Consider the following 144,179-nt stretch of genomic DNA (forward strand, 5'->3'; position numbering starts at 1 on the left):
ACTTAATTATTCACTGTAGGGTGAATAATATCGGGGCTATTAATTTGTATACACTCATTGAGAAAACCAAAACCCCATCATTTATTAAAGTTTGAATTCCACAATCCACACATATTTGGTCACAGATGTATCCACGAAATAATTGGTATTCTAAGGATAACAAAGCAATGGAGAGATGTCGTCTCAAGGCAAATGGGGTAACGGCTTCTCCAACCTTCAAGTTGGTTGTTGTTACATTTAGCACCCTGATCTTTTGAGAAACACGCCCAAATTTCTGATGCCTGATGGCGTCCACCACAACGACTTACGAAACAAGCTCTTTCTCAATAACATCCGGGGGGGGGGGGGGGGGGGTAAGAATTCGTTCGATCGCAACAGGGGTAGGTTTATAGCCCTAAAATAAGAACAATGGTATGTGGGGGCTTCTTGAAGTTGCTTTGGTCCCTACATAAACTTTGTATTATATATCTGAAGTTGTGAACTGCGAGGGAGTAAATGTTTAACCAATTTGTTTGTAAAATAATCGTTTAATGTGCCCATTGATTGACATTGTTTTGTGCATATTACATACACTTCAACAAGTTACCATCCGCGTTTTACCCGGGATGGTCATTTAAACATATGTTGTGTGTTGTATGAATTTTATTGCATTTATTGAGTATTGTGTGGGTTTGCCCAAAAGGTGGGTGTTTATTGACATACCACAAAGTACTATGCCCCGGCCAATGTTCACCAAATAAATGTCAAATTTAACATCTTGTTCTTATTTCCCTATAGAAATAAAAAGTACTTAGATCAGCAATTTATTACATTTGTTATTCGATAAATTGATAAAGCTTGAAAATTTCTGCAAATATATGAACACCTTTAAGATGTAAAGTCTTTATGCTATTAATTTCACCATTTATTTTTTTTTTCAATTATGTTGATTTTCATTACAGTCATTATCAACAAATTCACAAAAAATGTCAAACTTATATAAAAATTATATTTAGTTTTATTCATCCTTAATTCATATTAAAAAAAACATAATGAAGCAGTGATTTTTATTTCAGCATAACACTTTGTTGTATTGGCTTGTCACACAAATTGCTTCTTGCTTCAATCAACAAGTTATTTTTTTTATCATAACATATTGAGGGTTTTGCATGCAAAACATACTTTGACATTTAAAATTTTCAAAAAATGTCTTTCTGATTTTAAAATTAGCTACTACGTAATATAAAGGTTAATTGGACTCACCAGAACACTTTGTTAAAAAAACAAAAATTCTCTGGCACATATTGTTCATGTACTTTACCAGTACATACTATTTTGCTATATAAGAAACAAATTAATCCATGTGGGAGAGGGGCATATATATTGCCTCATAAAAACTTGCTCAATGTATTTGGTTCCTTGTATTTTTTTGTAAAAGTTTTCTTTTCTTTTTGGCGCTCTGCCAAAAGTTGGGATTTCGTTCGATCCCTTCAAATTTGATTTTTCTTTAATTATGTAAATTTAAAAAAGTATCGCCTTCCAACATAAATTGAGACCAATCACCGCCTGTCTTGTTGCCAAATGCATTAATAATTGTGAGGTTACAGAAATAAAGTGAGATAATTATCTGCAGACGTTTTCTCTTTTATTAAAAGGACATTCCACCCAAAAACTGTTTATAATGCAAAAATCATATTGATTATATAGCTGCCTTGTAAATGTCTTTAACCTGTATATGATGTGTATTTCAATGATCGTATCTAATCGAGTATCCAATCCCAGTTTTATTTTTTCTAACAATGAAAAATTGTTCAAAGAAAATCATCTTTATTGTATGCTTGAAGTAACAGTATACATTATTAATCACATGGACAATAATTTGTTAAAAAATTATGAAATGGAGAGAGAGAGAGAGAGAGGGGGGGGGGAGAAAGCTAGACCTCTATTGACAATCACTGTGACGAAAGCGAGATATTGGTCATGACATGTCTACATAGAAAACCTAAGTAAAACCACGGATTACCAGTGGTTACAGTTGTATTGTCCTTAATACTATATAGTTGCAGCTCAACATCTGGGTTAAACGATCTCCTTCCCTCCATCGAATATATTGCATATATAACCTGCTGATCTGAGTTCATTAGTTTTCTCTCTAGAAAATGTAAAACAGCCCTCTTATATAACTTTTCAAATGCTAATTGTACTTTTTTGGTTCCTATAAACATTCCTCCTCCAACCCAAACTGCATTTTCTTTAAATATTTCTTCTGGGGTTGAATTAAGATTTGGTGAATAAACTTCATTCATTGCAAGTAAACTTTTATTGTGGTTTTCGGGAGGAGTTAATATAAAATATCTTTTATCATTAACAATATCCCGGAAATAACCAATATCTAACCATGCATAATATTCACTTTCAAATATATTTGAACGAATAGCATCACCCACTGCAGCATATTTTGCGTGCTGGATAGCAGAATACTCTGCTAGAACTGTATTTGGATGGTACTTGGGATATTCCGGTTGATCAAACACCGACTGGATTTCTGTTGTCAATCGAAAGGGCCAGAAATCTGACCTCTTCATATAAATGATTTTTGTAATTTCCGTCTTGTTCCGCCTTAAATTCTCCATAATGTTTTTAAAGTCTATTGAATCAGTGTATATAATTAAAGGATTCATAAGGGAGTAAAATACTGAAGCCCATTCCTCATAATTTAAAGAAGAAAAATTAAGATGACTTCCTTTTTGAAATCTACCGATATCCCAATAGGCGGAAATGATTGTTAGCTGCATTCCGGGATTTATGGGCTTAGGTTTTCCTGTCTAAATAAAAAAAGAGTAAACTGTTTGGATTAAAACTATTAGTATTTGTAATTTTTTTGGGCATTTTCCCTTATATAAACATATGCATATATGTATCATTGTAAATCGAAAAGCATTTGTAAGTACGGTGAGTATTACATTAGGTTATTGTAATACATGTGTTTAACATGCACAATACAAAAACTTTAAAAATAGTATATTTTCATCAATCAATGTAAAGAACCAATACCAGTCTGTGTATCATATTAATGATATGGTTTTAACTTACTCTCAAATATTCCGGAATAGGATTTTGTTGATGGATTAATACAGTATAAACTAGAAATAAAGATACTGAAGATACCATAGTGATGAAATAGATTAATGTTTTTCTCAGCTGAAAACTTTGTTTGTTTGTAGAAGCTACTTCCATTATGCCTGCAAGAAATAAAAACAAAACAATAAATCTTAAATTACTATTCAAACATTCGTTTATTTTTAACAAAATTTATTGAATATCAAAACGTTTTAGAGGGATATATGCTGCAAATAAATAATATTAATTGATTTAACTTTAATAATTATACCCGCCCTTTCTAAAGAAAGTTCGGGTATATTGTTGTTATCCTGTTTCGTCCGTCCGTCCGTCTGTCCGTCCGTCTGTCCGTCTGTCACGTTTTACTTTCTCAAACTGCTCTTACATCTTATAAACCAGCAAACTCAACTCTTGGAGTTTGATTTGGGGTATCATGTTGTTTTGTAAAAAGGTTTTTAAAAATTCTCTATTAGTCCTGGGGGTCAAATAATTGGTAAAAAATGACGTTTTTCACAAAAAACCTTCTTCCTCGAACTCCTCCTACATTTTCAACAGTAGACAAATCATCTCTTGGAATATGTTTTAGGGTATCCTATAGATGCGCAATAAGGTTTCGTAATTTTCAATTTTGTACTGGGGGTCATTTAATGGCTGAAAAATGACGATTTTTTACCAAAAAACTGGTTTCAAAAACGTCATATTTTTTGGCAGTAGCCAAATGATCTTCTAGAATATGATTGGGGGTGTCATATTGAAGTGTAATCAGGTTCCAGAATCTTTTTTTTAATAAGGGGATCAGTGGGCAACAAAAAATGACGTTTTTTTGGCTAAAAAAGTATGGTTCCCAGAACTCCTCTTACAACTTTTGGAGTAGCTACGTCATCTCTTAGGATATAATTTGGGCTGTCCTATGGATGTGCAATAAGGTTTTAAAAAGTTAAATTTCATCCAGGGAGTCAAATAGTAGCAGAAAATTGACGTTTATCACTAAAAAAAAAACATAGATCCAAGAGCTCCTCTTATGATTTAATGGATAGACACATCATATCTTGGGATATGATAGGGACTGTTCTATAGATGTGCAGTAAGGTTTTAGAAATTTAAATTTCATCCAGGGAGTCAAAAAGTAGCAGAAAATTGACGTTTATCACTTCAAAAAAACATAGATCCTAGAACTCCTTTTATGATTTAATGGATAGACACATCATATCTTGGGATATGATAGGAACTGTTCCATAGATGTGCATTACAGTTTTGAAAAATTAAATTTAACCCTGAGGCCCATTACCTACATACCTTTTGATGCCCTTTAAGGATCAAGAATATATATGGTTAAGGGGTGGGGATCTCAACCGTTTTCGAGATATTCGTGCACTTCCTGTTCGAGGGGGGGGGGTCATGACCACCCCCGGGGCCCATGACCTACATACCGTTTGATGCCCCTTGACACAAGAAATAAGAATATATATGGTTTAAGGGTCGGGATCTCAACTGTTTTGAAGATATTAAGGGACTTGCTGTTTGAGGGGGTCAAGACCACCCACAGGGCCCATGACCTACATACCGTTTGATGCCCCTTGACACAAGAAATAAGAATATATATGGTTTAAGGGTCGGGATCTCAACTGTTTTGAAGATATTAAGGGACTTGCTGTTTGAGGGGGTCAGGACCACCCACAGGGCCCATGACCTACATAACATTTGATGCCCCTTGACATCAGAAACATGAATATATATGGTTTAGGGGTCATGATTATAACAGTTTATTAGATATATGGTAATTTCAAATTCCTGGGGGGTGGGGATGACCCCAGGTGTCAGATCTAATAAACCCTATATATTGCCAGTAACAGTCAATATATGGTTATGAAAACCCTATATTATTATCTTTGTCCATTTTCAAGTTACCATTTACAATAGAGTCTACGATTCTTCCTACAAGTTTCAATGTTAGACACCCCCCCTTTTGACCCCCCCCCCCGAAAAGTGGTTGTCTAACCTCAAATGAGTAAAATCAAACCAGGGTGCACAACTAGATATGCAGGCCTATCATATCCTAGAGTTTTGTACAATTTTGTTCGGCCATCTCTGAGAAACAAGTTCAGAGCGGGAAAGAAGAAAAAGAAGAAGACGAAGAATAATAATACATGTAATAAGAACCGTACAAAATCAATAAGTCTCCAAATTTTATTCGGGAGACTTAATGATAAAGATTAAATAGAGATAGGATAATCAAACATCAATAATTTAAAGATAATTGACAATTTCTTATTCTAAGGGGGTCAGGAGGACCCCTTAGGGTCATGACTTACATGCCATAATGATCTGATGCGACATGACCTAAGGAGGAATAATATCTTAGGATTAAGGTGGGGATCTCAATGGTTTTTATGATATTAGTCAATTTCAGGAAGAGCACTTGGGATCATGACCTACATACGATCTGAATTATCTTGAACAAAGAAACAATAATATAATATGTACATAATGTACATGATATATGATTCAATTTAAGAACTCAGATATAGATCAATCATCTATGTTTTGTAATACTTCCTATGTATATACATGTATTAGTTTGTGTTTTGTTCTATACTATTCATGTTCATGACTGTAGTATGGCTTAGCCTTATTTTAATTTACATTAAAAAATTGTCAAATATATGATTGGAATCCCCACCCCCAAACAAACTCAAATATAAACTGTTCACCCCCCCCCCTTAATTGTCGAATGATCTATTAAAATCAAAATATAATTTGGGTGTCTAAAAACTTTTATAAACTGGTAAAAAATGTTATTCTTAAAAAAATTACATTACACCTTGCATAATTGACAAATGATCTATTGAGATATGATCAGGGGTCATATTTCTACCTTGGGATCAATAACTAGTATTCATTGACAAGTTAAAATTAATAACAATAAATGATTCAAATTATAAATGTTTATACTCCCCATTCACCCCCCCCCCACCCCCCACCCCCACCACCAATCTAACCTGGTTCTAAAGATTCAGTCTTCTTAATACATTCTTACATGTGTACAGTACCAAAAAATCATTTCTTGATTGCTTTTTCTCTCCTGATGCACATTAACATTTTGGAAATTGCTTAATTCAGTTTTTAAGATTTATAAACAAAATGTTATATGCATGTGTATTCGCCTATTTGGGGATATTGTAAAGTCTCCTAAACAAAGCCGTGTCATCATTAGGCTAGGAATTACCCACATGGATAAAACACTACATATGAATAATATAAAATACTTTATTATTTCTAGTTCTAGAATGTCAGAGTGTCTCCACAATTTTACGCGCAATGAAACAAAGAGCAAGAATAAATTATATGGTTTAGGGATGAGGATCTCAGATCTCAGAAGTTAAATTAACAAAATATACAGTGTATCATCATTTCCTATTTCATAAAGGCGGGGGGGGGGGGGTGTTAAAGACAACACCTGGGGGTCATTAATGTACTTTACACCATATGATGCATCATAATGACATTACAAGATATTTTGTATTTTCCTGTTTCGTGGGGTCAGAACAGTCCCATAAGGTCATGACCTACATTGTATTTAATGCATTATAATACATTAAGAAAGAAATACTCCTTCCTTCCTATTTTAACTCATATAAAAATGATAAGGGTCTGCACTTACTTACATGTAATACACAAATTTAATCGGAAGAGATTTATACAGGGTCAATATGGGGTCAACTCAATAGTGCAAGTCTGACATTTAAATGAAAAAATAACTTTTGCAATTAAAATGACAGAAACTTTACAAATGCGGTAGGTTAGGTAACGATGATATGATTATTTAAGATGATGATACAGTATGCTGTCAAAGGGAGATCACATTTAGAAAGTGAAAGTAGAACTTATATATGCTGGCATCTCATTATATTGTGCTACTGCTACTACATGTATTATGCTAACCTATATTGGTCAACATCATAATGATAATCCAATTAAAACACAATAATGAATTCCTTTAGCTGATCTTAACTAATCCTTTTCAGCATATGGAAAACACATACTAGTACATGTATGTATACACGTGAACTGGCCATCTAATCGAAGAGCTGAGTAAAACTAGTACCCGCTAATGAGACCTGCAGATCTGTGTTGTGTGCGGAACTTCAGACAAAGATCAGTTATTTATAACATGCATGTATTTTATGACCTATTCTTCAAATTCACTTAATCCTATTGAGATAAACAATAAAGTATATTAAATATTAATTAAATATTTACCCCCCAAATAATGTTACCTAACATTGAAGCGCAGTGGGTTAGAGCGTTTACATGTCTGTAAGAGCATTGGGGTCCAAGGTGTATTTTTGGTAATTTTACTATTGATATAAATGAATTTTCATGGGGGGGGGGAGGGGGGGGGGGGTTGGACACCTCATTCCCACCCTCTCTCTAAATCTATGCACACGATGATGTACATGAAGGCACACAGAAGCAAATTTAAAACCGGCAACAACCATGGGGAGGGGGAATTTTTTATTTATATTTACTAAATTTTGACTGTCTATCAAAGTTAATTGAATTGGAAGTTTATCAAACATCAAACATCTACTAAATATATAGATATTGTAATAGATGTTGTACCTTAATGGGTGCTATCCCATTCAATGCTTTATTAATGGTACGTCTTAAGCAGAAACGAAAATAGGTACGATATATCTACCTAAAGAATCAAACGACTGGTAATAATTTATATTATAAATCATACTTTAGCAATATTAACTGATATTATAAAAAGTATGTTGCTAAAAACAAAACAAATATGATCAATTTAATGATAAGTTTATTTCATCTGCAACCTATGGAATCCGGATAGGGCCATGCAGTTCACTATCGCATCATCGCACCATCGCCTTTTGAGTAGATAGTGCGATGGTGCGATAGTGCGATGACGATGATGCGATAGTGCGATGACGATGATGCGATGGTGCGATAGCGCGATGACGATGATGCGATGACACGACAATGCGATGACAATGGTGCAATGGCACGATAAAGCGATAGCGCAATGACGCGATGATACGATAGCGATAACGCGATGGTGCGATAGCGATGTTGCGATACTCTATCGCGTCATCGTTAGTTCTTTTTCACTTCATCGTCATCGTGTCATCGCACCATTGCGCCATCGACTTTTTGCGCATGCGCCATTGAAAGGAGAAAACGCGGCAGGCAGTGAATATATGAACGGATTTTATATGAGAGGTTGATAAACTTGACTCTCTAATAATAATTAGGTATTACAAATTAGCTTTACCCTTTTGCTAACGATATAGATATTTAAATTATAGGTAAATAAACAAAGAAAACAATGCAATTAATGAAAACCACATGATCAATGCATGGATTCATACTGGGGGATGATAATTCTCATTCAAATTAATTAACAAACACATATGCTTTATATATTGAGCGAAATAATGTTTAATTTCAGTATACTAGTGAGTTGTTAGATTTGATAAATTGATAAAGAGTTGTCTTTAATATTTTTAACCAGTACTTTTTGGTATGACTATCAAGGGAAAAGTGCGTACTCTGTATTCATTGTAATTGTAAGAGTTACCTCCCTTTAAATATTTAATGACTTGTGAACATAATATGAATTATAATATTGCAAAAGTAGTAAACTTTCATTTAGATTTAGATGGGAATTATTTACAAGTTAATTACTTAATAGTTATTTTTCTGATGATATATTTGCAGGATTTATATTTATACATCAACAAATACAAACATCTGCATGTTACTTCGTCCGTAATAAATTTATTTCAATTTAAGTCCTACCCATTGATCATATTTACTAGCATCTCTTCGTCATCAAACGCCATGTTGTGCAATGACTGCTGGGAATGTAATCCTTTAATGGAAAGTCGATAGAGCGATGCTACGATAATACGATGACGATGACGCAATAAAGAACTAATGATAACGTGATAGAGCATCGAATCATCGCTATCGCACCATCGTGTCATCGCTATTGCACCATCGCGTTATTGCTATCGTATCATCGCATCATCGCTTTATCGTGCCATCGCGCCATCGTCATCGCATAGTCGCGCCATCGCATCATCGTCATCGCGCTATCGCACCATTGCATCATCGCCATCGCGCTATCGCACCATCGCATCATCGTCACGTCATCACACTATCGCACCATCTCACTATCGACTCAAACGTCGATGGTGCGATGATGCGATAGTGAACTACATGGCCCTATCCTATGGAATCCGGATAGGTCCATGTAGTTCACTATCGCATCATCGCACTATCGCCGTTTGAGTAGATAGTGCGATGGTGCAATAGTGCGATGACGATGATGCAATAGTGCGATGACGATGATGCAATGGTGCAATAGCGCGATGACGATGATGCGATGGCACGACAATGCGATGACGATGGCGCGATCGCACGATAAAACGATAGCGCAATGACGCGATGATACGATAGCGATAACGCGATGGTGCGATAACGATGACACGATGGTGCGATAGCGATGATGCGATGCTCTATCGCGTAATCGTTAGTTCTTTATCGCGTCATCGTCATCAAGTCATCGCACTATCGCGCCATCGACTTTTTGGGCATGCGCAATTGAAAGGAGAAAACGCGGCAGGCAGTGAATATATGAACGGATTTTATATGAGAGGTTGATAAACTTGACTATCTAATAATAATAAGGTATTACAAATTAGCTTTACCCTTTTGCTAACGATATAAATTTTTAAATCATAGGTAAATAAACAAAGAAAACAATGCAATTAATGAAAACCACATGATCAAGGCATTGATTCAAACGGGGGGATGACAATTCTCATTCAAATTAATTAACAAACACATACGCTCTATATATTGAGCGAAATAAGATTTAATTTCAGTATACTAGTGAGTTGTTAGATTTGATAAATTGATAAAGAGTGTGTCTTTAATATTTTTAACCAGTACTTTTTGGTATGACTATCAAGAGAAAAGTGTGTACTCTATATTCATTGTAATTGTCAGAGTTACCTCCCTTTAAATATTTAATGACTTATGAACATAATATGAATTATAATATTACAAAAGTATTATACTTTCATTTAGATTTAGATGGGAATTATTTACAAGTTAATTACTTAATAGTTATTTTTCTGATAATATATTTGCAGGATTTATATTTATACATCAACAAATACAAACATCTGCATGTTACTTCGTCCGTAATAAATTTATTTCATCTAAAGTCCTACCCATTGATCATATTTACTAGCATCTCTTCGTCATCAAACGCCATGTTGTGCAATGGCTGCTGGAAATGTAATCCTTTTTATGGAAAGTCGATAAAGCGATGCTCCGGTAATACGATGACGATGACGCGATAAAGAACTAATGATAACGTGATAGAGCATCGCATCATCGCTATCGCACCTTCTTGTCATCGCTATTGCACCATCGCGTTATCGCTTTCGTATCATCCCATCATCGCGTTATCGCTTTATCGTGCCATCGCACCATCGTCATCGCATTGTCGCGCCATCGCATCATCGTCATCGCGCTTTCGCACCATTGCATCATCGTCATTGCACTATCGCACCATCTCACTATCGACTCAAACGTCGATGGTGCGATGATGCGATAGTGAGTTACATGGCCCTATCTGGATTCCATAGCAACCTGCAAAAGTTTTTGAATATACCATTCATCACGTAAGTTATGAACTCAACGTATGTATGACTTAAATATTCAGCGGTCGAAATGAAAATTTACAAGAAAATATGTGGGGAATTTCTCAGCAAAATAATAAAATGCTAGAGTTTATTTTTTTTTTCAAATAATTTGAATCCCTGTTATTGGTCCTGGCTTGGGGATTCCTAGCATTTTATTTAAGAAAACATGTCTATGTATATATACTTAAAGGCAAATTGATTCAAACGTTAACAAGTTTTCTTTTTAAAGGAATGATGGGCAAGTGATATTTCATTCGCTAGCTCTCTTAATGTAATGAATGCATTACGGTATATGCTGCATTACAATAGGCATGATAAATATCATATATCCCACCGTTTCGTCGATTTCCGAAAAAGCAACGCATAAATAATAATAATAATAATAATAATAATAATAATAATAATGCTCTTAGTAGGCGAATTGTACTTCCGGTTAATATTCTTACACATGTAAAGAAAAGCATTATTTTTATCATCACGTAAGTGTGTAGATGTTTTACTATCAAGGCAAACATATTAAAATGCTTGTATTTTTTTTTAAAAGTAATTTACATGTAATTAAAGATTTACATGAAAACCCCTGCCATTGTGCTCGAAATGTTTTCTTTATCGTTGCTAAGAATGTAATAAATCCAAAGGTACTCCAATGTAAGTTCACGAGACTTCCCGGAGATTTGTTCATGCAGTTCCTGTGAAATTTCGAGCGGAAGTATGAGTGTTCGGATAATATTCTTAAAAAACGGAAGTACTGGTCATTTTTCATATCATATCCTACTTTGATTCAATTAAAACATGAAAAGTTATTAAGATATATGTCTTATTTCATCATCTATCGGTTATTTAAACAAAACGTTTATATTCAGAACAGTGTGATCGTTTGTGTTCAACCACTCTATACGTGGTTGAAAATATAATCAATGGGTTGCTTATGTTAGTAACGTAAGTTATGAACCCAACGTATGTATGACTTAAGTATTCAGCGGTCGAAATGAAAATTTATCAAAGCAAGAATAATAAAAAAAAATAATCTTAGCAGTAATAAAAATATCTTCTTGAATATGATAATTAGATTAGACTACTTTTCAAATTAACAGCTGAATCAGCAGTCCATTGGTTGCAATTCAAGATTAGCTATTTAAACTTAACCTTGTACTTTTCACTATGCTATTTCTGTATTAACGATAGCGAAACCATGGAACATCTTTTTTTTCATTGTCACGTGTTTAAACACGTTCAGCACGTTCAAGGGGATGTGCGGCCATTTTGTACATTTGAGAATATCTGGAGCTTGTTTCTTTCCAAAATTGACCATTATTGTTGTCAAAAGACGAAAAAAGCAAAAACTATGAGGTTTTACGTGTTGTTTTGTATGTAAATTACGGACACAAGACCGGATCAATGCTCTTTGTAATTACTACAGACTTATTTGAGTTGTACTTTCATCTTAACACAACTTTATCTTAAATAATTTCAAAACAACACGAAAAGAAAAATCTTATCGAATTAAAAATCACAACAATTTTGTTGGCTTCAAGTAATGACTGCATGTGACGGACGAATTATTGCTACCTTTTTTTAACATCCCCGGTTATGAGATTTGGTGTAGACAAAACAAAAAAGGAAAGCTATGCGAGATAAATAGAGGAAAATCACCTTTTGTGTATATTGGATTCCGTGAAGTTATATTCCTAGTCCTTAAAACAATTTATAGTTACAGGTTTTTATCTCCAGACAATGGTTTTCCTGTCTTATCATTACCCTATTTTGTCCAAACATACGGTAAAATTATTGAAATCGGTAAGGGTTGGACTTACAAAAATATTCCATCATTTGGTATCGTTTTGTCTTCTAAAGCCACGTGTAGCTTTGTAACACAGTCCTATTCTTCTTTTTTTAAAGAACAACCTGAGTCACCCAGTTTACCTTTTGTTGTCTGAGGTTATCTCTAATCGTTCTTTGTTGCTGGTTTACTATTCGACATTAACTATTAATAATTCAAATTTGGTGTGTCGCCTCTAAAGAAGTTTCAACCTTAATTAAGAAATTAAATGGTCATATATTTTGGGTAGTGTAACCTTATTCTTGGCAACAAGCAAACTAAGTACGCTGGAAAACTAAGCAAGAATGCCCTAAACCATGTAATCTATTGTTGCTTATGTTGTTTTATACGGGAGAGTTTCTTAATATTGTGTAATAATTTTCTCTACTTTTGACATTCTAACTACTGTACGCGATAAACGTTTTTTAAGTGACATATTTCGTTTTTGTTAATTATATAGAATTAATTTTTATTATACATCTCAGTTTTAATTTCAGCACTTTACATACAGTTAAATAATAGTTTAGCGTTATAAAGACCTTAATACTTTGATCATACGCCTATCCTCTATTTACTCAGGCTTAAAAAGTACCTTACATTAAGAGTAGTTAATTCTACACCAATGAAAAAAACAAATGCCTGAAATTGTTGCTTTCGTAGATAAAGATTGATATGGACATGCAGCTTTACCTGTTTTCTTTGGTCAAACATTAACTTCAGGTGGGATTTATTTGATTTAAAACAGCAAACATGATTTAAAGTAGATAACACATTTTGTTGGCGCCATTTGGTGATAAAGTCAATATATGAAAAAGCATCGTGCTCGTTCGAGAAAATATCTGGGTTATTCAATATTTGAAAAGGGGTTTTGTTTGACGTTATTGATTGATGGTGCAAAAGGCTAGTGATCATTCATTTTTTAGTAATAATGTTCATATAAATATATTCCCTAACCTAAGGTCTTCAGATACAGCATTATTTTTGGATGTGGGTTAAGTGAAAGAAATATATTTTGATGGAGCGATTCATTGATAGTTAAATGACATTGGTAATCGCTTTTCAAGAGACTTTAAAAAAGCACAACCATAAAACTAAAACCTACTAGTTGAAGCTTTTAAATGGGTTCAGGTTACTTTTTAACTACAAAAGTGTGAGGAAATATTTATAAGTTAATTACTTTTAACGATGTTAGGGCGAGAATAACCAATCAATGTAATGGACCAAACATATCAATGTTTCATGCATTTTCCACATCCTGAAATAGTTTTAATAATAACAGCATTTTTATTGTAAAATTGGCCGCCAAAACATGTATGTTTACAATGGACGCATCCCATTAACGTTGCCTCGCCGGTGACGTTATCGGGGAACGGTGACGTTAATGGAACGGTTGGCAACGTCACAATGATCCAACGATGACGATTGTAGCTTAAACATGATACTTATCTTAAAATTTGATCCAGAAATTATGGCTATTTGCAATTTTAATGTATTTAAATATAGAAGGACAGATTGTAGTTTTTGAAATACTGGTTTTGAAGAATAAGATAACCTCGACGCAATATTGTTTCCTAATCGGCAACGGTAAATTGCGTTGCCAGAATCGCTCGCCGGCGACGCGCATTCCAGCAATCGGCGACGAAGGCAACACCGGCAAATCCGGCGATGCCGGTTAAATGGAAAGCACCCAATGTGTACCTTAATCTCATCTATCTAATGTCTGCATAATTTGATACTTTGGCACAAAATGTACCTGTTATATTGACATTACGCAAAATATATCTACATTGCATTAATATGTAAACTTCTTATCAAAAAATGAACTTATATGATTGAAGTCCAGCAACAATATAACAAGAATAGATATGGGTCACCCCGTATCCAAGATATTCGACTTTTATTTTAAATTACTTGAATTTTACTGTGCTTAGCCGATCACTTTCAAAATCAAAGTTAAAATCACCGAACTTGTTAAGAAAACTCGCGAATATTGTTCTTCATGTCCGTAGCGAATACAGCCACCAGTTTTTCGTCACTAGCAAATAGTGCACACATCCTTAAATAGAGCACGAGTGCGATCATAAACATTGTGCAGGTGTTGCATAACCATTCCGTCATTAGAAAAAAGAAAAGAAAAACACACTCTTACATAGTAAATAATTAAAGAGATTATATGATAACTAACGAACAGTAATCATGAAAGTAATATAACTATTGTAATAATATAAGCAATATTCATTAGTATCAATAGAAGAATGACCTACATTTTTATGAAAAAGATTGAGGCGACAGATAGTGTAGGAATATGATACTTTTCATTTATATTTCTTGGAAAAGGGTGATTTAAAAAAAAAATACATTAATTTTGTTTTCCTTCGCGTACCGAATATACATTGATATACCATTTGTTATAATGTTGTCTGCTGATGATGAATGGAACTATATTTTTCAGCGCAATTGTGTAAAGTAATATCTTGAACAGATAGTAAGCACTGATCGAATATATTGAAAATGTAATTAGAATTTTGTAGGGTTAACAAAACAAATAAAATTTATACAGAAATGGTTAGATTATCCAAATATTTATTCAAGAGATTTGGCAATAGCTATAGATTTGTTGAATTTTAATCAATAGATCTATGAATAGCATAAAAGTAATTAATTGTTTTTAAAGCTGACTAAATATATATGTATTTATTGTCCAAATCAATTCAAATAATCATTCAAAAATATTAAATTTCCATTCTACATATTTTTGCGTAGAAAGCTACTGCAGTTATAACACTGTAACAAACACAGAGTTAAATTTAACGTCACAAGCGAAAACCAAGGTTCAATGCAAAATTTCTATACCATGGTTATGGGTATTTAAACACAAATGCATATGACGTAGGCGCAATGGGAGTAGCATAGGTACAATATGAGATGAGATGGTGACCATCTCAAAGGTACACGCTTTTAACAAATGATATCTAGATAGAAAGGGGTCATGAAGTCCTTAAGAGAAAATGTTGAAAGGGACCACATTGTTCTAATGAGATTCGTCAATGTGTAAAAGAAACAAACAATATTTGTTTTTTTTTGTTTTGTGATATCTTTTTTAAACAAATGAACGAACAAAACATAATTAATAATCACCAAAAACTCTCCTCTACCTAATTGCATACAATTGGTTAAGTTTATCCCCAACTAGGCTAAACATAGGGATCAAATGAAAAAGGATGTTACACTGAGAAAAAAAAATAACTTTACTTTTAGTTTTGGAAAAAATGTTTAACGTCAATGTCATTAGAAAGGATTTGACAGGAAAGAATTTTCATCCACCGACAACCTCAACCCACATTAACTTTATGCCTGAAGTAAAAGATTAGAGATAATATGTTTAGGTTAAGTGGGGTTTTTTTTCAGAGAGGTTTGTCAACTTTGACCTTTAATCCAAAATATTTCACCGCGGACGCGTTATAGGCGATAAGTTTGATGCCAAAGGAAACAAAAATTGCCAAAGGACAAAAGGAATTGGACGAACAGACTTATCATTATCAGGCAGGGCCTTAGAATACATTTGTGAAACATATTTTCTAGCATGAGAATTACAATAAAGCGCTTAGCTATGCTTAGCGCTTTATTGTCGTTAGACTTCTACTTCCGGTGCATCAAATAACCGCCCCCTATGAGTATAAATATACATAATTGAAACTGGTTAGTTGCACGGGCTATTTCAAATATAAGATTCGAGCTATTGTGAATCCAGGATGCGGGGCTAAGGAACATCATTGCAGGGGCTGCCAGGCAGTGATGAGGAAATATATTGCCTAAACAGAAGCTAAATTATATTAAAAAAATGAAATCGATTCTTTCTAACTAAGCTTGCACAAAGTAAATTTCCTTTAGAACCAAGCTAGGTTAGCACTCTTCAGTACTATCAGTACTTTGGTTTTGTCTATTATCCTATTAGACAAATAATTTGTTACAATGTCATTTTAAAAACAAAAGGCGTTTTGCAATGCCTGTAATAATTTTGCCTTTAATTGGTTATGAATAAATAAGTTCTTAATAGAGCAGGAAATACAAATACTTCCTCTAATAAATATGCACACTTTATAGGATAAAACACTAACAAATCAACTACATGTATATGTATGATAATACAGTTTGCACGAAATTAAGAACAGATAAAAAGTGCCAGTAACGAGGCTTGATGGTCAACAAACAAACCGTCAGATCTGTCTCACATTTTGAAATATGATTTATTTTGCTGTAAACTATTATTCATTTTAGTAAAGAAAGAATCAAAATATTCAACATTATATAGAGCTCTTCTTTCAAAGGTGATCAAAACAGCCTCAAAATGGCTACGACCATCAAGCCCTTGTATTTAAATATTTAAATGGAATAAACTACCTTTCAAAGTCCTCAGTCTAAGTCTAAAACAGTCCATGGATTTCCACTGTTAAACAACACTGGCGAAAGAAAACCCCATATAAAAATGATAAATGATCAAAGCTTACTAGAATGAAGGCTGAGTAGATACCATGAACGATAAAACACCACTTAATGATAACAGGAGATCGAAAAACATTTAAAGTTTACTGAGTATTATGATTATAAAACATTCATAGATTCTATTTTAATAGTGTGATAATTGTAAATACATAATTAACTAAAAGATTTGTAAATGAAAATATGTTATTGAAAAAGATTATTTCATTATGGTATTAAGAAAGGGTTAGAAAATCATAGAAATCGATGTAGCACTGTTTCAAAGCCTAATTTACATAATTAGAAAAATAGAATTGCTTACTAGGTACCGTTGAACATAAATTCCACAGCAATACTTGTGAAATATTTCAGATATTCGAAAAGAAACTTTTTGTCTCATTTTATATATGATTTTGCGTCATAGGTGCGTAATTAGTCAAAAACTTTGGTACTCCGAAAAGTGGGGATTTTTTTTAGAAATCGGGACACTTTATGTGCCATTTTTTATAGTTTGGGGAAATTTGGTCTCTGCTCCCTTCCCTAAAATATGATTTCGGTTATTGGTTCATTACTATTGAAACCAATTAATAAAACAAACAATCACTCAAAAAACTCTTACTATTTTTTAATAAATTAAAAAAATCCAAACTATCTTGCAGTAATAGGGTTGCCGTGTGCACATCGAACATGTCTGTCCAAATTGCATCATACTGTTGACCATAGCGCTACATCCAACATAGAAAACGGTAATAAATCCATAAACGTAGCAACGTGTACATAGTTTTAAAAAAATCAATCGGCGATAGTTTATGGATATGCGATAATAAAGGAAAATGTTCAGCAACGAGTGAAAAGTGTACAGATAAACGGACGTGCAAACTGACAACAAGTGATCAGAAAAGCTCACTTAAACCTACGGTTCTGCAGGCATGTTCACGAAACTTTCCTAAGATATGACCTAAGTGTGTTCCTAAGATATGACTTAAGAAAAAAGTTAGGAACATCCTAAGATCAACTTAGGACACGTCTTAAGATGTAGCTCGACGGTTACTTAGGAACATCTTAAGTTAGGATATCCTAACCTTCTACATCCATTAATATTTTTCACAATTATTCATTCAGATCGAATTTGAGAGACTTGTGTAGGGATGAATCATTAAACATTTTGCCAGAGAAAATTGTACGACTCGGTAGTTAACACAAAAAGCCTAAAACCAGTAATTTTAATGTATGCATTTTAATAATTTTACATTTACCTAAATATATACCAGTTACCAATAACAATTTAGTTTGTTTTTCTTTAAATGACCCCCTCCCCCCCCCCCCAAAAAAAAAATTAAAATAAAAAATATTACAAGCCCCAAAAAATTCAAATAGCTGTTCTTTTAAAAAAAAGAAGAAATATTTATCAGGACATAATTGGCTTACAAGCAGATAATTATGTAAACAAGACGTGTGTATTGTCATTTCATAATTAACATTTGAGAATCTTGTCATTCAAGTATATGGAATACATAAACACGTGGTTTTCATAGAATTTGAAACATTATATGAAGAAACAAATGTACTCGTACAAACACAACCAATTTCCCTTTAATCTGCAATATATAGAATACACGAACATGTTAAATAAGAAATAAGTTGTAATATATTTCGAAAATATATACCGGTAAATACACTTCATTCAACATTACAAATGTTTTAAAGATTATTTTTTTCAGATTAAAGTGATAAAAATTAGGAATGATCACGCATTGTATGTGCAACCCGATGTAAATTTACTTTTTATAGCAAAGGACATTTAAATAATTGTTATCAAAAATTATCATAATCAAAACAATGAATGTAACTCATTTAGTGTACAATGTAGACAAAAAAAATAAGTGAATAACTTTCATTCGTCAAACAGAGAAAGTATTTGCAAAAAAAAATCTTAATTTGTCAGCAACGGGGAAGTGGTGAGAGTTCGATGCCCCCCCCCCCCCCCCCCCTCCCGGATAAGAAATTTGATGTTTGTCGAAAATGCTGGAACTGTGGAAAATATTGCCTTATTCTACCGGTCTTAAGAAAAGGCTTGACAAGATCCCAATATCCCTAAAAACGTGATTTTATAGCTTTAGGATGGTCTTAGGACAAGGTAGGTGATGTCTTAAAGTTAGGACAAAGTTATGGCGGTTCCTAAATTTAGGAGAGCTTCGAGAAACAGACTTAAGACTAGGACATGTCCTAAGATGTACTTAGGACACACCATAGTCTTAAGACAGCTTCGTGAACATGCCTGCAGGTGATCTAAAATGGTAGAGTAAGTCATTTCTTGACATTTTAAGTACCAAAATTAAATTTTCCTGTACCCGAATCTTAATAAAATGTGCACATCTCTTAAATTTAGGACAGTTCAGTTCCTCGAGAATTTAGTTTAGTTTTTATCGCTCTATATTTATATTTTCCAATGTCTTTGCCTTTGACAACACTACGTATCGATTTTGTACTATATCACCCATAACTTCAAATGACGCAAAATTGAGGCGCCAGCGGGATTTGCTTATTTATATTTAAATATTTCATCGTACGATGGCTTAAAATCATATAAATATAAGAAATAAGGAATCATTTTTTGAATATTATGAGGTAATAATTTCGGTCGGGGGTGATCAAATCTATCATAAAGCCCTTCGGGCTTTAATCAATTTGATCACGCCCTGACCAAAATGATTACCTTATAATACTCATAGAAGGATTCCTTTTTCCTTAGATATGTCGTATCAATGAATGTTTTAAAGGCAAAATTTGCGGGATTTTTTATCAAGGACCAAATTTATTAAATCTTTGCAATTTATTGAATTTCATTTAAACATATTGAAACGTATTGACAATAATTTCCAGGTGAGTTCTACTGTCCGATGCAGACAGTAAAAATTCAAAAGTTATTAAAAGCCACGTAACGATAAAAACTAAAAATTTAATCGTGGTGTCGACTCGAAAACGTGGTCGACGAGGCGAGTTGCTTTCTGATGTAAAGGAAAGATAAAGACAGAGATAAAAGAAATGTTTCTTTCGATCGAGAGGTCCCCGAAAGGTGTAATATTGGCGTTATTTTATATTTATATTCTGATAACGTGTGAAAATGGTGTGAAAAATATGTTTATCGACGTTTTTAAGATTAATTTATTTGTAAAGAAAGCAGTGAAGTGACTGTCAACGCCATAAGAATATTTTTACGTGACATAATGTTCTTGTTTATCGTACACAATTAATAAAGCGCTATTTATAATGTAAAATTTCTCTAAAGCGCTATACATGAAACAATTACAGACAGAGAAACATAAAATGTACGAATAGGCGGAAAAAACATACAATATGAAAAGACTTACAAATATACAGTATATATATATTATGAAATGTCTAACAGTGTTTAAATGTTAAAATGCTGTGCTCCCTTATTAATATGTAATTTAAAATAGAAATATGAGCGATCTTAAAAATTTTACATTAAGAATAATCAGGATCTAGAAAATAGGCAAATTTTAAATATTTATAAAACTTGTAAGGACTGCGAACGATAGCATTGTCTAGCCGCCTAACTAAAAAAGTCATTTTTTGATAATTGTTTAATAAAATTCAATTTTGTTGAATTATAATGTAAACATTTAGGCATATTGTTTTATTAGATAAAAATGATTTGGTCAAACAATGATAGCCCATTTCATAAAAGAAACTAACGGAAAACGTTTTTTTTTTAAAAAAAACATCCCCCCCCCCTGTGAAACAAAAGTTTCTTTTGAGAGGTTTTATATATTATTATTTAGCATACATTGTATTTATACCAAAAGGTTTGTTGTTTCAAGAAGGGGGGGGGGGGGGCATATGTCTACAGACCGAAATACATTCCAAAACCAGCATTTTGCTTTGTTACGTTTCAAAAAATAATGAACAAATAGGAATTAAAATGAAAATTTACTTTAATATCCATAAACATAATCCTTAAGAGTCATTCTCTATATGTCCCAAAATTTGTAGGCAGGCACGTAGCATCAGGGGGGGGGGGGGGGGGGGCCCAACACTTTTTGCGCAGCAAAGATTTTTCTTAAATTTACATACAAAAAATTGAATTAATTTATAGGACAATGTAAGAAAATGAAATAGAAATAAGGAAATAAACGGTGAAATTGAAGTTAAGGGTATACCTCTCCCCCCACGGATTAGGATTTTCAGGATTTTGGAAAGTATACCCCCCCTTTTTGTTTTTGTTTTTTGCTTGTCAAGATTGTTTGGATGAGTCTGCCCCCCCCCTTTCAAAAACGATGCTACGTGCCTGGTAGGAAAGCAGTGGTTATAAATTTTCATAAAAATTTGCAAAACTATAACCTACTGATAGCTTAATCTGCTGGTGTACATAATTTTTTTTTTAGATTGTATGTTTTCATTAAGAGCTGTTAATTTTAGTTTTATCTGACCTGATATATTTCCTTTATAACTCATGAGGATATTTAAGGTCTTCCGTTTCAAACGAATGAAATCTTTCATGCACAATATAAAACTGCTTTTTTGACAAAATTACAAATTTACATTTATAGTTAGAACATATACTTTATTTCCAATTCGTATTCTGCACATTACAGCATAATCTTATAATAAACGATCTGTACTAGGTGCTATTGTAATAAAAGATTATGTGTACAGGGCTCGAGCAACATGTATTTTGGCCGTTATCTGACAGGTTTTTATTTTTTTCAAAATAATCATATAAACCAATTAATGAAAAATGTTAACTTTTATTTCGATACAATTGTTTGGCCTATAAAAAAATATTTAAGTCCGCGTATTGCAATACTGATTGTTACCTAGATTGTCGACTATAACTCTAAGGTGAAATCCGGATTGACAGAGCGTGTGTCATTACCATGTTACTGTCAAATGGAAGTCTCTTGTAGACCTACAGTTGGTAGCAAACTGTTACCTTAAACATGAAGAGGGCAATGTATATAGCATTTTTGTTTTAGAAAGGCCTTTATCTATAAATTCTGTGTAATAAATAAGTATTTGATCCGGACAGGTTTTAGGGAAAACGTAGAAGCTAGATTTTCTTTCCTATATGAATTCTTCAAGCAGTGGATGTGGATGTCTCGATGGATCTAAGCTTCGAGCATTAGTTACATTAACGTTCGAATATACGTATATTTATTTACGTAAATGAGATGTGAACAAAGATTCAACTTTATGAAAATGTTAACGTAAAGTTCCAGGTTTGTATCATGTAATCAATCAATCAATCAATCAATCTATATATATATATATATATATATATATATATATATATATATATATATATATATATATATATATATATATATATATATATATATATATATATATAATGTTTTTGATTTTATTAATCATTGCTTTATTTAAATAATACATTTTTTAGAATGAGGAATAATAGGGCATTATATAGCCAGTACTTGATACAACGATTTTATCATGATGCAACCTTCGGTAATTTTCAATGCCATAATATCGACTTAAGTCTAAAAAGTACGATTGTAAGTAAGATTATCCTGAGATGAAATAATATGATATATTCCTCACTATAGAATAAAAATAATTATTATGGTATCCTGGTATCTAATTGGCATAGCATACGTTAACAAATCGGTCCGTAAGGAAACGTTATTGGATGTGTCAGTAAATTTTAACGAGGCAATCTTAAACATCTGCTTTCACTTTTAAACGTGTGCGGTAATAAGGGTCTGTAAAGATAAATTCCTTTTAATTTATATAAGCTTTGTTAAAATTGCTTATTTGGTCAAGATCAGATAGATTTAAATCAGAATCGGTTCTCTTATAAAAATAAAGCTGCATGGTCTGATTTTTTCGCTCTTACGGTACCAAATAATTTTTTATGCAAACCAATTAATTTAGAAAGTTATAGACTTTCGCCTATTGACACCAGCATATTCGATCTCCTTTCAAAGTTAGAAATATTTAAAGTAAATAAAACATTTCTATATGGGCATTGTTACAACGTTAACGCACTTTGAAAAATTACGCACTTTGAAAAATTTTTCAAAGTGCGTTAATTTTGGGACCAAGTCAACGCACTTTGAAAAAAAAATGGTCAGGGTTTAGTGAAAATTGTTGATAGTTTCATATACAATGAATGATCTTTTTGACCTTGTTTAGCTCAATGTGATATATTTAAAAAAGAACTCATTGCATTCTCAGCTAACTTGATAAACAGTTTCTAGACGAGAATTTTTTTCTTTTCTCATAGGACAATATCCACAATTTACACAGAAAAAAAATTCGGGAGGTCTGAATTATCCAAATATGACATAAACTTCATCGCTTAGCAACTGCATTTTCCTTTTTTGAGTATGCAGCAAATTAACTTCTTATCTAGTATATTGGGCTATGCCGGAACGAATATGATATATAGATATGAATAATGGAGATCAATGATGTGAAAAAGGATATCTTAATTCTGTTTATCAAAAACAATATGATCTTTTAAAATATCAGTGCGAGAAAAGTAACCCACATCCTAATGCTTATTTTTAAGTTTATAATAATTTAATGTTCGTTAAAGTTAATATTTTTTGAAGTGATTTATTTGATTAGAATACGAAAAGAGGGTTACTGTTGAAAGTCATAGATTCTTTAATATACCAATGGAGAAATTATTGTTTGGCCAGCTCGTTTTTTTTCATTAATACTGCATGTACTTATACAGAGTATATTTCTTTTTCCGATCTTAAATGTTTACCCAAAGTTGCTGAATACCATATGTTTTGGAAGGAAAAATGAGGGGTAGGGGATCTTCTTGTAATCAATTAAATGATGCACTGGTATTTGACCTGTATCTTTAGTTAACCCCCACTCCCATCCCCGTTCTAAATACGTTTAATTATATTCACGAGTTTCAACAAATCATCATACTATCAGCAAATTAGAAATTCAGTTTCAGAATTTATGATATAAAAATATTTTTTCATAGTGCGTCAAAAGTGTCGATACTAAAAAAATGTTAATGTACCTTCATAATGTACTTTGAAAAAAAATTTCAAAGTGCGTTAACTTGGTCCAAAATTTAACGCACTTTGAAATTTTTTTTCAAAGTGCGTTATTTTTTCAAAGTGCGTTGCCACAGGGCATAAAGAAAAACAAACCAAACTGCATCATGTTTAGAAAAGGGAACCGTTTGGTTTCGCCCCCCGAAAGATTGGGTTTATTCAACCCGCATGTTATTCATCGACTGCAAACAAAACACATTTTGTAATATATTAGTGAACAAAATGTGCATAGGCTTATTTTTGATTTGCCAAATTATTATAACCTATATATACATCAATGTCTAAGTCGTAATACAATCATAGCCGCCTCAACATCGGGGGCGAAATTTGATATGAGGCGAATAACACGGTACCTCTTAACGTCGTTTGTTTTGTTATCAAATTTTGTTCATCATTTTTTTCCCATTAAAATATAGCTTTATTGGCCGTTAAAACAGGCAAAGGTTATTTATCAATGTTTTGTTTAGTTTTTAGCTCAGCTGAGCTTAAAGCTCAAGTGAGCTATTCTGATCACATTTTGTCGTCCGTCCGTCTGTCCGTAAACTTTTCACATTTTCAACATCTTCTCCAGAACTGCTGGACTAATTTCAACCAATCTTGGCACAATGCACCCTTAGACAAAGGGGCCTCAAAGTTGTGAAAATTAAGGACCACACCCTTTTACAAGGGGAGATAATTAGAAATTATTGAAAATGTTTGAGAAATCTTCTCAAGAACCATTTGGCCAGAAATTCAAAGCTGAAACTTTTGTAGAGGCATCCTCAGGTAGTGTAGATTCAAAGCTGTGAAAATTATGACCCCCAGGGGTAGGTCGGGGCCACAATTGGGGTTAGAATTTAACATAGGTATATATAGAGTAAATCTTTAAAAATCTTCTTCTCAAGAACCATTTAGCCAGAAAAGCTGACACTTGTGTGGAAGCATCCTCAGGTAGTGTAGATTAAGTTGTGAAAACCTTTACTCCTGGGGGTAGGGTGGGCCACAAGGGGGGGGGGGGTTCGAATTTTTACATAGGAATATATAGAGTAAATCCTTAAAGTCTTCTTCTAAGAAACCAATCAGCTAGGAAAGCTGAAACTTGTGTGAAGACATCTTCAGGTAGTGAATATCCAAAGTTGTGATAATCATGACTGCCAGGGGTAGGATGGGGCTACAATTTGGGGTCGAATTTTACATAGGAATATATAGAGTAAATCTTTAAAAATCCTCTTCTCAGAAACTAATCAACCAGGAAACTTGATACTTGTATGGAAGCATTGTCGGGTTGTGTGGATTCAAGTTTATTCAAATAATGATCCCCCGGGTGTAGGATTGGGTCACAACAGGGGGTTGGGGACAAATTTTTACGTAGGAATATATAAAGAAAAATCTAAAAAATTTCTAAAAAACCATTTGCCTAGAAAAGTTGCAACTTAATTGGAAGCAACTTCAGATAGTGTTGATTCAAATTCGTTAAAATCTAAATTTTGCGGAGTAGGGTGGGGCCACATTGGGGATCTAGTTGAACAAAGGAAAACATTTAATTATTCACAAAAACTGAAATGTTATCATGTTTGGTTTTACTTATATGCAAGCATTTTGACATATTGCTGATTCTTTAAAATTGTTTTGACTTTAGCTCCTGGACAATTCTTGGGCCTCACAAGGGGTTCAGAGTGTGATGTAGGTTTATATCCCGTTTATAAACAATTGTTTTAGGATCTTTTTAAGAACTGCAATGCTCGACATGTGATATGACTATAAAATCATCTGGGACTGGATCATTAACACAAGAATAACCCTGAGGGGGGAATGGTTTTTTATTTATACAGGATCTACATGTAATACACCACATTGTCCAAAAATTTTTTATTATGACCCCATTAAGCTGATTTTATCATGCCTTTAGTTGCTAAGGTGAGCGATGTGGTCCATGGGCCTCTTGTCATAAAAATGAATATCTCCAACATTAAAAAAATTCTTGGTAATGTTTCAGGACATTTTTATAGAATACAAATACGCATTATAAAAAAACAAATACAAACACTTCATTTACTTCTAAAACATAATCCTTGAATTTCTTTGAAAAATACAAAAAATTAAATAACATAAATCTTTATTCTCAAAATCACGTTTTATGAATGATGCTTAGATCATTATAGGCAAAAGCAAAAAGTAAACTTGCAAAGGCCTGTCCTTGTATAATACATGTATATACTTAAGTAAAAGTGTCAGATCTAATAAGTGTACAATGACTTAATGGTACAAAGCTGTAAAATAATCATGTATTCGTAAAATCATAATTATGTATTGGAGTCTATTTTTCTGTTATATAAGAGTGTAACATTGCATCAAAGTTATATAGCTTTAAACATTTTTGAAATAACATTTTTCTTATTGTAGTTAATTTGTTTTGTAAACAATTTTATTCACATAATACATACGTCATAATACATGTATCTTCTCTCGAAGAATCTGTTTCTAAAAAAGATGTATTGACACTGAAATTACATCATAGATTTTAGCTCCACAAACTTAAGTTTAAATCACTAATCTGACGATTAAAAAAATAAATTTGTTTGATAGGCCCTATTCTCAGGAAATTTGGTCGCTTAGAAACGAAGGAAAGAAAGAAGTCCTTCATTATTTTTATTGCTCTCTCTCTCTCTCTGACTGCTAGTTTTAAATTGGTGGATTTCAGTAACACGTAATGCATTTTCGAGCAATTCAATTCATTTCACATGGATGTAAGAAGCGTCAAATACTCTATTTACGAATTGCAAATATTTTCTAAAATGCTTGGGAGAAAAGGTGTTTTAAATGTTAAAAAGTCATATTTAGTAAATGTACAGATTGAGATTCAATTTCCACAGCATGTCTACAAAGAAAACCTAAATAAAACCACGGATTTCTAGTTCCTACACTTTTGTCATCTTTCATACTGTATAATTGCAGCTCAACGTTTGGTTTCAGTGATCTCGTTCCCTCCATAGAATACATTGCATATATTACCTGCTGATCCGAGTTCATTAGTTTTTTTCCCAAAAAATGTAAAACCGCCTTTTTGTATAACTCTTCAAACGCTAATTGCACACTCCTGGTTCCTATAAACATTCCTCCGCCTACCCAAACTACATTCTGTTTAAATATTTCTTCTGGGGTCAAATTCAGATTTGGATGATACACTTCATTCATTGCAAGTAAACTTTTATTGTGGTTTTCGGGAGGAGTTAATATAAAATATCTTTTATCATTAACAATATCCCGGAAATAACCAATATCTAACCATGCATAATATTCACTTTCAAATATATTTGAACGAATAGCATCACCCACTGCAGCATATTTTGCGTGCTGGATAGCAGAATACTCTGCTAGAACTGTATTTGGATGGTACTTGGGATAATCCGGTTGATCAAACACCGATTTAATATCCATCAACAGCTGAAAAGGCCATAATTTTCTTTTCTTCATATATATAACTTTTGTAAATCCTTGTCGGTCGTGTCTTAATTCACTCATTAAGTTTTTAAAGTGCTTTGAATCAGTGAAGATGATTAAAGGGTTTAAAAGAAATCCATAAACTTTTGCCCATTCTTCGTACATTGATGGCGAAAAAATGTGGTGATCTCCCTTCTGAAATGACCCAATATCCCAGAAAGACGTGACAATCGTTAGATTTTGCCCTTGCTTCATTGTCCATTGAAGAGTACTGCTGGAAAAGTTGACATATTTTGGAAGCAGCTTGCGGTCTGGTTCACGCTAAAACAATCACGTTAAATAGTATGTTGTGATATATATATATATATGAATATATATATATATGAAGTATTGATACAAAAAATCCCCAAACTCACCCGTATTAAGTTTAGAAAAGGTACATTTTTCCTTTGGAAAATTCTTTCGAAAAACACGGTAAATATAATCGCTACAGTTACTATAATGATGAAGAAAGTGATCAAATTCTTTAGTCGTGATTGGTTCATGATAAAATTCTGAAAAAAAAAGTTAGGCATGTATCATATGTAGAAAGTCTGTTATTAATTTAAAATAATACTATATCTTTTTTAGACACCTTAATATACTGTGGAATCATTAAAATTCGTGGAGGCCAATTATCGTGGATTGCATCAATTGTACATGTTCGTGGGGACGTAATTTCGAGTAATTTCTTATACCAACAAAAAATATTACTTTTTAGCCCTAATTTATTAATTCAGGGATGAGAGGTACCCATGAGTTCCACGAAAATTTAGCCACCACGAAATCTTATGATTTCACAGAATTCTATGCTACAATTCATGTTAACACCTTGAGAATATGTATGAGTTGCACGTCTACTTTTGGAGGAATCTCGACCATTCGACTTCAAATACTTAATTTATATCACTAATTAGTGGTTAATGACTGTACTCACTGTAAATAATACGCTGTATTATCTAAAGACATAAGTTTTACAAAACTAATGTGATATAAATATAAACAAGTGTGTGAAAAAAGATTTTGCTAGGTAGGTTTTTTCACAGATATTCGTTTTACTAAGATTTCCAATCGCACTAAATAATCACACTGATTTGCGATTACATTTTTTTGCAGCAACTTTTTTATTTTTATATTTTAGAACATTTTAATTTAAAAATTATTTCTAAACATGCCATTGTTTAATTTACAACCTTGAAGAGCACATTCTAATTGTTACATATCACCACATAACTTATTGAATATATAATGTTTATAATAATTAATTTTCATCAACTAGTCAAAAACAAAACAAACAGAGATAAATTCATATTAACATGTAATTCATTTTAACAAGAGACTACAAAATAGTTAAGGTCAACGGATCCATAGATTATCTTAGGGATTCAATGGTTATCTATCATTTGATACAATGTTCATAAAACAAAAGTTTAAAAAATCCTACCAGAATAAAAACAATTTGCCGGGGAAACAATTGGCTTGCTGTAATAGTATCAATCCTAGACTTAATCAAAGTACTGAGAGTACTGAAAGACGGGGTCTTGAAAGTTTGAATTTGTAATTGTCCACGTTTTCCTCGAATATGTTCCAAAAATTATGAGTTTGAATTTAATTAAGTTGTTTCAATCTAGTATGTTAAAATTCGGCTTTTTGCAATTGCCTGATACTTTGTCTAAATTTTACTAAATCCCGGCCGGGACTGTTCTTCATAATTGTAGAAAATTGACACAACAATATTTAATGTAAAATAAGACTCCAAGGAAACATTTTAAAAACTACAACTAACCTGGAAAATCATAACAACTATATATATGTAAATAATTTAAATCATTAGATTTATTTAATTCTGTGATTCAAAGGAAAATACAAGGTAGCCATTTTGATTTTTTAGACCGACTTATCTGTCACGATTTTCTTGCAGCGATTAAGTGATAAAGGTACGTAGAAAGTTAAAGGACTGGTTAGAAAAAAAATAATGAAAATGTCCAGATCAGTTACTTAGTGCTTATGAAGGCGAGTTGGTTTCATGTCTAGAAAAAAATATTCACATGGCGGTAATATGTTTTACTGACAATTGATAAAGCAATAATTATTGTATGATAACTGTAAATTGTTAATTTTAGCTATTAATTCAGAATTATTTGATTTTAAAATTTCTAATATATGCAAAGTTAACCTTTTTAACAGCAAAATTAATAATTGTTGTAGGACATTGTCATTTCAGGGATCTGTGTCCTTTCAATGCACTCTCGTCTATTAAGCGCACATTTTCATGCGTGTCTCGGAAAAAATGAACAATTTCGAAAGCGATTTAATTTCAATTTTTTCGAAGAGCTACAATAAAGGATTTGTAAATCAGATTTTAAAACTACGATACAAACTTTTAGTTTTCAATCTTCTAAAATTGAGATATGTACTATTTATTTACATGTACTACCACACGGTAAATTAAAAATTTAAAACATAACAACCATGCATTATCTCTGAACTCATAGGTCTAATATTAGTGCGAAATATCAGCTGAGTTTCTGATGAGAGACATTAATATATTGATGAAGAATTCGTTTAAATCATGAATATGTTTGGTTTTGTCCGCTATAAAGTATAGAAAAAAGTGTAAACTTATGTCTCATAACAATAACATTAAAAAAATTACATAATTATATAATCCAACTAAGCCGGACAACATGAACATTAACATTTATCTTGGTTCTTCAATCGATAAGATTGTATATATTATTTGATCTATTGGTAACCCCATATGTATTATCTATATAGATTTTGCTTACAATGCATTGTTCAAAATTTAAGTTCAGTCTAATTGACTAAAAGTAAATAAACGAGAAGGCAAATTCAGACTTGTTTTTATTTTCTATGTACAAAATTCCTTTAGAGATGAACAGCAGTCATTCCCGCAACTAGACTCGAAGCCAAGAAAACAACTATTTCATATGTAAGAGATCTGTGTATAACCCGTCCAGATTTTAACCTCGACTCGCGCATTAAGTTCGGTATTTTCAGGTGATAGATTGTTAAAATAGAATTGACAACTTTTCAAAAATGGCACACTGTGTTTGGGAACTTTACTTTCGATTCAACCTTCAACCTCTTCTATTGATTAATGAGCTCGTCCACAAACTGAATCGTCGACGGCGTTGTGCATGCAGTTACGTAACTGATTCCACAAATCGCTACAACTTTTGAACCCGTGCAAGAATATTTTGATCAATAAAGCTATTTATTTAATTTCTTTACAGAAATAGGTTTAATATTACACATAGAGGACTTAAAACGAATTAATGCGTGTTTTTGTAATATATATTTACTGAAATGAATTAAAAGTTTCTGCACTATTTTCTTACGCGTAGACTCAATTCATGTGTTCTACGCGTGCCTTCCGGTTTGAGACTTCGGCTGACAGTACACCAATAGACGGGGTCAGGTGACCCCGTCTAAAAATGACAAAAGTTTTGTCTCATTTCATTGACTAAAAGTTTGAGATGTCACAAGGTCATATAAGCTAAACAAGGAATTAGTTCTTCGTCATGTTTCCCAAAAGAGCTTCCACGTAATTACAAATTTAAAAAACGATAAAGTGAAAACAGTCATATTAATCAAAGAAATAAAAATAAAATATATTTCAAAATATAATGCAGTTCGCTCCATGCTATCTTTAAAAAATAATAACAATAAACACACATGTGCGTAAAGTGCTGTTAATTGATATCGATTTTTTTTCTTTAAGGAAGGAGTCTTTTTCTGGTTTTCAACTTGTCAAAAGTAAATTCAATTAAATGGTCATTAAATCAAGATGAAAAGAATTTAAAATATCATATTTTTCTTTCTTTTTACAATGATAAAACGGCATAGAAATCATAATCAAAGTTTAGAATCTAACAAGGACTATATTTTTGGTGGAACATTGGCGAGGGAAAATATTACATGTTTTTGCATTTCAGAATTGCCGTAGATTCATGAGTCTATTTAGCGTTTTTAGAACAATAACATTAATGTTGGATTTTTTGAAAACTAATCTGAACTAATGATATGGAACTTGAATTTCAGAATATTTTTTATATTATGATTTGCCTATCAAATCACATATTTATAAGCCTTTTAAAGCGCTCATTCTATAAATAGATTTGTGTGGAAAAAAATAACGTAAATTGGATTTTCTCTCTTATTAAATGGTCAATGTGTTAGTTTTTCTGTCAGTTCATATCTTTATGTAAGGTCTTCATAATATGTAAAAATCAGAAATATTTTGATATTGGAAGCAAAAAAAATAAATAAATAAAAATCGAAATACCTTCACATTTTAAGAAAATTAGAGGAAATGTGGACTAAGCAATATCAATTTTAGTCATCTAAAATGACTAACTAAGTTGAATCACAAACGCAGTTGATTGTTTTACAACCCTCACCTAAAACTCTCAATCAGTACCAAGAATGGAAAAACGAATTAGAAGAGATATATAACAGTAAAACTAAAGGTATCATGTTAAGATCTCTTGCAAAATGGTGCGAAGAAGGAGAAAAATCAACAAAATATTTTCTATCCCTTGAGAAAAGAAATTATAAAAATAAGCGCATAGATAAACTTGTAGTAAACAATACAATTCTGACAGATATAAAAGTTATACTAGAAGAAGAAAAAACTTATTATCAGAATTTATATAAATCATCTGAAATAAATGTAACTAAAAATGAATTAACATTTTTCAATGATTTAAATATTCCTAGAATATCTGAACAAGAGACAAAGAAATGTGAAGGTGAAATTAAGGAATCAGAATGTCTTAAAATTCTATCCGACTTCAAACTTAATAAAACCCCAGGAACCGATGGCTTTCAGGTAGAGTTTTATAAATATTTTTGGAGTGATATCAAAGACTTAGTTCTTGAAAGTATAAATTTCTCCATTAAAAAAAAGTGTATTTCATATGATCAAAGAAAGGGTGTCATCACTCTAGTACCCAAAAAGGATAAAGACAGAACTAATTTAAAAAACTGGAGGCCTATATCCCTTCTAAATTTTGACTATAAATTAGTGGCAAAGGTGTTAGCTAACAGAATCATTGACAGTTTACCAAAATTAATTGATCCTGATCAAACAGGTTATATAAAAGAAAGGTTTATTGGTGAAAATATCAGAACCATTTCAGACCTTATTGCATATACAAATTTGAAAAATATCCCAGGCTTGATTTTACTAGTAGACTTTGAAAAAGCTTTTGATACAGTTGAGTGGTATTACTTAAAAAAAGTTCTTAGTATATTTGGGTTTGGAAATAGTTTTAAGTCATGGGTCAAAATTTTATATACTGATATTTCTAGCTGTATAATAAATGATGGATACACCTCAAATTTTTTCAATTTAAGTAGAGGAGTAAGACAAGGCTGCCCTCTATCACCATACTTATTCGTATTATGTGTAGAAATTTTAGCAATAGCAATAAGACCAAATAAAAACATAAGAGGTATCAAAATAGGTGAAACTGAATTTAAAATCAGTCAACTTGCTGATGATACAACTTGTTTTCTTAGTGATGAAGAGTCAGGTTATGAAGTTCTCAACATTATGCAAAGGTTTTATAAATTATCTGGCCTAAAATTAAATTTGAATAAAACAGAAGCAATCTTGATCGGATCAAAAAGAAATTATAAACCAGGCACTCTGCCAGTAAAAATGTCCAGAGGGGAATTTTTCTCCTTAGGTGTTTGGTTCAGTAGTGAAAATGAAAATAACACTGTCGACAAAAATTTAAAAACCAAATTAGAGGATTTAAAAGTAACCCTTAATCTCTGGAAAATGCGTAATCTATCACTTTTAGGGAAAATTTTACTCGTGAAAACATTAGCGTTGTCAAAACTTGTATTCCTAGCCTCTGTCATTCCAATACCAGAAAACATAATTAATGTAGTACAAAAAGAAATAAATAAATTTATATGGAATTCGGAGATCCCTAAAATAAAATATACTATTAGCTGTCAAAAGTTAGCTGATGGTGGACTAAAAGCTCCAAATTTTGAAATTCAAGTTAAATCACTTCAAATAAATTGGATCAAAAGATTTTTTAGTGAGAGTGATGCAAAATGGAAAAAATTAATAAATATTTTTTTTAGTAAAATAGAAATTACTGATCTTCTCTTAACAAGATGTAGCCTGCCAAGTTTTCCAGCAAAGTTACCTACCTTTTATTATAATATAATTACTTCACGGAAAATATTTAGAAATCGTATGAATGAAATCAGCATAAACCCACCCATTTTTACAGAATGCTTGTGGTTCAACAATTTTATATGCATCGACAATAAATCAATCTTTTTTTCTGAATGGTATGAAAATGGTATAATGTTTTTAAAAGATATTATTAACAATGATGGTTCTTTCTTAACCTTAGATGAGTTTTTCGAAAAATTTAAATTTAAACCCTCTTTTCTTCAATACAACAGTCTTCGTTCCTCTATCCCAAATAACTGGAAAAAACATGTCAAAGACAAAACACATCCTCCCCATAGCGAAGGGAATATAATGCACTCCTTGTCTGTTCAAGGAAAACTTATACCATTATGTGAATTAAAATGTAAAGATGCATATTGGATTTTAATTAACAGTTGTAAGGAAATTACTCTCTGTATCCAAAAATGGTCAGAAATATTTAAAGTAGAAATTCCAGTCTCTGATTATAAAAAGATACTTAATTTACCTTTTCAGTGTTGCACACAAACTAACGCACAATCTCTTCAGCTCAAAATATTACACAGAATCATAGTACATAACAAGTAGCTTTTTAATATGAAATTGATTCCAAGCCCGAACTGTAACACAGACAACTGTAATGAAATTGACACTATACATCATAGATATTTCCAATGTAAAAGCATACAAATTTTCTGGAAAGATCTAATATATTGGTGGCAACAACATATAGAAAATGTCAATCACTTAACAATGCAAGATGTCATATTTGGTATCTACAAAGTAAAAAATGTTCCACTAAATTACTGTATTTTACTTGGAAAATGCTTTATACATCTAATTCATTCAAAATCTCCTGGCAAACAAATTGAGTTCATTGCTTTTAAAAATTTTCTAAGAAACAAACTTCATGCGAAAGAAAATTATCTTTGTTCGAAGAATCAAATGTTCATTTTTTACGAATTATGGCAGCCAATATTAGTTAACTTATAAACTGTAGTCTTTCAGTATTATATGGATTGTCTTGATTGTTTGAAGATTGCTGATCAATGCTTTCTACCATGTTAAAAACTAAGATGCATGTATATTTTAGATCCATGTTAATATTTTAGCTCCATGTCCAAAGTACTCGTATATTGATCTGTTTCCATGCTATTTATCTTTTATTCTATTGTGAAACGTTTTGAATTATGTTCTAAAAATATATGTACCATAATTGTTGAGCCAATAAAATATTCACTCACAAAAAAAAATAAAAATAAAAAAATAAATAAATAAAAATATCAATTTTAGTTTAAATATCAATTCCAATAAAGTAGTATAAGCTGATAGGCATTCTAATATTCTATCATTTCACTGAAGAATAGAAACATATCTTAAACAGATGTCTACAAAATTGTAGATAAGTAGTGGCAAAAGGTAGTGACCTTGACCTGACCTTGATGCCAAAACAAGAAGGCCAAATTTGATTAAACTGATCGAATCATTTGGTTATATGATCTGATTGACACAAAATTTTTATGAATTTCTTAATATTAGAAAAATGTCTAATAACTAGAAGACTCATTCCTTAAGATAATGCTGTCATTTTTGACCAAAAGATAAGACAAGGGGATTCATGAAAGAAAATAACTGATATTTTAAGCCGCTAAATACCGCGTAGGTTATATGGTTGCTATGGGCAAGGAAAAATATATTTACATTATCAGTTTTGTGTTAATAACGAGCGTGCACCTGTTTAATGTTAAAGTCAATTTATGTTGGAACATTTCTGAGTCTGATAAACGTTAGACTTAGCGGGCGGGATGGAAGCGTGATTGGGGCTGTCAAGTTTTAAATAGGAACATTGGATACATGTAAATCATTATAAAGGCAAAAATAACATGAGAGTTTTTATTTACCGAATAAATCTTTTTAGTCAAGTAGTATTTATGTAGACGGTGCCTCATACAAATGAATAGAACAAGATAAAATAATTGAGTTAATATTCATTTGACAAAACGGTAAACAAATCATAGTTAAAATTTATCTAAACTAAACTTATTTTAACAAAACATAATACGCGTATTGTTAACAATGAAGCTGCAAAGTATGAGCTCCGCAACTGTCCATTTGATTAATTTACATTGAAACCAAGCATTTTGTTTGAGTCAGACTAAGAATTTAAATGATTAGCTTATCTTTAAAAGGATAAGCTCTAAAGGTTATATGTGAACATAAACTACCTTAGGGCGAAACGGAATGTTTGTGTTGCTCGTAGCCAAGATTTAGAATTATCATTGAAAAGAATGATATCATTAATATCAATTTCCATTTGAATTCATTTACGATCACGACTGTAATTTTTTTTTTCTCGGGATCACATAATTCTCTTTTTATGGAATGGGAAGCATATGAATGTGCAATCTCATCACTTTTTTTAAAAACCCAGATCGCCTTTGTATTAAAACCTTACACGTTTTGTTATTATTCACAGTCTAGCAATTTGGATCTAAAAATAAATTTATGAAAATATTGAAGATAAATGTAAGATCTGAAGTTAATAAGCGTTAGAATTGTTTTGTTTTTATCTTTCACAGCAATATTGCTTACAAAATTGACTTTAACAAGGTTATTAAAAAAAAACCATACGTTTTTCTAAACGCTTACCTGAGAAATGATCTGCGCTTTGCTTTAACAATCAATAGATAAGTTGAGGTTGCTAAAAAAAATGCCGAGGACTAAAAAAAAATTGAAAGCCGTATTTGTTCAGGGTTAAAGCTGACCACCAATGGTTGTCAAGTTTCTTATCAGAAGTATTTTGTTTATATTGTAGAAGGGAAATTCAAGATAAAATGCATGTTACGATAAAGTATATAATACCAAACAGAGTAAATGAATAACTTACAATGAAGCGCATTGAAGTGGTAAAAATGTTCGTTTGAATGGAATATTCTAAACTTTGTATCGAACGTCAATTGTTACATAGGACACGCCCATTTATTTTATAACGAGGAAAATAGTATTCGTAACAAGTTTAGCTTTTTAAAAAAGCTTACCGTCTTTAGAGCAAACTCTTAACAGCAATAAATAAGATATCAAAGACAATTTAATTATTTTTTACATACATGTTGCATTCTTCTCCATGCAATAGCGTACCAAACTTTTTTTTTAATATGTGCTTAATATTGAAAATTATTTACAACGTGTTATTTATTTGAAATCGACTGTAGTAGAAAAAAGAGATCTTAGGAAGGGTTGAATCACTGTAGTAAAATCAAAGTTAAATTAATACAACTCCATTCAGTATCATTCAGTTTTACTGATATTAGTTTCAAAGTATCTAATATACAAACTTGTTTTCTGATTTAGCCATACCGTATGAAATTTCATTGGTATTTGTATAATCAGAACAAAAAGAAAAGAACAAATTATTTCAATAGAGGTTACAGAATATTGCTTTTAACTAGTTAACAGAAAAATGAAAGCCTGAATTTCTATAAGAGCCATTTTTATTGTTATTTCGTTTTCTTACTTTTTAAGATTTGAAATCTACAAAAATTGTTAAGTCGTACGTAAAAACGATCATCAGAAAATTACCTCCCTTGTGCCGAACAGTATATCAACCAATGAAATAAATGTAAATTTCACATCATGTATTTTCTACCAATCACAAAGGAGAGGAAGTACACAGTCCGGAGACTGTAAATTATTTCAACTCTTTATACCGTCTTCCAAGGAAGACGGTAACAATGCTTTCTGAACCGCTCATCTTCTAAACAACACAAAAAGGGCTGCGGACCCTGGTAATGTGGACACAAGCTGAATCCGGAAATTTACTCCGTATATATTTTCCATGCCCCGCGCATATCCCAGTCCCCTCAACAAGCTGCGAACACAGCAACAAATGCAGAAGATCGAAGAAGACGAAGAACGCAAGTTACCCCTCTAAAACGAAAAACTGAAACATGTGCATATTTGTTATTAAAAAAACTATACTTTATTTGCAATACAGTACATGTAACAGGAAGTTCAAAACACAAAGTTACTAAAAATATTCTTATTTTGAACAATATTACTGTTTCTGAACATAGTTGGAAAGAGAGAAAGAAAAGAAAAAGAAAGTTTGTGTTTTTGTTTTTGTGTGTAATGTGCGTGTGTGAAGTTCCTGCTTGTGTTGTTTAGAAGAGGGGCGGTTCGGAAAGCATTGTGACGAATACTGTTTTCCTCGTTTTAAACAAATAGGTGTGTCTTATGTAACAATTGACGTTCGATACAAAGTTTAGAATATTCCATTCAAACGAATATTTTTACCACTTCAATGCACTTCATTGTAGGTCTTTTTATAAATAAAAAAATGCATAAATAGAAATACCGAAAACTGTCATCTTTGCTAGCTGATGGTTTTAAGGTCAAACTGAATCATTTACATTTACTAAGCTATGTTAGATACTGGTTGGCAAATTAAAGATATTTTGAGTAAGAGGGAAAATAGTATGGGTGATAGAGATAAAACAGTTGTGACGAACAGTGAAGATAAAATTACAATATTTAGACGGGGTATGTATTTATTCTGCATACTGGCATCCTCATTTGATATAGAAACCGTATGTGTTGATAAACCTTGCATAAACAGGGGCTGTATTTTTTTAAATTGGTTTTGATTTAAAGAACCAACACTTGTGCATTCATATTAATGTTTTAGTAGGAAAATAGCTTAACGCCGTGCATGGTACTTGAACAAACATTTTTTAATTCCCTGCTATTTTATATATATATATATATATATCTGTGTGTGAAGCTTGGAATATAATATGTCTTTGGATTTCGATTCCCTCTGAGCAATTTTTAATATTCGACTTAGAATAAAGCCCATTATGAACTACTAAACACTTTATTGACAAAAGTCGGTTGCAAAAATTTACAAACGAATTTTATTATGAAAGTACAGTTTTCTTTTTTTCCATAATAAAGTTAATTTTCAAATAAACTACAAAGACAAAATTCTGATTTTAGTTAGAATGCTTTAAAACACAAAATGTGCATTAAGAATGTAACTACTGTGAATTAAAACGAAGTCACTTTTACATTTTGGAATTTATTTGGTTGCAATATCCTTTCTTGTCCAACTTTCCCAGCAAAATTTATATTGATATGAAATAACATGAGTTCTGGAAAGTTTTTCTTGGATTTCACAATATCGCTCCGCAGGTTGTTTCAGGTGTTTGAGTGTTGGGTGTGTTGCAAACTGTATATGTCTGAACCTTTGGGTGATGTTGGTTGATAGCAGAGTCTCGAGAATATCATACTCACATCCTTCACAATTGATTGTTATAAGGTCGACATCGAAACAAGAAACCCCTAATCGAATTAAAAGCTCAGTGGTATTATATACACGAAGTAAACAAGAGTCTTTTTTATTATTTTCAATAAACACCGAGGTAGCATCTCCCCCATGTCCGACTACGTTGACAAAAAACTTATCATTTTTCTTTCCCAATCCAAAATCGTACAACACGACATTTGGATTCTTTTTAAACATAGTAATTAATGCCTTATACAATGTTTTAATTGGTTCCAATATGACATAAACACCAGGGTTGTAAGCCTTTATAATAGCCTCTGCATCTTCGCCCTTGTTTCCACCGATATCTAAAACAACACTTTCCGAGTTTAAGTATTTGTGATGCTTATGACGTATAAATTGAGTATCACCACTCCAAAATTGCCCACTTCCTTTAGCATGGTCAGTTTTAAAGTTATTGATGCATGATTGTTGTCTTTTGCTTTCTTCATCTGTAAGACGGTTGTCTGGTATTGGCCGAGTATCTTCACGGCATAAAGGTTCAATCCCCTTTTTAATTTTATGACTTTGCGGTACTTTAGGAAAAAGTGGTTTAACTTGCTCTAAAGTAGACCTCCGGATGTCTTCCTCGGTATCTCCACATTTCGTCAATATCTTTTGTGTTTGTTTTGTTTCCATTTTAAATTCTACGTTATTCGTTACAATATATTTTCTTTTTTTATCACTTCCTTCAGGCAATTTTTCATCAGAGGACTGGCTTCTGCTTGATACTTCGTTTTTATAACCATTGTGAATATTCCAATAATGTCCCAAAATTATAATTGCTATGACAATGCTGATAAATGACACCAATTTTGTTTTTGAGACATTACTATTCATCTTAAAACGATCTGCAAAAAAGGAAATATATGATTATGGTAAACTTTGTAAACTTAGAAATAAAGTATTTCTGTTAAATTTAAAGATTGACGCAATTTTAATCTGAATAGCATGCAGTATTCACTATAAATGACGGAAAAAACCTGTTACAGTATTGATACGAAGGATCAATACAAACCCAACAACTAAGGCATTTGAATATTTTTCGCCATTTGTCAAGATAAAAACGACAAGTACTTTGCTCGTTTGATAACAAAACCTATACAAAAGTATCAAAAAACTTCCTACTAAACCCTCAAAAATGAAATTAACGCGAGAGAGAGAGAGAGAGAGAGAGAGAGAGAGAGAGAGAGAGAGAGAGAGATGTATATTATATTTCAGTCATATAATATATTATAGAAATTGTCAACAATACACCCTTCCCACTTCGGATACTCCATTGAATTATATTCAAATTTTATAAACTCCATTGAACTCAAAATGCAAATTGTGTCCAAATAAATTAAACATTATCATTAATTAAGTGTAGTTTAGTGTAGTACCAGTGAACTGAATTGATCAAGAAGAATCTCTTATACAATCTAACGACTTCAATAGCGGTCAGTTCCAAAAATTACATTCAACTTTATCTTAGTATGTACTCTTTAAAGACAAAAATTCACATGTACATGTTTATATAAGAATTTTGTTTCGGTTTTTATAACAACAAAAACTATGCTTACATGCACTCTGAAAAGATCCCCTTATATTTTTACACTGTTCCACGTGCAGATAGTTTGATAAGAGTTTGCTCGTATCAGGCTAGGTTTTTAAATGAAGATATCTTTCTTTCTTAAAGTATGGAGACACTGTCGCGACACTTTCAGTAATATACAAATGCATGTGCAACTAATAAAATTTTCGACATGAAAGACACTTCAGCACAATTTGCATCTGCATAATTTAGTTGATCTTAGAGTTCTATCTTTTAAACAAAGGGCATGAAACATTGATGGTCATTAACTATTAATGTATCATTTGGATTGTATTTGACTTCAACAGCCATGTTTTCATTGAAAGACTGTTGATACTTTCAGAATGTTCACACTACAGGGAGTAAGATTGTAACTTGTTGTATTAAGACATGCGCCTCGTGCATACGTATATCGAAGGTTCATTTTGGCCTAAATTTTAACTGATGATGTATGTATCAATTCATTGTCCAAAAAAGTTTTACTTTTACTTTTAATGCTGGTGCTATTAACAAAAATATCTTTTAAATAATCAAAGTAACCTTTGTGAGACCAGTGGCAAACTACATGTAGTATGCGCTGGAAAGAAAGTACCGCTGTAAAATGTATCTTCTGAGTTGGATTTAAATTTGAAATTATTTTACATTATTTCTTGCTTCAATTTCAGACACTCGTGTATTTTATATAATTATGTAAATGTATGCTCATTAACTGGGACAACAACCGCACTTCACCGTAAAAAAAACCAAATAATGTTATTTTATGAATGCTAGTCAAATAATGTTATTTTATGAATGCTAGTCAAATAATGTTATTTTATGAATTCTACTCTTCAAAACTTAAATGGAATGATATTATCATATGGATATATATCATGATATGGTGGAGCAGTCGTTTCTTGAGAGAAGTCGTCGTCCAAAGGTTTTCTATTCGATAAATAATGAAAAAAGATCAAATCTTGGGTTTTTTTAATGTAAAAATGAAAAAGCAACATATGATGCAAAACCACTTTGGGAAAAACTATTGATTCATTTTATTACATAATCAGTCTGTTTGAATGGCATGATCAAAATTTTTATGATAAGGATTTAAAATAGCTCCTATGATGAAAAACATGATTTTACTTATTACATTGTGTTTGATGTGAAGCTTTTAATAACTTTTATTTTCATTAATGTACTTAATTAAAAGTTTGATATCATAAATGTATTTTTTTTAGTAAAACATTTGTCTGTCTGTGTGCAACACTTTTGTTTTCAAACAATCATATCCCAAAAAGCCTTTATGTATCAAAACTTTAAATGGTCTAGAAAAAACCGTTTTGATTTTGAAGTCAAAGGATATATATTTCCAACATTTTTTATATTCTGTTGTGGAAAAACCCTTGTTTTCGGGCGATATTTTAGAGTCCTCTCTCTCTCTCTCTCTCTCTCTCTCTCTCTCTCTCTCTCTCTCTCTCTCTCTCTCTCTCTCTCTCTCTCTCTCTCTCTCTCTCTCTCTCTGTGCAATGACATTTAATATCGTACTATTCTATAATCTAAAAAAAGATTGCTATTGATTTTGAAGGTTAAATGTCCAGGTCAGAAAATTCTATATATTTCATTAAATGGATTTTGGATCAAAACTTTCGTTCTCTTTAAGAGTTCAAAATAAAAATGTATCTTTGTCAATTAATGACTTCCTACTATGAATTAATAGTTTTGATTTGAAAGCAAAAGGATTAATTAAAGGAAACAAGAGAAAGTTAGAAACATAAACTATTTATGCAGATTCAGAGGACGACGTCTTTGCCTGAAGCAATGTACATGTCCGGTTGTGTAATTCTAGTTTTGTTGACAATGCATGAAGTATTTAGGGTATAAGTAAACCGCTTGAAATAGTTCTAAATAGCTAAGAATGTTTTGAGTAGAGGGTCGCTGAAAGGGTTAATATCGACGTTCGGTCATTTTATACTCTGATCAATTGTGAAAATGGTGTTCTATGTATTTCTTGATATTATTTACATTTTTCCTTCCGTTATTTAGAAAATTCTGATGGATAACATTATTTTGTCCACGTAATAGATTTACTGACAAAGCTCCGTTAACAGTATAACAAAATAGCCTTAAATAAGGCATTCATACATGTACATGTACTTTTATGAGAAACCATCGATGTTCAAGCTGTTGCAATTGTTTAATAACGAAAATTTTAGATATGTGTAACCTCGGCAAATACATTTACTATTCTTTGAAATTAAGAAACGATATACTAGAAAGCGATTGCAAGGCGTCACGTGACCGCTTCATGTGACGTCTAAAAAAAAAGAATTGTTTATTGTAACCATTTCCGGAAAACGTCGCGAGCATGTTCGAGTTTAGAAAGTAATGGCAGACGTCAACAAGTTAAACTTCTGACCAGCCAAGAGTGAAAGGGAAATTTGTTAAAAAAAGGTACAGCAAGCAGATCAAACCGTTTAAAATATTTATACAGTTAATTATGACCTGAGTAAAACCAGAGGAACAGAGGACTCGTATTCACGCGAAGTAGACGATTGCTACAATTATTCACAAACAGCTGACCATGATGTTTATTACGATGCGAACATCGTGCTTGTGGAGACAGTGGCAGAAGACAGTGATATTTCATGGAGGGACGGCAGGAGGATAGTTGGACTGAAGCATATGGCTGACCAGGCCCCGGGGCCATAAAACTTAGATGAGCTTACTTTTGATCTAAGTCTCACTTTTACAAAAGGAACATATGGTGGAAAAGTGAGACTGAGATCAAAAGTGAGCTCGTCTAAGTTTTATGGCCCCGGGGCCAGATGTTTTGTGTTAAGTGTTCTCACCCCCTTCACCTGTCTCATATCGTAGACGAAAAGATCAGTGGCCTAGGAAGCTTCTTACATATTCAGTGCCCAAGTCCCCAGTGTCTTTATATTAACACCGTAACCACCGGCAAAAGAAACGAGAAGGGTGTATTTGACATAAATATAATAAAGCCACGATAGGTAAGTTCAATAAATTACAATCTCAACTGTATGTAAAACCATCCATGCAACCTATGAAGTCAGACACTGCTAAATTTATAAATGAAAATCCGATGTATTGAAATGTTTACAATACATATCAAATTTCAGTTAATGAATTATCACTCAGTCATGAACATATGAATGTAAAAAAGATAAAAAAAAAAAAAAAAAACAACAACCAATCAATTCAAACTCTATTAGCCATGCTTTGTATCACTGTGTAATGACACCCCCTCCTTCGCATGGCAGACACATATACAATCTGGGTATATCCCTCTAACTATTTTTAGACATGGTAGGACACAAAGTAGTGCCTTTAAGCAAAATAGTCCCTATACTTGCAGAGTGTTTATTCATTTATTGGGACATTTTAAATCAGAATGCTTGACACATGCCAGAAAAGAGGATTTGCAATTTTAAAAACATGTGTCAAAATTAAATTATCATTTGAAGAAAAGAATTGAAATTGTTTGATGTACACCCTTTCCAAAACTGAGAAATTCTTAACTTTTGCTTTCATTTTCAGAGTTTTTCAATACAGACGCATTTTGCCGGAAAACGAATCTGACTTCAAACCACGAAATTTTAACAGGAAAGAGACAATTTGATGAGCTGTCATTCAAGAGGTCCCTCGTTGCTGAATGAAAATTAGGGCCGGAGCTATGAACCATAACGTTAAAATTACCGCCTATGGAAAATGCATTAGTGGACTATCCCCATCTGGAGCAATACATGTAAATGACAAAAACTGCAGAACCTTTTTTATTGGCATTCAAGCAAGATTCATTTGGTCTGAGGAATTATTTTTTTTAAACATAAAACACAGCAAAGATTCATATATATATTATAATAATTATTGGTATATACATGTATAACATTTATATATCACAGAATGAATGTGTGCAATCCATTTGACTTGTTTGAAAGATATATACATCACTGTTGGGGATCTTGCATCTTATTAGTTGGCACACATATTTGCTGGCAAGGGGGTCAGGCCATTGATATTAATATTTGTTTTTTCATCTAAACTTCCTTAATAAACTATAAGGCTAATTTTAGGACCAAATTTTTTATAAATATATTTGTTCTCATAAATATGATTAATATCAGTTATAAGATATTTCACAAGCTCTTCTTTTTTTAGCCATGATTCACTCTGGAATGGGGCCAACCCACTTGCAGAATGTTTTAGCTGCATGCAACATCCCACCACCAAACCAATCAACAATAATAAGGCCGATCTTCGCTAGCCAAGAGGAGCAGAGTGGATCGTAAACACTTGGCTAGCGAAGATGAATAATGCGAGAAAAGGAAATGTCCAAATCCCTATTAAGTCAGGTAAAAAACAATTGATTTAGATTGTATAATTTTGGATTTTTTTTTATTGATAAATCCTAGAATTATATAAATACTAGCAGTCACAGTGGTTTCTTAAATATTTGCTGAATACAAATTTTCGTGGATTTCATTGTTAAGTTTATCCATGAAATTAAATGTGATTTTCACTTTATCCATTAAAAATTGTAGCTGCAGGTCTGTACTCCCGGTCTGAAAAAAATCAAATGGCTGACCTTGGAGGTCGTCCATACAAATTTTTCAAACAAGGAGCCACAGACCTGAAGCTACGAAAAATTTAAATTGATACCCTTGAATATTAATGAAACCACAATTGCTGTGAATCTAATAGGTAATTATATGATAATGACTTTGGTTGGTTTTCCCTTGAGAGAACATTTTTTTCTAATCATATAGCCCTAGGTCTATCCATTTGAGTATTATAATCTTTATTCTGCCAAAATTAATAATATATTTCAACTTTAAGTGTTGTAGGTATGGAAAATCTAAATTAATTGTTTGATAAACATACAAATTTGTTAACTCAAAAAATACTTTTTGATAAATATATGCATTCTAGCAGGTAAAAAAAATTATCTTTCAGTTTTTTTTTATAGGACATAATTTAACCATATTATTTACGTTTTAAGGCAAACAGTCGTGTGATAGAGCGAGAGATAAAGAGAAAAACAGCACAGAGAGCACCAGCATGGAAGCAAGCTTTGACGCAGCATGGCAGACACGTGGATCTGGATGCCAGTATAACAGTAATACAGGTAATATGATATTCAACTTAATTAACAGAAATTATGTTATTATGTGTTTTGTATTTATGTGCTCATTATCTTTTTTCTTTTATCTTATAAACCAGTGGTATACTCTCTCTCTCTCTCTCTCTCTCTCTCTCTCTCTCTCTCTCTCTCTCCCAAACCAAATTATATATGAAAACAAGTATATAGCTGTTTATGAATTTTGGTTTAGTTTTTAAATTATCTTTTTATCATTTTACAGGCCATAGTAGCATGATTGAACCAAATACAGATAAAGTGATAGACTTTGATTATCGAACCCGGTTGTGCAGCATTTGTACTCATCATTTTTCGAGAAGAGAGACAGTTCCACCTCATGTCTGTAACAGTAATTGGGAAGGTAAGTAGGCTAGATATTTATTATTTTTAATTTAAGTTATTGCATGTTCATATCAATATATAGGATATACTTGATATGTGTTTTAATTCTAGATGTTTAAATCTAATTAATATTATACAAATACAAGTATGTATGTATGATTTACAATTTTGCACATTTATAGGAATACAAAGTCTTTCATGCAATGGTTTACAATATAGATTTTAAACTGTACGGTCAAAATAAATTTTTCCACAATTGCATGATTTTTAGGTGTAAAATTTTCTTGAGATATTCAATTTAATTTAATTGCCTCTAAACGGGCTAGCTTGGGTATATACCTGAACTAAGGATTTTATTTCTTTTTAATTAGTGTTCAGTGAGTAACACAGGGCTGACTTTTTTTTTACAATAGTTTCAAGTAAGGCAATGGAGTCAGACATGGCAGCAAGTATGTTGAGAGGGCTAAAGGACGATGGGTTTGAGATCAGTGCCATTCATGCAGACAATGATTCCACTACTGCAGCAAGACTGAAAGCAGAATTCCAAAGTTTGGAAAAAAGATGTGATAAAAATCATTTGAAGAAAAACATAACCAAACAATTATACAGTCTCTCTGACTAGACATCCAGTATTGTCAGACCAATGATTTATTATATGTATTTTAGGGAAAGATTAATTTAACCTACATTGAATTTGTAAATAAAGGATAGGAGTCATGTCTAATGGTATAAATTAACTCTGTGGTCATAAAAATTAAAGCAAACTCGCCAAAAATCTTGTGAAATTTGATGAATTAAGAGTTTATTATAACATGAATTTATTGCATTTCCCTCTTTGAATCTTCATTTATTTTGATTGTCAACATCATGTATTGGTTCATGAGCAAAATGCATTAAAAAGTCTGAAAATGGGGGGGGGGGGGGGTTACAAGTATTGTGACGTAGTGTAGAAAGTAACTCGAATACCCCACTTGATATTTTGTATTTATGTTACTACAGGTATGTTTTATAACATTTATTAAAATTAAGGAGTTTGATTGGTTATTAAATTTTTGAGGATCAAAAAACATGCCTCCAGACTATGAAATTGTGTTCAAATTATGATGAGTTCATATTATACAAGGCAGTGGCATTGTTATTTGTATGATTAATTTTGAATGAAAGTTATATTTCTATTTACTATGAATGGTATTAAAAAATAATTGATGGTTATTGTTTGTTTTTGTAATTCATAATTTTTTTACTTGGCGTATTTAATCAAAACCCAATTAAAATGAAAAACTGGAAAAAATGTGGTTGCTATGGCAACCATACCGCCCTTAAATCAACGATAATTATAGTTGAAATTTTCTCAAAATGTAACTACTAATATAAGGTATAATATATATAAAAAGGAGAAAAATTGATTGGATAGAATTTTTTCAAGGACCCTTGCAATCACATCCTTAGCTTAATATGTTTTTTTTTTATTCTTTTCGCCTTTCCTTATGTCAATTTTTCCTATGTATGTATGTACAATGTAATAGGGTCTCCTGTAAAACACCCACTTCTGTACTTTACTATGTTTAATTTGTCTGATGTGCTGCAAAAAGCTGAAAGAAATAAAGAATGAAAGTAAGAAAATACGGCATTCGTTCATGTACAATATAACTTTAACAAATTGGAATCATTAGTTTAACATTCTGGAGAATGAATTAACAATTATAACAATAGCACCCGCAAGTAATCCCCCTGCTAAGTTTAAAGAAATTAATTAGAATCACGATAATCGACAATCATTGCAGTAATTGATGCAATAACAATTTCCAGTGATTTTTAAATCGTTTGTTAAGATATTTGGCATTTTCAAGTAATTTTTGCAGTTTATCTGTCAGAAAACCTTGAGAACATATTGAACTTTAATAAACAAATTTACTTAGCGAAGATAAAATGTGTCTTAGATTTATTATTGACACAGTTTAATTTTTTCTATGCATTATAATTTTCATGTGAAAAACGTTTTGTTATTTTTGTTATTTTATTTTTTAATTTTGCAAAAGTATGTCAGCACTTATACAGACTTCGTCTGCAGGTAGACAAGACGTCTCGTAATTCTAATAAAACACTACATTTGAAAATCAATTCAAACAACTCTGACTCAATAATTGATTATACATTCGTGTTTATCTTCGCTTTTTTATCTTTGGTAGCCCATGGCTACAATATTTATGACGGTGATATCGATAAATTGTCTCGACAAGGCTTGATGTTAATGTCGGGTTGTAGGGTACCTAGTGACAGTAAAGCATGACAACATTTGCATTAACTGCTACCAGGTAAATTCAAAATTACAACATGACAATCACAACACATTGTTTGTAGTGCAGCTTAGCTTTTGGTTTAAATCACTGTTAAACAGCTGCAAATATATTATGCTTCATATTCTTAATTATTAATTTTTTTATGTCCAAATTAAAATGAGTTACTTCTTTATTTCAAAGTATAAAAATGTTGTTGCAATTGAATGAAAATTCATTTTGATGTCATTCAATTGTGAACACGCATTGCTGAACAATGTCATTGATAACAAAACAATTAAAGTTATTATTATTATTACCGAAACAATTATTTTAAAAAAATATATAGAAAAAGAAAGAAAACTTATCCATGCATAAATGATTTATTTCACAAATTAATATTTAATAATATCACGACATAAATACCCGAGGTAGAACCATTTGTTTTTTGTAGATGACATACAGTTTTCATATTTATACGTCTGAAGCTCTACATTTGGATTTAAAGAGCTCCTGCCTTCGTCCGTGTACATTGCATATATGATTTGTTGGTCAGTATTCATTATTTTTTGTTTTAAGAAATAGTTAACAGCTTTTTGATAAAGACTTTCAAATTTAATAAAAATGTCTCTTGTTCCTATTAACATTCCACCTCCTACCCAAACCAGATTTTTTTTAAATATATCACTTGCTGTTGTGTTTTGCTGCTTCATGGAAATTTCGTTAGAACCTAATCTGCTTTCATCAAAACCTGGAGGCGGTATGAGCCGAAAATACCGTTTGTCATCCACAATGTCTCTGAAATATCCAACATCAAGCCACGAATACAACGGTGTCTTGAAAGGGTTTTTTTGAACTGCGTCTAACATCACAGCAAATTTCATATGTTGAGAAGCTGAGTATTCGGGAACAAATGTATTTGGATAAAATTTAGGATAATTTGGCTGATCAAATACAGCTTTAATTTGTTCTGTTAGTTGAAAGGGCCAAAACTTTGTTCTGTTAACACAGTATATCATTGTTTTGTTTGTAAATTTTGATCTGTAGTTTTCCATATTGGATTGAAAAACACTTGAATCTGTATACACAATCACAGGGTTTAATATCATTTCAAAAACTGATGCCCACTTTTCATAATGATGCCTTGTATGCTGCTTTTTTTTTCCTTTTCGAAACGTTCCAAGGTCCCAATATGCTGTCACTATTGTTATATTCTCATGCACATTACTAAAAAAAGAATCGGGTAGTTCTCTAAGTGCAAATAATTTGGAAAGTTGGTTTTTCTGAAAATGACAGAAAATTATTGACAAGGTTAGCAAAATCATTCTTTATGCATTTGTATAGAATGATATTCAAGTATCAACCATGAACATTTTAAAAATGTAAATGATTTATATATCTATGAATCTCAAGGCTAAGGATTTATTAATAAAAGAATTGAAATGCTGCATGTTGTTTAAATAACTTTTAAATGTGATTATATATTTAAGTCGAAAATTTATTGAATTAAATACATTATATCAGATACGCGTTATATATAGATAGTACTTGCCTGCTCTCTAAGGAATTCTTGGAATATTGTGCCATTGTATGAAGCCATTAAACAGAACATCGTTATGACGGTGCCAAAGAAGATCAAACATTTTTTATAGTTCCCTCGTATATTCATGTCAGGAAGAAATATTCTGTAATAAAAATCTGATCACCAAATGTTGCTTGTCGGCCAATAATTTTTTTTTAAACTTAATTGATATGCATCGGTAATAATTTGACTTTTGACACGGTAGATTAATTTGAATTTTGTTATGTTATATATCTGATTCAATTCTTTAATGTCCTATCCCTCCCTTTTTACATGTAAATTGCCGCCCGGACGTTTACAAAACAGAAAACAGGGACTGTTAATTGGAACACGTAGGACAAACGAAAGAAAACATATTCTTATTTACATGTACTTGTTTGTGAAAAATTAAACGCTTTGTCGCTAGTTTTTCTCTGGATTACTACTTTTTAGATTATACATGTATGTATCAATCGGTCACTTCTTTTTTTTTAATTGTAAATTTGTTATAAAGTCCTTTATTGTGCTATACAAATAATGTAAGATACTGTAAATCTGCTCCTCGCGATAAAAAAAATGCTAGCGTACGCCTTAAAGTAGTATTTGTAAAATGTTTAAATAATTCAGCCAAAAATTTATTTGTTCACCATGAATTAAATTTTACATATTTGAAACTGAAAGTCTGACAACCCAAACAATTCCCCCAAAGTCGATTTCACATCAATAGAGGCGATTTCGGTTGGACACGGACTGTTTTATTTTTTTTAAAAATAAAAATCAATATCCCTACTTTTGTTTTAACACGAGAAAATATGAATTCTTTATTGTTGTGTTCGGAAGTTGGTAAAACTGTCCTATATATGTTCATTTTCAAACCACTTCAATCTGAATGACATGTTTTGACTTGATCGACCTTCGTGTGTTTACAATATCTTATATGAATACATTTTTTTAAAATATTCTTTTTGCAATGAAAACAGGAGTATTGCAAAATTTGTTTTCAATTCACAATTCAACTAACATGTTAGAAATACCAAAATTTATAAGGCAAAATACACAAAATACCAAAATTTAAATAGCAAAATATTTGGACTTTTCTTTACTAAAAATAGTTTATAGCTTAATATATTATGTTTTAAAATTGGTAGATCTGATGGTTAATTACAGTTTATTTAATATTTGCTCTAAAATTAAAATGGTGTTTGAATTTCATGAAAATACACATATACCATCTTGAATATGTATGTATAAAAATTACCAAGTAAGCCACTTTTATCTTGTTTCAAAAAATAATCATGACTTCAAAATTTTAGCACATTTCTAAGATTTAGTAAAAAATTATGAAAAATGGCACATTTTCTTGTAGTTTTGTGAAGAGGAAAATGTGTCCGTAGCCTACAACGAAATTAATATATTTTATGTGATATTACACGATAAAGTTATAATGTGAGTTTCGTTGTGGGCGACAGCCGCGGACATACAACTGTAGTTATCTATTGAAAAAACAAACCGCTGAAGAATTGGTATCATCTGCTTAGTTTATAAAAATTACGGGAAAATACACTATTTATGACGACACATATTACTCTTATAAAAGTTTTATCAGGTAATTCTTTATAGATTATACCTTATGGTATTTTTTTTTAATAAATTAATGTTATATTTCAATTTCGTTTTATTTCTATTTGTATGCAAAGTTTTGGAAAAATGGCGTTGCTATTATTTTCTCATTTGCGTTATAATTTGATTTCTCAAACATTTTGTAACAAACTTAACGTATGCTCTTGCGTTCATTATAATTGGCATATGAAGCCAAAATTAAGGCAAGATTTTTAAAACTTTGACTTAAATATTACTACATGTTTTCAACTTCATAGTGTATTAAAATCATTATCACTTTATAGTTCAAACTAAATATTTGCAGGATTTCTTCAACTTATCAATTTTCATATCAAATTCTGGTAACATTTTCAGGAAAATTATCATTTCTGTTTGGAAAATGACATGTGACATGGGTCACAAATAGAATAAATTAACATTTCAAGTCTCCACCTTTAAAAGAAAATGGTTTTGTTAATGGCATTACTTGTATTTCAGGTGCCAACCTCCTTAAAAATCTTTTTTAACGGCAAACACTGTTTTAAATGAATAAAATAAAAATAAAAAAAATTTCAGTTAACAAATACTAACCATTTTAGCAAATTCAAACTGAATTGTTTCGAAAAAACATGATACTAGCCGCGATTGCAATGGTTAAGAGACTTGTGTGATGAATGTATTTCCATGCACATAATACCGCTCCCTAAGGTTCACGTATTTCAACTTCAAATATATTAAAAATAGCACAATGAGACAAGATTTATGAACGCTAGATTAATATCTAAACTGCTTGTTAGATATTGAAAAATCTTCTAACAGGAAATTTTCAGACGGAAAATTGGATAAAGACACTGTCGTTATTTTCATAATAGAGAAAAAAATCAAAAAGAAAGAGAAATAGAAGATGGATTAAAAAGTTTTTTGTAATCAATATTTGATAAATTTGTTTGCTCATCGATAACTATAAAGTGCTTAAAGTAATGTTAACAGAAATCATATAACTGAATAAATATTATTATAAACCTATTCGTTGTGCAAGCACATAGCATCGGTGGGGGGGGGGGGGGGGTGGGGGTCCCGTCACTGTGTCTCGCAGCAAACATTTTTCTTAAATAGTGAGTTAACATGGAGTTGCCACCCCCCCCCCCCCCCCCCCCCGTCGACTATTTGGCGAGCATGTAAAGAATTGATGTGAATTGAAGTGAAAGGAAGAAAATAAACAGTAAAATTGAAAATTAAAGTTATATGCACAGGAAATTTTTATTTAGAACGAGACATGATTAATTTGAAATAAAAAATATGAAAATATAATAATTTTGTATAAAAAGGAATAAAAAGGTACACATTTTTATTATATTTAGCCAAATACTGAAATAAGAATTACGGATGTTTTCGGATGTTTTAATTTAAAACTACTAGATTACTAATTTCTATGCAGTCACTCTGGCAAACCGAAAATGAAACAGTGTTTGGACCTAAGCACAAATCATCACCGCTAACAAGTCTTAGTTGTTAAATATGATAGAAAAATTCGATGTAATGTATGCTGAAGCATTGATTTTTCAAGGAAACTTATCTATAAACACTTTGAAAATAGTAAGACTTTATATAATACAAACAATTTAGATATTTATGTAGTCCAATATATTCCTACGCCAGAGTTTAATAAAGTCTCGTTCAACTAGACGTTCGGCTGTCTCCGTAAATGCTTGTCGGAGATTAACGGAGACAGCTGAGCGTCTGGTTGAACGAGACTGGAGTTCAATATCAATAGTGCTTGGATCCATACAATTTTTAGAATTGTTTCGATTACTAATACATAGTTTGAAATCTATCTTAAAATATTACACAACATGATTCATATGGGGTTTCTCTAAATTCTTGTCTGAAAAGTCTAATTAAAATTCATATTATAAAAAAGTGCGTAATTTAAATACAGACTAGAAACTAATTGCCACACAAGATAAGTTGATTTTAAAATAAATGATAATCTATAAAATCAACTCCCGTCAGTACTTTAGTACTTTGATTTAGAAGTGCGATGACAAACCAGACAACCATGGTTGCACGCAATATGTTATCTTTCAAAGGGCTGGAATTTCCCGTGAATGCTATCAGCTTTGCGATATGACATGGGAGAGTTGACCCAATAAGATCGTTGCCATGTTTGCAGTTCCGTGCATTACAATGCCTTTAGACTGTTGGCGTATTAGTAATGAATGTATTAAAAGGTATATATAATATATTTTTAGAATAAGTATTGGTTAATTATAATAACTGAATAATATCTACACTTTTCATTTTTTACAAAGACATCATATATATAATAAATTCATTAAGCAAATAATAGCTCTTAAACATACATTAGTTTCCTAATGTATTTTTCTGTATGACTAGATTTCGTTAAAAGGATAAGGTAATCCCTACAAAATCGATCAAGAGAAGTTTCAAATTCATTGATAATGACATGCAACTATTGGTTGTACTTACTTCGCAGAAAGGCCCAATTTATTCGAATAGTCCTGTTAATTTTATCACAAGTCACATATCTCGGATCAATCGATATTGTTAACACTCCATGGAACAAATTCAAGAACCGGCGACGTTATTTATTGTAAAACAATATTACTATTTGGGTATAAATTTTTGGAATTTTGTTTTTGATCTCATCGAAATTGCGCTTTATCAAAAAAAAAAAAAAAAGGGTGTCCCCTAAAGTGGCCTTAATTTCTTATCAGTGCATGAGTCAGATATTTTTCCGGACACAAGTTGTGACGGTAAACATAAGAGCAGAACTGTCCTCCTCTCCGATAAGGTTTTGTTTGCACAGTTGGGACGTATTCATGATCAGTGACACTCTTTATTAAGTTAATCAGTACATGGAAGTTTATTAACTTTAACACTTAACTTTGGTTTTCATGTAAATCTTTCAATTAGAAAAAAACCCCTTAAATTAAAATCGATAAAATTAGATATGACGTTGCCTGAATTAAAAAATCTTTTAAATGTTATTAAAATTTGAGTTCTCTGTTTCCGGAAATTGTAATTGTGTTTGAAACATTAATATCAATTAATTCAAAATATTTTTTCATTCTACGCATTGCCTCTTCATCCGTTCTAATTTCTCTATTAGAAGGTTCTCCATCCCTCTTTATAATCAACATAACTTGCCTACGTCACAATACGACGCGCGTGCGAAACGTATTTAAAATCCGCTTGACGTTACGTTTAAACTTTGTAATATGTTTTACGGTGTGACCGTTGGGGCGAGCGCAGAAAAAAACTACACATCTCTCATCATTGTTAAACTGCAACCCATGGACTTGGCCCAACCAGGAAACTTTGGCTTTAAATACAAAGCTGTTTGAGGTTTTTTTTAACGTAAATACAATCATGATTTATCATTCCTTTTAATTTTGACAATGATCATATTAAATTCAGTAAACAATAAATTGTGTGTCTGTGTTATTTCTCATTTTGTTCCTTGTTGTTATCTGTGTTTTAATTATTTTCCTCTGACACATCAATTCTGTTTTTATTTTTTTTTTACTCTATGTACGCTATATCTGTGTGTTTAGACATGTGCCCTCCCATTTTTTTAGTGTGTGATATCCAATATTATTTAAAGGTTTGGCAACATATGCAGCTAACAAATACTTGTAGATATTTTACCTGTTTATTTTTTTCTTTTTTGTTTTATTTATTTGTTACAAAATGACGTGGCTGCACGTAGTTCTAATAATAATCAAACTTTTTTGGAATACATTTTTGTCACCTACCTAACGTAACGTTATGCATATATGATTAGATCAATATGACAGTAAATTAAGCATGGAATTCGCATGTATATTAAGTAAGCAAAAAAAAAAAAAAAAATCAGAACAAAACTAATCAGCCGAAGAGTTGCCGTTAACATTGAGTACTTACTACAAGTTACACCCAGCACAGATGATTGATCCACCTCTAAATGTATTATGCGAGATCACTGTGACGTCGTACTTAACTTTCTTTTGCACTCGTTAATTGTCGGATAAATTCGGGGAAGGAAATGACGTCATATGTCAGCAAAAATTGATAAGTACAATTTATTTCGTAAGCTATGTTGTTTACTATAGTGGTTTTAAAGGATTTTTTATTGTTAAAAGAAATAGATGTATTCGATTTAGAGGTAAGGATTTTCCTTAGAAAAGCTTCCTGTTCCACCATGTTGCTATGTACCGCAAAGGATTATTGGGATACGTAGAACTATTTCACGCGGGTCCACAAAATTTTCTTTGAACTATGTGCAGATTTCAACTCGAATTTCCTCCGTTCGTACACGTTATCTATGGAGCTCGCTACGCGAGCGGCGCTTCGCGCCGCCTCGCTGCGCTCGCTAATATTTAACATATTTTAAATAATAAATGGTCCTTAATATGTTTTACGGTGTGACCGTTGGGGCGAGCGCAGAAGGAGCCACACATCTGTCATCATTGTTAAATGCAACCCGTGGACTTTTAAAACCAAACCAAAAAACTTTGACTTTGTCTCGAATTCGAAACGTTTACCACCGCAAGGAACCGGAAGATATCAAACTTTAATTCCAATGGTCCTTTCCTAGGCTTAAATACACTTAAACAAAAAACTACCACTGAGCATTAATAAAATGTTAAACAGACTTATTAAAATATTTTGATAAACACAAAGCCGGTTTTTTTTTTATCTCTTCTTTACCTTTTAATAATGATCATTAAAATCAGTAAATTGTGTGTCTGTGTTATATCTCATTGTGTTCCTTGTTGTTACCGGTGTTTTAATTATTTTCCTCTGAGACATCAATTTTGTTTTTAATCTTTTTAATTTTTTGTACGCTATATAAGCGTTGTAGACATATGTGCCCTCCCCCTTTTTTAGTGTGTGATATCCAATATTATTGAAAGGTTTGACCACATATGCAACTATAACAAATACATGTTGATATTTTAACAGTTTATTTTTTTTCTTTTATTCATTCATTACAAAATGACGTGGCTACACGTAGATCTAATAACGATTAGACTTTTCTTTTTTAATAATTTTTGTCACCTACCTAACGTATAACAATGATTGGATCAATATGACAATAAATTTAGCATGGAACTTGCATGTGTATTTACTGAGCAAAAAAAAAATCATCAAAACAAAACTAATCAGCCACCGTTAATAGCGAGCATAGTATCAGTATTAACGGTGACTCCCTACTGAGTACTTCCTGTACACGTTACATTCAGTACAGATGTTTGATCCACCTCTAAATGTATCGCGGGAATATAAAACGCGAGATCACTGTGACGTCATACTTAACTTTTTGCGCTCGACAGTTTTCGTAAATTGTCGGACAAATTCGGGGAAAGAAATGACGTCATAGGTACAGTTTTTTACGTAAGCATATGTGTTGTTTACTTTAATGTTTTTAAAAGGATTTTTTATTGTTAAATGAAAATGATGTTTGCGATTTACAGGTAAGAATTTTCCTTAGAAACGATTCCTGATCAGCCACGTTGCTATGCACCGCAAAGGATCACTGGGATAGTAGAACGTTTTCACGTGGCCTCATAAAATTTTCTTTGAACAATGTGCAGATTTCAACTCGAATTTCCTCCGTTCGTACACGTTGTCTATGGAGCTATATATATATATATATATAGTATAACATACCTTGGAACAGTTTACGCTTTTTTATAAACCTCTTCGCGATTTATAAAGCGTCAACTGCCCCAAGTTATGTTTCATCGTATAATATAGGTCGAAATTAAATTCATTCCTTAAATAATAAAATGATATACTCTCTACATTATACTTTCATGTTAAATAATAAAATCTGATTGTTTAAGACGCAGTTTATTGCTAGCGCTCGCTCTCGAGCGCTAGCATCTACGTTAGTCTTTTTCACTGGAATACACATGCTCGACTCCATAGTAGGGGATTCTCGGAATACTGACTACTACTGTAGACTATCATCTTCACATGAAGTTTTTTGTTTATTGATATTGAATGTCAAAAAGTTACAGTATCTTAAGTCTTATAATACAAAGTTATTCTAGATATTAAAATAAATAGCTAGCTTTATCTTCAATTTCCGACAGGCTCGGAAAACAACCTCGGATATATGTTTTCCGAGCATGCCGGAAAGACCCGAGAAGATACGATTGTTACAAAACAGCGCTAGCTCATCAATCCTTTTTAAAAGATAAGCTTGTATGCCGTTCTATTACCTTCAGCGTTAGCAACACACTTGGCAACGGATAACACAACGAATTGTTATATGCGCTTAAATTATGCGCGTACGGTTGGCCTTAGAATTCACGTGCATATGTTGTATATGTAAGAGTCCAAGGCATTCATTCTCATTCATAGCAGTTTCTTTTAAAAAATAAAATCAACAGCTGTTATTTTTAATAATAACAGTTCCCGAAACAGTATTCTATTGAGATACATGTATGTTTGTTGATAAGTATAAAATAAAGTCATCATCGAAGTTTTGCGTACTGCAAACAAAAAGTCGAGAGGGGTGGGGGAGGGGGTTCATTGGTTACAGATCTAATTAATTAAAGTTTATTTTAGACAAATTACATTTGTCAGGTAAACAACATGATGCAGTCACTGTATGACCGGGTCCTGTTATATTCAATCTGTTATTGGCGACCGGCAAGAGCAATTGAGCTTAAAATTTTCAACACAAATGTGTTGTTTGGTTTATTATCATTTTTTTTTTTGTTTAATGCCAGCTTTTATTTACAAGCTAGCCACTTTGTTATTGGCTGAAACAATATAGGTCATTACTTTAGTTTGTCTGTGAAATTAACTATTATGAAAGCGGGCCTGCATCAACAGCGTAGTACAAGCGTGCTGGAGTGTATCCACATCTCCCTAAAATTTCCCTTTAAAACACGCGCGCGCATATATATTATGAGGCGGCCACCAGATAAATTATGGGGCGGTCGCCAAATAACTATGTGGTGGCCGCCAGAAAATTAACTGGCGGCAGCCAGATAAAATATTTTTCGGTTTTCGGCTTTCATAGATTTTAGTATTTTAAATAAAAGTATAATAATTCTATATTATTATACTCTCATGTTAAGTACTGAAATCTGATTGGTTAAGACACAGTTAATAATACGGTTCGCCGAAGAAATCACGTCTCTTAAGAAGTCAGATATGCGTATCAAAAATTTCAAATAAATATTAAGAATAAAAGAAGTAAAGTGGTCTTAAAAATTAATACATTCAGTATAATGCTCTTGCACTTCATTTATCATGCATACAACATAATATTACAATCAGCTCAATTATTTGCTTCTTCATTTGATAGACCAAATTCAGTATCATTGCAGTCCATATTGTCCGCCATTTGATAATATTAAAATACCTTTGCTTTGTTCTTAAAAATTATCTTAACGCCATTAGGGGAAGTTGTCCTTAAGTTTATTTTTAAGCTCTTTTTAATTTATAACTTTAATTTTGGCGGCAAAAGCGCATAAGAGTACCTGTTGTCCTCAGTTAAAAGTCAATACAATAAGGAAAAGTGAAAAAACACATAGTTTCTATAGAAATGCACTGGGACGAAGATGGTTTACATTCGGTAAATTCTGTTGAGATTTGATCTTAACTTCAATAAATAAATATACTCTAAAATAAACTTAATAGAGGGATATATTAAAAGTTCTATCAGAAAGGTCCGAGGAATTGTGATACCGGTATGTTTGATGACCCTAGTAATGGAAACGACCAATAAAATGTTATTTTTAGTTTGAAAAAATCTGATGCTGTTCATTGAAATTGAAGGTTTTTTTTTCCTTTCTCTGGTTTCAGGCCCATATTTTTTAAGCTGTATTTAAGTTCGATCCTCTTCTGGGAGAACAATTCGTCAGTCAAAATAAAATCAAGTTAAAAGATTGAAAAATTTTCATTTGAGAGCAAATTTGTGGAAAAAATAATGCAATTTATTCGTAACTCCCTAACCATAAACATATTACAATAAATAGTAAATATCATTCTTCGTATTTTATCTTTAAGGCAGGAAAGAATTCAGCGAATCAGTTGGCTTAAATGTGTATATGTTATCAGCGCTAACCTATTTTTAATAAGACATACATTGTAACTTATGTTTGAATTACATTCGAACTTTACTTTACCCCATATTTTTAAATGTACCTGTAAGCTATGTCGATCTCATATTGAAGCAAATAATTACAGATTGAATAAAACGCGAAGCTACACATTATAGATTACAAATAACCGAAAATGTCTTCCGCAAAACAATCAAAACAAAATAAAACAAAACACTTGCTTAGTTATGAACAAAAAATTAATCCTTTTTGATCACGTTTTGATGAAGATTATTGAAAAAGAATCAAATATTTTTCGCAAATCAGCTATTAAACATAGTTTACTAAGAATCCCCTTGGCCTGATATCTAAAACATGGCATTTAAAAAAAATATATATACATGTATATATATATATATATGTGTGTATATATATATATATATATATATATATATATATATATATATATATATATATATATACACACACGCAATGAACGCTGACCTAATAATTTGACGTCGAAACATCTTCGTTATTCAAACATTCCAATGTGACTGGCAAACATATCTTTAAAGTGTTGACCAGCAATTTGATAATGACCAAGGATTGTATGGAACTAAACCAAAGCATATTTTGCCAATGTGTTTGCCGTGTAAATATCTGTACCAGTTTGCAACTTTGCAGATTAACCTGGGTGATGTGGTGGATATATATTCTAATGTCAACAAAAGTACAACTTTCTTAAAGGTGTAGAGTAATTTGAGACAACCCCATTTGAACAAATTTTGAATTTCGCTTCTTGTAGGTTCAGAGTTCAGAATTCTGCAAAGGAATCAGGTCACAAATCAATAGATTCAATGTTTGGTTTTCACTTCAATAAGGTGATTATGTATTGTGTGCTTTACCGGTTGACAAATAAACAATATCGTTTACTTTGAATATTCATAGCTTTAAAACAGAGCGTTTTTGTTGTTACTTGTAGAAAATTGGTATTTTCCTATTTGAATTGGTTTTTTAAAATACATTTCTAATAGAATTGGTCTTTTTTTCTAATACATTTAATTTTGTTCTAAAATGATCAATAACACACCTGTTTTTACAACACATATATAATATTCATATTTATAGAAAATGCAGCAACTTTCTTGTACTCGCCAATGAATAAGGAAACTGTAATCTTGTAAATGCGTCTTTATTTGGAGGGCGAAAAACACACTATTGATGATGGATAATTTTACAATAGAAGCCGATATCATAGAGTATAGACGTCTGACGATTTCCTACAAAAAATAAAGAAAAATGTTGTAAATAAGATACATAAAAAACACACAACAATTCATCCTAGCAAATACATGTAAATTCTGGTAAACTGTATTATATATACCAATACAACCTTATTCCATTAGTCAAAGTACGAAAGATAATACATGAATGTAAACCCAAGATACCCTTTAAGTTTGGAAACTGGCAAATGTAAACCAAAGAGGCATAACTCTACATAAATAATGTTGCAAATAGAGTTACCGCTCGTGAAATACCAATTATGAACCTAACACGTCCGGGAAAGTTGCTCACATGCCACATAGTTATAAATAGTCACATATATATGTAGCTTCATCGTTTTATCATTAATAATGGCTTTCATTATTTATATACAGATGCATAAATACAAACTTTATTCCTATTGTAAGTCATTCAAGCATCCTGGGTGTCTGATAGTCCAACATTTTAACGCTGCCTTTACGTTTACATGTGTGTGTATTTGTGTAACTAAGCAACATATTGTCAAACTCCTGATGATTACGGGCCGCCGGAAGACGTTCCGTTATTACCGTCTTCCGTGGAAGACGGTATAAAGAGTTGAAATAATTTACAGTCCCCGGGTTGTGCACTTCCTTTCCTTTGTGATTGGTAGAAAATACATGATGTGAAAATTTACATTTATTTCATTGGTTGAAATACTGTTCGGCGCAAGGGAGATCATTTTCTGATGATCTCTTTCATGTGCGACTTAACAAAGAACTATATATGATAAGAGTTAAATTTGGCCCCCATAATTCGCCATTTTTTAAGTGTTTTGGATACAATTAAATGTTAACTAATTTTTTAGAAGAGTTTATATAAAATATATTTTTCATCTATTTATTTGATTTATTTGCACTCACTTGCAGTATATTACGTCAGAAGTAACGCCATTTCTTTAATTCAATCAAAATCAGCCAAAAATTGACATTTTTCTTATCTATTTACGAATGGGAAATATAGAGCGCATGCTTGAACAAGGAAAATTTTTTTGTCACTGTAAACAGATAGCCATGCTATGACCTTGAATTGCTAGTATTACATAATGGTCACTATGATATTTATGTGTACCTAGATGCTGCGCACTGAATGGTGTTAATGATAATTGACAGAATGAACTCTGTGACTCTTGTAGCAATGCGTAGTATTCCTAAATGATGTTATGAAACCAGGTCATAATACGGGCAGAATAATATCCAAATTGAGAGTTTAACAACATGTGACCTATTTGGCGATTCTGTGTCTGCAGTATTCTATATTGAGTCATGTATTGTGTATTCTATATATTAACCTTTGTAACCTTTTATGCCGTGTATGAATGAACGTATTGTGAGTAAGTGATGCCTCATACTAGACTCTTTGATTGGCAGTTTTGACGGTTTTGTTACTTTATTTAGAAATAAAATATTAATCTTAATTTTGAACACTAAATGTTCACTCATGATCGTCGTATATGGGCCGAACTAGTCAAAACTGTCCATCATAAGTAAAACCTTATATATACCCATATGAGATGAGATTGTGCAGACTCCTGATTTGGGCTGCTTTAGATTGTTGTAATCTTAACTATACGATCACGCTTAATAAAACCGCTTGAGAAAGAAATACTGGACTTGTCATCCATAAGCTTGAGCTGACCCTCAATAGGATCCTGTAAGACAGAAGGCTTACATCACTTATTAGTCTTGGCTATATACATCTCTGATTAAAATATTTTATTTGTTCAAGAATGCGCTCTATGTTTTCGGAAGGAAAAACTGCTTGAAAACAAGCTGTTTTACGCTAAAAATGCAAAAATGGCGGGAAAAGGTTGTCTTTACAATGTCATATTTCTAAATTGTGGGCACTTGAACCAAAATGAATATTATGTAAACAAATCACATATATATCTTATATATTTTAGACCCTTATCATATAAAGTCCTTTCGTAGATTTTAAATCTTAAAAAGTGAGAAAACGAAAAAGCAATACAAATTGCTATGAATGAAATTCAGCCTTTGGTTTTCAGGTCCAACTAGTTGAAAGTAACATTCTATAATATCTATTGAAATTATTTGTTTTTCTTTTAGCATTGTTTACTCAAATATTTATACAAAATAAAAAAAATTGATGCGGTATGCCTTATATCGGTAAAGTTTTTTGCACCTTAGATAGATAAATGCAGTGGTATAAATTTGATTTTATAAAAATAATACGAGTCTACGACCCTACCTAAGATCTCTTTTACCCTAAAGTCGATCTTAACTTAGAAGCTCGGATACGCAGTTCTCAATTTTAGACACGCAGGCTTAAACGACACATGACATAAAATGTTCCACTCGCCATGCTATGTAGAGGAAGGTGACATTTATATAAAAAGAATTAAACTGTCTTTGATAACTAATTGCTGCTTAGGGTTTGTTCTAAAGACGGTAAGCTCTTTTAAAAAAGCTAAACTTGTTTGATACACATTTAAATATTGTTACTGCGTTTCTGCGGGATAGTTCTTTTTTTAATAGAATTAATACTATGCTTTTTTTATGAATTAAAAGTAAATTTGCATGTAGAAATATGTTTATGCCTTTTAGAAAATATCACATATTTTTTGTTTCACTCGTAAATGAAAAGGAGGGCATACTTAGTAGATTGTCGTATTTGGCGCTTTTTATCGAGACTATAATCTTTTCGGAAAATTTCGGAGTTCTTCATTCTTTTCAAAACAATACATTAGGATCGGTATGCGGGACATACTAAAGACCCGAAATCATAAGGACCTGAATGTCATTAAATTTTATATAAATGATATATTTGAATTTCTATGTGCCGTGTTAAATAAAATGACTTTGCGTGTGTATTTATTATATTTCCATGTAAAATGTGGTAGAAAATATCATGACATTATATCAATTATTTACGCAAGAATATGACAGAAATGAAAATTTGAATTGACTGGAAAATTTGAACTAATCAATTTTTATTTTATTATGAGGTCCCTTGAAATCATATATTAAACTAATGCATTAAGTTTTTATTCAATACAATGCAACAACAAAAAACCCAAAAAGGTTTGAAATACATAATCTCCAAGAGAAAAATGATGAGTTGAACTTTGTATTAGAGTAATGTACTAATCAATGTGTTCTCCATTACTTCATACTATGGCAATGATCATACAATTTCCGTTAGATAGAAATGCTTACAGTAACGAAATCGACTCTTTATGATAATAGTAAAATGTTAAACTTCAAAACAAGTTGCTGGAATTATATTAAAATTTACCATAAAAATTAGTACAACCAACTCTTATTTTCTTCTTTGTGGTGTGTTTTTATGTAAACAACCAATGATTCATACAACAATTATATTTTTTTGCGGCCCATTTGACGCTTGCGTCAATATGATTTCTTGTTGATAATGAAACTAGTTGAGTTTATTTCGGTGTTGTGAGAGAGAGAGAGAAAGAGGAGAGAGAGAGAGAGAGAGGAGAGAGAGAGAGAGAGAGAGAGGAGAGAGAGAGAGAGGAGAGAGAGAGAGAGAGAGAGAGAGAGAGAGAGAGAGAGAGAGAGAGAGAGTTAAAAATCAGTTTGTATTTCTCTTGGCAAAATATTCGGAGGAAATGTTATTTGTTACCTATCTCATCAGATAACACAAAAAGGGCACATGATACGCTATATCTAGCTCCAAACAGGTCTTCCCTCAAACCACGTGTTTTCCGTTTATATGTAAACAGACTGCACACTCCCCAGGAAGCTGCTGCATGTGCCTTGAAAGAAGTAGTCCCTATAAAAATGATCATCATCTAACAAAGTACATGAATTTGAAATATCCTTTTCAGTGGTACAAAATTTTTAAAACTGAATAAAGGAAAATGTAAAATGCAGTCAAGGAAAGGGAAAATTTTCCAACTTGATAGGTTCGAAAGGTTGACATGTATGCGTATATATTATCATTCTCTCACCAGAGGTCGTGCTACACAGGCTTCGCTTACACCTCTGTCAACGCCGGAAAAATAGTTTGTCACATGATCAAAACAAGCATGGCGAGAACATGGCGTTGTTGATTCGCTTCTTCTGTACAATCAGCTTGAAGGGAAGTCATCGACGGGCGATGACTTTGAGGACACTTTTAAAAACATCACATGAGATGACAGTGCTGCTGATTTATGTAAAATCATCGCTGAATCGGTAGCGTACAGAAACTGATTTTTTAAACATCTGTCAAACTAGATCATGTGATCATATTTTAATGTTTACCTCCGCAAAATAGTTCTCCAAGTAACGTTGAAATAAAAATAAATAACGACATAAAAGATTTATATTTAATTATTCATAATCATATTCATAGACAAAAGGAATAATTACATAGATTTTAATTACATTTTGCCCACCGTATAAGTTTGTACAAGAATCTTGTACATCGGGCGTTGACAGAGATGTAAGTGAAGCCTGTGTAGCACAACCTCTGGTGAGAGAATGATATATTATATCAGACAAGCGAACTTGAATGCCAGACTATAAATGAAATAATGCATTTACAACATCTATATTATATTTAGAATTAGCTTTAAAGAAGCAATAAATAATTTCTCTTTGGACAAACGAAAAAACAAACCAAATTGCATCATGGGATGTTTAGAAAAGGGAACTGTTTGGTTTCGTCCCCCAAATGATTAGGGTTATTCAACCCGCATACTATGCACCAATTGTAAACAAAGCAAACTTCAGAAATATTAGCTAACAAAACATGCAAGGTTTATATGAAATTTGTCTGAACATTACGACATTTGTTTATAGCGATGTCAAAGTCGTAATACAACGGTTTTTAGACGGGGTCACGTGACCCCGTCTATCGGTTTACTGTCAGCCGAATTCTCAAACCGGAAGGCACGCGTAGAACACATGAATTGAGTCTACGCCTAAGAAAATAGTGCAGAAAGTTTTCATGCATTTCAGTAAATATGTATCATAAATACACGCATTTAATCTTTTAAGAGAAAGAGTGACGTTTCTTTTATGTAGAACGATTTTACGAGGCGCCCGAACACTATGATAACCATCATTTACATGTACTGTACATTCAACTAAAATCTTTTTCGTAGTAACAGCTGCATTCTTTGTATAACGGAACGTACCTGATGCCGAGATGGCAAGGGGACGGAAAAGTCGAACTGACCACCCCCCCCCCCCATATTTTTCTAATCTATAAACCTTCCGCCTGCATTTTTTTGCAACGTCATTGATAACAAAGCCAGCGCTTTAACCTACTTAGCTATCCACAATTTTCACTTTTCGCTTAATTGACCAATCGATAAACAGGGCGTGTCAATATCAGTTTCTTGTCTGTGTCAGTCCCTGTAGATTTCGACCAATCGATAAATGGGGCGTGTAGATTTCAGTGTTGCTGATAAATATGATAGGTTTAAAATACAAATTCAATATTTTTAGAGAATGTACAATAGAAAATAAAAATAAAAACTTTGATTTTCAGAAATGAAATTTATTGGGAAGTTCATCTCCTCTATAGGTCAATTCTTTTGTTATTCGCGATAGATCCTTTTACATCTCGTTTTTAAATTATGAAGTTATTTGTGTTTTTCCCCCAAAAAGTTATATTTTTAGAAATATGACTCTTTGAAATAAAACACGGAAATGGCAGTTTTCAAGAAAAACCCTGCTTCCTATTGTTTACTTAAAAAAAATATTTTGTTTCAAAGAGACAGTTTTTAACAACAATGAGGATTCTTTGAAAAATCATGAAATTTGCCATTTTTTGTGTAACCATTTTAAAAAAATATTTCATGAGCTTATTAAAGTTAGATTGGACTTTCTTGTTTAATTCTATATTGCATTGTATATAACGTTGCAATAAAGAAAAAGATTTGTATCAAATTATGTAACTTTAATTTTTCCATTTTATTGTCCTTAAAAACTGCTATATAATGAACATTAGTTCCGGAAAATAATTTATGAAATTAGACAAACAATATTCTGAGCAGATTGAGTTATATTCAGGAATGTATTCATTGGTATTGCTTATTCGAAAAGATAAACATTGTTTTAAGACGCTTTCTTACTACTAGGGTAGCACAGTTAATTAAAATTACATTAAATAAATTTTATTCAAGAAAGGTGAAGTTTTACAGATTAAAACGTGGAAAACAAGCAAATAAAATATGCGGCACTAATATTATTCCGTAGGTAAACGAATCTTCTGCTAAAATTCAAGTGTTTTCCATTTGCTATATACAGCTGATATAATGCAAATACTTTGTAGTGCTCTTTTTAAAATTTGGCGGAAGATTTGATGCTTCGATCAAAATTATCTTGTAGAAATACATATGTGTCCGTGCATTTTTAAATACATGTACATTTTATGAATGTAGTAGTACACCGTCATTGTCCGGAGATTTATGTTGTTTCTTTAGGTAAACAGTCTCTTTTCACCTAGAAGATTATTCAAATCTTCCTTCTTTTATAAAACTTTCATAATTTATATACGTACATGTAATATCTATGATGAATATTTATACTTGAACTTGGAGTTGTTAGTTATAAAATTGCCTCTCTTTAGATGTATTTTTTACACTATTGTTACATTATTTGTGACGTTATGAGATTGAGGTTTATTTATTCATTTATTTTTTATGACAAGACGTTTTTTTCCTTCATCGATTCATTTCGTTCTCAATCTAATAGGGTGTCATTTGATTTATATTTTGTTTAATATATCCAATTTGTTAATAAGTCCTGTTTTTATTGTTTACATTAATTTGCGTATATTCACTATTATCAATCAACATACAAATTTCATCCCAAGTATAGTACAAGATATTCTGTATTCAGATTTATTGACATGTAAATGCTCATTCTGAAGTCAGATATACAGGGTGCCTCCCGAAGGTAAATGTGCGATAAACAAAACACCTTTAACACCAAGTTAAACAATACATTTGTATTGTTTGGGTTTAACATTCAAACAAATATTATTTGTATAAAATGCTCTCTTTTTTGTTACCCTTGATCGAAAAATGGATTATACTTTTCTGCAACTAAAAGTAGAAATAAATACGTTTTGCACGCGCGTCGTAATGTGGCATACGAAAGTTATGTTATATGATATAAATGAAATTGATGACCCAATAACATGTACAACCAGAATTATATATACGATTATAAACTAGGTTTGAATAGTCTACGCGTTTTTTTTAGTTTACCTATGCTGAAGGCTAATTAAAGTGAGCTTCACATAAGGTAGCTTACTATACCTTGATATTGATTCTCAAACCAACAGAAAACGACTTAGTTATAAAAGATAACTTTATTAATAAGAAATACATACCAAAAAAGCAAAAAATAAGCAAATTTAGGTGAAAATAGGATTTTCTAAAGTTTAGTTCAGTAAATATATACAAAACCTTCGGGTGGATTTGAACTCGTGATCTTGGTTCATACGCCCGATACTTCAACCACTGAGCTAATCGATCAAAACAACCAATTTCACAAAACGCTTAAATCGCCACCTTAAGTTTGTGACGCAGTGTCCTAAAAAGTATGTGCATTGATGTGGTGAGCTACCTTAATGATTGGCATTTGAACGGTATTGGATATCATAGATTTATTAATGTCATGTATCTAAGGAAGATTTGTTGAATTCTGACTTTATGTTTTCGGTACTCTTTTTTATTTGAAATGTATATAATTTATATAATTTTGTCTAATCAAAATGGCACCGCTTCTAGTGTTTATCTTTTTACACCGGAGAAATCTTCAGTCATAATAATATGGTTCCTAAAAGACTTAAACGTAATAATCACGTGTCATATGGTAGATAAGAATGCGTTGACCCTCAATAATGTATAGAACCACAATGGTTAAAATTTGGCTTGTATGTTTTTTGATTTTAGGTTTTGCCTACCAGTCTTTGGCTACACTTGAGACGTTGCAAGATGAAGTTACCTTGTTGAAAGGTGCATTTCAGCGACAAATAGACGAATTAACCAAACAGGTTTATGCTCTGCGCGAAGAGGTTGATGGTTTGGAAAAAGAAAATTTTAAAAAGGACCAAGGTAAAACTCTCTTATTCGCCTTACTGTAACAATGAAGCAATCGTCAAATTTCTTAAATGTTTATACGAACAATGAAATAACAGTAATCTGTTGATGTGTTCTTTTTAGAAATTGCTGGCTTTCAGGCGATGTTTGATAACATTTTCCAGGCTCATAGTAAACCACAAAGCGAAAACAAAGGTATGTACACGTATTTCTAAAAAAAAAAAAGTCTTTTGAATAGTACTAACAGATCAATTATTGGATTCGGTGCTCTATTATATTTACACAAATAACATGTGCATCGTAAAACAGAAAACAATTAACAAGACGATAAAGTCATTTCCACAGGGCAGGGAGATTTATTCATTATCATATCACGGTGACCCTAACACTACATGTAGTAAGTTCAAGATCTTTGCGACTTTTATCGACTGATATATGTAAAGTTTGATTATGCTATCTGTATCTGAAATATTATCAGGCAGAATAAAACGTTACGATTCCACCCAAAACTTGCCCAAGCTCTCCTAATGATTAATTTATCATATAATTACATTTCCAAAAGGTAAAGAAAATAAAACTATCTTTGTTTAATTAATTCTATATTATTTACCATCATTAAAAAGAACTCTTTAAAAAGCGCTTGAATACGGCCGTTATAAATTGTGTACTACATGTATGTCATCTATTTCAGAGATCATTATATATATGGTTTCGGAAAACCACGGTGTGGTGATCCGGGAAATCAGATCACATTTTGTAAGATAAACAGTATTAAGAGAGGAGATTGATGATTAGTATGTACCATTCTAATTATGCCAGTGCCAAGGTGGCATTTTTGAACCCGCTTAAGAAGCAGTTTCGTAAAAATCCACAAAAACTATATGATAGACCATTGTCTACAGAGTGTAAAACCACTCATATCATGTTTTTTGTGTGACTTACCTTGCAGGTGAGATGATTACCTTTAAAAATTAATATCCCAAATGAAAAAAAATAGTCTGTAGGAGAAATAAATATTTCTACAGGAAATATTGAAAATCCCACAGATTTTAAAAAAATTCTATATGAAATATGTTTCCTGTAGGAGAAAAGTATTTCCTGCAGGAATTTCATTCCCAAAAATAGTTTTCCTATAGGAAATTAAGATTTCTGATCGGATTTTAAAATCGCTTGGGTGTTTCATTCAAATCCTAGAAAAAATCCTGTAGGAAAAACTATTTTCCTGTTGAAATCTATTTTTCAAAAGTAAAAATCTCTACTGACACATACCAATAACTTAGATATAAACTCTTCAAACAAAAACTTTCATATGGCATGTTTAAATTTTTCGATACATAAGCGGGTGCAAAAATGCCACCTTGGCACTGGCATAATTATCCGGCACGGTGTTTCATATTTACTGGCTATTCGGACGATAGCAAAATTGCCCCCCCCCCCCAAGACAGTAACTATTTCACGAGGCAAAGCCGAGGGAACTAGTTGCTGTCGAGGGGTACAATGAACTTGCTATCGTCTGAATAGTCAGGAAGTAGGTATTTTATTATATTGAAGAAAAATTCTGCGATGCAGACTTCCTTGATGATAAACAAATTAGAATTATCGGACTTTGAATTAATGTTGCGATCGGATTATGTTAGAGGTGTTCCGAGTTTTAAAAAAAAGGGGGGGGGGTGCGTGGGATGAATAGTTTCGAAGACTATTTACATTTGTACATACATGTATGTACTATGGGCAGATAGCACGAATCCAATTTCACGGTTAGATAAAATAGCATGTTTATTCGTTGATATTTTACATATAAAATATTCACAGAGGTATAATAAATGATAATGTTAAATATTTTCAGAAATACTTTTTCTAAGATGATATAGTACTGTGGACCAAAAGCTGGTTTATAGAGCATCAAGAACAAATATCAAAAGAGCGTTCCTTTTCTGAACAAAAAATTTAAAGGGTTTTTTTTTTTACTTCAGACAACAGTATTCCTGTAAATATATACCCATCGTTCACCATAGAAACACATGAGCTCGCATAATGAGAGGAATACATCTCCTTATATTTTCATCTAGCGAGTATGATTGAATTTCCCTTATAAACTTATAATTAACGAACCCCGATCCTCAGCAATGATCGATAACTCTAAATTATCCGGAATTTTTTTTTTATCCGTACCATAAATCTTCCCTTCGTATAGACAAACTTAATTAATCTTGAAGTGTTAATATTACACTATGCCAATTAACGGACTGCTTGTCCTAATGGCTCCACGGAGACCTACTACCTAGAGGTAAAGGAGTTCGAACCACCGTTGCGCTGATACAACCATTTTTTTTAATTTGATCTCAACTTGCATACGTTATTCATTCAATTATATTCATCGTAGCCAAATTTGCAATAACTTCGTAAAATGCATGGATACCATCAAAAAATTCTTTTTATTTTATTCCATTTATAAAGTTTGATGGATGAATAATATTTTAGGATGAAAAGATATTTTGAGGCAGAGGATCGGAGAAACTTAATTTTAGCTCTATAGAAACAGCCAGACTGGAATCTACGCACCCGTTTATCAATTGGTCAAAATCTACAAGCGGCTTAAGAAAAATCACGGACTGCACGAAATAATCATGGTTATGTCAGACTCAAATTCCCATAAGAGACGATTTGGCTGCTTCTTTTAGCTAACGCACTGATGTACGTTATCGGTTATTTAGTTAATTTTAATTTACTTTTTACAATCAATTCATTAATTTGTTAAAAGAAAGATGTAAATATAAACAATAAAATGCCTTCTTTGATGATTCATGCGGGTTATGAAGGTAGTGATCATTGCAGAAAAAATTAACATAACCCATTTACATCCACAAAGTATGATAGCATGTTTCCCTCTATTTCTTATGAAAATTAATTCAGTTCATAAATGTATAGAAACTGATAGGACTGAAATCTAAGTTTTGGATGAGTCTGCCCCCCTTTCAAAAACGGTGCTATGGTGCCTGTTTGTCATTCATTTTAGGTCCAATTCCGGGGGGGGGGGGGGGTGTCTCGCTTATACATGTAAATAGACAACTGACACTTAAATTTTGGTTGACTTACAAAATGCCTTAAGAAGCGTTGTAAACAGTGAAAAAGGAACTGTTAATTTAGACCAAAATCGTGACCATGTCCCTTTTGTAGATTTTGACAAGTATTGAGCTATATAATGCGATAAGTTTACAAGTATGAGAGCCTATTTGAAAAAGCTGATATTGTTTTATACACAGCACAGTCTATCAAATATATTTCGTCGACTACATCGTGGTTTACCTCCCTTTGTTACGTTAGTCGCAGCTTTAAGGTGGAATAACACACCTGGGAAAAGTTACTCAAATTAACAGTAAAATAAATTGTTTGATTATGAAAGATATAAGGAAAAAAATTCAGTTTGAGGATAAAACATGAATATTATCTAAAAAATTCAATTCAGTAAGTAACAACAAAAGCCCCAGCTTAATTCGAACTCGGGATGTACGGATCAGAGGCCAGACACTTTATCCACTCGGCTATTTACATTGTATTAAACCAGATATTGTGGTCGATAAACTCTGTTTAATTAAACGAAATGCCGTTTCGATGACCTCTTCGCAAGCCAAGGGTTTTCGGTCCGCTTTGCTCCCCATAAACCCTTGGCGGATTTCATTGCGAAAACTCGGTGATGTGGTGGCGCTATCTAGCGAGCAACTTGAGTTGCGCCCCTTGCATATTTACAATTTTAATTCGGGGTTATATACACAACATGGCATTAATACAGCTTGAAAAGATGTTGACTATACCGAATATCGGAACATAATTAACGATGTTATTAAATACGAATTAAGTTATAACCTAGGGAAAGCACGGGATGTTTTATTCATAGTGTTTTGTAAGGACCTGCAAGCTTTTATCTGAAAGCTTTCATGCCATAAAACCAGGTATCGTTGTCGTGAATATTGCGGAACAAAGAAATTAAATATAACGCAGCTCATTGAACCTTTAAAAGCAATAACCATAAGCAGGAACGTATATATACTAACGGGATAGGCAACTTCTACATGTACATTCGCCATGTTTACTTCCCATGCTATTACGCGAGCCTTGACAATTTTGTAGAACTATGTTAAATCCCAGTAAAATATATAGGTTTTTAAAGCGATCTGGTTAGACCATCGTTGGGGAGGCACTGTAATCGAGAACTTGTGTCTCAACTTGTTAAAAGCATCGAATGTTTTACCAAAGATCACACATGTGTTTTCGTTTAAAGTTTATATTTACAAGCTCTGCGATTGGATCAGCTACTCGCAGCTGCAACCAATCATAAAACGGAGCTTGTCACCGAGTTTTCGTAATGAAATCCGCCAAGGGTTTATGGGGAGCAAAGTGGACCGAAAACCCTTGGTTAGCGAAGATGTTTCGATGAAAGGTCAGCCATTTTGTGTTGATGTGCTAATTTCACCCGGCTTAAAGATCCCCAACACCCCGTGACTTCTACTTTTTATAGCGATTTTAACACATTATGAAAAAGTTTATTTCGCCAAAATATTGTGTCTATCTATGTAGCGTAATGTGTGTAGTTTCGATTTAACAGGTCTCGAGTTCCAATACTGTCGGGACTTTTAATTTCATGAATAGTGGTAAAATTAACAAAAGTTGATGTTGTTTCAAAAAAATTTAATATTTTGGGGTCATTTCCAAGTAGAACACATGCTAGAAATCCATATTTTTAGTAATTTAAGAGAGAGAGAGAGAGAGAGAGAGAGAGAGAGAGAGAGAGAGAGAGAGAGAATATGAATTTCCTTTGGTTTTTAGCTCACCTGAGCTGAAAGCTCAAGTGAGCTTTTCTGATCACCCTTTGTCCGTCGTCTGTCCGTCCGTCCGTCCGTCTGTAAACTTTTTACATTTTGAACTTCTTCTCTAAAACTGCTTATCCAATTTCAACCAAATTTGGCACAAAGCATCCTTATGGGAGGGCGAATATAAATTGCAGAAATAAAAGTCCGATCTGTATTCCAAGCGGAGAAAACCTTGAAACTGTAGAAAAAGGGGGGTGCATTTTTAAAAATCTTCTTCTCAAGAACTACCGAGTCCAATTCAACGTAGTTTAGCATAAATCATCCTTATGGGAAGGAAAATATAAATTGCAAAAATTAAGGTGTAATTCTGTTTCAAATCTGAGTTATTACGAAAATAATAATAAAGGAAAGGCGTGTTTCAATCAGTTGAATAGCTTCGGGTTCGGCATCCGGTAAAATGGGTAGGCAAGACTTGGCCGGGGCAAAACAAAAGAGTGGCAGTTATTTATCTGACAATCTCATTAAAATTTCAGAATATTTGATGGACCAGTATAATTGTATTTGCTGTAAATATTGCTGCAAAATAATGCGTATTTGGAATTGACGATTGCCGATCTACCCCGGCTTTTATTTTGAAACGGCCCATGTTTGCATACCCATTTTACCAAGACTCGTATTCCATACTTCTAAAACGAGGTTCTTTGTTTAAAGCAGCCATGACATTATACGAAAAAGGGTCGATCTGACTATGATGAATTTGCTTGTTGTGCAACAGTTCGTGTATGAAGGGAAATTTTTGAAACATGCAAAATATATTGGTGCCGATTTTGTGAAGTAAATTGAGGCTAAATATTTCAATGCGTTGACAGTTTTCACACATGACGTTGGTGTAAGCTTGTTCTGATTTTCGTTTCGTTTTCATTATTTATGCTTTGTAACCTGGGAACTATCGTCTGTATTTCGTGATTTTTTCGTATCAAATCAAACAGAGACTTCGGTAAATCAAACAGTTAACTGTTTGCCTGCGCAAATTAAGCAAAATCTGATTTATCAAAAATGTACTGAAATACAATTCATTCTATCGGTAATTCGGCATTATCTTTTGCGTAATGGTAGATTAATGCAATAAGTTTTGTTGAGATGCTGGGCATTTTCTCGAGTTTATTCAGTTTAAATAGAGTTTGATATCGCTGACGGAAATATGTAGGTATATACATGTACATATATGATTCATTTCGAAAAAATAAATTGCGTTCTTAATTTGTTATAGTGCATGTTTCTTGTGTTTAATTGTTTACAATTTCTATTTACTAACCATATTTGAGTGTTAAGCTTCGAATTATAAGCAAGATACAGAGATTTGCTCACAATTCTATGTTTGTACACAGATCTTAAAAACTAAAGATTAAAAAAGTTTTAAAAAATTGTCAATATTTATTAAGAAAATTTTCAAAGTCTGTTCTTCCAGAAACCAACTTTAACAACTTATTGTATTGTAAACTTAACCTTTTTTCGTCATATTTACTCCTACTGTACATGTGATCCTTGACTGTGTTTTTGTACATTTGTATAAACTGATTTTGAACCTCAAATACCAGTGAACTAGTAAGTAGTTGATGAAAAAAATGTACCTATATGCTCTCATATATTTTGATCGCTTTACAAAGTGAGGGGGGGGGGGCAGAACGAAAATATAGGGAATTGGAAGTTAACAACTTAACAGTATACCCCTACCAAATGTTTAGTTTTATATCTTGCGTAGGATTTTCTTATTCTGGTAAAAAATAGTAATTCTTGAAGGTACAATGTCAAAGATTACGTGAATGCAAAAATAGGTGTAAAATTCGAATACTTTACAATATTTATTTTTTGTTATTCTACCGAGGGACCATACGGCCCAATATCTTTTGAACGCCCATTGTTGCTCAGGTGAGCGATGTGGCCCCATGGGCCTCTTGTTTCTTCAATAAAATACTTTGGTGGAAAGAAAAGTGTTTTTCATTGACTATGATGCAAATAATATATTTGAAATAGTTTTTTTCAAAACAGTGTGTTAATACTTCTGCATGAGTACAATTTTAACTCGAAATACATTGTTCATTGAGGTAGAGCATAATGAAAGGGGGAATATTGATATGTATTACAAAAATGATATATTTTGGTTTACAGCAACCATAGACAAGAGAGTTTCAACTTCTCCGGTTGCCTTCTATGCTTGTTTCAACCAGGATGTTAATTATCTAGGACGAAATCAAAACTTAGCATTTGATAGACTAATCACAGACTCACACGGCCGCTACACCCGATCGTCTGGATCCTACAGTATACCCGTCACTGGGTTTTATGTTATAACGTGGGTAACTCCTGTTGTTGGCAATATTCCTTTTGAACTGACAGTGAATGGGATGCAAAGAGGGCGTACCGACCCTTCCAATACCGGTAATGGCGCAAGTCAGAGCACAACTGGAGTAGCGGTCCTGTCATTGTATGAGAACGATGTCGTCTCTATCCGTACCAATCCTGGCGCTAGTCCATCTGGAGTTTTAGTAAACAACCAATGGCAAGATTCTTGTTTCTCGCTATGGAAAATTTAAAATACATTATTGTTTTTTCTCAATAAAGTAAGCATTTGCAGAGAATAGAGATTGAAATTTTAATTTGGACCATTTTGACAATATTTAAGGAATGGGGAATCATTCTCTTGATATTATGAGGTGATAATTTTGGTTGGGGTGTGATCAAATTCAATAAAGCCCGAAGGGCTTCATGATAGATTTGATCAAGCCGCGACCGAAATTGTCATCTCAAAATATTCAAAGAATGACTCTTTACTTATATTTATACATCGTCTCAAGCCACGAGTTTTGTGTCCATTCTATTTCCACATTCTATTTTGTGAAAATAGAATGGAAACAAAACCCGTGGCTTAAGACGATGATATTTATATAATTTTCAGCAATTGTAATTGAATATTTGAAGCTGCTTGTTCCGGTGTTATATTTTCCCCCTAGCCATCTTTCCCCTCGGAAAAATGGCTATATAGCAGTTCTTCCCCCCGGAAAAATGGCTATATAGCAGTTTTTCCCCCACGGAAAGCTGACTATATAGTGGGCTTTCCCCCTTTTTATAGCCAGATTACCCCCACGGAAAACCTACTTTATAGTGGATTTTCCCCCATTTTTACTTTCCGGCCATGTTTATTGCGGACCATTCTGACAATAATTTGCAATAACTGATATGATATTAATTTCTCACAAAAAAGGATAATTGTGGCATTTATTAATACATACAATAAAATACATGGTTTTTCAACCCCAAATATGAACTAATGCATGCGCCTTCATAACATGCATGTGTCATCATCGTTTATTTCACCTGTTCTCACCCCTTTTTGGAACACCTTTTACACGGATTTCGGAATACCTCGAATCTTTTTCATCTAATCGATGCTTATCTACAGTTTTGACTTCGACGTTATGAACACGTGAGAACACATTTTAGTGAAAATACGCCGGTTTGGAAATTTAATTTTCCAATGTATTACCATCAATGTATAAGCTTCTCACAGGGAACTAACTGACCAATCTTGACTTAATTTTGTAGAGGAAGGGAATAAAAAGTGGAAATGTATTACTCCCTTCGGCTAAAAGGCTATCAATTTTAAATAAATACCGTTAGAATTGACGATCTTAAAAAAATTATATATTTCTTCTAAATATCAAACGGGAGACAGGATGGAATGATATGATGAGAAACTGAAATGTTTTAGTTTTACTTTGATTGATGGGGTTCTAAATCATGGTTAAGGGGTATTTTAATTATGTATTAAAAGCATTTGTAAAGTTAGTGTTTACCATTTCGTTTTAAAGTTACGCATAATCATATTTTAAGCACATTTCTACGAAACGCGAGATGTTATGATGTAAACATTTTTAAAAACAATGAAATGTCTTCACAACCAGAACAATGTCGGTATCTTTGCTGGTTACTTTGGAAAATGTGAAATGGAGCATGAATTAACTTTGTTTATATTGTCACTCACTATTTGCTAATTTTTCCACTTTTAAGTTTGCAACGTGATTTATAAATATACAATTTTGAAAACGATGCTATATAAATCAAGATATACGATTCAATTACCTAAAAAATGTATACTATTTGTTTCATATTTTTGCAATAAATATTTATTTGTGTACCATATTATTTCTTCGAACAATTAAACAAGGGTAATTAAAAAACAAAAAAAACAAAAAACCCAAAAAACAACCAACACATATATTGTGATGAGCTGACTTTTTTTTAAAACATAAGCTTGTTCTTCTAATCAACTAACAAGTAAAAAAAGTCGTATATATGTGCTTAGGTTGGTTATTTATTTTTGATTTTCGGTTTCTCCTTTTATGAATAAAAGTTCATTGATTTATTTATCTAATTATTTATTATATCATTAGTCATCTTATGAATTGATTAATGTTTTAAAGAATAATGAATTTTACCCGCGTACCTTTTAAAAAAAATTTGTTCGTAAATTCAAAAAAAAAAAAAGCAGAAGAATTAAACGTAAATTTTCAATCATTTTGATAAAGAAATATATGAGTGATTGTGTATTTTTAAATGATGTTTTTACTTTTAAATGACCGTAAAAATATGTTCATGTGGTCATCTATAGTTTTTGAGATATGGGGCCCTAAAAAATACATATTCTTTATAATTGGATTTCAAACATCGGGCTCGAAAACAACAAAGGCTCCTACACTGCATGGGGGCTTAAATTTTCGGTGTCATCTACTAGTGGTATACCACTATCACTGTGAAAATATGGTTAATCGGTCATCTCTAGAATTTGAGATTCGGGTCCACACTTATAGAACACTATTCAATCATTATAATTGGGTTTCAAACATCGGGCCCTGAAACATCAAGGGCCCCTACCCTGAGGGCTGAAATTTTCAGAGTCATCTTCAAGTGGTAAACCACTGCCACTATAAAAAATATGGTGATATGGTCATATCTAGTTTATGAGACATTGGACCCTAAAGAATATGCACTATAAATGTTATAATAGGATTTTAAAAATCGGGATCTGAAACATCGGAAACAAAATTTCTCTAAAACAGAGGTTTAGCCTAGATGAAATTTTCACAAACAGACAAACAGTCTGATAAATTTATCAAGAAATTCTTAAAACATTCTCGTTTAATACAATTTCAGAACACAGAATTATGCATATAAGTGTATAACTTGTAAAACTTTTTTCAATAAATTACCTAAATTAAGTTCTAGTTGTAATTCCGTTACACACATGTTCAACTTTCAGCATTGTCTATAAAAATAATAAATCGGCAAAAACGAAACTTAACCTGTGCAGATGAATGCCGATATACATGTATGCAACCTGGGAGTGTAGAAACATTGATTTTAATCCTTACTGGATTTCCATAAATATTTTTTATAAAATCTGAACCAAAAACGTGCGGGAGAAACCCTACTATGGGGGAAAAGCTACTATATAGTAGCTTTTCCCCCCGGGGAAATATAGTAGGTTTTCCGGGAGGGAAAGCTACTATGGGGGAAAAACTGCTATACAACACCGGTTTTACATCAAATTTTGTGAGCGCTTTTAAACGATGGTTATGCTAGGTATGTGAATATTAAAACAAATTGCAGTAGTTTTGCCGGCCAATAAACCCACATCTTCGCTAGCCAAGGGTTTTCGGTCCACTTTGCTCCCCATAAACCCTTGGCGGATTTGATTACGAAAACTCGGTGATGTGGTGGCGCTATCTAGCGAGCAATTTGAGTTGCGCCCCTTGCATATTTACATTTTAATCGAATTAAACAACAGGTAATATACACACTACGCCATTAATACAACTTGAAAACATGTTGACAACGGAATATCGGAACATAATTAACGATGCTATTAAATACGAATTAAGTTATAACCTAGGGAAAGCACGGAATGTTTTATTCATAGTGTTTTGTAAGGACCTGTACCAGGAGTGAAAAAGTCGCCGATTTATATGAAAGCTTTCATGCCATAAAATCAGGTATCGTTGTCGTGAATATTGCGGACCAAAGAAATTAAATAAAACAGAGCTCACTGAACCTTTAAAAGCAATAACCATAAGCAGGGACGTATATACTAACGGGATGGGCAACTTCTACATTCGCCATGTTTGCTTCCCATGCTATCACGCGAGCCTTGACAGGTTTTTAGAACTATGGTCAATCCAAGTAAAATATATAGGTTTTTAAAACGATCTGGTTAGATCATCGTTGGGGAGGCACTGTACTCGAGAACTTGTGTCTCAATTTGTTAAAAGCACCGAATGTTTTACCAAAGATCACACATGTGTTTTCTTTTAAAGTTTATATTTACAAGCACTGCGATTGGATCAGCTACTCGCAGCTGCAGCCAATCATAAAACAGATCTTGTCACCGAGTTTTCGTAATGAAATCCGCCAAGGGTTTATGGGGAGCAAAGTGGACCGAAAACCCTTGGCTAGCGAAGATGATAAACCCATGATTTAAAGAAAAATATAATGAACAAAATACAAACGACATAAAGAGGTACCGCGTTATTTCGCTTCATATCAAATACAAATTGTATTACGACTTAGACATCGCTTTATATGAAGGTTACAATAAATTTGGCAGTTCAAGATAAACCTGACTACATTTTGTTTACTAATATTTCTAAAGTTTGTTTTGTTTGCAACCGATGCATAACATGCGGGTTGAATAAACCCAATCGTTCGGGGGGCGAAACCAAACGGTTCCCTGTTTTGAACATTCACATTACATGAAGTAGTTTGGTTTTTTTTTCTTTAAACCCATAAAGAAATTATTTTATTTACTTTGAACATTTCTAACTTTGAAAGGAGACCGATTTTGTTGGTGTTAATAGGCGAAAGTCTATAATTGATTTGTGTGGAAAATTATAACGGGCCGCCAGATGGCGGTCCGTTATTTTATATACATTGAAATATTTTAACTGCGTTTCTGCAGGATAATTTCTTTTTTTATAGAATTAATATTATGCTTATTTTTATGAATTATAAGTAAATTTGCACGTCTTTTAAAAAATATTACATATTTCTTTGTTTTACTCGTAAATGTAAAGTATGTCATAGACTGTCATGTTCGGCGCGTTTAGTCTATTCGGAAAAAATCAAATTTTATATAAATGATATATTTGAATTTCAATGTGCTGCGTCAAATAAAATGACTTTGTGTGTGTATTTATTATATTTCTTTGTGAGATGTGGTAGAAAAATATTATGAAATGACATCCATATCAATTATTTACGCAAACATATGAAAGAACTGAAAATTAGAATTACCTGAAAATTTGAACTAACCTGATTTATTTTTATTTTTTTTAGAATCACACGCAATTAAATAACAATGATTGTCTTCATAAACTGAAGTGTACATAAGATTTTAAATTCCATTTAGGAAAAAAATTATTCGGCTTATTTGTTACCTTAAAAATCGTGCAGATTCTACCGGATGAGCATGATCTTACATGTACCTTAGAAATACATTGTAATTCATTTCTTTTTTATTATGTGGTCCCTTGAAATCATATAAACTAATGCATTAAGTTTCAATACGATGCAACAAAATAATCAAAATTGTATGAAATACATAATCTCCAAGAGAATAATGATGAGGTGAACGTTGTAAAATGTATAAGAATAATGTACAAATCATTGTGTTCTCCATTACTTCATACATATGAACAATGGCCATGATCATAAAATGACCGTTACAAATGCTTACAGTAACGAACTCGATTCTCAATAATAATAGTAAAATATTAAACTTCAAAATGTATTAAATTTACCATAAAAATTAGAACCAACCCGTCATTTTCTTCTTTGTGGTGTTTTTTATGTAAATAACCAATGATGATTCATACAACAATTATATTTTTTGCGGCCTATTTGACGCTTGCGTCAATATGATTTCTTGTTTGATACTGTAAGAGCGACAAAATCGGACCATGCAGCTTTGAATATACATAAGCAGACCCAACTTTGCCCCAATTATACGTCATTTGAATTTATTGGACTGTATAAAACAAAATCGATACGTAGTTTTATAACATGCAAAGACACTGAAAAATTCATACAACAATTGAACTGACTAGTAGTTATTCGGAACTGACCAGAGTTAAAAAGAGTGTTAATGAATTATTTAATCATTGACAAATTAAACAAGCATTCTGAGAGTATTGCATAAGCAAAACACGTCCCCTACCGGTTTGTAGAAATTTGTGAAAACAATGCACTGTTATGCAGAATATCATTTCTTATCGTCTCAACAAACCAACCCGATAACGAACCCGATTGTAATAATAATACATAAAACCCTGTCGATTAAATTTACAACACAATGCTTGACACTATTTTACAGAACTTATTTGTTTGTTAGAAACAGTAAAAGGAATGGTCCAAGAAATGCACGATATTATTTCTGACAACATACTTTCCTCGTTTTTTTGATACACACCGAGCCCGATAACGAACCCGAACATTAAAAAATTGGAATATAAAAAATTAATTTTCTCAAAAATATGTCAACCAGACGCTACAAAAATGTAAACTTGATCTGTAGTTTGACATTTTGAAGCTGTTCAGCAAATTTCATATTATTCCCCAAACGCATAAAGAAAAAAAGTGTGGAAAACTGAAGTGGGACAGACAGACAGACGGACAGACAGACAGACAGACAGACGGACGGACGGACGGACGGACTGACAGACAGACAGACGGACGGACTAACGGCCGCAGAGGAAAGCAATAGTCCCATCCGGTCAAAACCGGTAGGGGACTAATAACGCGCGGATATATTAATATTGAAAGTAATCTGTATGAAATATTTGTGTATCGTCGCTTTGAATCCATTATATACGCTCTTTGTAAGGGATATGAATACATGTATTAGGTACAGCAATAAAATATGTTATGTTCACTTTCGTGGCTAAAAATTTAGTGCCGAGAAAACTCCTTTTTATTAACAAAAAGATATGATATAACGATTATTTTTCTAAGTACATATCATATTGGTTATGTACGTTTAAACGTTTTATTTTAATCTTATAATAATAGATCTATTCAAAAGGCATATAATGACTTTAACTTGTGCTCATACACCGTGATCAGGTTAGACGTGTTATTGGAAATTGAACGTCAGATTTCAAATGCAAACATAAGGGGAAATATACACTGAGTGTAATTATTTCTTTGGTTACGGAATTGCCAGTTCATCAAAATCACGTTCCGGGAATCTTCACGGCGGAATTCTTTCATACAACGCAGATCTTTGACTCAAACATTCATTTAACATAATTAAGGATATACCACTCCCACATCAGTAACTCTATGATGACAGAAACGAAACTTATCTCGAGCAAAAGAAACAACACCTATCATTTTTAAGCCTTGTGGACGACCATCGGTGAATCTTAATAATTCTTTTGAATAAATAAAATAAAGAAATTGAGATTTTTCATTCAATTTATGTACAATGTGATAATCTCCCCTCTCGATAAAGATGCATATCTTGAATCTAAAAAACATTGATACATAAATGTATACAAGAATAAAAAATCTAGAAATTAGAGGTACATACATTGTATCATCAAAATAAGGAAAACATACCATCAGAAAGAGTCTCGTCGTCATAACTTCAACGTTAACCAAGTCAAGTTTTCGAAAACTCCCCAGATTTCATTTATGACTATCTTCCTTTTGGTCACTCTGTAGATCACTTTTGTATTGAGAATATATTTCCAGTATCAATTTTTTGGCAGAACTACACTCGGTATTGATAAGACCCAGAGCCTAACAACTATATGCTCAATTAAGCCTTTAAAAGGCCATTTTAGAAAGAGAAAGTCTTGTTTCGCATCAATAACTTGAATCTTTTATTGTAAAAGTCCATATGACTAGTATGTAATTTATGCGCATGTCCATTCATATTTATCATGCCACGTAAGAACATTGTTTTGTCCGGGAGTTCCCAATTAATTTATCTGTCAGTCGCCAGATATCATTTGCCGATCGCCAGATAATTATTTGTTGCCGCCAGAAAATTATCTGGCGGCCGCCAAATAAATATATTTTTTTAACGTGGCACCAACGGGCTTCTTTACATCTGTATGTTGTGTGATTGATAATATATTACCGGTTTTAGCGTGCAATACCTAATGTTTATATCAAACTAGTTAAGCTACTAGGTGTGGATAATACTTTCTTTCTTTATTTCCTCCAAATGGAGATTATCATAACATATTTACAAGAATACAAATAATAATAATAATAATAATTGCAAGTTTTTATATAGCGCTTTTAAAATTGGCGAACCATTTCTCAAAGCGCTTTACAATTATTAAAATTGAATACTTATATTTTTCTGAGGGTTCGTTTATGCACCCATGGTTGAAATATGTTAGAGATATTCTTAACTCATGTGGTCTTTTCTATGTCTTGATTAATCAAAGTTTTTCTAGTTTTTCTATTGTTAAAGAGACACTCATAAATCAGATTTTACAAGATTGGTACAGGAGTGTAGAAAATTCACCCAAATGTTTTAATTACAGAATCTTTAAGAAAAGCTTTGAACAGGAAATTTATCTTAAGAAACTTCCAAATGATTTAAGATTCATATTTACAAAATTTAGAACCTTTAGAACCTGTAATCATAAATTACCTATTGAAACTGGGAGATGGAATAACATAGAAAGATGTCATAGAATTTGTTCATTATGTAATAAAAACACTTTGGGTGACGAATACCACTATGTTATGGAATGCCAGGCATTTTCTTTATTCCGCAACAAATTAATTGAAGAAAAATATTCAACAAATGTTAATACTTATAAATTTGGGAACCTTATGAATACCAATGACATTGATTCATGACAAAATTGTCCATATTTGTTAAAAATAATATTAGCTCGATTTATTTAACTCTGTACTCTTCCTAACTTGACCCTGCATTTGTACATTTGTGAATATTTTTGTTTTTTGTACCTCATGTATCATTGATATGGTTTGAGAGAAATAAACATTCATTCGTAGGGTAGCTTAATAATAATCGTATTGACCTCAAAAACAGCAATATAATTTTAACTAGACGCGATCTCGTTGCGAGCAACGAGTAGGTTTTCCGTTTGAATTGCAAGAGCAACAACTTAGATCCGATTTTTCAAATTAAAGCTGAACACCGCTCGTAAATAGGCAGTGTCCGCCATATTTCTCTTTCATTACTGCTGTTCCTACAACCCTTATGTAAGGCGAAGACCTCGAAACAGTTTAAAGTAATTTGCTGTAGAGGCTTCACCTGTGTGGATGTACAACTTGCCTCGTCGTATTACTCAAACGCGATGAAATTATCAAGTTGTACGCACTTTTTTTAAAGCCAAGAGAATACTTACATCAAATAAATTGGTCAATGCATTATTTACAAAATTTACAAAATTTACAAAATTTATGAAACACTATAATATTCATCGTTGGTGACCTACATGTGATTCACATCGATTATCTCTATCATCACTTGAGAAAACTTGTGGACTCAAAACCGTGGTTTGCGATGATGTATAATATTTGGCGTTATATTTCCTGACCAGCAACAAGAATAGAAAATGTCAAGCATTATGATCATTTTGATAAACTGTGACAACAATAGCTTCATGATAACTAAAGTACGTGGACATTTTGTTAACTTCCACCTGCAAAGATCCAGACACATACACGTGGTCAAGAATTGTTGCTCCTTCTGTTGTATTGAAAGCAACAAGCTGCCTAAACCCCTCTTTTGTCATGAAGGATTGTATTGGTCCTTTTTTGTGTGCATCCTCATTGAAGTCCCCAATGCAAACAATGTTCCAGTTTTTATTCCTATAATGTTCAATTAACTTTTGAAGGTGCTGTAGAAACGTGCATACAGTGGTAGTGCTCGGGCGATATAAAGTAAGAATTACTGTTTCAATATTTTGTAAATGAACAGCAATACCTTCAATATTCTTCACAGGAAGAGGATTAGCTTTATTATCATGTCCATTGCTTTTGATATACACAGCAACACCGCCACCCTTTCCAACACTTTTGTTTTGCATATCTGTAGACTGATCATCGTATGCATTTCCTCTAGCTTGAGAGTGGAAAGAAAATCCATCTAAGGAAAAGTTGAAGAGATTTTCATTTGGTCTCAACCAAGTCTCTGTCAAACAGATTATATCTGCTTCTGTAAAACGCAAATCGAGCTGCAGATTTAAAAAGTGTGCTTTAAGACTCTGAATGTTGTGAAGTATAATTCTGGTACACAGCGATGACCTCTCAAAGATATTTGAAAACTTCAACTTCATATCAAAAAGGGCATTTTTTACTTTAGCATCAGCGTATACCTTTTTCTCTAATGTTTTGACATCATCGGTTTCGATGAATAATCCGTCTTTGGATCTCACTCTTGTTAGCGCAACATATCCTTGACCTGCAGAAAATGTTCGGTCTAAATTGACAACGACTTTGTCAACAGTCATTCCTTGGACCTTGTGAGCTGTACACGCCCATGATAATCGTAGAGGAAACTGATGTCTGACATATGATTTTGATTTTTTTTCCACCACTTCCTCTTGCACCCTCTCGATTAAAACAACATTTCCCTGTGATGTTTTTCTTCCAGTATGTTTTCCAACATTCTTGTTATCGAATATCACCCCAACTGCAAGAACATGATCTACATTTCCGTCTTTCAAAATGAAATTTGAAATGTTTCCCATGACACCGTTTACAAGTCCGTCCTCTACATTACAATTTCGAGTAAGCATTACCCGTGCATTTACCGCAATCAAAAGGGAACTGGACAGACCGTCCGTTTTTGATCTAGATATAGGCTTTCTTCTCAGTGTTAGTTTCCCTGTTGCTGTGTCTTTTTCGAAATCCCGAGCATCAATCTCAACAAATTCCTTGCAACTTTTACGCAGCATTTTAAGATTGAAATTATTTACTTCGTCGTTCGTAGCATATACATGCAACACGTCCTCTGGTCCCTCTCTAACACATTCATGAAGCATGGACAAGGTGTCAGTTTTAAGAGGTTCCCGCAATTCTCGTGTACGGAGAGAATTAAGAATTTCTGCAAATGGTACATCCTGTTTTTGTCTCATGATTTCTGTTAACTCGACAACTTTGAATAATTCTTGCCAGTGATCAACTGGAAATGAAATGTTGCTTTTGTAGAGTCTTTCATCTTTACGTTGTTTCACTGGAGGGAGCTGGTAAAAGTCGCCTAACGCAATGACACTGACTCCTCCAAACGGCTTTTTGCTTTTTTTTATTTGCACAAATCTTTCGTGGATATAATACAGCAGTCTCTTGTAAACCATATACACTTCATCAATTACCAGAACACTCAGATCTCGAAGTTGTACTCTTATTTCACTGAGAATCTGTTCTTTTAATGGTTCATAAGGTAGACGCATATACTTTGGCAATGCAAAAAGGTGATGAATTGTATTTCCACCAATGTTGAATGCAGCTGTTCCTGTGAAAGCAGACAACAGAACTGATAAACTATCTGGCGTCGACAGCTTTTTGCAAGCAAACGTGAGGATTCATAATGAATTGCCTTAATAACATGACTTTTTCCTGTACCTGCACCACCTGTTATAAATATGTGAAAGGGGTCTGGGTTTTGTCCTGTTGATTTTTCTATACACCAGTCTCTTATATAATAAAAGATGTTTCTCTGTGTCTCATTTAGGTTTTGGATTATCTGCAAGGCTTCTTCTCTGGATTGGTTATTTTGTTGGACTTTGAACATGACATCAGCTGAGTTTGCCTCGGTCTCCATCTCCGGTATTTCATCGACATGATCATCCAACACATTCAGTGTACTTCTTTCTTCAATACATTCCTTTCGTATCAATTCAGTTTCTGGACATAAACTTGCCCATGCATCCTGCGGTTCTCCGATAGTCTCAAATGTTTCTTGTGCGTCCGCTATCATTTCTTCATTTTCTGCAAATTTTGCATGATTTGTATCGACCAATATCTTGACTGCTTGTAATGTCTTATCATTTCTCACTTTAACATGGCCATTCTCATAAAATGTCTGATAGAGATCAAAACCTGTTGGTTTTAATTGAGTTGTTCTCTCGTGAGGCAGGAAGAGCTGTAGGAGACACTGATAATATTTTTCAGACATTTTGTCAACACTAAACCGTGGGTATCTAATTACAGCTGGTTTTGTTCTGGTTCTCTTTTGTACAAATCCCTTTGAATTTTGCAATTCAAATACATTTTCATTTGGAGTCTTTGGAACCTGAGACTTTGCAAGAACGCGGTATTCTGAACAGAATTGAGCCAAACACATGTCGTGAAACATTATCTTGTTTGGTCGATTTTCATACCTTTCAACAATATTTGTCATCCATAAATCCTCTTCCTCATTTCCATCGTCATTGGCTTCTTCTCTCTCCTTATGTGTGGCTCGTTTTATCTGAGAAAGTGGTTTGGTTAAACGGGTTGGGTTTTCTCCCACTGGTATAAAAACAACCTTCCTCGAACACTCTTTCATTTTCAAATTAAAGACACGATAAACAGCTTCTTGTGCACTCACTTCGCGATGTTTTAAGTAGGCAGACCCAATTTTCTTCAATGTTTGGCGTGCTTCACAGTTCCCTTCCTCGGCCTCTATCTTTGTTTGTTTCAGCAACATCCCCATTTCTCTTTCAGATTTTGAGATATAAGAAATGATATAAACAATGCAGCTAAATGGATCTAAAACAAATTGAATGTCCATGTTTGCATCCCAGCACCTTAATAGACATGGGTTGTACTGGTTGGTCCAGAGCTCACACGGTTCTCTTTGCAGAACAATTGCCTTCTTTTTTGTAATCATGTTATATGCTGTTTCATATTGTTCTTGCGTCAATCCCAATGCATTGAAGATTTCGCCCACTGTGCTTGATGAATTGCTGTCTAGTTGCATTTCATCCCAGACACGCATTAGCATATCTTTAGCAACCCTTTTCTCTGTCTCATTTTTTGTTTCTGTTTCAATATTTTGATCTATTTCATCAGTTTCAGGTGAAGTGATGAATGTGCGTACAGAAGGCGGTCTAGGAAAATTAAACCTGCACTCTGAGCCCTTCTTTCTGCATGACTTGGAGTGTTTTTTACTGTGTTGTTGAACAGCAAGCACAATGCTTCTTAGCTCAGCATCTTCCTCCTCCAAAGGAACTGCGCAAGATACATATTTATCGACGAAATTACACACTGCTTCCTCGCCATCTTGATCAATTTTAGGAGAGTTTTCAACCCAATATAAGCAGTGCATGTGAGGCGATCCTCTTTGTTGAAACTCAACTCTCTGAAAAAAGTCTATAACTTTTCCAATTGGTTCCGATGGCGATAAAATGACATCTTTCTGAAACACGTGGAATCTCTGTTCAAACATCCTTGCAACAGTAACTGGATTACTTTTTAGTACTTCGTTTTTTTCAGACCAATCTAACAAATCTGGATCTCTGTGATCATTCTGTTGTTGTAAAATTGTTCTAATAGAATCATTCCATCTATGTTCAGCAGCAGAGAACGAACAAAACCATGTAGGTATTCCCAACTGCCGCAGCATTGCAAAGAGATCTTTTTGGGCTGCAGACCAATATGCCGGTGTTCCACGAATAGGCTGCATAAAGCGTAATGCCTCGTCATTTCTCAACAGCTTTGAAAGGGTCTCCGGATCTTGTAACATGTCTGGTGTAACTAATTTATCACTCCCAATCTTTGTGACAGATTTTCGAATTGAGATTTGAGTTTTCTCTATTACTTGATTCAGTTCTGACAAATACTGGCTGAAAAAAATGTAACTTGTATCTTTAGCAAATCGGTTATCTGCATTCATTAACCGGTTGTTGAAATATCTAGATAACGTTATCCTTTCCGGCCTATCGTCATTCCATGAGAACTTTCCGCTAGGAAAAAGGTATGGAAAGGATTTAGCTTCATTTCCTGGTTCTTGCAACATGCGAACAGGATTCTTACCTTCTCCAGGTGCAATACTGTATATGTCATCAAAGAAATGATCTAAAACTCCCTGTGCAATATCCAGTGGCTGTAAACAGGTGTCAGTAGCTAATTTTTGGTGTTCTACATCATCTAATTGTACTTCATCTGTTACTTCTGTAACTTCTTCACCAAAATCATTTTCTTTCCAATTCTTGTCTATTGTAACACTTGCATACCATTCTGTTTCAAGTAATCTAAGGCAGCAAAAACGTGCTTTGGGTCTACAAACTGATATTCAAAATATCCTTTGTAATTTAATTTCCTTTTCAATTTTACACGCAACAACAAATTTCCATCTTCCTTCAGCGGTAGATTTGCTACCTTTTTCATGTCTGATGGCACACAAACAACCGGTCCATGAACATTCTTCTGACCACCATGAGGAAGCCCCATTACCTTCATAAAAGTTATTTGTAATGCAATTAGGTGTCTTTCGAGGCTATTCAAGTCGGAAAGTTCCTTCGGAATATCTTCCAAAATCAAATTGTTCACGGTCGCCTCTGCTGGAATTTTTCCTTTTAGAATCTTCCTATGACAGGTAAAGCAAATCCACAATGATGATCTTGTACAGTTCGGAAGGCAAAATTCTGAACACTGATGCAAATATTTTGTCTGTATGCAGACTTCGGCTGCTGATGCTGCTTCTGTGTTCTTTTCATAAGATGGGGGATTGCATCTTTGGACTTGATTTTCAAACAAGAGCCGATTACAACAACAACATATGTAATTAATGCCTTCCTTTACTTTACACCTAAACAAGGCTGCTACTTCCTCTTCGTTATCTAGTTTTTGTCTTTTTGCTCTTCTTTGCTGTATTAATGCATCTTTTTTCTTTAATCTGACATTAGAACTTGATGCATACATTTCTTTACTATAGACTTTTGCTCTTGTTCTGAAGCCATCATCTGTTTCATACTTCATTGACCTTTTCCTAAGATTTCTTTTCCTGTATGATTCATCAGTATTGTATCTCCGAATACTTGCAGAATTTACACGCTTTTTGTGAGCTTCATCACTATTGTAGATCTGCTTACTCCTAATCTTAACATTTTCTCTGTGTTTTTCATCTGATTGGTATTTAATTATACTTCTCTTTTTCATCTCTTCTCTGTGTTTTTCATCTGATTGGTATTTAATTATACTTCGCTTTTTCATCTCTTCTCTATGCTTTGCATTAGTTTGATATTTCACTGTACTTCTTTTCTTCATCTCCTCTTTGTGTACAGGATCTGTTCTGTACTTCTCTTTGCTTCTCAGTTTTACATCTTCACCATGCGAAGTGTTTCTTCTGTATTTCTCTGTGCTTATCTCTCTCTTAACATCTCGATTTTTGTCATACAACTTCTTACTTCTTTCTCTGCATTTGGTATCAGATCTATATTTTTCCTTGTATCTTTCCTTCACAAATGATTGGTAATACTTGTCTTCTCTATATTTAAGAGCCGCTGCAGCTAATTTTCTGTTTCGTAGTACTGGGTTCTGATTATATTTCTCTCTCTTTATGTTTTTCTGCTTTTCATAAGAGGTTAATCTTGATGAAGATTTCCTGATATTCCTCCTTTGCATAAAATGTTCTTCAATTTTCTCATGCATAAGTACTGTTTCATTTCTTTCCAAGTTGACATGCATAGAAATCACAACATTGTAATGGTTTTGATGTAAATGATGCAAATAAATTGCTCCACGTCTTTTGTTCAGACACTTGGTAACCATGTCCCCCGAGAACTTCAGCCATTGACCTCCAGAATATGTAAAAATATCAACTCTCAAAAAGTGTGCCATAGCCAAAATTTCTACCTCAGTTGCCCATGTCCCTTCTTGTCTCATCAACGAAGCAGAAAGATGACTCTCAATAGACCCCTCTCCATTACGTAAAAATGTTTTGAATAACTCTTGATTTGTCATCATGTGTCCGCAAACAGCACTTCGAATGGAACTATGAAAATCTTCTGAGTTTGATACACTATAGGAAACTGCTCTGAAGAAACAATTACCATCTCCAATAATTTCTTTTTCTGTTGCAGGTGAAGTTAATTCTTTTTCTACAACTTGAGGGATATGTTCATTTTCAATGCACATTAAAGGAACATTCAGTTGTTCACACAGATTCCTTTTGACATCTTCATTTAGAGGCAAAAACATAAACCGTTCGATTTCATGAGATAAAATCATAAAATCATCATTCTTCAACATTTTATTGTTCCCTTTTGACTCTCTCTCTGCATCAACAGTCCTAACAAGTGATTCAAAATTACTATCTGTGTCTGTCATAACAGCAGTTTTGCAATACACCCCAGTTAAATTACAAATCACGTTCGACGAGTATCCCATTGAAATAGCTAAAGAATGAACATGCATATACACCTGTCCCAGATCAGCTAGAAGAATTCTTGTGCTTTTCCCATTTTCATTCACCATTCCATTAACAGACCTTGAGTGAGAATCAAACAGAAAAAAACCATGTTCAAATTTGCCAATTAAAAAAGAGTTTCCTCCATAACAAACAAAACAACCATCCGTCTCTCCAAGACATATATCTAATGCTTCATTCAGTGGCAAGGCATGAAAATCTGCATAATTCAATTCATCACTTGGCAAAATCACACTGGTCAGTGGCTCATCTGCTTTGAAAACATATGACATATCAAAACATTCAAAAAGTTGTGGTAATTCCTCTACCAACAAGTATGTATTATTTATAGATGAACTTCTTTGCAGAAATGTGTACAGTTCATTGCCTGTAATAAGTATCTGGTCCATGTCTTCTGATGTCCAATACACTGTGTTTTTCATTTTGTGATAAGAAATACTTGCCAGACAATTTGCAACACACTGAGTACCAGCATTTTCTCCAAACATTATGTCTCCCTGATGAAAAGTCCCTTGAATTACTTTTTTTGAGACAAAATTAAAGTTTTCATTACTTGGAAAATTAGCCTTAACTATCAAATTTTTTCCACAAGCAAATTCATTGTCATTGAGATTTCCTAGCATGTTATTCCTTTGTGATGCAATAACATTCCTTTGCCTCTTTCTCCCTCTTCCAGCATTTTTATTTACTTCAAGATCATTCTCATTTTCTATTTTGCCATTTATATCCTTCATTGTCCTTGTCTGTTGATTCTCATACAGATTCACATGTATGGCAGTTACACGTTTTTCATTCATATTCTCTGTAACCTCACTCTCTTCATTCTCATTAAGATTCTTTGATATCTCATTATGGCTGTCATACATATTCTCTGATATCTTAATGCACTGGTTTTCTATAATACTTTCTGATATCTCATCATATATATTCTTTGATATCTCATCATATATTTCCTCTGATATATCATTGTTCTGGTTCTCATATATAGTTTCTAGTATCTTGTGTTCGTTCAGAATACGTTTTGTTTTTCGTTCAGTATCCGTTTTGTTTCTCGTTAAGGTTTCCTCATCTTTTAGAATACTGCTGGTCTCTTCCTCCCTGGAGGTATCCAGCTGCGCCTGACCTGCTGGACCAGACACGTGCACGGTGTCCAGTCCAGGTGCCCTCGGTGGAGCACAAACCCACGCTGGGGAGTCAGGGGACGGTGCCTTGTCCTGTTCACGGACAAACAGACGACTTCCTCGAGGAGATGGCAACCTCGAGGCAGGTGAGTGCATTCTCTCGCGAAGAGAGGCCTGCACTCTGGCCAGGGGTTTTTTACTATTAGGAAACCCCATGGAAACCTGCCCCAGAAAATTACTGGGGGGAGCAGAGATTGCTCCATCAACTGGTTCAACAGAAACACTGGACTCTACAACCAGCTCATTGGGAGGAGTGTCTGGATACCGAGACTGCTGTCTCTTCTCCCTCATTCTCATTTTTTGTTTCTCCCTCTGCTTCCTGCCATCAAATGTTTTACGTTTCGGCATCTACAAAATGACAAGAAAAAAACCAAAACAGTGGTGATTAAATTCAAGATTCATTATTCTGAAGGAGTATATGTTCCCTTAAACCCTTAACTTGGACTGAAAGTAATTTTAAGACGACGTAATTTTCTTTCCAAATGTATTGTTACTAGGCTCAAGTTCAACAAGAGTCCCATGGGCTTAATCGGTCACCTGAGTAACAGCAGTGTGGCTTTTGTACATTGATGTGCATTATAATTACAGGGCTGATGAAATCCTTTTTGAAGCTTTATAGTGCAATGGATTTATCCCTTAAGTGTAGTTAGGTATGGCATGCATCCTCAGCCATTTTAAGATACTAGTATGACCTGAACCGTCTGAACGGGATTCCGTACATTTCCAATAGATGTACAATTGATGTGCAAAATAAAAATATTGTTGTATTTTTCTAATAAATTACAAAAAAATTCAAAGTACAAGAACTATACTCTCTGATAAAAATAAGAACTTCTTAACTTGAGAACATTTGAGTTTTTATGAATAATTTAAATGTTTTCCTTTGAAAAATTGGAATCCCCCCATCTTACCCCCCCCCCCCCCCCCCACTCATGTGGACCAACCCTACTCCTGAAGAATATAATTTTGACAAATTTTATTCCTCACTATCGGAACTGACTAAAGTTAGAGCTTTTCAAAACAATTTGTGTTTTAGAAGATGATTTTTAAAGATTTTTCCTTACATATTCCTATGTAAAATTTGGACACCCCCCCCCCCCCACCCCCATGGATCATGATTTGAACAAACTTGAATCTTCTCTAACTGATGTTGCTTCCATACAAGTTGCAACTTTTCTACATGATCAGTTTCTGAGAAGATTTTTAAAGATTTTTCTCTATATAATCAAATTTGAAAATTCAACCCCCCCCCGTGGCCCCACCCTACCCATAAGAATCATAATTTTATCAAAGTTAAATCTACCTTAACCACGGATGTTTTCACACAAGTTAGAGCTTTTATGGCTGATCAGTTTCTGAGAAGATTTTTAAAGATTTTTCTCTTTACATTCCTATGTAAAAATTTGACCCCAATTGTGGCCCCATCCTACCCCTGGGGATCATGATTTGAACAAACTTGAATCTACACTACCTGAGATGCTTCCTCACAAGTAATAGTTTTTCTGGCCAATCAGTTTCTGAGAAGAAGGTTTTTAGAGATTTACTCCATATGTTCCTATGTAAAATTCAAACCTCCATTGTGGCCCCACTCAACACCTGGGGATCATGATTTGAACAAACATGAATCTACACTACCTAAGGATGCTTCCACACAAGTTTCAGCTTTCCTGGCTGATCAGTTTCAGAGAAGATTTTTAAAGATTTAATCTATATCTTCTTATGTAATAATCCCCCCCCCCAATTGTGGCCCCCACCCTACCTTCGGGGATCATGATTTGAACAACTTGAATCTACACTACCTGAGGATGCTTTCACACAAGTTGCAGCTTTTCTGGTCAAATGGTTTTTGAGATTTTTGAAAAATACCAACAAATTTTCTATTATTTTTTAGTATCTTCCCTTGAAAGAGGGCGTGGCTCTTCATTTTAATAAACTTGAATCCCCTTACATAAGGACGCTTTGTGCTAAATTTGATTAAAATTGGCCCAGTGCTTCTGGCGAAAAAGTCAAAAATGTAAAAGTTTACAGACAGACGGACGCTGGACAAAAAGTGATCAATAAAGCTCACTTGAGCTTTCAAAACCCAAGCACTATGAACATTCTGATATATGTACAATCGATCTGCAAAAAAAACTTCATATTTTAAACACAGGTAATCAAAGATTATGAAGCTCACCTCGACGAACGTGATTTATAAGTATGGCAACTCTCGCATCATATTATTATGTCTAGTTAGTGTACATCTCAAGATCAATTTAATATATTAAGTGTGTTTAAGTAGGACTTAAAGTTACTTGGAAATAGACCTGTTCAAAAGACTTTTAACCTGTTTACTGATTAAGAAAATTTTGGTCATTGATAGCAAGTCTGGATGTTTTCATCCATACTGTCTTGTATAAAATCTAGTCAAACGTCTATTAAAAAATTATTTGAATGCGAGGATACAACTGATTAACAGCAAACCCCTAAATATAATAAAATTTACTTTTATCAATTTCATTTCCCATTTGAAACAAGATTACCTATGGTATGGTTGTTTGCAAACAAACCAACACCATATCCGTCGATCTGCCGTTTGTGTAATGCTCCACCAAATCAGGTGCAATATCATGTTTACTTATTGCAATAAAATGACAATTTTATCACTTACATTTAATTTGGAGACCGAGTCCAACAAAAATTAAATTTACATAAATTTAATTTTTATCGGGTACGGTCTCCAAATAAAATGTTAGGGAAAACCTAGCTAATATCATATTTGGTGAATTTTTATACCTTATGATATTTTTACCACCATATCTTGATTAAGCAATGTTAAATGTTATATATTTGCAATGATTTGTCAAAAACCAGGAAGGCACCATTTGGTTTTAGTGTACAATTTAGTTGAATAAATGAAAAAAACCTTTTAATACTTTAAGAAACTTATTTCTTATGTGCATTTATATGGCAGTGCAGAAAAAAAATCTGGATAATTGCCAACTTGACAATTGCTAGAAGACTGGTTAGCTGAACACCTTAATAATAATCGGTCCAAATTACACCACCCTACACTATATTATCATAAGAGCCGTGCCCTAACACTACAACCTCTGATCCAAAGGCCATGAAATTCATTATTTTGAAAGAGGCACTCTTCCTCATCATAACTATGTACTTAGTTGATGGGCTTAATATCCAGGAGCAGAGAAGACTTTAAAAAAATTACTGTTTTTTCACTAGGTAATTAGTAGAACCCTGCCCTAACACAAGAACCCCTGACCCAGGGGCCATAAAATTCATTTTTTTTTAGGAATCATTCTTCTTCATCATAATTATGTGCCATTACTAAGTTCAATGTCTAAATACCAGGAGCAGGAGAGGAGATTTTAAAAGAATTAATGTATTTTCACTATATAATCATTAGAGCCCAACCCTAGAGCAAGAACTCCTGACACGGGGGCTATGAATTTCACAATTTTGGTAGAGAGCTCAATGTTTATAACAATCATGCCAGCAGTTCGACTGCTTGAGATCCAGGCGTAAAGAACATTTTTTAATGATTGCATAAATTTTGATGGTTTTAGTCCCACCCCTCAGGCCCGGGGGTGGGGTGGGGGGTTTCAGGGGCCATGAATTTCACAAGTTTTACTACCCTTCAGCCATAGATACTATATGCCAAATTTGGTTGAAATTGGTTCAGTGGTTCCAGAGAAGAAGTTAGAAATGTTTTAAAAGTTTGGAACTGACGAACAACATGACAAACAAAAACAGATGGCAATAAGTCACTTGAGTGATTAAGGTGTCCTAAAAAAAAGAACAAAAATTCTAAACTTAGACCATGAGAATTCTACTCCAATTTTAAAAAACACATTTCATACATTATACAATAGAACATTTTCTTTTTCTAAAATTCTTTCCCGTTAACAAACAATGCTGTTTATTAATTAAACAAAATGAAATCCGTACTATTTAGAAATACATGTCCACTTAAAAAAATTTATAAATCACTAAAGTTTTCAAGTTTCATGATTAAATGACAAACAAAAACTCTTCAATTACAAATTCTTTCAGTATATGCCCTAAAATTCAAAGATTGTCTGATTCTAATGAAAATACACACTACCATCTTAAACACATGTTTGTACTTTGTATAAAGAACTAACTTATATATACACTTCTATCCTGTATTCAACAAGAGGCCAATGGGTCACATTGCTCACCTGAGTAACATTACCCATAAGTCTAATAAAAGCAGCTACATGTAACTCTAATCAAAGTAGCTTTATAAAGTCAATAAAATATTTAAGCCAGTGCTGTTTCAGTGGTAGTTGTGTCAAAAACTAAAAGTAAATGCTTTAATACATAACATTTATATTTTCTACTGTATTTGTCTGTGATATCATTTGGCCTAAAAAAAAATAATTGTTTGTTTCCGCTTTCATGCTGAAAAAAAGTAGGGTCGGTCGTTCGAAAAATTTTCATATTTTTTCAAATATTTTTTTTCCTTTAATATTGCATTATCCATACATGCAAGTTAGATACTGACACTGCTGAATGGTAAAAAATGAGAAATACTTTTAATATCTTTCCTGACTATTAAGCTGGTCTAAAGAAAACACAAAAATGATATAATATATCAGACAGATACTTCCTCTGCCAGTGATGAAAGTATTATTAATACATGTATCTACAACACAAGGAAACATACATCCATTTTGAAACAAAACATTTGAGTTACACTGATTTGAAAAGAGTAATTGCTACAAGCGTTTTTGTGACCAAAATTTTGAGTAATTTTCTTCCAAATTGGATAAAAATGAAAATAAACGATTTTCCATCAAAATTCTTTTAATAAAAGTTTTGAGTCGGCGTAAAAAAGTTAGGGTCGGTCGGGAAAGTGATAACAAACAACTTTTTTATGCCTTACGAATCAATTTTGAAGCATAAAACATAATCATTTCATAAATGATGAGTGACACAAAATGGGCAGGTCTTATAGCATAATCAAGAAACATATGGCTGCATTGTATTACATAACAGGTGCTACATAAAGAAATAGTGACTTTAATTTATGTTGTTTTAAAGTGTAGAAATTGGAAACAATATAAATACATGTATAAGTAATAAAGACTCTTTATTTGAATATTATGAGGTGATGATTCCGGTCGAAGTGAGGTCAAATCTATCATACAGCCATTCAGGCTTTATTGGATTTGACCACGCCCCAACCAAAATTATCGCCTCATAATACTCGAAGAATGATTCCTTATTCGATAAATAATATTCCAAATGGTAGAATTGCAGTTCTTAATAATTAAAAATATTTTGAATAGGGATGTCAACAAGTAATCAAGTCCTTGACTATCACTAGTAGGTGATCTAAAATTTACTTGTTATAAAGTGGGAAAAAATCAAAACATATTATTTTAACTCCTCACATGTTCTTTTTGCAGCATTCTTAATTCCTTACAGTCTGTTCCATTGGTGCTCCTTGAGAATTTTTTTTAAAGTGGTTAATATATCGGATTTTTTCATTTTGTTGAAAATTCCTGAATTATTTATTATTAACAAATACATGTATAAAATGTTCTTGAAAAAAACCCAATGAATTAATTTAGGAAACATATGAAATCTAAATAGAACATCTAACTTATTACTTTCAATTGCTATGAGTATAACCAATTTAATTATCAATTAGCAATCAGACAAAGGCATTGCAGCCATTACGATATTGTGATTATAATTGTAAGTGAAATGGAATCATCATATACTATACTCTGTCCCAAGTTTTTGCTTGCACCACCTGTCGCTTAATATTTCAATAATCATATAGACCTCTGTGCTCATGCAAACAACATTATCCGCTATTCTAATATGAAAAATGTCCAGATTATCTGTTTTGAAGTGCCCCCTCAACAGCTTCAGCTTTCAATACACAACCCAAAATAGAACATCTTCGCTAGCCAAGGGTTTTCGGTCCACTTTGCTCCCCATAAACCCTTGGCAGATTTCGTTACGAAAACTTGGTGACAAGCTTCATTTTATGATTAGCTGCAGCTGCGAGTAGCTGATCCAATCGCAGTGCTTGAAAATATAAACTTTAAAAGAAAATATGTGTGATCTTTGGTAAAACATTCGGTGCTTTTAACCAGTTGAGACACAAGTTCTCGGGTACAGTGCCTCCCCAACGATGGTCGAACCAGATCACTTTAAAAACCATTAAATGTTACTGGGATTGAACATAGTTCTATAAACTTGTCAAGGCTCGCATGCTAGCATGGGAAGTAAACATGGCGAATATAGAATTAAAGATTCCTATCCCGCTAGTATATATACGTTTTTGCTTGTGGTTATTGCTTTTAAAGGTTCAATGAGCTGCGTTTTATTTGATTTCTTTGGTACGCAATATTCAAGACAACAATACCTGATTTTATGGCATGAAAACTTTCATATAAATCGGCAACTTTTTCACTCCCGGTACAGGTCCTTACTAAACACTATGAATAAAACATCTCATGCTTTCCCTAGATTATAACCATAATTCATATAAAATAGCATCGTTAATCATGTTCTGATATTCGGTAATCAACATGTTTTCAAGTTGTATTAATGCCATGATGTGTATATAACCCGTTGTTTAATTCGATTAAAATATATCTGAAATTTAGGACCCAGATTCAGCATCCAAGTCTTTCAAGTCCATAAGTCCAGATGCATCATCCATGCAAGTTTGGTGAAGATAGGACAAGTAATAACTTAGATACAGGACCTGCAACAAAAACTTTAACCAGGTCCTGACGCCGACACCGAGGGTATAGCATAAGCTCCCCATGACTTCGTCTCGGTGAGCTAAAAATGATGGAAGCAATAATTTGGGATACTCTATATGAGAGCGAAGCTGTAAATGATCAGAAGGACATTAAGGGGGGAGTTGTCCAGCATTTGATTAACATGCACCACCAGCTTCCTTACCATTTTGAAGGAATATTGTATAAATTTTTTAGAAAAAAATATAGATAATTAACAAAAAAAACCCGTTCTCTACAGTTTCACAATTTATTGCAATTAAAATGCAGCTAAGTTCAACAACCTTCTGCAGCAGAAGTACATCATACTTCTGCCGCTAGCAGCTCAAAAGGGTAGCCCCAAGATGTTTAGGCCCTTCATTGATAAGACGCTTAGGCCCCAAGATGTTTAGGCACCAGCCTACATTTTTCTAACTTAATTATAATTTTCATTTTATTTTTTAAATGAATAATGGTTTAGGCACCAGCATACATTTGTCTAAGTTAATTATAATTTACATTTTATTATTTAAAACTTCATTTACAAGGTGGTTTATAAGGTGGTTAATGTGTATTTTTACTGCATATATATATATACTGTAAACGTCTTTAATTTCATGTGTCTAAAATTTCACGATTTCCTGTATAAGTACCTTTCACAGTGTTTTTAATTTCACTGATAATCGATTTCTTATCCTAGAAAAGTAAATCCTGATTATAAATAATCTGATGAGTGATGAACCTGCATCATGTAATTTTGTTATTTTCTTTTGTAAAACGTTAAATCAAAGCCTTATTTAGGTAAAGTGCTATGAGAATAATAAAACATGTTTGTGTCGAATGTAATAAGCACTGGTGTAAAATATTTTGGGCACGAAAATTATGGGGGAAACGTGTGTGAAATCTGTTAGAAAGAAGTACACCGTTATAATCAATCGATCCTAAAATGAGCTGTTCAAGATGGATGCCGATCGCAAACATGGTTGTACAGGGGCTTTTGCCCTAGGGAGATGTCCGAGATAATAAGTGAAAATTAGTACCCGTGTTCACAATGGCTTCGATAGGGCCGCAGAGATAAAGATGAAACGAATATTCCGTTATAAAAATTGTTTAATTACGATATTAATTGTATTAAATTAATGTAATACTCATTCTTGCTATTTTTAACGAATTTTAAATATACTATGATTACGATAAACAAGTAGTTACTTAGGCCGGGCTTAAGCTTATTATCTGTAATGGCGGCCTACACGGAGATGGTGAATGCACAGCTGAATATATTCACGGTGGCTAAATGTTCACGGAAAATTGTCTGACCGTGAACATAGTGAAATTAAAAACACCATAATGTTTTCCACGTCTACAGTATACTTAACATGATATGCTTAAAATGATTGCTTGTTTATTCAATGATTTTGTTTTTCATTGATAATAAAAGAATATAAATGATCTCGATGTGTTTTTGTTTTGCCTGCCAAAGAAATACCAGAGAATAATGTTACAGCCATTTCACGCATATCTTTTACAATTTAATGCTATGCTATGGTATGCGATTTTAATGATATGCTAAGAGATTTGTATGGTATGCTATGAGATTTGTATGCTATGCCATAAGAAATTTAAATGAAGGGCTTAATGATATGGTATGCTATGCTTTAAGTCACGCTGTCATTATGGTTAAACACTGTTGTTGGGGGACTTGCAGAAGCGATTCCCGTTATGCCGAGGGTGAGCATATGGAGGGGGTTTCATGGTTTCCGTTTCCAAAACCCATAACGCAGTTAGAAAAATGTCAGAGATGGGTTAAACTTTGCGGTAGGAAAAATTTTACTGTTGCTAATGTAAACAAGTCCACATACATTTGTTCGAAACATTTCCTGTCTGGAAGACCTACTGAAGAGCACCCAGACCCGATACCTGCTGCGGGGACATCCTTGGACATACTGAGGGCACAGAAACGAAAACGAAGGGTGCTTGTGAGAGTAAATAGTGGAAATGTCATGGGTCCAGAGGAAAAGAAAATAAAAAATGGTACTTCTGAAAGCATTATTTAAAAAATTAACATTATTATTCAGTATTTTTATAACTCGAATTTTAATGCTACGTGTATCTGAAATTTGATATATACATATAATTAATTATATGGTGAAATTGACATCTGTATTTATTCAAAGTAGGTATATTTAACATCATACGACCTTTCTCAGCTATTATTTCTTATACGTACGCATATACTCAGATTGATGTAATCATGTTAACGATTTACTCTGAGCTTGCAATCATCACTCCTTAATATGCAGAAGCAGTCTAGACTCAGAACTTACGTTGGTGGTATTACATATACATTGATAAAATAATAAGAAAATGCATGCATAGATTTCTTTAAGTTTCTCAATCTTATTTTTAATTCTATTTTTAAATGGCTTTCTTATGATTTTTGAATAGATGCATTTTGCTTGGATGTGGGGGCAAACATGGAAATTGCTGCTGAGGAAGCTGAAGAAACTGTTGTCACCTGCACCAGTGCACATGATGAGGATGTTGAATGTGTGCCTGTAATAAAGGAAATGAAGGACATCCCCAAGAGTATGTATTCTTAATGACTTCTACAAAATTAATTTTCACACAAAATCAAAAAAAATTTAAAGGTTTTTTAAGCTAATTGTGCATTACTAGCACGTATGTGTACCAACAACTAAAAGTGGCTATGAATAAACTGGTATATTTTCATTTTGTAGAAAATGTACAGTGTAAGCTGTGTATTTGTTTATATCATAGCAAATTTTGTTCCCTTTGTTACATGTAGTTGACCATGCTTACTGCCCATTGACCAGCATAACAAATGTTTCAAGTGTCCAGTGTCAGACTGACATTACTTTGGAGGACCTGTCCATCTATCAGGATGTACACCTTAAAAACCAGGGCAGCTTAAGAAGAAGCTTAATAGTTTCAGATGTCCTGCAAGATGACAACTCTTGTAAATTTTACACAGGTACACTTAATATAACACATTTTACTTTCTATTGAAGTATTTTTAACACAGTAGGTGTTTACACATGTATGCTGTATATATTTATCTCACACAACATATAACAATTTAATATTGGATGATTATTAATCGCATATTCTATGCCTGTTACTTCTATTTTAATAGGGCTGTCTCTTGGACTTTTCTTTTTGTTGTTTAATTCTCTAAAAGAAAAGGCCCTAAGACTATCATACTGGAGGGGAAAAGAAACAAACTTGGAAAACCATCAGGTAAGGTTATATAAGTAAATACATGTTACTATCTATCAAGTTTACATTCTAGTCAGAACATCACTTGGTTTATAAACTTGGATTATTCACATTAATCTTCTGAATGTTGTTTGTATTTTAAATGATTTTCATATAATAGTTAAAGACCTTTTTATAATATAATATTTAACTATATGATTAGAGTACATTAATTCCTTAGGCAAAAAGAAAAGGACCAAAAAGACACTTAAGTATTTTAGAGGAAATGGTAATGACCCTGATACGACTTAGAAGAGGCATAGATACAACAACTTTGGGTGCCATGTTTGGTGTAAAGGCAGGAACTGTCAGCAAAATTTTTTTTACTTGGACTACTTTTCTTTACTTGGAACTTAAATTCTTGATTTCTTGGCCATTCAGATATCAAACTGTACAAAACCTTCCTAAATGTTTTAAATATTTTCCTAGCACAAGATGTATAATTGATTGTACTGAATTTTTTGTTCAAAAACCCAGTATTCCATCTTCACAGAGAATAACATGGTCATCTTATAAGCATCATAATACGTTTAAGTCTTTAGTTGCCATAACGCCAAAAGGTTCATTTTGTTTTTTGTCTAATTTATTCACAGGCAGTATTTCTGATAAACGCATTGTTGAAGAATCTGGCTTTTTAGATAATATTGAAAGAGGTGATGATATTATGGCAGATCGTGGCTTTTTAATAAGAGGAAACCTGGCACTAAAGGGAGCCACATTAAACATACCTCCTTTTGCATTTAATAAACAACTTTCTGGTATGGCTGTTACAAAAACAAGACGCATAGCTAGAGCAAGAATTCATGTTGAAAGAGCAATTGGTCGCCTAAAATGTTTTAATATTTTGCAGGGGGTTATACCACTTAAATTAAAACCAATTTTAGACCAGGTTGTATGTTTATGTGCAGCTTTGTGCAATTTAGATAGTCAGTTGGTGAAATAGATTTTATGTTATGTATTAATATTATTGGTCACATTATTGTTTCCATGTTTAAATCTTTACATAAATTTTATGGTTTAATATAAAGAATACAATTCTTGTTCTAATGCCATATTGGATAGCTGAAACAAAAGCAAATTCATCCACTTGTTTGTCATGTAACATTGCTTGCATTTGTCACAAAAGTACATATGCGATGTACGTTACATGTATTAATCCTTGATTTTTCACTTTGTTTATAATTATACAATGATAAAAAGAAATGATAAAACAATATGATGGTGCCCATGTCTACCATTTTATTTTGAATGCTATATTTTGACACACTTTGGGCAAATTTGAATTACATTTTTTAAATAATATTAAACATGGTAAACAACTGATTTTTTTAAAATTATAACATTGTATGCATAAGAGTGAAAGGATGTGAGTATGCTTAGATAAACTATCAATATGTTCCAAGTTGTGATAAATATATTATCAGTTCACAGTAGAGCAAAAAATGCATCTCCATTTCATTTCATACATGTATTTGTAACATCAGCCAACAGATGTTGAAATAAATACTTGTCAAAGAATTCTTTCATTTTCATTACAATATCACTAAAAAACTTTTCATCAAAATCGAGTTGTGAAACATGTATACCTTTTTCAGTGTAAATCACGAGGTCACAACAAGAAATGCCATATATACCCATTTGACCTTGCATCTGATGGTAGTACTCAGATTTCTCAGTAACTAAAGATTTGTTCCCAATAATTACACATCCTTTTTGAATGGCAACTTCTCTAGGATGCATGTGTCTTAAAGAATATGGACACTTGATCTCAATAATTTTCTTCCCGTGACAACGACAAGTGAAAATGCCATCTACACTGCAGCCAATGAAAGGATAATCACTCATGATATACAAACCCCTTTTCTCAACAACTACTCTCTTGTGTACAGACCTATTTGCTCTTGTGTAAAGGTCACAAGCAACCTTTTCTTTTTTTAATCCCCATTCTAAAGCTGGAACATGAATATCTGTGTCATATTTCGACATGATTGATTTAAGTAAAGATTGTGGACAAGAGCCCTTTTCTACTGCTTTACAAATTCTATGAAAATAAGAAGCTGTCAGCATTCCATATCTATAAGCTTTCCATGTTGGATTTTCAGCTTGACCTCTTGTGCAATGTTCTATATCCTTGATGACTTCAGGTGTAAAGTGTCCAAGTTCTTCTCGAAACTGGGCTGCAGTTGGAGTTCTATTACCTGACACTATAATTCAATACAAATGAAAAATATATTTACTACATGTAATTCATTACTGATGCATATCTGCAAAATATGAATTATTAAATGTTATGATAATTAATATTAAGTCAAATTTCAGGAAAACAAATTAAAATTCACAATAAATATGATATAAGAATTTTCTTTTACCTGCACTAGATAAGTTTTCCAACTGCTCTTTCAGTGAATAAGCCAAACATGGTCCTGGCACATTTTCTGATCCAGCTGCCTGATGGATAGGATCATGCTCTAGAATATCAATTGCCTGTGTATCTGGTTGCAACTAAAAATCAAATAATAACCTTAGATATAATTAGTCTTGATTGCAAAGCATATGTATGTATTACCGTACAATATATACAGGTAGTTTACTCTAAAAACATGCAGGTACCTGCAGTAACTTCTTAGTAAACATAGCTACATCCATCGTGTTACGGTCATCAACCGATCTTGGATCATACTGGTCCAAAATGTTTTCTTTCTCTTCATTCAAAACAGAATATCTATTTACATGAAAGAAAATCATGTCAATAAATATTGATGTACATGCATACAATACATTACTAGTTACACTGATGGAACTTGAAACTATTTAGAATAAATCAGTAAACTTTAAAGTTATACACCAATTAGTACTCATAAATGATTTTAAGTCCATGAATTTACCTGTTTGAGCACATTCATTAAAATCATCAACCAGACAGGCAACAATAAACACTCCTGAACTATGCAAAAAACAGCAACTATGAAGAAACAAGAAGAATACAAAAATAACAGAAAATTAAAACAACAAAAGATAAAAAATTAACGGAAAACTTGTGACTATTACTTTGCTTTCACAATCTTCAAAATTTTAATAGGCACAGGACAGTCATGACTTCTTGGCCTTTTCATCCACTTGTTCTCTCCATCTGTAACCGACTTTATCTCATAGGCCTCCAATTCATAGAGGGCAGCAGAAACATGTCTACATGCACCATCCATTCTAAAATAATATAATTGATGCATTTCACAAAATGTCACTGAATATCAACTGTTCATTACATGGAATCAGCTGATTGGTTTGACCAAGCACATGTACATAAATACTAGTACATGTATATAGTTTAAATACTTTATGGATTGTACTTACCCGCCTATACAGGTACAGTAGGCTGACGTGACTTCTCCAGTTGATTTCTTGATAGCGAACCACAGTTGATAAAATTTTGTACAGCAATATGTTTTGTCTTTCTGTGTTGGTTTAACTTTTGCACGAAACAAACAAACTTCAGCGTCTCCACATTTATTGAAAGTCAGACTTTCGACATATCCATCTATGAACAGCCTGTAGTCTTCGCATGATTTATAAGCCCGCAACTTCTTTTTATCATAATCTGATGTTTTGTGCAAAAGATAATTGAATATGTCAAATAAAGTGAAATTGGTTGGTACTTCTGAGAAGTCATTTGTGAAGTTTTTGTCTACAAACGGGTCCGAAATTGGTAGACTTGACAGTTTTTGCTTCAAATCAACGGCAGTAGACTGACGAGCAAAATCTGGATCTACCGGCAAATCCAATGATTTAACGGCTTCACAGAGTTGTAAAAGGTCTTTTTTCCGTAAATTCGTTGTCGTTATGCCACGCTTTGCCAAAAATTCCTGTAAATCATTTACCTTCATCGAATCGAAAGTGCCGCTATCCATAACGTAAACAACTCAGGAATGTCTGGTGTCACGTGATCTCGGATATTATAAGTGAAAAAACCTTTCTGAAACAAAAACCGAAAATTTTACAATATATCTAAATTGCCCATTTTTTATAAAGAAATATTTAGTTACTTTAATGAATGTAAAAAGACAATAGATGTATCTAATTTATCAGACATCAAGTTTGCACGGCAGCCATTGTGGAATAACAACTTGTTTCAATACAAGGGCAAAACATTATGTTTTCAGAATTGGATAGCGAGTAATATTTTGTATGTAAAAGATGTATTTAATAAAAATGGTGTGTTCAAATCATTACAGGAATTTTCAGATATTCTGTCAAATAAATCCAATTGGTTGTGTGAATATAATATAATTCGAAATGTAATTAAGAACAAGAGTATTTTGTTTGATATGAAATGCTGTGTTTTTACTAGAACAGACTTTGTAAATACATTCAATTTTCATAACGGTGTTCATTGTATCTTAGAGAAAAAATGTAATTTTTATTACGTAAATATGTTGTCAAGAAAGTTTAAACCTCCTTGCCATCAATCTTATTTAAGCAGAAATTATTGTGTAAATAAAGAGTATTGGCCAAGCATCTATGCAAATAAGATAAAGAACATGTATGACAAGCGTTTAAGTGAATTCAATTACAACCTGCTTAACAATATCTTATGTACCAATTCTTTTTTGCAAAAATGTAAAATAAGACAAAATGCAAAATGTGACTATTGTGACATCTCAAATGAAGATATTAAACATCTTATTTTTGATTGTGATAATGTCAAACAGATATGGCATAATTTGAACAATGCTTTAAATTTTACTGTTAAATGGAAACATGTTGTAATTGGTTTTTATGTTGAAACTAACCCAAAAGTATTGTTTTATAATACAATTATATCTTATATAGCTTTTAAGATATACAAATTCAAAATGGGATGTAGAATAAAAAACGAGTGTCAAGATAGTTTAGAATTAAAACAATTTGTTAAAAATTCTTTATTTAAGGATATGGATATCATGCTAGATTTTTCAAACCTGAATTTGTTTAAAAATATGGTAAAGCGTTTGACAAACCTGTTCTAAATTACTTTTGTTCTGTTATTCTCATTATTATTATAATGATGCCAATTTTCCTAATACCCGGGATATCTGGCTTTTGTAAATGGGTATTGTTGTTGAAGTTAAATAAAGCATAATTAAAAAAAAAAAAAAAAAAATAAGTGAAAAAACCGGAACCGATTAAGGGTATTGGAAAACGGACTATTCCTCAAAAGCATTGAAACAGCTATTTTCGATGTGCAACACATATTCATGATACTTACAGTGATTTCTTGAGCTGGGAAAACGTTCTAAAAATTTCGTAATTCTTAGAACAGTTAGGTAAACAGTTGCGTAGATGAAAGTTTGCAGAACTCTGAACAGCGTAGGTTACTTCCACTATGTAAACAAGCTGACGTCATACATCATTTATAGTAAAGCGTACTAAAGATGATTCGGATTGCGCAAATATGAAATTATAAGTAAGGCGTGTAAAATGTCTATACACGGACAGATAAGATTTTGAATATCAAAATATCAACAAACTTACAATTTAAAAAAAATAAATATATTTAAAACAACAGATATATTACATATCATCATTTAAATTATGTTTAATATATATATACTTTGAATATGTTGATTCATACTGGGTATATATGTATGTACTTATCAGAACCTCCAAATAGTGTCATTTTTAGAACTCTTATAATGTTGGTCTGGGATCCATATTTTCGCCATAATCTCAATGAGATTCTTATGGTTTGTTAAATATATTAAAAACTGAATATAGTTAGAAATTGTGCATGGTTTTGCAAATTTGCATTAAAATATATTTTAATAGATGTAATAAAAAAATAGATTAAAAATATTATTGTATTTTACGACTAAACCAAGTGCGCGTTTGCGCTATCTTATCCCCTCTCCTATCTTCTTTAAAATCCTTTTGTAAAAAGACGGCAAAATAAAAACATTAAGAAACTCGGCATATTGTAGATCGGTTGGGAGGGGTTATATATTTGTTTAGTACACATGCAGGCTTTCAAAAGCGGATTCTACACATATGCTTCGATTACCAGACGCATCCCCTCCATTTGTTTACCTTTGCCGGACTCATGCCTGCACTGGCAAGTGGGGGCTTCAAGGCAGACCCCGACTTGTTACTACCTCCCTTGCGAACTTTCCGCATTTGCAACATATATAACCCGGTGCACGTACATCCTATAATCATCGGGCAAATATAACGAAGAAACTGCAGGGGTTTTTTTAAGAATAAAAAAAAAGAACTCATTTTTTTTTTCATAAGTATCTATTATCTACATCTGAAATTCTAATTACCGAAGATTCTGGAGGCTTCGCCTCCTGCACGATCCCCAACAAGGTGAGAATAAGACAGGTTGGTCAAGCAAGGTGTGAATATCGTCTTAATGTGGTGAAGTCTGGCTTGTTATTTCATCAGAGTCCACGCAGTAATTAACAGAAATAAACACGCCTAACTGTATTAATCTTTTAAAACGCTAGTATATATAATTTTTTTTTTAGAAATAAAAATATACCGTTCAAATCGGTCTAAAACGTTGCATAATATTTCGACTTTTTGTTTTTACGCACTAATGCTAAATCAAAGGATAGTTGATATTCTTTTTATCTATATCAATATAACTGAGAAAAAAAAAACCAGTTATATGAGTTGAATTATTTTCTTACAAAGTATCAGTGAACATGCATTTAAATTATTTGTGGTTTAAAAGGTAGAAGAACACGAAGCGTTGTGTATTAGAGAGAGAGAGAGAGAGAGAGAGAGAGAGAGAGAGAGAGAGAGAGAGAGAGAGAGAGAGAGAGATATTGAGATTTAGTGTTCAGGAATTCAATATAAACGCAACATTTGTCAATAAACGCATGTAAACATGTATACATATCTAATTGTTTGAATAAATACAAAACAGCCCTTCTTTTAAAGCCATGTTAAATACTAAAAACGTTGGTGTATTGCTAAATGTTGTGTGTATACAATCATTGAGATGGTGGTATTTCTTTGATGCCGGCAAAGTGATACAGTGAACTCTAATGCGGTCGAATTGCAGGGGTGCTTCGACGGCATGTCTTTGATGCCGGCAACGCGACAAGCGTCCGAATTTAGCGAGCTGCTGACAGAAGAGAGCTTTATATTTGTACTGAAAAAAAAAGCCGCTATTATTTTTATTTATGACAAAAAGAAAACGGAAAACATTCAAATCCATCATTATAAAGATAAAATCGTTAAACAAAACACAAATAAGCAAGAAAAAATAATCGGCACTCGGGGACTGAACCCGGGTCGCCTGGGCACAAGTCAACCACTCTAACGACTGAGCTACGCAGACTCTCGCTTCAGAATTTTGGAGCCCAAAATCTCGGGAATGCGTGGATCGATTTTAAAACAGATTTCATATTCAGAAGTTTTGAGACCGTCTCTATCGAATAGTAACATAAAAAAAATTCAAGTCCAAAAAATTGAAAAATTAAGGTTTTTCATATCCTTCCGTTGACGACCGGAAGTGACGGCGGACGTTCGGATATGCGAAGGGCACGGTGGCCGTTCACTCTCTACCATCTCTGAAAATTTGAAGGTTCTATCTTAAATACTTTTTGAGAAAAATCGTGAACAAGCAAAAACGTAAAATCTTTAATATCTCGGTACCGGAAGTGAGGACCAAAAAAAGCACGTGTAATTTTCCTACAAATTTTGTCATAAATAAGATCTGAAAGTTTCATGAAAATCGGCTGAAGCATTTTTGAGAAAACGTGGGAGAAAAAAAAAAGAATAATAATAATAATAGAGGAAAAGAATCAAAGCAATAACAATAAGGTCTTCCGTTAGAAACGGAAGACCTTAATTATATGATTCAGCGACGAATTGATTAAAACTTATAAAAATGAGTGTTTTTAAACGAATATTTTAGTATGAAGCCATAGCCGAACAAATTGATAAACGCAATATTTCATTGGACGATCTATTTTTAGTCCAATGTAGAGAAAATCAAATGTTATATTGACCCTCTAGGTCACGTGCAGGTGAATATAACGTTCTTTTTTTTCTTCTAGATAGTTGGATATGAGCTAGGAATTAATCAATCATATAATAAATTAAATTGTTGTCAAGCCAGAAAACATCATCACCTGTTAAGTCTGAAGTCATAATCAAGCACATTGAAAAACGCGATATTCCATTGGATTAATCAATCGCAGCATTTTAGAAATTTCCGATTTTTGTTTTTGTCTAATATAGACAAGTCAAATGTTATAGTCACCTCGTAAGACACGCGCAGATGTATATTTTTCTAGAATGCTAGATTTCAGGCAGTAAGAGAGCTAGGAATTATTCAATCATACAATAACTTGTGTTATTATTACTACTGTACATAGTAAACTTTTACTGTGAAATCATTAGATTTCGTGGTGGCTCAATTTTCGTGGAATTCGTGGATATCTCTCATCCACGAATTAACATCCTCCACGAATTAATAAATTAGTGTTATAAAGTCATACTTCCTTTTATAGGTATAGGAGAATACACGAAATTATGTTCACACGAACCAGTAAAATTTAAGCAATCCACGAAAATTGGCCCCCCACGAATTTTAATGATTCCACAGAATTACTCTAAACAATTCTTTTGATTAGTTCGTAACATGACATGGTGATAGCGGATAACATGTTAACATTTTGCTGACTTTTTAAAGACGATAATAGCCTTTAACATGCTGCAATCAATGTACGCTATATGGAATTTAATCTTAATCAAGATCTTTCAAATTTAGAAGTTTGGTCTACAAAATGGCTTTTGAGTTTCAATTCTTCAAAAACTAAGACTGTTTATTTTAATAATAAACCTAATGCAGTAACTCCTACATAAAAATTTCAAGGATGCAATATGGAATTCGTATCTACCCATAAACACATAGGTGTTATATTTTTTGAGGACCTTTCCAAGTCATCTTATTTAAATTCTATCATAACAAATGCTCAAAAGAAATTGGGTTTGATGAAAAAGTTTAAATTTTAACTTAACAGAAAATTACTGTCACTATTATATACTACATGTATAATGCCTCAGTTAGAATATGCATCTGACGTATGGGGTGGATGCTCTATTACTAATTCTGACAAATTAGAAAAAATACAGTTGATTGCAGCAATTACAGTTTGACCTATTTTTTGCTTCTCGGGAATCTCTACAGTTTGAAACCGGGTGGGAAACGCTTTATAGTAGAAGGAAAATATCCAGGCTAAAAACATGTATAAAATTGACCGAAACATTTTACCCAGTTATGTAATGGATATTTTTCCAAAAAAAAAGCGTGCTACTGTATCTAACTATACTATCAGAAATGCACAGAGTTACTATATACCAAAATGTCGTTTGGAATTGTATAAATTTTCGTTTGTTCTACTGTTGTTGATGAATAGAATGCGCTTTCAACGGATGTTGCATTTTTTAGGAAAAATACTTGTTTCTGTTAAAAATAAAAATGTACTTACTTGTAGAACTAGATCTAATTTTTAACATATGCTGATAGATATTTTAATATTATTCATACTAAACTTCGTCACAATTGTGCACTAAATAATGATTTATTTCGATGTAATACTATTAACAGTCCACTCTGTTCGTGTGGTAAGCTCGAGGATACTTGCCATCATTTCACAAGTAATAAAAATGAAGTTGCTAGAAACGTTCTATCTAATGAAATTTTTCATATTGTAAATCTAAACATTGTCAATACTCATGTTTTACTTTGGGGTGACAGTGCAATAAGTGACATTGAAAACAAACATTTATTTACATTAGTTTATAATTATACTAAAAGCACTGAAATATTAAACTGATCAATATTAAAACTACTTGTACACCATTGCTAATTATATACATGTCAATTCCATAAATGTTAACTACCATTTTATCCACTGACCTTTATTTATGTTCTGTACACATCTATTGTATTATATTTTTGTATTGGGAGAGGGCGGTCAAAGTTATGGAACCTGTGCCCAATCCTAATTGTATTTTTGTACAATAAAAATACGTTCAAATCAACGTGGTCACATTTTGCAAACGACAAAGGTGCAGTTGATAACAGTTTCTGTAAGGAGAACTGCTGGAAAAAAATATAATTCCGAGTACCATTACATTAGGCAATTCAACTTAGTAATCAGATAATGTATTTAATTAATTGATGCATTTATACAAAAAAAAAAAACTTTTAATTAACAAATATGCATCGCACATAACATCTAAATACTCTGAAAAATTGTAATGATTACAATGCATACATGTACTGATTATAACATTTAATCATAATCAGTATCAGTTCGTATCCCAAAGGCCTTGATATGATATGGTAAATGAATCTTTAATACATAACACTTTGAAATAACACAGGCTCGGTCATATTGAAACTTTATGATTGTTCAATTGTTTATTCATGACAGTGGAGTATATTTGCGTGGACCCTGAGGTCCACGCAGAAAATATATAAGCGAGGTTAAACCGGATGCTATGGGGAAAATTCAGCCTGCGCATGAGCTAGCCTGGTTCCTGTGCGTAATGGGTAGCTCAGGGAACCAGGCTAGCACACGTTTATCTGAATCGGGATCGGGATTCTGTGCCATATGCACACCAAGTTCCAAGGCGCTGTAATTGGAAAGTTTTCGGTAAACAGTACAGAAACAAAGTATTCCTTTTAAAGAAATGATTGGCATGTGATATGAACTATCGGTATTATGAAATAAGTTAATGTTATGCCGAAACTACAATATGCATCAAATAGCATAATTTGCAATGTTTTGTTGTTTTACGAATACACATGTAACTTAACTTTACTTTTATAGTAGGCGAGGCTATAGCTGCAGATCTGTAGCTCTCTGGTTGAAAAAATTCGGATAGACAAACCAGAGAGCTACAGTTCCAAGCGTTGTAAAAACCTCCGATTTACGCCGCTGTTTGTGTGTCGCTCGCTTCGGGAATTATATCCGACTTTAAAAGCATTCAACCGCCTAAAAAATTGGATTTATTAATTAAACATATAGTTTACCCTAACTCTGCTTACTTTGTTTTCCTTTCAATGGTTCACAACGGCCATCCTTCGCCTTGGAATGTCATCGTTTTAAAAAACTCGCCTTATGACAGCCATGTTTACCTAGTAGCGAGATCTCGGGTGCGTCGATTTACCCAAATGGACCCAAATGGCGATTAAAGGGGAAAACAATTATAATAAAATCCTTATTACTAATATTATCACTTGTTTTAGTCATTTCATGGGGTTGTTAGCCGTTATTAAGAAAAATAAAGACCCAAATGGCGACCCAAATGGCGATTCAAGCGGAAACAATTATAATAAAATCCTCATAATTTAGGGAAATTTGGAAAAATAAAAGCCGAAGGTCCAAAACAATAATTAAAATTATTTCAGTAGCCTATATCTTTAAAAATTGTTTTTGAAAAATAAAGATGAGCATTTTATCTCGATTTGTTAAAGTATATGATGTATGTAATTATGTTCAAATAATATAAATATATATATTATATAATAATAAAACAACTTTTTAAAATAATTTTAATTATTGTTATGGACCTTCGGCTTTTATTTTTCCAAATTTCCCTAAATTATGAGGATTTTATTATAATTGTTTTCCGCTTGAATTTGGGTCCATTTGGGTAAATCGACGCACCCGAGATCTCGCTACTAGGTAAACATGGCTGTCATAAGGCGAGTTTTTTAAAACGATGACATTCCAAAGCGAAGGATGGCCGTTGTGAACCATTGAAAGGAAAACAAAGTTAGCAGAGTTAGGGTAAACTATATGTTTAATTAATAAATCCAATTTTTTAGGCGGTTGAATGCTTTTAAAGTCGGATATAATTCCCGAAGCGAGCGACACACAAACGGCGGCGTAAATCGGAGGTTTTTACAACGCTTGGAACTGTAGCTCTCTGGTTTGTCTATCCGAATTTTTTCAACCAGAGAGCTACAGATCTGCAGATAGCGAGGCTAGAGAACTTCCCGATTAAATTTTTTAAGCATCTAAGTATGATTGAATAATTATGTCACTGTATAAAAGTTTAAATCTCAAGAAAAATGCATCAAAATATGAAATTTTTAATTTACACAAATCTGTCAATGCATAGTTAACAAAGTAGTGCAAATCGTTATGTGTGCGCAAATAGTAGAATTCACCAAATGCCTGATATTATACATGCAGGCTTCATTCATAGATAGATCATAATTATTTTAGAAGTATGAATCCTTTAAATTCTGAGATAAAAAGTCAGGGCTATACATACATGTATACGTAATACAACGTACAAATTTAGCCCTGCTAGAGTCGGTGGAATCTCTGATAATCGTAAGGCTTTAAAACACATGCAAATGGTCCACGTATTGTAGTCCTTTTTTAAAGGACAGCAACTTGTTCATTAAATGTTCGACTATACTCTGTCCTGAGTTATTGCTTCCACCACTTTCCGCTTGATATCTCGATTATCATAAATACATTTGTGCTCAAACTACGATAATCCACTAATATGAAAAATGACCAGATTTATTATACCCGCACTTTCTAAAGAAAGTTCGGGTATATTGTTGTTACCCTGTTCCGTCCGTCTGTCACGGTTTACTTTCTCAAACTGCTCTTACATCCTATAAACCAGCAAAATGAACTCTTGGAGTTTGATTTGGGGTATCATGTTGTTTTGTAAAAAGGTTTCAAAAATTCTCTGTTAGTCCTGGGGGTCAAATAATTGGTAAAAAATGACGTTTTTTCACAAAAAACCTTCTTCCTCGAATCCTCCTACATTTTCAACAGTAGACAAATCATCTCTTGGAATATGTTTTAGGGTATCATACAGATGCGCAATAAGGTTTCGGAATTTTCAATTTTGTCATAGGGGTCATTTAATGGCTGAAAAAATGACGTTTTTTTTTGTTTTTTTTTACAAAAAAACTGGTTTCAAAAACGTCATTTTTTGGGCAGTAGCCAAATGATCTTCTAGAATATGATTGGGGGTGTCATATTGAAGTGTGATCAGGTTCCAGAATTTTTTTCTTGTTAAGGGGATCAGTGGGCAACTAAAAATGACGTTTTTTTGCAAAAAAAAGTGTGGTTCCCATAACTCCTCTTACAACTTTTGGGGTAGCAACCTCATCTCTTGGGTTATAATTGGGACTGTCCTATAGATGTGCAATAAGGTTTTAAAAATTTAAATTTCATCCAGGGAGTCAAATAGTAGCAGAAAATTGACGTTTATCACTCAAAAAAAACCCATAGATCCCAGAACTCCTCTTATGATTTAATGGATAGACACATCATATCTTGGGATACGATAGGGACTGTTCTATAGATGTGCAGTAAGGTTTTAAAAATTTAAATATTCATCCAAGGAGTCAAAAAGTAGCAGAAAATTGACGTTTATCACTCTAAAAAAACAGAGATCCTAGAACTCCTCTTGTGATTTAATGGATAGACACATCATATCTTGGGATATGATAGGGACTGTTCTACAGATGTGCATTACGATTTTGAAAAATAAAATTTAACCCTGAGGCCCATTTTACCTTTTGATGCCCTTTAAGGATCAAGAATATATATGGTTAAGGAGTGGGGATCTCAACCGTTTCGAGATATTCGTGCACTTCCTGTTCGAGGGGGGTCACGACCACCCCCGGGGCCCATGACCTTCATACCGTTTGTTGCCCCTTGACACAAGGAACAAGAATATATATGGTTTAAGGGTGGGGATCTCAACTGTTTTGAAGATATTAAGCGACTTGCTGTTCGAGGGGGTCAGGACCACCCACTAGGCCCATGACCTACATAACATTTGATCCCCCTTGACATCAGAAACATGAATATATATGGTTAAGGGGTCATGATTATAACAGTTTCTGAGATATATGGTAATTTCAAATTCCTGGGGGTGGGGATGACCCCAGGGTCAGATCTAATAAACCCTATATGTTGCCAGTAACGGTCAATATATGATTATGAAAACCCTATATTATTATCTTTGTCCGTTTTTAAGTTACCATTTACAATAAAGTCTACGATTCTTCTTACTAAGGTTGAATGTTAGACCCCACACCCTTTTGACCCCCCCCCCCTCAGAAAAGTGGTTGTCTAAACCAAAATGAGAAAAATCAAACCAGGGTGCACAACTAGATATGCAGGCCTATCATATCCTAGAGTTTTGTACTATTCTGTTCAGCCATCTCTGAGAAACAAGTTCAGAGCGGGAAAGAGAAAAAGAAAAAGATGAAGAATAATAATTAATACATGTATTAAGAACCGTACAAAAACAATAAGTCTCCAAATTTCACTCGGAAGACTTAGTAATAAAAATGAAATAGAGATAGGATTATCAAACATCAATAATTTAAAGATAATTGACAAATTCTGATTCTAAGGGGGTCAGGATGACCCCTTAGGGTCATGACTTACCGGGTACATGCCATAATGATCTGTTGCGCCATTACCTAAGGAGGAATAATATCTTTGGATTATGGTGTGGATCTCAATGGTTTTTATGATATTTGATAATTTCAGGAGGGGCACTTGGGATCATGACCTACATACATCTGAAATGCCCAGAACAAAGAAACAATAATATAATATGTACATGATACATGTATATGATTCAATTTAAGAACCCAGATATAGATCAATCATCAGATCTATGTTTTGTAATACTTCCTATGTATATGTATATATGTATTAGTTTGTGTTTTGTTCTATACTATTCATGTTCATGACTGTAGTATATGGCTTAGTCTTATTTTAAATTACATTAAAAAATTGTCAAATATATGACTTGGAACCCCTACCCCCAAACAAACTCAAATATAAACTGTTCTCTCCATCCACCCCCCCCCCCTTAATTGTCGAATGATCTATTAAAATCAAAATATAATTTGGGTGTCTAAAAACTTTTATAAACTGGTAAAAAAATGTTATTCTTAAAAAAAATACATTACACCTTGCATAATTGACAAATGATCTATTGAGATATGATCAGAGGTCATATTTCTACCTTGGGATAAATAACTAATATTCATTGACAAGTTAAAATTAATAACAATAAATGATTCAAATTATAAATGTTTATACTCCACATCCAACCCCCCCCCCCCCCCCATCTAACCTCCTTCTAAAGATTCTGTCTTCTTAATTCATTCTTACATGTGTACAGTATCAAATTTTAAATCATTTCTTGATTGCTTTTTCTCTCCTGATGCACATTAACATTTTGAAAATTGCTTAATTCAATTTTTAAGATTTATATACAAAATGTTATATGCATGTGTATTCGCCTATATGGGGCAATTGTAAAGTCTCCTAAACAAAGCAGTGTCATCATAAGGCTAGGAATTACCCACATGGATCAAACACTACATATGAATAAGATAAAATATTTTATTTTTTCTAGTTTGTGTCTCCAAGGGGGCATAACCTATATACAATTTGACGCGCAATGACACAAAGAGCAAGAAAAAATTATATGGTTTAGGTATGAGGATCTCAGAAGTTAACAAAATATACAGTGTATCATCATTTCATATTTCATAAAGGGGGGGGGGGGGGTAAAGACAACACCTGGGGGTCATTAATGTACTTTACACCATTTGATGCATCATAATGACATTAGAAGATATTCTCTATTTTCCTGTTTCGTGGGGTCAGAACAATCCCATAAGGTCATGACCTACATTGTATTTGATGCATTATAATACATTAAGAAAGAAATACTCCTTCCTTCCTATTATAACTCATATAAAAATGATAAGTGTCTACACTTACTTACATGTAATACACAAATTTAATACGAAATTGTTTATGTGGGGTCAATATATGGGGTCAACTCTATAGTGTAAGTCTGACAAATGAAAAAAGTAACTTTTGCAATTTAAATGACAGAAACTTTACAAATGCGATAGGATAGGTAACGATGATATGCTTATTTAAATATTAAAAGATGATGATACAGTATGCTGTCAAAGGGAGATCACATTTAGAAAGTGAAAGTAAAACTTATGTATGCTGGCATCTCATTATATTGTGCTACTGCTACTAGGCCTACATGTATTATGCTTACCTATATAGGTCAACATCATAATGATAATCCAATTAAAGCACAATAAAGAATTCCTTTAGCTGATCTTAACTAATCCTTTTCTGCATATGGAAAACACATACATGTATGTATACACGTGGAACCATGGTGGGTAAAACTAGTACCCGCTAATGAGACCTGCAGACATGTGTTGTGTACGTAACTTCAGACAAAGATCAGTTATTTGTAACATGCATGTAATTTTATGACCTGTTCTTAAAAACCCCTTGCAATATTGTATTAGGTAAATAACAGCTTTAAGGTGGTGCAGGACACCTGCATATTGTGATGTATACTTCCTATTGAGATAAACAATAAAGTATTAATATTAATTAAATATTTACCCCCAAAATAATGTTACCTAACATTGAAGCGCAATGGGTTAGAGTGTTTACATGTCTGTAAGAGCACTGGGGTCCAAGGTGTATTTTTTGTAATTTTACTACTGATATAAATGAATTTTCATGGGTCTGGATCCCTCACTCCCACCTCTTCTCTAAATCTGTGCACACGATGATGTACATGTAGGCACACAGAAGCAAATCTAAAACCGGCAACCGCCACGGGGAGGGGGCATAATTTATATTATTATTTACATTTATATTATTATTTACATTATACTTTGTATGACATGAAATGTTAAGATTATTGATTAACTGAAAATTCACTGCAAACAATTCAACCCCAAGTTGCACATATGTATTATCATATGGGATTCGGGATCTCATCCTTCAGTTATGAAAATTATAATTTTTAAATGTATTACCGGAGCTTGCATGTGGCCTTCATTTTTAATTAAACTGGTACAAAACAGTGTTATTTAGGGGCAACCACTTGGTGCGGGTATTACTGTCTAATGACAGCATCTAGTATTTATCTATTTTGAAACCCCCCTCTTTCGCTTCAGGTTTTAATACACAATCCAAAATAGAAAGCATTGCATTAGCCGTTAAAAAGTCCGGATGATAACGTTGAAAAATGTGCGAGGTTTTTCGAGTGAGTTCCGAATGGTGAAAAGATTTAAACATTTTCTATTGTAAATCTCCGTAAGAAATTTGTTTTCGTTCCTGTGAACTTTTATGTGTTAATAATATTAATGTGTCAGTGAAGATCAGGGGCGGATACAGGATTTGTAGTTAGGGGGGGGGGGGGGCGTGGATAAAATTATTGAGGCAGGGGTCTGGGGTTTTCGTGTATTTTAAAGGTAAAACCAGGCTCAAAATAGTGGTATTTTTTTTTAGTTATGTACACTTTTAAAAGATGAAATAAGCAATAAAAATAAACAGACAAGATAAAGTTTTCATTTCTTTTAATCACCACACTTCTGCCATCTACTATTTCCCCTTGGTTCTTGCTTCCTTTACACAAAAGCCTATAACATATATATATAACAATTTGACACATATTGTTACTTATACCTAATACATGTATTGAATTAAAAACAAAATATTTTAGGCATTTATGAACTCCCAAAATTAACTAGGTTATCAAAGTTACAACATTCTAATGACGTTACGGTATCCGATCCCCTATCTGATGCATCAAATCTTCAGTATTCTTATATTGAAATAGTCTATTTACCTAGAAAAATTTCAAAAAATATACAGTAATTAATTAATGATTGCACATACACCATCTGGTTTTAAATGCAATTATATATTTACTTTCAACCAGCTTTTAAATATTCAAAAATTTTTGCTTTCATCGCAATAGGGAAATGACAGCGCAGTCTACACTTGAAACAAAACTGCTGGGATTTCCAGTCTACTCTTGGTCGAAGCCATAAGTTCAGGGCCCTGGGGAATTTGATGCAACCACCATAATGAAATGACCAACACTGCTTGTTTTAAACACAGTTTATAATTGGGTCGTTATCAGAACCTGTCAATATGCATTAGGATCAGATGTTTATAGATGTTTATAGACCAGCAGAATTACATTCAGCATAGCACAGCTGGTGTATCAATGAGGTGTAACATTGAGTCAGGCATAATTATAAATAAAGTGAAACACAAAATGTTAACTTTTCTATGTAAAATTTATCAAATCATCTACAGTCATGCATACTTTGAAAATTTTAGGGGGGGGGGGAGGGGCGTGCGCCCTCCACGCCCCCCTTAAATCCGCCAGTGAAGATATCTTGGATATTTTCCACTTTATGAATTTCAACTGTATTTCTTTCACAGGTATGTGTATTTTAATTAAAAATCACCAAAAGGGGATGGAGGCAATAACTTAGGACATACTTTAAAAAATGTCAAAAAACCACTTCTTGTTAGATTTTTATTAAACAAAGTAGAAAATAAAATCTTTTAGCTTAGACACCCAATGAGAATGCTTAAATGGACATGTATACCACCTATCGTTCAGTTCTGTCCACATTCGTTCCATTTCTTCCGGCATATAATGGTGTCCTGTAATTTTGTACCGGAAGTGTCCGCCACATGGTCCTTGATCTCTATATCCGCAACTAAAGCCAGGATGTCCCACCGCAATGGCGTTGATTTGTCTCCGACATATTCCTGTTAAATACACGTCCTCTAAAAATATGTATGGCACTTTCTTCGTAGCAAGGTAAAGTTTAGAGAGAATATCACCGGATATGACGTAGGCCGGTCCGCTAATGTAGTCTGGGAACACATCTTCTTTGTATTCCTCTCGTGAAATGCGCCATTTAGAAAGAGGGAATCTAAATGGCGAAGCACCTTTTACTTTACACCCTACAATCGAATTACTAAGATTTTTAACATCGAGATAGGTTTTTAAAAGATTTATATTTAAAAAGATATCGTCGTCTACTTTTAAAATATATTTAGGATTTTCACAATTGAGGTGAATCCATTGTAATATACTAATTGACTTCTTTGCTAAATTTTCATATTTTTCCTCGATGTCAACTTCAATAATGTCCATGTACTTTTCTTTCTCCTTGGCAATTGTATCTTTATTCTCTTTGTTGACTGTTTTTCCGATAAAGAAAACCAATTGTAAGGAATCATCTCCCTTCACAACACTTCCCCATGAATTTCGAATAGCCATCCTCTGTCGAAAGTTGCCTGTTGTACTGGGTACAGCTATGAAGAGGAATAATGGTTGTTTGTTTTTGTTACAGATAGTCAAAGATGAGTCAAGGTAGTTGAAATTTCCCGTATTTTCAAATTGAATGGTCGTACTAGTGATTTCTGTGTACATTGCACTTGAAATGTTAAGCAAAACAATAACGCTTGCTAATATTCCAAAAATCAAGGTTAATGCTTTAATGCTTGAGACAAAAGTTCGTCGTCCACGTCTTATGCATAACACTGTCATAGCCATCTGAAAGTAAATCAGTGTAATGGGATAAAATCCAATCCAATTATAGTAAACTTTATAAAGTTTCTACTTATGAAACTATAAATAAGAACAATATATAATACATAGACAATTGGTAATATGTGTTTATTCCGAATGCATTATGATTTTTGGTCTCCTGAAAATATTTAAGCTATTAAAGGGACTTGGACACGATTTGACTTAAAATGTTCAAATTTTATTTTTCCATTTTCAATGTTTATACCAATCAATATAGAATTTTTTTATGCTATGTCAAAATTTGAAAGTCAAATATCAAGTTATAAGCAAGATACAGGGTTCATAGTTCTTCGTTTTGTATACAAAGCTCGAATATTGTCATTACCTGTTGTATTTGTGTAAGTTTCAATCAATTTTATCTTTCTTTTGTTGAAAATAGTTTTAATTTTATGAAGATATTGAGGTAGTTAAAACTGTTATTTACATGTCATTTTGTCTAAGTAAAGGTATTTCTATACATTGCATTTTTGTAAACAACTATAATACTCGAACCATGTTTACATAACAACCAATTCTGACCTCTGTATCTCGCTTGTAACTTGACTGTAGCATTCAATATTTTGGCCAATCATTGAAAATGATCCAGTAAATAATTTTATACATAAAAAATCAAGTACTGAAGTACTGAAAGCCGGGCTCTTTTGGTGTGTCTTTATGCATATTGTGTAGTAAAGACTGGAAATCTCAATATCTCTCTCTCCCTCTCTCTCTCTCTCTCTCTCTCTCTCTCTCTCATGCTTTTAATGTCGGCAAAGCATCAGAGAGCGACCAAATTTTGTAAGGGGCTATAAACAAAAAATATGTCTGTCTAGTAGAAGTTAAAAAGTTCAACAGTTGCTGCCTTGAATTTTGCAACAAGCATTATATATTCAATCCCCATTTCTTCATTGCCCAGCAAAGTAGTTCATGGAAATTCATGCGCATTGTATGTGTCCAAAATGCATAGTAATGTTTTAAAAACACGTTATTAATAAGAAAACTAAAAGAGATAGACAATTCATTCGAAATTTAAAAAAAGAAACAAAATGCCAACACTTTTGACAAAACGTGGCTCTTTGTGTAACTATTTGATATAGCGGAAGCTTTACCTTGACGCTGTTAGGTTTTTTGTTTACTTTTGAAGTTGTGCTATTTATAGTAACATTGGCGATTTGCCTGCATATAGCCAGAGGCGTGTTCAGCAGAGAGAGCGCCCGCGAGCGCTCGCCAAAATTTGTGTTGCGGGTATAGGGAATTTTGGCGAGCGCTCGCGAGCACCCGCTCTGTTGAACAGGCCTCTGGACTCTGCTTTCAGCAGAGCCCGGCTAATAAAAATAAAAGTTTTGATCTCAAATCGTGGCCAAGTCCCTTTAACTTCTGGGTCAGTCTTAACAAAAGGTATTTAATTGTAACACGTTTCTCCCATTCAGAGAATCTAGTACATGGTTTTGATGGGTATTAAACGAGGCCTATATGAAAAACGTGAAATTCAAGTACCCAGGGTCAGGAGTTTTGCTGTAAAGTGGGCCACTATTGCTCATATAATTAATATGCATCTTTCACAACAAATCTTCTTCTAACTAAATTACATCTGTCAGACAAAGAAATTTTATATGCATGGCTTGCATAAGCATGAAATCTTATACCAAATCAGTGGAATTCATTGACCCTGGGTCATGTGTTTTTGGAGTTAGGATGGGTTTCTATGGTAATTTCAGCAATAAACACGTACATTGTATTTATTTATTAAACACCTGCTCTATAACTGGGCGCATAAAACTAGCAAAATAAGTGTTTAGTTAGAATGAGTCTGGAAACTGAAATCAAAATTATTAAACTCCTGGTATAAAGGCCAAGGGCCTGGTGTTAGGGTGGGTCTCTTAATAAAAAAAATATGATCATTTAGTAAACATCCATTAAACTTGGCAACTATCAGGAAAATGGGTGCATGTTTAGAATAAACAAAGAGAACTGTATGCCACCCCCTAACCCCCCCCCCCCCCCTCTCAAGTGGTGTCATCAGCTATACCCCACTCCTTAAAATACGCAATAAAAAATATTTATTACCAGATATATTGAAACGACTTTAGATTATGATGTTTATATTGTCATGAGTTTATTTACACATGTTGTTGACAAAGGCCCCGTGTTAAAATACAATAGCCATATTGGAATTACACCGTCTTTCTCTCCGTCTGTCTGTCCTTCACCATTATTGTTGTGACGCAAGAACGTAAACAGTTTCAGCAAAGCATTTTCATTTGTTTTTTACATGGTTTGATTACTTTATAACGTTTACAAAAGAAGCTAAAGAAATCCATTGACGCCATTTTTCTTGGTTAATATGAAGTTTTATCGAATTAATATCGTTTTTGTAAGAATATTCAAATGAAATAAGAAATAATTGTACAGTTTGTGTTACTTAAATTATAAAAACTGATTTGAACACGATAACATTATCATATGAGGGCTCCTGAGGTATGTGATTGAAAGCAACAATAAGTTGTATCGAAAGACTAGAATACAATTTCGGCATAATTGACCTAAAAAAATCTGGAGAAAAGGGGGCGTTAACTCCGTACAAATGTTCCAGTTATATATACAATTATGTAAATTTAGTTAAGAAGGATGTTAATGTGTTGGTACGAGAAGGCAACAATAAAAACACTAAAATGACTAGATCAAGATGGAGGAGGGGTGGGTGGTGGCAGACAACAAGTTTTCTCTATGACTGAACGTTCAGGAAGAAGTACGCATGCGCAGTCGCAATGTATGCAAATTGCCAGATAAAAATATTACTAAATGGGGGAAATCCCCACATTAACCAACTGGCAACATACATACATGTTAACCATTTATTGTACATAAATTGTTTTTATGCTTAGTAGACGTCCGTTGAATATTTTCATGTATTTTTTTCAATTCAACCGCTGTTAATTGTATTTTTCCCCATATTCGCATTTTCATCTTGGTCGAAATAATTATATCTATGATTTGAGCCATGTTTGTATTCGGCAATTGTTTTATGAAAAAAAAATGTTCAAGGTGTACAAGATAGAAAGATATTAAATCACCAAAAACATTTACATGTTTTTAATTTGAAAATTAATCAAATGACTTTTCTGATAAGAAGTATACGATCATTGATAATTGCAAAAAAAAAACCCGTCCAAATACCTTTGCCCGTGTGAAAGAATTTAAGAATTTCGCATCTCTTCCTTCGTATAGGGGTTCTCTTTATTTGTATATCCCCGTTGCGTAATATTGCGATGGCAGCACAGCGTAATATTTACTTTGTAAATTACTTCATTGTTGTTTTGAAAATAACTTATACGTTAAGAACGCATTTGAACTTCTTAAAAGTCCCATTCAGTAAGAACAGGGGCGTACAAGGCGTTGCATATCCCCCACTCGGAGCAATGAAGACGAAAGAATTTCAATTCAAGTTAGAAAATTAATTTTTGACTTGTATGCATCGTTTTCATTAAAATTTTTACGATGGAAGTCAATATTGTGCTTTCATTCTATAAATACGACAGGTATTGATTTTCAAATTAAGCTGCACATCGTTTTTTGCCTAAATCTTGTTCTTAATTGCAAAATCAGGTATGAATGGATCCTGACTCCATCCTAAAAAATACTTTTATTTAAAGAATAAGTTTATTTTGATTTATATTATTGATTTATTAATATGAAGTCTAGACCCATAATGGGTCAAATTTGTGATTTTCACCAAAAACGTTTTACTTTATTTATTATTGTCAAAGAGTTAGATTTATTCACCCATACTCTAAAGTGTCAACGTAGCTCACTGTGATAGGCGGAGGCTTGTAGTCCATCCTTCTCCATGGAGAGGGTGTTCTAATCTTATAGACGGCGTTTTATTTTTAATTCATTTGCCTTTAAAGTAAAACGTTTTATGCTTTTTTATTGATTATGAGAAAAATATCTAATACTAATTAAATTATGACAACAATTACGTAATATTCATGTTTTGTACATATAATATCGGATAAAAATAGAGCTAGCACAAATATGAGATCATGCTGTAATGCTTAGAAAGCATCCAATTAAACAAAGGAGATAACTACCAAGTATATGTATTATTGTATATTATTTATTTGTCAAAGAATGCAATTTTATATTATACATGTACATGTACTGATACACAGTTTCAAACGTAAAGTTTTTTATATGTTCATATGCCATTTCAAAATCCCGGGTACGGGGGGATTTGTCAGGCCTTGTACGCTCTTGTCCTTTGTGGGAAATAAGCGCAGTGGAATGGTTTGTTTTGATGTACATAAAATTTAGAAGGGTATATGACAGTAAGTCAATCCTTTATGCATATTAATCATATTCTATAGATTGGTCATCCATTACTATATGTACATGTAACATTCAAGATAAAGGTCAGAAATGTTTTATTCTTTATGATATGAATATTCTTTACTTTATTAAAACCTATATCAATTTAGAACGATCTTTACACAATTTTAGAAATGATTGAGATCTTTGTCTTTGAAAGATAATAGTTCCGGGTACTTGAATTTCCGCTTGGAACTTGCGCATACATGTAAGTATGTGGTCAACTAACAGAGTTTACAAGTTGTTAGATTATGTGCACTTATCAAAGATCCTGAAGAAAAGCACTAGTAAACATGTGACTCTGGTCAATTCAAATTTTAATTTTACAACATTAATAAATCCGTACGTTGTCATTTAATCTGAAACACTATTTTGAATATATACTTAAACGTTAAAACTTATCATATATTTAAGTTACGGCTTCCCTATTGTACAAAATATAATAGAATGGATTGGTATTTGGATATAATATTAACCCTGTGTTTCAAGAGTTATAGGAAATGTTTACAGTCGGAAAACAAAAAACATGTTAAATGTCTGAGCTACAGCTACAACTACACCCCCCCCCCCCCCCCGAAAAAAAAAAAAAACAAAACAACCAACAACCAATTACTTGGCTTTTTGTTGATCTCACCAGCTGACTGAGGAATTACAATACCTGCCATATAGTCGCGCTTTGTACGTATACCATTCACCAATTGAAAGTAAACATTAATTAAAGGATCTATAATTGAAACACGTGATCTGTTGTCCACCATCGATTTTTTCTTCTTAATTTAGAATGATTGGAAAATAGCTCCTTTTTCGTGAGACTGACATCTAGGACATTTTCTGTACGATTTTTAACCCTTTGTGTAAATATTTGCCATCGTTTGAAACGACCTACGGAACACTGGTTTGTTTGAAAACTACCCTCACTTTCAATGTGATAATATTATGGTCAAATATTTATCTTGTTGTAAAGTTTAAGCAATCCACACATATAATTCGCTGAAAGGCATTTAAACATGTTCACAAAAAATCCCTTCAAGTATTCAAATTTCGAGAAATTATATCAAACTAAAACTGTTTTACTTGTCCAGCTAATTCATTTTACTTTAATGTTTATGTTGTGTACATAAACCAAAATAAGATTTAACAATTCAAAAGTATAGGTATAATTTACACGGGATGTGCATACAAAAGATTACCTGACATACACATAGTCAATCGATTTTAATTCATTTGCAGGACAGTAATGAGAAGTTTGGCATTATGGTACATGTGAATGTAGAAAAACAAAAGAAATTCAGAATGAAAAAAAAAAGATACCTGAGCATAATGCTTTTATCGCAATAAATAAACGTGTCGCATAGTTCCAATCTAATGAATAGCTCGTTGTATATCACTAACGCAGACACGGGTCTTTTGAATTTTGAATTAATTTTGTTAAGTGTTAATTCATTAATTATTGGACATATTGTGTATTTAACCTCAGGTCGACTTAAAAAATCATTTTCATATGATATACACAGGCCCACCTGTCCAAGGTAGGAATCCTCCACCAGGTGTTTTTTTGTTTTTGTTTCTTTCGAGTGTGTTATAAACATTTATTTCAGCAATGTCTAGGAACACCCCCCCCCCCCCCCTTTTCATACCATTTTTGCTATCATCTTAAAACTTTGTCCAGAGTGAATTTATCTCATAACAGTGAAATTATGCGTTTGAGAAAATACATTCATAATTCGTAAAAAATGTTAAATGTGTTAGGAAAAATACAAATTTTTATACGTCTAAGGTGTACTTTGAAACCGGTAGGCTGCCGTTGAAGATTGAACGCTATTTTCGGATTTTTAATTTACCCACAGAAAGTGGACGCCGTAGAAATATTTTGCGTTATATCAGAATATGTGAATTTTGTAATTCCGAAATTGAGGATGAACATCACGTTGTCTTACTATGTCCATTCTATTAGTAATTACGAGTCAAATATATTGAAAAATACCATTGGGAAAAGCTATCAATATATTAATTTATACAGCTATTATGTGTAAACAATTTTAAAGAACTGTAACTTAGGGAATTTCTTGCACCATGCCTTCAAACTACATAATGATTTATATACTATTCAACACTTGTTTAATGAAATTGATGTACTGTGCATTTTCTAATATTATTACTGCACTACTTATTAATTACTGCTATTACCGGGTTGTTACTAGATCCCTGCACTGTGTATATTCTGTTAAATACATTTCATATGCAATAGGATGCATGTCTTACGCAATAAAGACAGTTGAAATTGAATTGTTCTACTACGGACAGTCCCTACCAATCAAACCCTAATACGTTTGATCATTTATAATTAGGAAACAAAGACCATGCGACAAATCTTTACACGGTTGCCTCGGGCGGTTTGTTCCCGTTTTGCACACATTTGAAATTTGGGTATCGAAAAACTGTGCTATAGTCTGTATCACAGTTCCTGGGAAGGGAATTGAAAAAAATACATATCTTCTATATTTATATTTTTTTAAGCTATAATAAAATATTTTTATTTATGCTGTAACTGTATGATGATAAATCGGCAATGTTATACGCTTTAAGATCTGTAAAGATTTTTTTTTCATAAAACCTCTCAAATGTAAACCTAATACATGTAAATGAATATTCAACCCTCTTTACTATGGGGTACATGTAAATCTAATTCATATTAAAAATATTATTTTAGCCATATTGGTTTGTGTCAGTATAGCTACTGATATGAAATACCAGAAAATGCATGGCCCGCAGTACACTAAAGCGGCGATACCATAAGAATTTCTGACAGTCCCTACGAGTCAAACTCTAATAAGTTATATGAAACAAAGAGCGTATGACATAATTTTTGTTCTATACCCAATTATAAAATACAATGTATGTGCAAAATGGGAACACATGCCTCGCACGCGCTCAGCGGGCCCTTGTTCAGCCACGTAACAACCATTATTTATTGGTTAAACAGTCGTTAGTCAAAAATGTATTTGTCTTTGGTCCTGTGTACATGTAGATCGAAAATACCATTCATTTTGTTCTCTTTCTGTTGATATCTAATTAAAAGTTGAAAGGAATACATGCAAATCGTTACATCGAAAGAGTTATGTTTGCGCAGACCTTGTGTTTGCATTTGTCATATTTTCCGCCCAAATTGATCAAGTATCTCAGTCAACACTTAAATGCATAACTAATGCTCTCATAATGAAAAAAAAACAATGCTTTTCTTACAATTCTTAACAAATCACATTTACAAATATTCAAATTCATATTTCAAAATCTATAAGCAAACAATTATAGCTACCTTAATAGTACAATAAAAATTAATTCCATGGGAGATGTCTGGCATATATAATATACATACCTACATTTAGAATGAAAATTATATCACAAAACAATCCGCACTGTTCTACTCTTAGTTACTTGGCCTCACAACACGAGCGTACTGACTGAACAAAGACAACGTCGGTTCGACGCTTAAAACTCCCAACAATTAAATCAAACGGATACGTGAACTATGTGCAATGTAAACATAAACTGTTTCAAATTCAAACATAGGGTCTAAGGACCCCAAAACAAACTTTATTTTTCTCTCTTAAAAACTGGTAATTACTTTTATTCGAAGATCTTGGCCTTATGTTTTTGTTCTCTCTGTCTTTCTGTCAACATTTTGGCTTAAATTCTCAACCCCAGGTTTTAAACTTTTTAAGTAGGAATATTTATTTGACGATGACCTTTACCCACATTTAATCCTTTTTGTTTATCTGTTGTCCGTGCTTATATAGATTCATGCATAGAATCTATCCGAACATGATCCAAATGACACAGCTGAGCCGAGGCATGCTCATAAAGAATGTATAATACATGTAAAAAGTGAAATCTTACGAATTAAGACATGTATTAGGATGTTCTTTAATTATTCATGTGTATGTAAAACGAAAACATAAAAAAATATTTTTTTGTTCTAGCTTTCTGTGCGCACATTTCCTGATTAATTTTATTTTTGATTTTGTTTGTAGTGTAAATGTTAAGTGTTTTCGAAACAAAATCCATCATTTGGGTAAAAGCTCCGTACGATAATGGTAAAAAACCAATACAACACAAAAGGAACAGCACACCCTCTCAATGCAATTTTTTTTTACAAGTATGTTATGAAAAGTTGGTAATTGTGACAGTTTTTATACCCTTTGGCAAAACTCTGTTTATATTTCTTATAATATCAAAATATAATGTAAATGTTCACTATCAAATTAATTATTCTTTTTAGTTCATTGTTTTTGTAACTAAGTCAATTTATATGAATGTTAAAAAAACCTTTAGTCACACGAATGTTGAAATAAAATAGTGTTGAAATAATATTTTGCATAATTTGTTCATGCCATTCTTTGGTTGCTCAATCTACATGTAATTACATCCTATTTTCAAATTCGTGCCTATTGTTAGATTAATTATACGGCTTGTTTTTCATTAAATTTCTGACAAACTTATTTAACAATTGACACTTAAATGACAAAATATAGGATTGTTAAACAAGCTCCACAGGACATATTCTGCGACAGATATGCGTCTTCATCCTTATGTGATTCTCCTCGCTGCTTTTAAAAAACGCGATTAATATCTCAAATCCCGGAATTATTATGTAGGCAAGAACTATCTGAATAACCACTGCAAAAGCGGAAACTCCCGCCTTTGATGTCACTCCTGAATTGCATGACCCCCCTTCCGTCAATCCGTGTTATGATTCAGCTTTCACACAATTTACATACAAAATATATGTTAAATCTAATATCGTAATTTATTTTCCATGTAATTACGGAGTCAGTTTTTATTTTCGTCGGATAGTTATCATTATTGTATTTTCAAATTAACGTATTTTAAACAAACAAATTAAACATTTTGAATTTGTCTTTAAACACGCTTCAATGTTAAAATTCACCAATTAAAACCGAAGGCAAATTGTCATCTTCTTGACAATTGCGTTTTTAAAGTAATAAACTCACTGTGAGACTTTATGAATCTTTGGTTTTATATCAATGTTTTAAAGCAATATGAGCTGCAATTTTCATAAATGTTATTTTTTACTATAATGACAATAAATATCATGGTTTTTTAATCTTTGTTAGCCTTATTTATGTTTGAAAAGCCGTTAAGAAGCCATAATTGAAGCAAACTGAATTATTGTCGTCTTGAACAAAAATTGAACTACTTTATATTCCTTAGAAGAGAAAGCTTTCTTCTGACAAAAATTAATGATTTTGTTCAAATCTTATTTATCATGAAAGTTAAGTTACGTGCAGACTTAGCATACTAGCAAGTTTTTTCAGCAGAATAAAATTCCAAAAAAAAAACCCCAGCTCATATTGCTTTAAGGAAAAGAATATTCCAAGGCCAATGTGAGCTGAGTGAAAACCTGTTATGACAGTCTCAAAGGCAAGAAGTTTGGCAACACGCAAATTTTATCTGAACTAAGCTTATGCGGTGGCTGCATGTAACAAAGGCTGGTTTTGATAACAACTTATGAAATAATTGCTTTTCACTGTTATCATTCAAAAAAAAATATCTTAAAAGTTTGTAAATCTTTAACACTTCAGTAGCTTAAGATTTTAAAATCATTACAAGTAAACAGTTATTCGAATGTGGTAATGAACCGGGTTTTAAATATTAAACACTTCTGAGTTAGGGTGGTCTTAAAATTTTCTCAAGATTTATCTTCGATTTTTATTATTGAATAATCTTTTGAAATTGTCATCAACATGTCTGATGGCCTCGGGAATTCAACTCTTTATTATTTTCACGATGAACAGAATGTAATATTATTTAAATAATAAGTATATCACAACCAACAAATCAAAGGGTTGAAAAGGCATCCTCTCGATCCGTATACCCTTGTTTTCATTGGCATAATTGTACATCTTAATCCATGGGAACTGTGTTCATTTAACACCATTAACGTCAGTAAATAGAAATTGTGAATGTTCAGATTCAAAATTGAATGCATAGACCTTAATTTTTTATGTGTAATTTACGTAACTGATTATCTTTTTAATTGACATAATACTAGTCTTCAACTTCCTTTTATTGATTACTTAAAAAAAGAACCACTCCGCCATTGCCTTCGCAACGACCTTTGTCTATCAAAAATGTGTGTGTGTGAGGATAGAATATGAACTTTAGTGTAAACAACACTAAAACTATTTCGATTTATTTCCACTTAAATCTTAGTGGGATATTCAAATATTTTGAAAGGTTAAAAGATTTTCAGAACAAGTCTGAGAACAATAAACGCAAGGTTTAGTGAATTGCCGTCTGCCTTAGATAGGCAAGTTTCGTGTTGCTATTGACAACGTTCTGTCTGGCAATATCTGGAAAAGTTTACTTCCAAACCCCTATAGCGTTAATTTCAATCAATTTTCCCATACAAAGTAAAATAACTTTTCACACAAGCGCTTTAAATTCACAACTAGACCTTTAAACTCATGAAAGGAGTTTGTAATTGTAATGGAAGAAATCTATAACCTGAATACAATTGATGTGGCCCCAGCAAATTTTAGCACACAAACGCTACAAAGATTTCTAAAAAAAATAAAGTTCAAGTTTGTTTTTAATTAAGGTTGTATGGGACACCTGTCTAATAAGTATATTAATGTGGATAAAAGTACATTTTAATAAAAATACTTTTATCGGTTTAGAATTTTCAAATTTTACAAAATTTGACCAAAAGTGAATTTAAAATTTTTTTTTTCAAGCCCCAGCGGGATTCGAACTCAAGACTTACAAACCCGTAGGTAACGCTCTAACACATTGCGCTACGTTGTTTGATTTATATTTTATTTTATTGTTTATTTCTACCACATGGAGGTGTCCAGTACCACCTTAAAAGGATTGTATAACTTGTTATTATTTATATTTGGTCTGCCTTTAAATTTTTCCTTCCTAAGCAGAATGATAGGGTTATACATGTACATTTGAAGGAGAAGAAGCTTTTCATGGTTATTTTTTATATAGGCTGCCATTGCCTTTTTTACATTTCACCTGACATTATCGACTTCTAGCATATGGATTTTGTATACCGATATTTAACATTCTCGTTTATATCATGTGATAATATTATCCCAATGTCCCAAAACATGCTGAATCCCGCAGGAAAATGTTTGTCCTCTTGGAAACAGTTATAAGTAAATATATCACACTGGTAATCGACCAATAAATTTGTTTGTTCAGTATATTAAAAAGATTTAAAAAATTAGAAAGATGGGAGAATACGATAGCACAAATGCCAATTGATTTGATCGCAAATTACAATTTCATCTTCATTTTGTTTCATTGAATCTACAATGTATTTGATAGCTTTATATTAGAGCCTGCAAAGGCACAATTTCTACCTTCGTGTAAATATCAGTTTTGACAAATAATATCTTTAATAATGTACAGTGGGTCATTACTCCACGTTTTCGTTGATTGAAATCGCTTTGTTTTCCATTAGACCTTAATTAGACTATGACATAAATATGGAACACAGACCCACATTATAAGGCATTTAAGCTCTAAAAAAAGACACTATTTGGAGGTTTTGATACGCATATTCAGCTTGAATCAACATAATTCAAGTATTGAGCATAATTACGGATTATAAATCGTTGTAATGTTAAATATTTATACAAGCTTTGAAGGATTTTAAGAAGAATTATCAGATTTCTTAATATTCTATTTTTGTGGTATCTTATATGTACTAATATAGATATTTTACCCGCCTTCTTCCATCTTCTTTCTATCTGTTCTTTGATAAATGACAAGGAGAGGGATATCTAATTTTTTTAGAACTTTTTTTTGAAATCCTTTTGACATCTTGTTGTGGTTTTGGAGGTTGGCGTGTTCGCAGCAAGAAAGTAGGAAAAATATGCCCGTAGCGTGTGCCCCTTTTGATGTTAGATAACGAGTAACGTATCAAGGAGCACTGCCATCTACATGTTCATGTTAAAATTCTATTTTACACGGAGAAAATATTTCCATTTTTATTTTTTCCCCTAAATAGAATTATATAGCAATTACGGTTTGATACTTTGGAAGCCCTCTTGAAACATATACATGTATATCCCCCTCGCATGCAATTATTCTGCATATTTATGAAGTGAGGATTGATATTCAATGCAAAATTTAGAATTTTTTAAACTGTCAGGAAAACCGCATATGATTTCAAAAGCCGTGGATAATTTAACCGAATATAAAAAAAATGTTATTTCATGACTTTCGGGTCAATAATACCAAACTTTTGTCCGTATACTGTGGAGCAAGTGCCTGGTATTTCGCCCTCGAAGTCATGTAACATTTATAATTTGGGTGAGTGCAATTCTTTAAGACGGTTGTTAGTTAACTTTGTTTAAGGTTGCCAAAACTGTGTTTTGTATTTTCATTTGCGAGTTGCTTTTAATTATTAATTTGAAGGTCAAAACGCTCACTTTTGTAAACGCTTTGGTGTTCTAAACAGCGTAACACGGACGGTGGGGCTATCATAAGTTAAATAAATGTAATGACGTCACAAATGTTGAAAGCTTTAAACGCTGTATCAATACATTTGTAAAAAATCAACATTCACGGGTTTGGCTGCTGTAATATTAATATATTTCCATTTTCTACTGTCTTTGTCTATAATAACACTATATAAATCTTGTATAATTTATCTACACTACTATATTAAAATAAAAGACTCGAACTTTTTGGCTTTAATACCGAGAAATCGGAAGAGTATTGTCTTTTGTTTAATATATTTTAAATATTATTGGTACTTGAAGATTACCAATTTAATTTTATTTTTTCTCAATCAAGATTCACTAATTAATGATAAACGAAAATTCCTTTTAAAAATCATCTGGATTTTTTGGATTTTACAATCTTGCGCATTACATATTACATTCACGCTAAATCACGGGAGGCTCTTTGGTGTATGTTTCCACAATATCCCATTTGCATGGATAAACTCAGAAACGATAATACAAATACGTGAAGAGTTTCATTAAGAAAATACAGGAGCTCAGTGCATTTTTAAAATTTGAAAAATCCCGAGAGTTTCAAATGTCAACACGGTGTGTAAATTTGAAGCGAGTAAAACAAGTTGGTGAAAAAGTGTTGAATTCTTTATTAACACGAATTAAATTTTTAGATGAAAGGTGTTTACAGCCTCAAAATGGTTTGTTATGAATAATTTGACTCTTAATTTCAATGCATCTTCATTAATTTTCTCTAAAATCATTTCGGAGCGATTTTGCAATTTTTTGCTACATTACGGGTATATGGGAGGTATTTTTAGTGTGGCGAAGACCTGACGCGAGACACAAATATTCTACCTAAGCAGAGTGTAGTGAGTTGTAGGCTTAGAGCTTAGTTATGTAAATGTCAAACAATACGGTGTGTCGATGTATCTGGTTCGTAAATGTCCGATATCATATGCAATGTCAACCCGTGCACGCACGGGTCAAAGTCGAGTAGTCTTCTACATTTCCTCAAATACTTTTTTAATAATAATTAAATCGTACAGTTGCTAAAAACTTTATAAATAAAAGTAATAAGGAAACATTTCTTGAATATTATGAGGTGATCAAATACGGTCGGGGATGATCAAATATATTGTAAAGCCCCCGACCGTGTTTGATACTCCCATGCTTCCTTATCCTTTTAACTTCACCCCTTATAATTACGGTTTATAATGGGATTTCGAAATTTAAATTACATGTGCAGACAAGACGGAAATCGAAGTGTTAAAACGTAACAAGCATGCACTAAAAGAAGCAATGAATCATATTTTTAAAAAGATGTAGTCTTAAAACTGTAACGGTATGTGTAAACAAATTGAGTAGCGCACGTTTACTCAATTTGTTTGCACATACCGTTGTATTAATGAGACTGAGGTTTATAATGATTGTCGAATGAGGTTTTTCTTTGACTGATGCATTTAACGCATTATCTGCTGAAGCTCGTTTAACAAAGATTTCCTATGTATGCTTTGTGAAACGGGCATATCGACCCGAATTTGTCCTTAAAACTGTTAATGTTTATTAAGTAAAGTTATTAAGTAATTTTTTTTAAAAGAGTGCAACAAAGAGCTAGAGCCACGAAGCATCAAAATATGACTTAAATTTTTCACAAAACTTAAGTTTGAAACAATACAAATTGTAATAACTTATAATGTAGTCATTTTATTAACACATAAAATAATATACGAAAAATGACGTCACAATGTACTGGCGAGAAATGGTACTCGGCGAGAACTGGTCGCACGCCAGTAACATCCCCATCTTATCCAAGCATTATTTATTAGTTTATTATTATTAATTACCCTAAAACAAACCTATCGTTATGATTGGTGACATGTCTTATTAAAGCAAAGTTGCCTTTTGTTAAGATTACAAACAATCTCTTAAAGATTTATGAGATAATTAATTCTTCAATTTATTTTGTTTTCGGTTGTCATCGCTAAACAATTCTAGCTAATCAAGGACATCAGACATGCCTCGTAAGCGGCAGACAACAGGACGCACTGCCACAGCTGCATCCTCATCATCAAGACAGCCCTCCAAACGGGTAAAGAAAAGCAGCAGGACACCCCAGACCGATGTACAAGCATCACAGCCAGATCTTCATGTGCAAGCCAGTGAAGCCACACAGCAAAGAGCACCAGCTCTCCTACCGCCTCTTTCTGTGGAAGCCACGCAGCAAACAACTTCGGCTCCTCAAATGGCTCTTAATATGCAAGCCACACAACTACCAGCATTGGCTCCTCAACCAGCTCATCAGATACAAGCATACCTGCCACCTGCACAGCCCCCACAGCAGTCCCACCAACCAACTACTCAATTCAAGAAAGATGTCATCAGACGCAGAATTGGAATCGCAACTTAGAAATCATGTTTTAAAATTAGTCTGAGGTCATTTTAACACGATTTTAATAAGTTTTAAATGGGAGTAGAAAAGATTTTCTAAAATTTAATACATTTTAACTATATGGCTATATTGGCCCAACCCTAGAGCCTGAACCCCTGACACAGGGGTCATAAATTTCACAATTTTTGTAGAGGGCCTCATGGATATCATAACCTGGCATTTAGTTTTTAACAAATATATATGGTAGTAGAGATATATATGGTAATAGAGAAGAAGATTTTCTAAGATTTAATACATTTTTACTATATGGCCATATTAGCCTTACCCTAGAGCCAGAACCCCTGACCCAGGGGTCATGAATTTCACAATTTTGATAGAGGACTTCATGGACATCATAACTATGCAACCAGTTTTTCCTCAGATGTGTGGGAGTAGATAAGATTTTTCAATATTTGGATATTTTTTGCATACTTGGCCCCATCTGTGGGGCCCCGGGGGTGGTAAAGCCATGAATTTCACAATTTAGATTCCTCTTACCATAGAGATGCCGAAAATGGTAACAATCAGCCTTGTAGTTTTTAAAAAGTTTAAAAAATTGTTAACGCACGATCTGGAGTGCTTCTACTCAAATTTGGGCTTTCCTGGCCTAATAGTTTTGAGAAGAAGATTTTTAAAGATGTTCTCTATATATAAAAATTCATCCCCCATTGTGGCCCCGCCCTTCACTCAGGGACCATGATTTGAACAAACTTAAATCTACACTACCTGAGGATGCTTCCACTTTAATTTGAGCTTTTCTGGCCTAATAGTTTTTGAGAAGATTTTTAAAGATTTTCTCTATATATTCCTATGTAAAACTTGATCCCCAATTGTGGCCCCACCCTACCCTCGGGGACCATGATTTGAACAAACTTGAATCTACACTATCTGAGGATGCTCCCATTTTAATATGAGCTTTTCTGGCCTTACAGTTTTTGAGAAGAAGATTTTTAAAGATTTTCTCTTTATATTCCTATGTAAAAATCCATTCCCCTATTGTTGCACCACCATATTACCAGGGACTATGATTTGAATAAACTTAAATGTACACTACCTGAGAATGCTTCCACTTTAATTTGAGCCTTTTTGGCCTAATAGTTTTTGAGAAGATGATTTTTAAAGATTTTCTCTATATATTCCTATGTAAAACTTGATCCCCCAATTGTGGCCCCACCTTACCCCCCGGGACCATGATTTGAACAAACTGGAATCTACACTATCTGAGGATGCTCCCATTTTAATATGAGCTTTTCTGGCCTAATAGTTTTTGAGAAGAAGATTTTTAAAGATTTTCTCTATATATTCCTATGTAAAAATCCATTCCCCCAATGTAGCCCCACCATACCACCAGGGACTAAGATTTGAACAAACTTTAATCTACACTACCGGAGGATGGTTCCATTTAAATTTGAGCTTTTCTGGCCTTATAGTTTTTGAGAAGAAGATTTTAAAAGATTTTCTCTATATATTCCTATGTAAAAATCCATTCCCCCATTGTGGCACCACTCTACCACCAGGGACTATGATTTGAACAAACTTGAATCTACACTACCTGAGAATGCTCCCATTTTAATTTGAGCTTTTCTGGCCTAATAGTTTTTGAGAAGAAGATTTTTAAAGATTTTCTTTATATATTCCTATGTAAAACTTGATCCCCCAATCGTGGCCCCACCCTACCCCCGGGGACCATGATTTAAACAAAATTAAATCTACACTACCTGAGAATGCTCCCATTTTAATTTGAGCTTTTCTGGCCTAATAGTTTTTGAGAAGAAGATTTTCAAAGATTTTCTCTATATATTTCTATGTAAAACTCGATCCCCCTCTTGTGGCCCCTCCCTACCCCCGGGGACCATGATTTGAACAAACTTGAATCTACACTACCTGAGGATGTCTCCACACAAGTTTAAGCTTTTCAGGCCAAATAGTTTTTTTGAAAAATACCAACAAATTTTCAATAATTCTCAATTATCTCCCCTTTAAAGAGGGCGTGGCCCGGCCCTTCATTTGAACAAACCTGACTCCCCTTCACCTAGTGGTGCTTTGTGCCAAATTTGGTTGAAATCTGCCCAGCGGTTCTTGAGAAGAAGATGAAAATGTGAAAAGTTTACAACGACGACGACAACGACAGACAACGGACAAATTGTGATCAGAAAAGCTCACTTGAGCCTTTGGCTCAGGTGAGCTAAAAAGAGCAACAATTTTGCAACTGTTCTTTCAGACCCTGCATGTGCATTTAATCTATACTACTATATAAAAATAATAGACTCGAATTTTTGGGCTCTAATACCAATAAATCGGAAGAGTGCTGCCTTTTGTTTTATATATTTTAAACATTAATGGTAGTTGAGGATTACCAATTTATTTTCATTTTTTCTCTATTAAGGTCAAGATCTAGTAAATGAAAGGTGCCTACAGGTTTATAAAATTCAAGATATAAATTCTTTCAATGATGCTTCATAACAATAGCTTTGTTTGATAGGGTGTATCGGGGCTAAAAGTTTTGGTAAACACATGAAAAAAACCGTTTTAAACTGTCATTTTCTATGAAATAAACAAATTTCGGAGTTTTGTTAATTTTTATGCCCCCCCCCCTTCGAAGAAAGGAGGGCATATTGCTTTGCTGCTGTCTGTCGGTCGGTCCAACAACAGTTTTCGTTCATTTTCTTCGCAGAGGATGAACATATTGAAATGAAATTTGGTATACAGGTTTATCATGATAATATCTAGGTCAAATTCGATATTGGGTACGATCGAGCAATTTCCGACAGAGTTATGGTCCTTGGACGTAGAAAAATTCCAATTATTTGCAGTTTCCGCTCATTTTCTTTGCAGAGGATGAACATATTGAAATGAAATTTGGTATACAGGTTTATCATGATAATATCTAGGTCAAGTTCGATATTGGGTACGAATTTTCGACAGTTATGGCCCTTGGACATAGAAAAATTCCAGTTATTTGCAGTTTCCGCTCATTTTCTTCTCAGATGGTGCACATATTGATATGAAATTAGGTATACAGGTTAACAGTATCTAAATAATATCTAGGTCAAGTTTGATTTTGGGTATGATAGAGCAATAGAGTTTTACCCCTTGGACATAGAAAAATTCCAGTTATTTGCAGTTTACGTTCATTTTCTTTGTGGATGTTTCCAAGGGAGGGGGGGCATAAGTGTTTCACAAACATCTCTTGTTTATTAATAAATTATATCTAGAATGCCTACAATCTCTCTAAAAACGGAATCAAACTATCTCTTGACCTCCTCTTCAAAATGATTTCAAATTGAATATAGGTACCGGGATTACTTTTCCCATGATTTAACATAGAATGCCAAGAAATTGTTTAATTTTCTACATAATTCCTTTAAAGCCGTAATGAACGGGAAAAAGATTCTTCAAATCAATTATAACGTCATAATGGTTCTAGCAATAAAAAGGCACTCTGGAATCATTTACTAGATCTTGACCTTAAGCTTCGCTAATTAATAATCAGTGAAAATTCCTCAAGAATCCCGGAAATCATCTGGATTTTTTGGATTTTACAATTGAGCGCAATACATTCACGCTAACGGGATCTTTAGTTTATGTTTCCACAATATCATATTTGCATTAATAAATTCAGAAACGATAATACAAATAACTTTAAATTTAAATGTAAATTTTCACTGGAAATTTAATTGCTATATATTCTGTTCATATAAATTTATGATTTCTTATGAGAGAAATTATAAAATAACAAATATACATATCTACTTACTTTTGTCTTCGTGATGGCAAAAAAATATTTGATTTCATGCATAAAATTCACAATATATTTCTTAGGAGAGTGAAGATATAATATATAGATTATTTTATCGTTAAAATGATAAAATATATTTATGTCCTACGGACCCGGTTTTACGATATCGATAGAATGCGTTCCGTGTATAGTCTCTGTAGAAAAGAAAATACGTGTACGTTGTAGAAAAGGTGTTGAATTTTTACATAGTATGGATTAAATCTTTAGATGAAAGGTATTTACAGTCAGTCTCAAAATGTTTTATTATGAATAATTTGACTGTTAATTTCAATATACCTTCATTTATTTTCTCCAAAATCGTTTCGGGGCTATTCTGCAATTTTCTTTTATATTACTGGTAAATGGGAGGCATTTTAACTGTCCATGGTGAGGGCCTTTCCTAAGACACAGTTAGATTAGATCTATTCTAACAAAGGAAAGTGTAGTGAAATTAATAGCATTGCTTTGTTATGTAAATGTCAAGAAGATAGTGTGTCGATATACTTATTTCGTAAATGTCCGATATGCAATATCCACCCGTGCACGCACGGATCAAAGTCTAGTATCCATTTATTATCTAAATCGGATACACTGTTTCTATCCTGCACATCTTATACTAGTATATTACGTAAAAATAGCGACGTTAAGTTTTACCTTAGAAATTTATGTTTGTAGTGTTCCCACCACTGTGGCATTGATTATACTGTCGATAAAATGTGTCTGTTATATTGGAAATTGGATATGGGTCATTTATTATTTACAGAAGTTTTCAATGGCATTATACAGTTCATTATTTTATCGGCTGTTCTTTAGTGTTTTGTTGGGGCAAATTGTTTTTTCTCGGACTTGCGTTCGTTATACATGCTGTTAAAGATATATTTAAGGTAGGAATATAAGGATTCAAGGCTTCAGTACTACTTCCATTCCTGCTACGTCACATTGAGAATTTGAAAACAAACACCATTTTCTAATATTTGCTGTGTACAACCCTTTTTTAAAGTACTTTCGGATTATTGCAAAGTTGTCAGCAAAGAAAAAGAAATCGACTTTCAAATTATTTTTAATATAATACATAAAATATTTATAATGGCACACTGTAATACAGGCCGGACTGGTCGTTTTATATGCACGTTGGTGCGTTTTTGTCAGGCCGATATGTGAAGTATAAAACGAAATAGAAACGAAACGAAACCTACCAAAACGAAATCAAATTGATGGAAACCAAAACGAAATGAACCAAAACGAAACGAAACTACAGAAACAAAATGAATTCAATCGAGCAAAATTAAATCATGTTCATTGCTATACATGTATATGTGACCATTTCAATTTTAAAATATATTACATGTATTATATTAAACTGTTTACTAGAATTTTACAAGTAACGGGTTATGTTTGTTCATTTTTAGATGTGCGCATTTGTAGGTGTGGATACACTTCAAACTTATCGCCCATTTCTGTGCAAAACAAATAATATTTAGACTCCAACTAAATATAAACATCAATTTCCAAGTATCACTTTTATTATTTAATACAATTCATTTGTAATCATACTTGTAAACACAAATCAGACTTTAAAACCAGCTGGCGATTAATGTTTTGCTATAATCAAACTATATTAGATTATGCACTTTTATAAACATTAAAATAAAAGCGGAGGACTAGTAATTTTTTGAAAAATAATATGGCATATTGCAATTGGTCCTCGGCCGTTTGAGATAAACTGAGTTGTCACACGTGCTTTCGCTTTTTAAGACAAACAGTATTAGTTACGGACTGACAGACTGCCTAATTAAATTATCTTTGTGAACTGAAAGGACCACATTAATGGGGAGACAAAGGAGAAGCTCTGGAGGCACTGCAAAACCTGTCCTTTTATGTGAGAACCACTGAGCAACTTCTACAAAGATATGGATGACATCAGAGAGTAAAACAATTAGAAAAGCTGGCCAACTTCTCCTAGAAGGTGCTGTTGGCCGAAAAAGCATAAGTGAAAAGGAAAAGAGGGACTTCTATCATTTTATTGCAAATGCTCTCACAGAGGATGAAGTTGGTAAAGAGGTCTTGAAGGATAATAGCTTTCTAGATTTGGGAGCTTCTTTG

General features: G+C 32.8%; 8 protein-coding genes and 1 long non-coding RNA gene across 17 annotated transcripts in view; 3 read left to right on the top strand and 6 right to left on the bottom strand.

Moving 5' to 3' along the window:
* Positions 1-1,022: 1,022 nt before the first annotated feature.
* LOC128188477 (uncharacterized) lies at positions 1,023-17,198 on the bottom strand. 3 transcript variants are annotated; one of them, XM_052859560.1, is made up of 4 exons: positions 17,062-17,198; positions 3,073-3,221; positions 2,427-2,804; positions 2,040-2,131 (listed from the first exon to the last, which is right to left on the bottom strand). In XM_052859560.1, exons 1-4 carry the CDS (start codon positions 17,096-17,098, stop codon positions 2,120-2,122), a joined length of 576 nt encoding a protein of 191 aa, XP_052715520.1. In that variant the 5' UTR covers positions 17,099-17,198; the 3' UTR covers positions 2,040-2,119. The 3 variants fall into 3 exon arrangements, with proteins under 3 accessions (XP_052715519.1, XP_052715518.1, XP_052715520.1); XM_052859559.1 differs by lacking the exon at positions 17,062-17,198 and adding an exon at positions 12,495-12,597 and having other exon boundaries at positions 1,023-2,804; XM_052859558.1 differs by having other exon boundaries at positions 1,025-2,804.
* Positions 17,199-25,987: 8,789 nt separating this feature from the next.
* Positions 25,988-36,572, bottom strand: LOC128188474 (uncharacterized). Of its 2 annotated transcripts, XM_052859553.1 has the most exons (3): positions 36,520-36,572; positions 28,046-28,183; positions 25,988-27,950 (listed from the first exon to the last, which is right to left on the bottom strand). In XM_052859553.1, the coding sequence occupies exons 2-3, from the start codon at positions 28,172-28,174 to the stop codon at positions 27,012-27,014; spliced, it is 1,068 nt and encodes a 355-aa protein (XP_052715513.1). In that variant the 5' UTR covers positions 28,175-28,183; positions 36,520-36,572; the 3' UTR covers positions 25,988-27,011. The 2 variants fall into 2 exon arrangements, with proteins under 2 accessions (XP_052715513.1, XP_052715512.1); XM_052859552.1 differs by lacking the exon at positions 36,520-36,572 and having other exon boundaries at positions 28,046-28,950.
* Positions 36,573-38,765: 2,193 nt separating this feature from the next.
* LOC128188475 (uncharacterized) lies at positions 38,766-54,427 on the bottom strand. 4 transcript variants are annotated; one of them, XM_052859556.1, is made up of 3 exons: positions 54,172-54,427; positions 50,074-50,206; positions 48,886-49,804 (listed from the first exon to the last, which is right to left on the bottom strand). In XM_052859556.1, exons 2-3 carry the CDS (start codon positions 50,188-50,190, stop codon positions 48,917-48,919), a joined length of 1,005 nt encoding a protein of 334 aa, XP_052715516.1. In that variant the 5' UTR covers positions 50,191-50,206; positions 54,172-54,427; the 3' UTR covers positions 48,886-48,916. The 4 variants fall into 4 exon arrangements, with proteins under 4 accessions (XP_052715514.1, XP_052715515.1, XP_052715516.1 ...); XM_052859557.1 differs by having other exon boundaries at positions 50,074-50,219; XM_052859554.1 differs by lacking the exons at positions 48,886-49,804; positions 50,074-50,206 and adding an exon at positions 38,766-40,044 and having other exon boundaries at positions 54,172-54,402.
* LOC128188485 (uncharacterized) lies at positions 43,937-47,164 on the top strand. The gene is made up of 5 exons (XM_052859569.1): positions 43,937-44,511; positions 44,925-45,118; positions 45,766-45,891; positions 46,127-46,264; positions 46,659-47,164. The coding sequence occupies exons 2-5, from the start codon at positions 45,073-45,075 to the stop codon at positions 46,865-46,867; spliced, it is 519 nt and encodes a 172-aa protein (XP_052715529.1). The 5' UTR covers positions 43,937-44,511; positions 44,925-45,072; the 3' UTR covers positions 46,868-47,164.
* A 6,497-nt stretch (positions 54,428-60,924) lies between the features above and the next one.
* On the bottom strand, positions 60,925-83,707 carry LOC128188488 (uncharacterized). The gene is made up of 3 exons (XR_008244160.1): positions 83,559-83,707; positions 64,659-64,808; positions 60,925-61,027 (listed from the first exon to the last, which is right to left on the bottom strand). It is a non-coding gene; the product is annotated as an uncharacterized LOC128188488 (long non-coding RNA).
* LOC128188482 (uncharacterized) lies at positions 68,863-76,525 on the top strand. Its single transcript, XM_052859567.1, has 3 exons — positions 68,863-69,093; positions 69,202-69,273; positions 76,056-76,525. Exons 1-3 carry the CDS (start codon positions 68,880-68,882, stop codon positions 76,478-76,480), a joined length of 711 nt encoding a protein of 236 aa, XP_052715527.1. The 5' UTR covers positions 68,863-68,879; the 3' UTR covers positions 76,481-76,525.
* An 18,247-nt stretch (positions 83,708-101,954) lies between the features above and the next one.
* Positions 101,955-103,782, top strand: LOC128186741 (uncharacterized). Its single transcript, XM_052856619.1, has 5 exons — positions 101,955-102,325; positions 102,740-102,880; positions 103,101-103,286; positions 103,449-103,557; positions 103,752-103,782. Exons 1-5 carry the CDS (start codon positions 101,968-101,970, stop codon positions 103,780-103,782), a joined length of 825 nt encoding a protein of 274 aa, XP_052712579.1. The 5' UTR covers positions 101,955-101,967.
* On the bottom strand, positions 103,756-108,767 carry LOC128188487 (uncharacterized). The gene is made up of 6 exons (XM_052859571.1): positions 108,721-108,767; positions 106,922-107,536; positions 106,619-106,774; positions 106,181-106,292; positions 105,940-106,072; positions 103,756-105,774 (listed from the first exon to the last, which is right to left on the bottom strand). The coding sequence occupies exons 2-6, from the start codon at positions 107,473-107,475 to the stop codon at positions 105,026-105,028; spliced, it is 1,704 nt and encodes a 567-aa protein (XP_052715531.1). The 5' UTR covers positions 107,476-107,536; positions 108,721-108,767; the 3' UTR covers positions 103,756-105,025.
* Positions 108,768-121,943: 13,176 nt separating this feature from the next.
* Positions 121,944-144,179, bottom strand: part of LOC128188478 (beta-1,3-galactosyltransferase 5-like) — a 24,920-nt gene continuing 2,684 nt past the window's right edge. The window contains exons 1-2 of one of the 3 annotated variants that reach the window (XM_052859562.1): positions 130,749-130,888; positions 121,944-122,989 (exon numbers count right to left, since the gene is read on the bottom strand). In XM_052859562.1, coding sequence (XP_052715522.1) covers positions 121,961-122,989 — 1,029 coding nt within the window. In that variant the 5' untranslated portion in view covers positions 130,749-130,888 and the 3' untranslated portion in view covers positions 121,944-121,960. Of the gene's footprint in view, positions 122,990-130,748; positions 130,889-144,179 lie in introns of those variants that run through there. The other 2 variants (XM_052859563.1, XM_052859564.1) reach the window with 2 other exon arrangements.

Source organism: Crassostrea angulata, chromosome 6 (genome assembly GCF_025612915.1).
Source record: "Crassostrea angulata isolate pt1a10 chromosome 6, ASM2561291v2, whole genome shotgun sequence".
In the NCBI taxonomy this organism is placed as follows: domain Eukaryota; kingdom Metazoa; phylum Mollusca; class Bivalvia; order Ostreida; family Ostreidae; genus Magallana; species Magallana angulata.

Coding starts and splice junctions, on each gene's coding strand:
- LOC128188477 (XM_052859558.1), bottom strand. CDS start 17,098: ATGGACTGTTTTAGACTTAGACTGAGGACTTTGAAAG. Junction 3,222..17,061: donor TAGACTGAGGACTTTGAAAG/GTAGTTTATTCC, acceptor TATTTCTTGCAG/GCATAATGGAAGTAGCTTCT. Junction 2,805..3,072: donor CTATTCCGGAATATTTGAGA/GTAAGTTAAAAC, acceptor TTTTTTATTTAG/ACAGGAAAACCTAAGCCCAT.
- LOC128188474 (XM_052859552.1), bottom strand. CDS start 28,204: ATGCCTAACTTTTTTTTTCAGAATTTTATCATGAACCAATCACGACTA. Junction 27,951..28,045: donor CTTTTCTAAACTTAATACGG/GTGAGTTTGGGG, acceptor TGATTGTTTTAG/CGTGAACCAGACCGCAAGCT.
- LOC128188475 (XM_052859554.1), bottom strand. CDS start 40,033: ATGAATAGTAATGTCTCAAAAACAAAATTGGTGTCATTTATCAGCATT.
- LOC128188485 (XM_052859569.1), top strand. CDS start 45,073: ATGAATAATGCGAGAAAAGGAAATGTCCAAATCCCTATTAAGTCAG. Junction 45,119..45,765: donor CCAAATCCCTATTAAGTCAG/GTAAAAAACAAT, acceptor TTACGTTTTAAG/GCAAACAGTCGTGTGATAGA. Junction 46,265..46,658: donor CTGTAACAGTAATTGGGAAG/GTAAGTAGGCTA, acceptor TTTTTACAATAG/TTTCAAGTAAGGCAATGGAG.
- LOC128188482 (XM_052859567.1), top strand. CDS start 68,880: ATGTATAGAACCACAATGGTTAAAATTTGGCTTGTATGTTTTTTGATT. Junction 69,094..69,201: donor AAATTTTAAAAAGGACCAAG/GTAAAACTCTCT, acceptor TGTTCTTTTTAG/AAATTGCTGGCTTTCAGGCG. Junction 69,274..76,055: donor ACCACAAAGCGAAAACAAAG/GTATGTACACGT, acceptor TTTGGTTTACAG/CAACCATAGACAAGAGAGTT.
- LOC128186741 (XM_052856619.1), top strand. CDS start 101,968: ATGGTTAAACACTGTTGTTGGGGGACTTGCAGAAGCGATTCCCGTTAT. Junction 102,881..103,100: donor AATGAAGGACATCCCCAAGA/GTATGTATTCTT, acceptor TGTTACATGTAG/TTGACCATGCTTACTGCCCA. Junction 103,287..103,448: donor CTCTTGTAAATTTTACACAG/GTACACTTAATA, acceptor CTATTTTAATAG/GGCTGTCTCTTGGACTTTTC.
- LOC128188487 (XM_052859571.1), bottom strand. CDS start 107,475: ATGGATAGCGGCACTTTCGATTCGATGAAGGTAAATGATTTACAGGAA. Junction 106,073..106,180: donor TTACTAAGAAGTTACTGCAG/GTACCTGCATGT, acceptor TTTGATTTTTAG/TTGCAACCAGATACACAGGC. Junction 105,775..105,939: donor GGAAAACTTATCTAGTGCAG/GTAAAAGAAAAT, acceptor ATTGAATTATAG/TGTCAGGTAATAGAACTCCA.